Source organism: Lissotriton vulgaris, chromosome 4_1, assembly GCF_964263255.1.
Source record: "Lissotriton vulgaris chromosome 4_1, aLisVul1.2, whole genome shotgun sequence".
Taxonomy (NCBI): domain Eukaryota; kingdom Metazoa; phylum Chordata; class Amphibia; order Caudata; family Salamandridae; genus Lissotriton; species Lissotriton vulgaris.
This window is the reverse complement of record NC_141691.1, coordinates 16,344,429-16,488,607: the sequence shown is the minus strand read 5'-3', so window position 1 is coordinate 16,488,607 and position 144,179 is coordinate 16,344,429. Positions and strand designations below refer to the sequence as shown.

Below are 144,179 nucleotides of genomic sequence, written 5' to 3'. Positions count from 1 at the left end.
GCCCACTTTTCGAAATTGTATTCGGCTCATACAGGGCCTCTACAATCAGACCCGCTCCCATGGCCCAGCTCCATAGATCTCCCACCAAATGAAGTCCCATTCACCACCTTGGAAGTAGAGAAAGCAATCAGGTGTATTGTTTCCAACAAAGCGGCAGGCCCTGACGGGATCCCGGGCGACCTGATAAAAAATAATCCCCCATTCTGGAGCCGATTAATTGCTGCACTTCTTAATGAGGTTATGTTGGGGGGGTCTTTCCCAGACTCTTGGAGGGGCGCTGAAGTAGTCCCCATTTTCAAGAAAGGTAGCAGGGAAGACCCAGCCAATTACTGCCCCATCAGTTTGCTGGACTCAACGCAAAAGGTAGCGGGGAAAGTGGTGTTGGGCAGGATTCTGGAGTGGGTGGATGAAAATCAGATATTGTCTGATTTCCAAGCGGGTTTTAGAACAGGGACAGGCACCATCGAGCAGACATTCCGCCTTTTAATGCTCTATTGGAAGGTAGTGGTGCTAGGAGGGGGCAGTTTATACTTAGTCTTCATAGACTTAAAAACAGCCTTCGACCTGGTCCCACGAGCATTACTGTGAAAGGTCCTTGATGGTTTAGGTCTACCTCCCTACTTGCTGGCCTTGCTGACAAAATTTAATGACAACAACTTTGCCCAAATCAGATGGGGTGCCCAGGGAGAAAAAACACTGTGTATCCCAGTAGACAGGGGCGTCCGCCAGGGGTGTGTGCTTGCCCCCACTCTGTTCTCGCTTTACGTCAATGGAGTGGTGGAGCACCTTCTTCAACATCCTGCTGACGCACCATCCCTGGCTGGACGCTCCTGTTTGCGGACGACACCCTTCTGATTTCGAAATCACCTGCAGGCATACAGTCACTACTCTCCAGCTTTAAGGCCTTCTGTGACACTAAGGGATTAGCAATAAACATTGGCAAGACCAAATTTCTTGTCCTCAACCCCCCTAAGAAATCTGTTAAACCCCCCACCCTAGACTCTGTCACATTAGAACGGGTCAAAGAATTTGACTATTTAGGCATACGTCTTTGCGATAGTATGAGCTGGAAGGCCCACCACCAAAAAGTGTTTCTAACCCATAAGAGGGTTGTTGGTGCTTTACTTAAAGAACAGCGTGCTTCCTCCATAAAACCCATTGGGGCACTTCTTGATATTTATAGGGGTAGGGTTGTGAGTGCAGCACTGCATGGCGCAGAACTTTGGGGTACCCAGAGAGTGGACACTTTGGCCCACCTAGAAAATAAATTTCATAAAGATCTGATGAGGTTACCCCAGAGCACCCCCACAATCTCCCTCCTGCTTGACGCAGGTACTCGCCCAATCTGCGAGCAAGCTAAACTACGCCCCTTATTACTATGGTCTAGAATTTGGAACGTCCCCGAACTCCACAGCTATGCAGACGCCCTAAAAGATGTACTGTCCTTACCTGGCTGGCATAAGATCGCCTGGCTCAGAGAGGTTAAGAGGACATTGTACATGCTCGGTCTAGGAGCTGCGTGGGAAAATAAAACAGCACCTCCTAAACAAGAACTGAAGAAAGCTTATTGGTCTTGGGTGGATAACGAGAGAGTAGGTAAATCAAACCATCCAAAAACTGTTGCCAATTTCTTGATGGTTAAAGATATTCCCTCCAGAGAACCATATTTGGATCTGATTCACAGTTCACATGATAGGGCATTATATTTTAAATTTAGGGTTGGGGTCTTACCTTTATGTCAGTTTACCTCTACCTGGAAACCACCCCTGCAAACTGTACCCTACTGCCCATTCTGCGAGGCAAAAATTGAATCTGTCGCACACTTTTTATTTGAGTGCCGAGCCTATATGGCCCCTAGACGGAGGTGGTTGAAGCCTCTTTGTAGGAGCCTGGGAACTCGCTCACATCTGGAAGCTATAAGAATATTGCTCTCAGATGCAAGACCCTTTTTTGCCATTTGTTTGGCAAAATTCCTAGGCTGGGCTTGGCGTATAAGATCTGCTAAACAACTGACGATACAATAAAGTGTCCCCCTTCATTCTCATTAATTTTATGTTTTCCCGTGTAAATGATGAGATGCTTTTAATGGTAAAATGAATTGTAAGTTGCTTTGTTTTGATTATCGTTTTTATGCTGTGATGTTTTGCTTTTATGATATGTTTCTATATCGAAATAAAGCTTTACTACTACTACTAAATCGTTTTTGGCCACTATAGGTGTGGCAGGATATACTCAGACATGAGTCCCTTTCTCACTGCTCCATCAGGATTCAAGCAAGCCGGGCCGAAGAAGGCTGAAATGCCAGAAACCGGTCCCCGGTAGCTTGTCTCCTTTCTGGTGAAGAATTGGCTTGGTAGTTTAGTCTGCCCTGTTCCCATGATGCACTGGGCCAGGGACAGACTGATTTGCATATAGCCAGGTTCTGAGCTGGGATGGGGCAGTGAGATAAATAACGGTGATGGATCAAGCCCTGATCTTTGGACTGGGTAAGAGTGGTCTGTTTAACTCAGACACTCTGTTCATCACCACCCCCTTTTCTAAATCGTTTTTGGCCACTATAGGTGTGGCAGGGTATACTCAGACATGAGTCCCTTTCTCACTGCTCCATCAGGATTCAAGCAAGCCGGGCCGAAGAAGGCTGAAATGCCAGAAACCGGTCCCCGGTAGCTTGTCTCCTTTCTGGTGAAGAATTGGCTCGGTAGTTTAGTCTGCCCTGTTCCCATGATGCACTGGGCCAGGGACAGACTGATTTGCATATAGCCAGGTTCTGAGCTGGGATGGGGCAGTGAGATAAATAACGGTGATGGATCAAGCCCTGATCTTTGGACTGGGTAAGAGTGGTCTGTTTAACTCAGACACTCTGTTCATCACCACCCCCTTTTCTAAATCCTGTCAAGAATCTGGCCACTGGAGAAGAGAAGAGAAGAAGGATGTTGCCAGTGCACCACTCGCATCAAGCCCTCATTCTTTTCCAGTCAGAAAGAGGCTGAGATTGTTGCATCAATGGCACCACCACAACCTAAGACATGTCTCTCAGCACTGCAGTGACTGCAGTCATTAGGAGCAGTGAATCTGAATTGGAATTGTCTCAGGCACAAACCGCATCAACGCAGGAAAGTGTGACCCACTTGTGGGACACCCCCGCGCCGCACGGCCACCAGCTGCTGCGTGTGCCCCTTGCCTCGCTGCTGCCTCGTTTTTGCCTCGTTCGCCGGCTGCCGCCGCTGCGAGCGCTTTTTTCCCTTGTTTTGGTTGTTTTGTCAGGTATTTGTGCTTGTCTCACTGATCTGTTGTTTTCTCTGCTTTTTTCCCGTTTTTGTCGCTATTTTGTGCCTGTTCAGTATTGTAACGTGTGTACCCTCCTTCCTGGTTGTCCGCCTACCGCTCCGCCCCCCGCCCTCCCTTCCCGCCACAGCCGCTTGTCCCCGCCCCTTTTTCTTCTGTAACCCTCCCCGCTCCCGCCTCCCAGCTGCCCCGCCCACCCGCGCACTTCGCCTTAAATGGCGACCGTGCGAACGCGCAGCGGTCACGCGCAGCGGGCGCGCCGATTGTGCGCCGAAGGCGCGCCAAAGGTAAGCCCGTCTACGCCCGTCCGCGCCTGGACCGGCCCAGTGCCAGGACCCCTGGCCCCCGAAGAGCCCGACCGACCCGCCTGACGTACTCAGCCGCCACCCTCACCGCTCTCAACACCGGCCGACACCCAGAATGCCACCAAGCCACTCCAAGACGCACCCACGGACCATTCAGCTGCCACGCCTGCAAGTTCTCCTGCAGCCGGACCAGCCCCGCACCAGCACCCGCCAAGTCGAACTCCAGCAGCACCCACCTCAAGTGCATCCTCCTCAACACCCGCTCCGTCCACAGACACGCCATCGAACTCTGGAACCTCCTCGACACCACAGCCCCAGACGTTGCCTTCCTCACGGAGACCTGGATGAACGCCTCTTCAGCTCCCGACATCGCCATCGCTATCCCAGAGGGCTACAAGATCGTCCGGAGGGACCGAAACGCCAACCAGATGGGAGGAGGCATCGCCATCATCCACAGGAACACCATCCGCCTCACGACCAGCACCGACAACACCCTGACCAGCGCCGAACACCTGCATTTCCAGATCCACACCAACCCGAACACCACCCTCAGAGGCACCCTGATCTACCGACCCCCTGGACCACGCACGCAATTCAGCGACGACATCGCCGACTTCGTCAGCCCGCATGCCCTCACCTCCGCTGACTACATCCTCCTGGGAGACCTCAACTTCCATCTGGAGAACAACAACGACCACAACACCAGCACCCTGCTCGACAACCTCGCCAACCTGGGACTCAAGCAACTGGTGTCCACCCCCACCCACCTCGCCGGACACACACTCGACGCCGTCTTCTCATCCAGCACAGACATCGACTTCAGCCACGCCACAGAGCTTCAATGGACGGACCACAGCTGCGTCCACTTCACCTTCAAGAGAACAACGACCCACCAACACCAGCAACACACCGCCCGCAGAAGCTGGAACAAGATCACAGCAGACCAGCTCGCCACCTCCCTGAGCCAACACCCTCCTGCCAGCTCAGCGAACCCCAGCCAGGCCGCCGATAACATCACGAAGTGGATCAGCAACTGCGTGGACGAACTCGCCCCGCTGAGGACCCCGCCTAGCAGACCCGGCAGCAAGAAGGCCCCATGGTTCACCGACGAACTCAAGAGCTCCAAGAAGAACTGCCGAGCCCTCGAGAAAGTCTGGAAAAGGGATCCGACACCGGACAACAGGACCTCCTACAAACTTGCCACCCGGAAACACCACCAGCTGATCCGCGCCGCCAAGAGAACAGCATTCAAGGACCGGTTGGACAACAACGCACACAACAGCAAGGAACTCTTCAACATCGTGAAAGAGCTTTCCAACCCCAACGCGGGAAACAACGACATCACCCCATCGCAAGACCTCTGCAACTCCCTGGCTTCATACTTCCACAACAAGATCGCGGACATACACAGCAGTTTCAACAACCAACCAACGCACACCACGACCGACCAGCCAGCCCCCCCCACCACCACCCTCCACGCCTGGACCCCGATCAGCACAGAAGACACCATCCGCACGATGAACTCAATCCACTCCGGATCACCAACCGACCCCTGCCCCCACCACATCTTCAACAAGGCCGACGCTGTCATCGCACCCCACCTGCGAGACATCATCAACACATCCTTCGACACCGCCATCTTCCCCGAGAGCTGGAAACACGCCGAACTCAGCGCTCTACTCAAGAAACCAACAGCGGACCCCACCGACCTCAAGAATTACCGCCCCATCTCGCTTCTCCCGTTTCCAGCCAAAGTCATCGAGAAGACCGTCAACAAGCAGATGGCCGCCTTCCTCGAGACGAACGGATCCCTCGACCCCTCACAGTCCGGCTTCCGAGCCAAACACAGCACCGAGACCGCCCTCATCGCCGCCACCGATGACATCCGAGCCCTGATGGACAATGGAGAAACAGGGCCCTCATCCTCCTAGACCTCTCCGCGGCATTCGACACGGTCTGCCACCGCACCCTAATACGGCGCCTCAGCAACATCGGAATCCAGGACAAGGCGCTGGAATGGATCATCTCCTTCCTCGACGGAAGAACACAGCGAGTCCGCCTACCACCATACAAGTCAGAGGCCTCCGAAGTCATCTGCGGCGTCCCCCAAGGATCATCCCTGAGCCCCACCCTCTTCAACGTCTACATGAGCCCCCTCGCGGCCATCGTACGCAAACACCACCTCAGCATCATCTCCTACGCCGACGACACCCAGCTGATCCTCTCCCTGACCAACAACCCCGCCGCCGCCAGAGCCAACCTACACGAAGGGATGAAAGAGGTAGCCGAGTGGATGACGACCAGCCGCCTGAAACTGAACTCGGACAAGACGGAGGTCCTCATCCTGGGCTCCTCTCCCTCCGCCTGGGACGACTCCTGGTGGCCTCCCGCCCTGGGCACCGCACCCAAACCGACAGACCATGCACGTAACCTGGGCTTCATCCTGGACTCCTCCCTCTCCATGACCAGGCAAGTCAACAGCGTCTCCTCGGCGTGCTTCAACATCCTACGCATGCTACGGAAGATCTTCTGGTGGATCCCCACAGAGACCAGGAAGACCGTCACCCAGGCCCTCGTCACCAGCCGACTGGACTACGGCAACGCCCTCTATGCCGGGACCACCGCCAAGCTCCAGAAGAGACTCCAGCGGATCCAAAACGCCTCAGCCAGACTCATCCTCGACATCCCACGATCCAGCCACATCTCCGGACATCTGAGAGACCTTCACTGGCTCCCCATCAACAAGAGAATCACCTTCCGCCTCCTCACCCACGCACACAAAGCCCTACACGACCAAGGCCCGAGCTACCTCAACAGCCGAGTCAACTTCTACGCTCCCAAACGCCACCTCCGATCAGCCAACCACGCCCTCGCCGCCGTCCCCCGCATCCGAAGAGCAACTACAGGAGGAAGGTCCTTCTCCTACCTGGCCGCCAAGACCTGGAACTCCCTCCCGTCCGACCTGCGCCTGACCCAAGACCACCTCTCCTTCAGGAAGAAGCTGAAGACCTGGCTGTTCGAGCAGTAGCGGCACCCCCCCCCCCCCAGCGCCTTGAGACCCTACGGGTAGGTAGCGCGCTCTACAAGTGTCACTGATTGATTGATTGATTGAAAGTGAACATCAGAGCTGCAGTCAGCAATATATCTTCTGGACATAGGAGCTGAAAAGAAGGTTGAGATTCTTGCTGACCAGGATACTGTTCAGAAGACTGATATTCCACCATTAGCTTCACATACAGCAAGGAGAAGAAATAGTACTCCCCAACTTATTCAAGTGCCCCTTCTGATTATCTGGACTTGAACTGGACCCGGATGGGTCTGACAGACAAGGAGAAAGGATGCTTCCTCAAGCCTTGAAAGTAAAGTAGTTGGTGATGATGAAGAGGAGCCAGTGATCTTCAGTGTTAAGGGTGGCACAAAGGATGGACAGATCACCTATATTCAACCTGCTCAGATTCATGTGGTTCAAGCAACGCCACTGGTTTCCATAATTGCAAAACCCAGAAATGGACATCCACTACCATCACCACCCCTACCAAAAAAGTAGCACACCAAACAATGACAACACTACCACCCACCTTTCCCTACAGTTCTTCAGGCTTTGGCACAGAAAGAAAGCTTTCCTCCATGGTTTGGGAATTCTTTATGATCAAACCATATGAGTATAACATTGCAATATGCTCAAGAATGTTTTTTTGTGGTATTCCAGGTGGGCCTACTGGTACCAGATGCCAACTGTCTCATTTGAAAAAGCAAAGCAGAATTATGTGGGAAGAGATCCTTAAAAGCATTGCTGGTGGTGGTAAGTGAAAAAAAGAAGCTGAAGGGATAGAAGAAGGCAGGCATCAGGAGGAGGAAGAAAAGGATTGCAGCAGCATTACACAGAACAGCCATCTAAGCTCCTCATTAGCTATACAATCCTCACTCATAGCAACTTCTGGATGGGACAGGACATAGTGGGACACAAAAACATCCACTCCATAGTGCCCAGGTAACCTACCTGCTGCTGTTGATGCCTGAAGGTGACTTTTAGCAGTAGTACCATCAGGAAAACAGCCTGCTATTAAGGCAATGTTTACCAAGAAGGTGCTGTACCACAATTTGTGGAGACTCTCTGCCCTGAATTGGAAGTTCACAGCCAGAGGTATTTTGCAAGCGTGGATGTACCAGCACTGCATCATGGAGTGCTATATTTGGTCTGTAACATTAGGAAGCAAAGTGTTGCTCAGCCCATCCCCTCATGACAGACAGGTGGACTGGTTATCAAGTAACAGATTACATGTGCATCATTGCACATGAGGCAGCTTTTTTGTATGAGCCCTGGCACATATGTGGTGCAGGGCTTTGTATCCAATTTATGAAGCCACACAAAGTCATCCTGAATGCACATATAGATGTCTCTTCCTACACAAGACCAATCCTACAAACGTTAAATGAAGGCACCTTTGCACCATAGTGCAAGGGTGCCAAAGTTGACACTAGTCTGCCAAAATTACACAAACACAGAGAAAGGACAGGAATGCACCATATTGTATAAATAAGGTGCATTCCTGCCTTTTTTACTTTGGCATTGGAGAGCAGAGCAGGGTGCCTTACTGCGCTGCCCGAAGCCAAAGTCCCATCAATGAGTTACTGTGTCTCTGTCCAGTGTCTATTTCTAGGGAGTAAGGAGAAGGCTCGCTACTGATCTCACTGCAGAGTATGAGGCATGGGAGACTGTGACGCTGTCTGATGAGGCCCTGAAACTGTCATCTAAAGCCCAGAGGGAATATAATGCAGAGCCTCTCGTCGCATCACCATGGCCCCATTACAGCTCCCGCCGATCAAGGACCCTTTATGTTGCCACATCTGCATTCAGGGGTCCTCTGCCTGCAAACATGATTGCCCAACTTAGACAAGATGGGGGGTGCAGGGATTCCTCTCTGCCCCGGGCATTTCCTCACTCCACATCTGAAATCCAGCCAACACCTTGAGCCTGAAGGAAGCCACACTCACTGCATTAAAGGCTCCCTCTCCTGATGTGGCTTCACCTGTACATGCCAAAATGCCCAGCACCCCTATCAACCGCTGCTCTCTTATGACGTTCAACGGACTCTGGGATACCCTAGCTGCCCTTTGGCTTTCCCTTGGGGTAGAAGTCAGGCACCTGATGCCTACTTCCTTTGTTGGACCTTCTCTCAGAGGTGGGGGTGCCCTGACTTTTTAACCTGAGCTTGGGGCAGCCCTAACCTTCAATTCTGCCTCTAAACACAGCTAGCCAGTCCAACTGGGGTGGCAGTTGCCCGTCTCCTGCACACCCACCTCCCTCCTTGGACAATGAGTACTGTGAGCATTAGACTGTAAACTCTTTACCCATGAGAGCCGGGTCTTGGAATACAAGGACCCATCTTGCCCTCAGTCACCCTTCTAAAGCCTGGGTACAATGGGTCAGAGAGACCCACACACCTCCAGTCACTCCTGGGAAACTTTGCCTGGCTGTGTTGCGTCATTGGACTTATGCTTAACCTGGTTGAGGTATTGCTTGCTTCCAGTGACCCTCCCCCGCATTTCCCTTCCAAGGTACCACTTCTGATCTACCTTTGTTCAATCGGCAACCCCTTCATCAATTGATCCATCACTCTCAGTTGGGGTTCGCTAACAGGCCCTCCTTGATCAACAATCCAAACATTTTCCCATGCAGAGTGTTCTACTAGATACATTCCTGAAGTGATACTTGCCCTCTTCCTGGATGCTGATAAGGCATGTAATAGAATTGAGTTGGGTTACCTCTTTACGACTCTTTCGCGATTCGATCTTGCTGAGGATAGCTAAGTTCTAGTAGCCCTATGACTCTCCTCTGCCCAGGTCAACTGCAGGGCGTTCCTCTGTGACTCCTTCCTGGTTCACTGGTAGACACAACAAGGCTGCCCACTGTCACCCCTGCTCTTCCTAGATGGGAATGCCTTTCACCAGTCCCAACTGTTGAAGGGCATTCCCACCTGATGGTTTCCAGCACTCATGTCGACCATCTCTGACTTTGGGTGGATCTCTGTCTTCAGGATTCATTGGGAGAAGAAAAAGGCCCTGCCAATTTTTTGGGTGACTACTCATGCAGATGTGTAACCAACTACTCCTTTCAGTGGAAGTCCCTCCACCTCAAATACCTGGGGGTTCACATCAACCAGGGCCTAGATTGCATCGTGGCAGACAACCTTAACCCACTGCTGTATCACATATGATTGAACTATGAACATTTGTCCCACCTAAGTCTCACTGTGGGGCAAAGGCCATGGTTAAGATGGGGGACCCTGCAGCACTCTGCCTAAGTCTTGGGCATGTCCCTCTCATTCCTGCAATCAGTGAAAAGGGTTATCAGGTCTTTGTTTGGTGATTGTCCCGGCCCCGGTTGGGCAGTAGGTGGCTCGTAGCTCACCGTTCACATGATGGCCTAGGTTTTCCCTCATTTGAGCATTACACCCTGGTGCAGCTCACATATATGCTCCCACAGTCCCCGGACCCTCTGTTATGGGTCTTGATTTAGCCTCCTCGATTGTCCATGGGGGCTGCATCTCCTTTACTGTTATGAGGCCTCTATCCCTGGTTGTGGAAACCGAATACTTCAGTTCGTGGTCAAATTTTGGTGGGGTGCCCTGAGTCTGCTCTTGGTGGGCACACACCCCCATGAACAAGCGCCCCATGAGGTAATACCAGCCTCTGCATCGGTGGCAAGGTACTGAACTCGCGACTATGGCAAGCAAAGGGAATCCCTACCTTCCATCAGGTATGCGTCCAGGGTACCCTTGAGTCCTTTGATGCACTAAGGAAGGTGCTCAGCCTCCCACTCGGTTAATACTGGTTGTACCTATAGTTTCATCACTGCCTTACCCATTATCTGGCCCCTCAGTTTCTGAGGGTGATGTCCAGATTTTATGGCCTCTCGAATCAACACTTATAGCCCCTGATGACCAGCCTGAGTACCAATTGGCAGTCGCATCGCCAGGTGGAGTCCAAACCAGAGGACTGGGCAGAGTCAGAGGAAACCTTGGACAATTTAGCCAGGAAGCCCGACTGAAGTTCTGCTGTTATAAATTGCTCCACAGCTGGCACTGGGAACAAGCAGAGCTAGAATGGCATGAGTGCCACCCCACTCTGACTGCTGGTATTGTGATGATACCCGCTGTGGTCTGGTCCATGTCCACTGTGACTTCTCCACCATCTGCCGTTTCTGTGAGGCAGCTGACATCATTCTTGGTCAAGGTTCTGTCAATCTTTCTACTGCTGACAAGCCCAAGATTCTTTTCTATGACTTTGCAAACTCCTATATTTCGTCTTATTGTGAGCAACAGTTGCTTCAAACAGCACTGTCAATTGCTAAGCCTGCATCGTTTGGCACTGGGGATTCTCCAACACCCAAGCATTATGAATGGTTTGCGGCCAAGTACCAGATGGCCTGATATGAGCAAGTCATTTATAACTTGCAAGTCCCAAAACCTTTCCCTTTCCTTTTTAAAACCCTTGTTCTGGCACACTGAGCTTTTTATGGCGTTGGTCCTCTATACCCCTCAAATATATATTAAACTTTGATGACCCTATTGTATCTATACAATTGACTGATGCACAGCTGTTTTGTGTCCTCAACATCAAACCGAAAAAGTGGGGAGGCTTGTCTTTCTCCTATTAGTAGCAGATGCTTGGAATTGCCTCCCATTGCATATCTGTAAGAACAGAGCTGAAGGTCAGTTCAGTAAATCTATTGAAATGTAGTGGTTTAGGATTGATTTCTGAGCATGTTTGTGTGACAGGATATGGTACAGTGGACATTAAGTGCACAGTGCAGGGCTCTCTGGAGTAGCTGTGTGTCCCTTTGAAGTGGGTTCATTGATTGACTTATGTCTGTCTTAGGAGTTAAGTGTACTGGACCTTCTTCCAGATCGGTTGCTCCCCCACGCTCCAGCTGAACTGCAGCTGCCTCGCTCTGTCTCCTGGCGGTATCGTTATCTCAACAAGCATTTTCAGCTGTATTTGTGTATTTGACTGACCCTCGCAGCCTAGAAGCGCTTTGCTCGCGCAGCGCCGCACTATTCTATTTAATTATTAATTGCTAGCGCGACCTTGCTGAGGCTGGCTGAATTAATTTTGGTACACTGAGGCTTGTGTGTTTTCTTGCAATTGTCCTGCACACTCGGCGCTGTAGTGAATTTGCTGCCCCTGGCTCCATTAGCCTTTGACCCTCCATTTTGTTGTTTGTTTTCCCCTGGTCCGCCCCTCCTCCCGCCACTGCCTCCCAGCTGCTGCCCCTCCCACGCTCCGCCCCCTCCACCATCCATTTATGAGCAACGTCCCAACGTGCAGCGTCCACGCGCAGCGATCGCGCCCCATTCGTGCCGAAGGTGCGCCAAAGGTAAGCCCGTCTACGCCCGTCCGCGCCTGGACCGCGCCCAGCGCCAGACCCCCTGGTCCTCGTGAAGTCCACCCCTCCCGCATTACTTACGATGCCACCACCCTCCTAGCCCTTAACCCCGGCCGTCTCCCCAACTGCGTCCAAGCCGCCCCTGGACACACCCATGGACCCTTTTCATGCAACTCCTGCAAGTTCGACGCCACCAAGAACTACTCCTCATCTACGAACACACAACAGATATCCGACCCCAACCACCTACAATGCATCCTGCTCAACACCCGATCGGTCCACAGGCACGCCATTGACCTCTGGAATCTACTCGACACCATCTCTCCGGACGCGCCTTCCTAACAGAAACATGGATGAACGCCACTTCTGCCCCAGACATCACCATTGCCATCCCGAAAGGCTATAAGATCATTCGCAAGCACCGCACCGGCCACACAGGAGGAGGCATCGCTATCGTCCACAAGAAATCCATCCGCATCTCAACCAGCTCAGACATCAATCTCGCCAACTCTGAACACCTTCACTTCCAGATCCACATCAACCCCAAGACCACACTCAGAGGCACCCTCCTTTACAGGCCACCAGGACCCCGCGCACAATTTAGTGAAGACATCACGGACTTCATCACTCCACACGCACTCCCCTCCGAGGACTACATCCTTTTGGAAGACCTCAACTTTCACCTTGAAAAGAACAACGACCGCAACACCTCCACCCTTTTGGACAACCTCGCAAACCTCGGACTTAAACAACTTGTCACTACCTCCACCCACATCGCAGGTCACACACTCGACCCTATCTTCACCTCCAGCAAACATGTTTCCTTCAGCCACACCACAGCTCTCCTTTGGACTGACCACAGCTGCGTTCACTTCACCTACAACAAACCCACATCCAACAACCACCCCCAACCCACTCTGCAAAGAAACTGGAACAAAATCACCATCGACCAGATCTCCTCATCGCTTCTTCAAAAGCCCCCCGCCCATTCCTCAAACCCAGACCAAGCAGCCACCAACCTCACCCAATGGTTATCCAATAGCGCCGACATCCTAGCACCACTGAAAAAACGACAAATCAAACTAGGCAGCAAGAAGGCCTCCTGGTTCAACGATGACCTTAAGAAATCCAAGAAACTCTGTCGCTCCCTCGAAAAGGCCTGGAAAAAAGACCCAACCACCAGCACCAAGGACGCCTTCAAAAACGCCACCCGCATACACCACCAACTAATCTGAAATGCCAAGAAAGCAGCCTTCAAGGACCGTCTAGATAATAACGCCCACAACAGCAAGGAATTATTCAACATCGTCAAGGAATTTACCAACCCCTCAGCCAACTCCAACGACATCACCCCCTCCCAAGCCCTCTGCGACTCCCTAGCCTCGTTCTTCCACAACAAAATCCTTCTTCGACAACCAACCCGGAGACCAACCTTCCCAATCCCCTGCACGAACCCCACCCCCCCTGAACATCCTCAATGACTGGAAGCCAATCTCCACTGAGGACACCATCCGTCTGATGAACTCTATCCACTCAGGATCCCCCATTGACCCTTGCCCCCACCACATCTTTAACAAAGCAGACTCCATTATTGCACCGCACCTCCGAGACGTCATCAACTGCTCCCTCAACTCCGCAACCTTCCCGGAAAGCTGGAAACATGCCGAACTCAGCGCCCTCCTGAAGAAACCCACAGCTGACCCCACCGAACTCAAAAACTATCGCCCTATCTCACTCCTTCCATTCCCAGCCAAAGTCATCGAGAAAGATGTCAACAACCAGCTCGCCGCATTCCTCGAAACCAACAAATCCCTCGACTCCTCACAGTCCGGCTTCCGAGCCAAGCACAGCACCGAAACCGCCCTCATCGCAGCAACAGACGACATTCGAACTCTACTGGACAATGGAGACACAGTCGCCCTCATCCTCCTCGACCTCTCCGCAGCCTTCGACACAGTCTGCCATAGCACCCTTCTACAGCGCCTCAAAAACATCGGAATCCAAGGAAAAGCACTGGAATGGATCACCTCGTTCCTCTCCGGAAGAACGCAGAGACTCCGCCTTCCACCATTCAAGTCAGAGGCCACTGAAGTCATCTGCGGCGTACCTCAAGGGTCCTCACTCAGTCCCACCCTCTTCAACGTCTACATGAGCCCCCTCGCGGCCATCGCACGCCAACATAACCTCAACATCATCTCCTACGCCGACGACACTCAACTGATCCTATCACTCACCAGAGACCCTAACACGGCCAAAACCAACCTACACGAAGGAATGAAAGAAGTAGCCGAATGGATGAAGCACAGCGTCTGAAACTGAACTCAGACAAAAAAGAAGTCCTCATCTTAGGTTCCTCCCCCTCCGCCTGGGACGACTCTTGGTGGCCAGAGGCCCTTGGAAAAGCACCCATCCCGACAGACCACGCACGGAACCTGGGCGTCATCCTGGATTCCTCACTCTCGATGAACAGACAAGTCAACGCCGTTTCTTCATCTTGCTTCAACATTCTTCGCATGCTCAAAAAAACATTTCGCTGGATCCCTACCGAAACTAGAAAAACAGTCACCCACGCTCTGGTCACGAGCCGACTGGACTACGGAAACACCCTCTACGCCGGCACCACCGCAAAACTCCAGAAAAAACTACAACGCATCCAGAACGCCTCAGCCAGGCTCATATTAGACATCCCGCATAAAGAACACATCTCTGATCACCTGAAAAACCTCCACTGGCTCCCCGTCAATAAGAGGATCACTTTCCGGCTCCTAACCCACGCACACAAAGCACTCTACGAAATCGGACCCGAATGCCTCAACACACGACTATCCTTCTACACCCCCTCCCGCCAGCTACGATCCTCCAACCAAGCCCTTGCCATTGTACCCCGCATCAACAAAACCACCATGGGAGGTAGATCCTTCTCCTACCTAGCAGCTAAAACTTGGAACTCACTTCCCACTGACCTTCGCCTTACTCAGAACCACCTAGCATTCAGAAAACAACTCAAAACGTGGATATTCGACAAGTAACTCCCCACCCTTCTTCAAGCGCCTTGAGACCCTCTGGGTATGTAGCGCGCTATATAAATCTTTGACTTGACTTGACTTGACTAAGTGCATTTTTGAAAATGTTTATGTAAATAAATGTGATTGTATGTTGATGTAGTGGTTTCCCGCAGTGTCACATTTATCAAGCTTTCGTGTGTTGTGTAAGGGTGCCTCTTGTGCAGGCAGGATTGTTTTTGTGCCAGAAGGGACATTTTCCTGCACAAAAACAATCCTTATGGGGTATTTTCCTCTTTCTATGTCTACACATAGAAAGAAGAAAAAAAGGGGAGCAATAAAGTGATTTCTCCTTGATACTCCTTACCTGGGGAGGGGCATCATTTTGAAGCATACTCAGGCCAAACAGGAATGGCAAAACTGAGAAAGCACCAACATGCATGCCTTGATATATGGGAACACCCAAGGAACGCCTCCCTGGGGCACACGGCGGCCGTGCATGGCTTGATCAATCTGTCTTAGTCGTTGCATCACCCTTTTTTTCTCCTTACGTGATGCAAGGGAAACGCAACTCAATGATAAATATGACCTGAAATATATGAAGCTTGCAATATAGTGACCTGTGATCCTGTTTGAAGAATGTCATATTACTCAGAGGATGGGAAGGAAGGGGTGGTGTCCTGTGCCCTATCATTGGGTTTCACTGGGTGTACATGCAGCCGGTCCGTCGTTATGGATCTCCTTGGAGAGGTTTTTCCTGGTGATCTGAATGATAAGAAAGTGAAGTCCGTTGAGGCTGGTGTCACTTTGGCATCATCTTTAGTTAATGGGAAGAACCTTTCTTGGTTCCCCACAATCCAAAGGTCACTCTTCTCAGAACATATGTTAACTGGGGGATAGAGGAAAGTATACTTCAAGGTAGGCTCCAGGTTGTGAACATTTCTGGGATGGGCAACAGATATGGATCCCAGGAAAATGTAGTGTCCTTTCCTGAAGAGGAACTATCAATGCTCTAGGTAGAAAAGGCAAAAGACACCTACATTTTTTTAATTGTTTATACATTGTGGAAGTGTACTTTAATGTATGCAAAGTCTAAGTGCGTTGTTTTCAGGTAAGTAAAGTGTTTAAATGGAGATTGAGGGAATTATTATGTCAATGATGGCAAACTCTAAATAAAAATGTATATGGCGATGTGAGTGTTGAGATTACATTTCAAAGAGACCAGTATATGCTCATTAGGTCGAGGGATTGGTATTCAGGTACCAGATACACCTAGAGAGACCTTTGACTGCACGATTGTGGGTGACGAGGTGTCACAATCATAACAGAAAGAAAGCAACATACCAGGATAGTGGATGCAAAAAGACAGCATGAAAGAAAGCAACATACCAGGATAGAGGATGCGAAAAGACAGCATGAAAGAAAGCAACATACCAGGATAGTGCGTGCCAAAGACAGCATGAAAGAAAGCAACATACCAGGATAGAGGATGCGAAAAGACAGCATGAAAGAAAGCAACGTACCATGATAGTGGATGCAAAAAGACAGCATGAAAGAAAGCAATATACCAGGACAGAGGATGCGAAAAGACAGCATGAAAGAAAGCAACATACCAGGATAGAGGATGCGAAAAGACAGCATGAAAGAAAGCAACATACCAGGATAGTGGATGCAAAAAGACAGCATGAAAGAAAGCAACATACCAGGATAGTGGATGCGAAAAGACAGCATGAAAGAAAGCAACATACCAGGATAGTGGATGCGAAAACACAGCATGAAAGAAAGCAACATACCAGGATAGAGGATGCGAAAACACAGCATGAAAGAAAGCAACATACCAGGATAGAGGATGCGAAAAGACAGCATAAAAGAAAGCAACATACCAGGAAAGTGGATGCGAAAAGACAGCATGAAAGAAAGCAACATACCAGGATAGAGGATGCGAAAAGACAGCATAAAAGAAAGCAACATACCAGGAAAGTGGATGCGAAAAGACAGCATGAAAGAAAGCAACATACCAGGATAGAGGATGCGAAAACACAGCATGAAAGAAAGCAACATACCAGGATAGAGGATGCGAAAAGACAGCATGAAAGAAAGCAACATACCAGGATAGTGCATGCCAAAAGACAGCATGAAAGAAAGCAACATATCAGGACAGAGGATGCAAAAAGACAGCATGAAAGAAAGCAACATACCAGGATAGTGAATGCAAAAAGACAGCATGAAAGAAAGCAACATGCCAGGATAGAGGGTGCAAAAAGACAGCATGAAAGAAAGCAACATACCAGGATAGAGGATGCAAAAAGACAGCATGAAAGAAAGCAACATACCAGGATAGTGCGTGCCAAAGACAGCATGAAAGAAAGCAACATGCCAGGATAGAGGGTGCAAAAAGACAGCATGAAAGAAAGCAACATACCAGGATAGAGGGTGCAAAAAGACAGCATGAAAGAAAGCAACATACCAGGATAGTGGATGCAAAAAGTGGTGGCACATTATACACCAATGACCAGTATCTACAGCCCTCATTCATGGGATTTTGACATGGGGCACAGGAGCATGGCACCTTTCTGTGCTGCCCTAAATGAAATTTAAAGGGCAAGAATGCGCTGTATAGATGCAATAAGGTGCACTCGTGCCATTTCGACAGTCTGGCTCCAACATGGGCACCCTTCCACCATGGTGCTCGGGCGCCTCCATTGCATGTAGGACTATTGTGCCAGAAGGAATGCCTTGCTGCACAAAAACAATCATATTGAGGCATGTTACTCCTTCTATGTGTGCTGCAGAAATCATCACACATGTAAATATGGAAAAAGAGGAGAAATTAATATATTTCTATTTGTTGTGCCTCAACTCAGGAGGTGTGGTTGTGTACTTCCCTGGATTTACAGGATTTTGTAAATACAGGTTACTGTTTATAAAAATTATGAACACCCTATGACTGGTTAGAAGCACAGGCATGATGACCTGCCTTTCTATGACTGCATTTTCTTTTTAAACATGTCTGTTTGGAAAAACCAGAGGGTAGCAGGTAGTGGTATGGTTCACAAAACTCATTTCATAATCAGGGAAAACTTTTCTGACTACCAAAACTGTGTTTCAACATTAGAAATAACTGTTCTGCCATTGCTTTGTGAATTCTAGGGTACCTTATGGAAAAATGGTTCAGTACATCTTACCCGAATGTATTACATTTCAGGCTCAGTTCCATGGGAATACAATATTTAATTAATTGAAGGCTGACTGGGTGTGAGAGGGTCTTCCAACTTGGAAGTTGAAATCTGAAAAACTCCTCTAATCGGGTGAAGGAAAGGGGTCCTTCAAGGAGTATGCATCTCTGTATGCACAATGCCGCCACCACCATTTTCTTGCCTCAGGTTTAGGGCCCCTCCCACTGAGCTCACTCAGACAGGATGTCAGGTCCTGGTTGGCCTTGTTCAAACGCATAGATTTTCAATTAATTTTCTGATGTTTACCAGCTGAAGAGTCAACACCAAATGTGCTTCATCCAAAGCTCAGCACACTCATAAAGAATATCACCTGGAGAAAAAGTGTACTAAGCAAACAGGTGTCACTATTCAAAGCAGAGTTGTATTTAAACATGTCCCCTGCAGAGTATTCACCAGTATAATTAGATATATTTTATTATGGACATTGAGAGTTGTCTTAGGAGGAGAGAAGAAGGGAGCTGTGCTTACATTGCCCAGGGCACAATCCATGCTTCTCAGAGCCATCACTCTGGGAGATGTGGCACAGCGGCCAGAACGGCCGACTCCAAAGTGTGGGGCTCATGGTTTGGCAGCAGATCATCCTGCACCATCTAACTCTGGGCAATAGCTCACTTAATCTCCACATTGGCCCCAAGTGCCTTGAACACTTAAGGGGTGACGTGCATTACAAATATGGATTATTATTATCACAGCCTCTATAGTGATGATGTGTGACAAAGGAATGCCACAAAAGAAATGCTAGACAATAGCAATGGTTCAGTTGGGGATCACACTTAATATGAACGACGTAATAAATACACAAATAAAACAATATATCCGGTGCCGGATATATGAGGAAAACACACACTGACCACAATAGTGATAACAGTAAATCTTTTAATATTAACCTTGTAGTTAGTAAATTCACAATTCTTTAAGCAGCTGTCCAAGACAAACACAACATATGGACTAAATATACATTGGGTGAGTGAGTCGTGACTGGTGACACAGCGCTGTAAACAATTACGAAAAATGCCAAAATAAACGAACAAATAGACACAATATTAGATAATGAGTGTCCACTTCAAACTATGGAGCTGCGTCAGAATGCATGGGAGCTGCGTGGGAGCGCCCATGGAACGCCGTCCAAGGTCAGAGTGAAGCAGGGCTCAGAAATACAGAGCTGCGTCAGAATGCATGGGAGCTGCGTGGGAGCGCCCATGGAACGCCGTCCAAGGTCAGAGTGAAGCAGGGCTCAGAAATACAGAGCTGCGTCAGAATGCATGGGAGCTACGTGGGAGCGCCAATGGAATGCCGTCCGAGGTCAGAGTGAAGCAGGGCTCAGAAATACAGAGCTGCGTCAGAATGCATGGGAGCTGCATAGGAGCGCCAATGGAATGCCGTCCGAGGTCAGAGTGAAGCAGGGCTCAGAAATACAGAGCTGCGTCAGAATGCATGGGAGCTGCTTGGGAGCGCCCATGGAACGCCGTCCGAGGTCAAAGTGAAGCAGGGCTCAGAAATACGGAGCTGCGTCAGAATGCATGGGAGCTACGTGGGAGCGCCAATGGAACGCCGTCCGAGGTCAAAGTGAAGCAGGGCTCAGAAATACGGAGCTGCGTCACAATGAATGGGAGCTGCATAGGAGCGCCAATGGAACGCCGTCCGAGGTCAAAGTGAAGCAGGGCTCAGAAATACGGAGCTGCGTCAGAATGCATGGGAGCTACGTGGGAGCGCCAATGGAACGCCGTCCGAGGTCAAAGTGAAGCAGGGCTCAGAAATACGGAGCTGCGTCACAATGAATGGGAGCTGCATAGGAGCGCCAATGGAACGCCGTCCGAGGTCAAAGTGAAGCAGGGCTCAGAAATACGGAGCTGCGTCAGAATGCATGGGAGCTGCGTGGGAGCGCCAATGGAACGCCGTCTGAGGTCAGAGTGAAGCAGGGCTCAGAAATACGGAGCTGCGTCAGAATGCATGGGAGCTATGCGGGAGCGCCCATGGAACGCCGTCCGAGGTCAAAGTGAAGCAGGGCTCAGAAATACGGAGCTGCGTCAGAATGCATGGGAGCTGCGTGGTAGCACCCTTGGAACGCCGTCCGAGGTCAAAGTGAAGCAGGGCTCAGAAATACGGAGCTGCGTCAGAATGCATGGGAGCTGCGTGGGAGCGCCCATGGAACGCTGTCCGAGGTCAAAGTGAAGCAGGGCTCAGAAATACGGAGCTGCCTCAGAATGCATGGGAGCTGCGTGGTAGCACCCTTGGAACGCCGTCCGAGGTCAGAGTGAAACAGGGCTCAGAAATACGAAGCTGCATCAGAATGCATGGGAGCTGCGTGGGAGCACCCATGGAACACCGTCCGAGGTCAGAGTGAAGCAGGGCTCAGAAATACGGAGCTGCGTCAGAATGCATGGGAGCTGCGTGGGAGCGCCAATGGAACGCCGTCTGAGGTCAGAGTGAAGCAGGGCTCAGAAATACGGAGCTGCGTCAGAATGCATGGGAGCTATGCGGGAGCGCCCATGGAACGCCGTCCGAGATCAGAGTGAAGCAGGGCTCAGAAATACAGGGCTGCATCAGAATGCATGAGAGCTGTGTGGGAGCACCCTTGGAATGCCGTCCGAGGTCAGAGTGAAGCAGCGCTCAGAGCTGCGCTGCATTGATTTACTCCAGATTTATGAAACTGCTCATGTGAAGTGGCCTCGCGTGGCTTCATGAATCTCACACATTCTATTAATCCAATGTGCTCCATTTAACCTTTGGTGCGCACAAGTGCATGGTGTCAGGTTGACAGATAGAGTATGTTCTATGATTTAGGACTATCCGTTAAGAGAACATACATTTATGAGAAGGAGCTACTGCTAGCTGCTTCTTGGGACAGTGCCTGTACTTAGGGTCGTCTGTACTCTGTCCTTGGAGATATGGACCTCGTTCTTAAGCAGGTCTATCTGAGGTTAGAAGACGACAGCCCTTGTGCAAGAAGACTCATTAGCCGTGACTCGGTAGGGGCACAACAAGGCTTTTGTGGAACAAGACATTAGTATTTAAGGGTAGGACAAGCAGACTTTTCATGTGAAACATGTCCTTACAGTAAAACGGTCGGGCAAAAGGCTATTTCTACTGTTGCAGGGTTGCAGGGTTAACTGTCACCTAGCAAAACATTGGGATACAATACCACATTCAGTATTGACATCTGTGCTTAGTTAACAGCTACAGAGATCATTCTTGGATTTTTTTTACATACTTATTAGAAAACTAATTCATTGATGGTATTGTGAAAAATATTTTCGAACAGGTGTTCATAAAAGGTTGAATGTTACCTGCCTGAAGCCTCTAGAGGCCCATTGGCATGGCTTCCAGCAGCATCTAGAAGCAGAAGCTGAACCCTATTAGTGAGGGATGAACTTTCTCCTGGAGCTTGGACAAAAGCTTGGGGTATAGGGGATGTTCTGTTTCTCTGGCCGGCTGACCCTCTGGCCTATGCCCAGGAACCATTATTAACTTCAGAGGGACCTTCCCTATTACAAACAGATATAGAGAGCCCCTGGGTCTGAGTACCTGGGTCTGAGCACCTGGGTCTAAGCACCTGGGTCTGAGCACCAGGGTCTGAGCACCAGGGTCCGCCTCTTCATTTCCCCCTAGCTTGTCAGGCACATGCCCTGTGAGACGGGAGCTGCCCTAGAAGGGACCACCAATGAGGGCTTGCTCATTTCTTTAACCATAAGTCCTTCCATCTAGGAGTTAGGAAGATTGGGGCACTGCTGGATTGTTTGGAGTAAAACACACAGTACATTTGAAAACATGGGAAGGTTAAATCCTGGGAGCTTTAACCCAATTGATTAGGAAGTTGTTAAGAGTTTCCTCCAACCCAGGTTAGCATTGAGGGAAAACTGTGGAAACCACAATACCCCCCTCAGATCACTTCTCGACCTGTTAACAATCAGAACAAGACTGGACTTGCTATCTCTGGGCTGAGAAGAATCTTAAAGACTGGACCTGCTCTCCCTCCTGCATCCCTCCTGTATCCAGGAAACAGCAGCAAGTTACATGCAAATGGACCTCGAAAGGTTTTAGGCAGAGAAAAGGTAACATTTCAAAAGGATGTCTTCCTTGATATAAGTAGTTAACTTGATTTTACAATTGAATTGGAGTTCAAAAAAGGGGTATTTGAGTTATATGTCAAGCTGTCTCCTAACCGAAGTTAGCATTCTTAACTTGAATAACGTAATCCAGTGTTTTTCCATAGAACAGCCAACCTTGCTACAATGAAAATAGCCGTAGGCTTTTTCACAGTAAGGACATGTTTAATTATAAATGTGTATGCGTCCTCCTTTTAAATACCATGCACCATGCCCTGTGGTCAATTTCGTCTACTTAGGGGAGAATTATGTTTTTTTTAAAAAGCATGCCTAACCTGTCAAAAGCAATTATTGTGATGGTCGAATTTTCAGTTTAAAATAGTGACAGCCAGGACACAAATGGTATGCCTGCAGTCCTGTTTGAACCGTCACTGTAGTGGATGAAACACTGGGTGATGCAGTCCAGTGGTGACAGTTAACTTTCAGACACGTTTATACATTTTGTACCATACTTTGGAGAAGTGTGGCTCACTGGTTAGAAGCGGCAGACTCTGAAGCAGAGATCAGGCCCGGGACCAGGGTTCAATTCCCGACGCGGCAGGGTCTTGGGCTTAATGTCAGCAGACTCAATAAGTCTCTCGCCTTGGCGCCTACTCTAATCATGGGTCCCACGCTGCAACTCTGGGCAATAGCTTGCTTAATCTCCACAACGGCCCCTACAACGCTGGGATGCCTGTCTTCACCTTGGGGGTGCCCAGGAGGGGCATCTCACAGGGAGAGCCAGGAAGGGTTCCACAGCGTTATACAGCGACGGGACGCCCCGTTGCTGGGGCAGCTGTGGGCTTTACAAGTATACTACATTTACATTTACATATTGGGTTAGCATATGGCAAGTTCGTTATATCGAAAGTGGGAGCACAAGCACATCTCTTTTGCAGTTTAATATAGCACCATCTTGACCCATAGTAATCCAAGTGCTTTGCATGGGTACCAGTTGCATTACAGACACAATCATTTTCAAGCACAGGGAGTTTAAGTAATTTGCCCAAAATCACAGGATGTTTAAGCCTCCAGCCAGACTCAAACCTGGTTCCTCAGCTTCAAAATTCGCCACCACGGCTGTTAAGCCACACCCTCTCTACCCGTAGGTAAAGCAGGGATAAAGTGCAAAGAGTTCTATAGACAGAAAAAACAGTCAAGGCGAAAATCAGGAGTTATACCTTTGCAAAGATGGACCTTCCCTCTACCCCTTAATTGACATCAGATTACCATTTATGTTCTGGGGCATGCACGTGGTGAGCACATCCCATTTTTGAATCTATACTGGGGGGACAATGTGCATAGAAGGGGTCCCATGACTAATCTAAGCTGCATGTATGTCTTCCATGCCCTCTGCTGGCAGCACCTTCCTTCTGTGGAATGTGTATTATGCATGTGACGCCTTCTGCCAGAACTCCATACAGTTCCAGGTGCTCGTATGCTGCCAAGCTGAAGTAGTTCAGTGATACAGGCAAGGTTGTCTTTTACACATTTCACGTGACCGATACAGCAGGGGATTGCTGATTAGTCCATACTGAGCACCATCATTTGGTTGATCGTAGAGGAATCAGACTTTGTCAGCAGATTTCATGGTCAGAACAAGGAAAGTTTGTAAGCCTTTTGCTCTCACATTGAGTTGACTTTTCAGGAATACATATGATGACAGCTGGTTGTAGAGCTGCCACCTTTTTGAATTAAAGCTAAAATCCTCACTACCTGCTGTCTGAACCAATGGAACACGCACATAATTTTCTGTAATGAAGAGAGATTGAAACATGGTGAAAAGAAACCACACCAAACCTGATCTTAAATGTACAAAGTATATCCACAGCTCTTGTCTGACACTTTGTATAAAATCAAACCCTAAACCTTCTCACTTCATAATTGCTTCACTAACCAAGGACGAGGTACTTTGCATAGTACTCAAAAGCTCCTGTGATCCAGGGTGGTTATCCCGGAGATCCAGTCTTCTTGAAGAGTGGGATCTTGTAATAAATTTGCATGTCTTGTTGCATCGGTTCAGATGAAGCATTTTGCCAAGATATTGTGTCCTGAGACAACATACTTCATCCTAAAAGTCTCCTGGTCTTCCTGCTTGGCAAAATATATATATATATAAGTAAAGATCCACAAGATCAGCCACTCCAAAGATATCCACAGAGGAAGATAGAGAACCGGTGCCCACTATGCATTTGCCGTACTCAAGGACATCATTATAACATCCCACACCAGAAGGCCATGCTCACGCATCACAAGTGCTACAATACCTTTACACAGTGCTATTTAGATTGTTGATTGAAGCTGGGACTGGAAAGGGTCCAGACTAAGGTAGCAATAGTTAGATACTACAGGGAGTCTGGAACCTTATTTAGATTGGCATGTGAACCTCACCTGTCGGTTTTACCTTACCCTTTTTAGATTGTGTACAGTGCACCTTAAGGTTGCTTTCTCCCTGCAAGGATCCTGGCATCATGATTTACTTCCTGCCATTGTGATAATGTTTCTAAATAAAGCACAAGTCACTTTATTTTGCTCTGCCCACTGTCTTCGGTACCAAAGTCCTCAGTTTTGGTTCCAATACTGCATAGTACAAATCAGAGACATCATCAGAGAGGAAGGGTGTTCTTGCAGCAACTTTGCACAGAAGACATTTGTTATGCACTCTTCAACTTAATGCAATTGGTCCTTTCAATTAGGAAATGTTATGAAGAGCTAGATATGTGATCGCAGCATGTCTTCCTACTATGAAAATAATGTTTTATTTTTCTGAAGGCTGATATTAACGATGTCTTTAGTACTGTTATTGTTTTTATGCTTTTATTTTATGAATTATATATATATATATATAAGCTTTACTTTATGAGTTGTACCCAGTAAACGTTATTGACTTTTTGTGGTTGATCCTGCAAGGGATTGAGACTGTTGCATGACCAGGGCTCACACCCCATTCAAGCAACAACCCAATTTCTCACACAAACCAGTGATAGGGGGCAAATCCCTACTACCTTAACCAACCACTAAGTAGTAAGGGGCATATGTATGAGGATGTTTGCATTGTGCTTGCAGCACTCAACATGACGCCAGCGGTTGCAACCCCTAAATGTGATGTATGAAGCCTTGCATGGCCGCCTCGCGCGACCCTGAATGAACATGACGCCAGCGGTTGCAACCCCTAAATGTGATGTATGAAGCCTTGCATGGCCGCCTCGCGCGACCCTGAATGAACATGATGCCAGCGGTTGCAACCCCTAAATGTGATGTATGAAGCCTTGCATGGCTGCCTCGCGCGACCCTGAATGAACATGACGCCAGCGGTTGCAACCCCTAAATGTGATGTATGAAGCCTTGCATGGGCGCCTCACACGACCCTGAATGAACATGACGCCAGCTGTTGCAAACCCTAAATGTGATGTATGAAGCCTTGCATGGCCGGCTCGCGCGACCCTGAATGAACATGACGCCAGCGGTTGCATCCCCTAAATGTGATGTATGAAGCCTTGCATGGCCGCCTCGCGCGACCCTGAATGAACATGATGCCAGCGGTTGCAACCCCTAAATGTGATGTATGAAGCCTTGCATGGCCGCCTCGCGCGACCCTGAATGAACATGACGCCAGCGGTTGCAACCCCTAAATGTGATGTATGAAGCCTTGCATGGCCGCCTCGCGCGACCCTGAATGAACATGATGCCAGCGGTTGCAAACCCTAAATGTGATGTATGAAGCCTTGCATGGCCGCCTCGCGCGACCCTGAATGAACATGACGCCAGCGGTTGCAACCCCTAAATGTGATGTATGAAGCCGTGCATGGCCGCCTCGCGAGACCCGGAATGGATTCATAGATCTGGAGTAAAGCACCACAGTGCAAATCCCTGAGTTGAGTTACCCTGCCCGAGGAAGAAGTTCCATGTGTGCCGTGTGGGTGTTCTCATGCATCTATCAATCAATCAATCAATCAGTACATTTATAGAGCACGCTACTCACCCGTGAGGGTGTCAAGGCGCTGGAGGGAGGGGGGTGTCGTTACTGCTCAAAAAGCCAGGTCTTGAGATGTTTCCTGAAGGTAAGATGGTCCTCAGTCTGTCGTAGGTGTGCGGGGAGGGAGTTCCATGTCTTGGCCGCCAGGTAGGAGAATGATCTTCCTCTGGTTGTAGTTCTTCGGATCCGTGGGATGGTGGTGAGGGCGAGGCTGGCAGAGTGTAGCTGGCGGGTGGGGGTGTAGAACGAGAGGCGGTTGTTGAGGTATTCGGGGCCATTGTTGTAGAGTGCTTTATGTGTGTAGGTGAGAAGCCTGAACGTGATCCTCTTGTTGACGGGGAGCCAGTGCAGGTTTCTCAGGGGGGCGGATATGTGGCTGTGACGGGGGATGTCAAGGATGAGTCGTGCGGAGGCGTTCTGTGTTTGCTGGAGTCGTTTCTGAAATTTGGCTGTGGTTCCTGCATATAGGGCGTTTCTGTACTCCAGTCAGCTGGTGATGAGGGCCTGGGTGAGGGTTTTTCTGGTTTCGGTGGGGATTCACCGAAAGATCTTACGGAGCATGTGCAGGGTGTTGAAGCAAGATGATGAGACAGCGTTGACTTGCTTGGTCATTGTGAGGGAGGAGTCCAGGATGAATCCCAGGTTGCGTGCGTGGTCCGTGGGTTTTGGTGCTGAGCCCTGAGCTGTGGGCCACCATTAGTCGTCCCAGGCGGAAGGGGATGTCCGAGGATGAGGACCTCTGTCTTGTCTGAGTCAATTTCAGGTGACTGAGTTTCATCCATTCTGCAACGTCTATCATTCCTTCCTGCAGGTTGGTTTTGGCGGTCGTTGGGTCTTTGGTGAGGGAGAGTATCAGTTGGGTGTCGTCAGCGTAGGAGATGATGTTGATGTGTTTCCGTGCGATGGCGGTGAGGGGGCTCATGTAGATATTGAAGAGGGTCGGGCTGAGCGAGGAGCCTTGGGGTACGCCACAGATGATCTCGGTGGCCGCTGTGCAGAAAGGAGGTAGGCAGACTCTCTGGGTTCTGTCGGAGAGGGACAAGGTGATCCAGTCCAGGGCCTTTCCTTGGATCCCTGTGTTGAAGAGGCGCCCATAAAAACTGGCACATTCCCATATTTACCATTAATAGTAGACTAGGGAATAAGTCAAAATGCTTTGCTTCCCCAGGTGACACATAATGAGGAGAATTATCTTTACTTATCCTTGTCTTTTACTCTTTATATGTGTGCTGTATTCTGAAGCACACCCTGCAGCACACATAGAAAGAGAAACATGCCTCTGGGGATTGTTTTGTGCATGCAGGTACCCCTTCCGGCACAAAAACAATCCTGCATGCAGCACAGGCACCCTTGCATTATGGTGCAAATGTGCCTGCAGTGGCACACGGCAGCCAAAACTACACAACACACAAGGTGATGGACGGAATGTTGTACATTGGCAAAACATTCACCCCCCAGTCACAGATATGGGTTTAATCCTTTGTTAATTTGCTCACTATTCCAGCCCAGTTCAGACATGGCTATTTGCAAATCAATCTTGACCCTGTGCCGCATGGGAACAGTCCAGCCCGAACTGCACCAGCACAGGAACAACAGCAGGAAGGCACTGTATTCTTTGAAATACAGTCCCTTCCTGCCCATACCCTGTAACACGTTATTAACAAAGGGGTAACCCAATTGGAGTTAGAGGACCTGGGTATCAAGTATTATAAACAAGAATGGTCCTAGATATTGAATCAAAATATGCACTGTTATACGATTAAATCCTGTAATGGTTGATTCAAATCAAAACAGAAAACACATATTAGCCCAAAATATTTCTTGATACAACAAACCACACCTGAAGCAAAAAACTGTGTCTCACCAAGGTCCGAGAGACTCTCTTATTTAATATACACTTTAAAAAAAGACATAATATGCTTCCATACAGTAAAAAATACAGTTATTTACACAAGGGGTTCACTATCAAGTAACGTGCAAAGAAAAGAGTGAAAATAAGTGCTGGTGTGAGTGAAATGACCAAAGAGGTCTTGAGAGAATCTAAGGTTTTTTAGAACAGAAAATAAGGTTTCAATCCTTAGTGTAAACAAAAATGAGCCTGCCCTTGTTGATATATTTGTAAAAAATGTAACTCTTTCTTGCTGGCACGTAATTGAAAAAAGTCCTCCGTATTCAGATTAGCACAAGGGAAATGGGCGTTGGAAGAACAATAAAGGTACAGGCTCGGGGGAAAGTTGTTGACGTTTCGACCCAAAGTGAACAGGGTAGCTGATTTACTCAGGGACGGGTCTTCATCAGGACGGGAAAAGAGGGGGGAAAACTCAATGTGCACGAAAAAACGTAACCCCAAAGCGAGTGGGCACCTGTAACAACATATAGACGGGCTAAGTTTCTCCAAAAACGACACACATGTAGTGTCAAAATTGTACGAAGATGCATTAGCAAAGGCACTCACCCTTCAATGGTGTGCCACTCTGTGCAAACTCAGTCAGCACCCAAAAGCTATGGTATAAGTCAAGCTGTTCCAATGTGCTTGTCAGCACTAAATAATAAAAAAAATGGCCATCAGTGCTATCAGTGAAAATAGCCATTTGTACTGTCAATAGTTGCTAGGACGTACAACACAAACCACAACACATAACAATTACATATTAAATACGCAAGTGTTACTCACCCAAATCAGGTTTGCATGCGAAGAATCCAATGGGTTAATTTTAAGATGTAAATGTAAATGAATATTTACAACCTGATTAAATACAGACTCATAGCCCAAACTAATACTTGAAAGCTATCAGGAAGTGGGGAAGTGTGGCTCACTGGTTAGAGGAGGCATACCCGGAAGCTGAGGTCAGACCCGGGACCAGGGTTCAATTCCCGACGAGGCAGCGTCTGAGCTCAAGTGTCCACGGACTCGATAATTCTCACTTCGGTGCCTACTCGAATCACGGGTTCACACTCTGCAACTCTGGGCAATAGCTTGCTTAATCTCCACTACGGCCCCCCGTGGCGGGATGCCTGGCTTTCACCTTGGGGATGTCCAGTACGGGTTATCTCACAGGGAAAAGCCAGGACGGGTTCCCAATGCAAGCGCCGGGACACCCCGTTGGGGTAGCCGTGCGCTATATAAGATACACTAAAAAAAAAAAAGAAAATACACACCGACATACCTCAATTAGCATAAAAAAAAGCGAGCCGTCAGCCTGGCTCCGTCCACTCAACCTGCAACTAAAGCTGTTACTCCGGTATAGAACACGGAAGTGGCGTGCATGCTGTGCCTCAGCGCAAACGCCTCTAAAGTAACCCAGCAACATCAGCTAGTTCACCACGGACCTCCAGGCCTCCAAGCAAACCAGCCGTAAACTAGAGAAGAAATGGAACAGTGAACAGACACCGGACAACTACGCAGCCCACAAGAAGGCCATCCACCGACACCATCACCTCATCAGATATGCCGAAAGGGCCTCCTTCAAGGACCGCCTTGACAACAACAAACACAACAATAAAGAGCTCTTCAACATTGTGAAGGAACTCTGCAACCGCAGCTCCAACACCAATGACATCCCACCAACACATGACCTGTGTGATTCCCTTGCCACCTCCTTCCATTGCAAGATCACAGATATCCACAACAGCTTCAACAACCTATGCGCCCCGACACCCACCAACACCTCAGGCCCCAGGGACACCCCCCTCTCGAACTCCCTGCTCACCTGGACCGACTGACAACAACCTGCAACAACTACACCATCTAAATCATGAACACCAGCCACTCTGCCTCTCTGTCAAAACCATGCCCGCATCACATTTTCAACAAAGCCACCATTGTACCCCACCTCCGCAAGGCCATCAACATCTCCTTCAAGACCACGACTATCCCGGAGAGCTGGAAGCATGCCAAGATCAACGCCTTACTCAAGAAACCCAAGGCAGATTTGAGGGACCCCACAAACTTCTGGCCCATCTCCCTGCTCCTGTTCCCGGGGAAGGTCATCGAGAAAACCGTCACCAGACAGCTGACCCTCATCTTGGACCCATCCCAGTCCGGGGGCCTCAGCAACTACAGCACCAAAACTGCCCTCATCACCACCACCGATGACATCAGGGCCCTGCTGTTCAAAGGCGAAACACGGCCCTCATCCTCCTGGATCTATCAGCCGCATTCGACATTGTCTGCCACCACACCCTACGCACACCCCTCCACAACGCAGTGATCCAAGACAAGACTCTGGACTGGACCACCTCCTTCATGACAGGCAGATCCCAGAGTGTCCGCCTACCCCTTCTCTGTTCCAAGGCCTCCGAGATCATCTGCTGCATACCCCAAGGATCAATTCTCAGCCCGACATTGTTCAACATCTACATGGCTCCGCTCGCCCACGTCGCTCGTCAGCATGACGTGAAACCTCAGAACTTCCTCAGAACCACTTCGAAAGATATAGGTTTTAAATTGAAATCCATTTTTACTCCTCCACCACATACAGTGCCCCCAGAATTATAAGCCGTTGAACAGGCTGTTTTTCATTTGGTGGAAGCCTTAGAGGAACCAGTCTCCTTTAAGAATTTGACAACAACAGAGTTTCAAGCAATACAATCACTTCAGAGAAATAGCAAAGTAGTGATTAAGAGTGCTGATAAAGGTGGAGAAATAGTCATCCAAAATGAGGAGGACTATGATTGTGAGTGCAAACGACTACTGAGCAACAATAATAACTATATGCTGCTTAGAGAAGATCCATCAGCTGTTCTTAAAATTGACGTCTATGAACTAATAACACCGGCAGAAAGGGATATTCTAATTAAAAAACGTGAGGCTGATATTTTGATGACATCGGAAGGCAAAATTCCATATTTTTATAAGCTGCCCACGACACACAAAAATGTACTCCCTCCTCCGGGGCGACCCATCGTCTCGGGGATAGGTTCATTATTAGAACCCTTATCCAAGTATAGTGATTTTTTCTTGAGACCAATTATACAATCAACGAGTAAATACATTAAGGACACCAAGAGTCTACTAGCTATGCTAAGAACCATCAGGATGCCAGAGGAACCTTGCTTTCTGGTAACATTAGACATTGAAAGTCTATATGCCTGTATCCCCCAGGATGAGACTATCAAGGTGATATCTGAAACCTTGGACCAGTCCGAATGGGATTTTTCCTCCTCTTGTTCTTTTGTGGTTGATTGTGCCTCTTTGGCGCTCTAATAAAACAGTTTTGATTATGATGGAGATATCTACCTCCTAGCTACAGGGACATCGATGGGAAGTACTTTTTCCTCAAGTGTGGCGGGCTTTATGTTTATCATTTTGTACGCAAATTTATACTGGCACCAGACAATCCATTTTCATCAAATGTAATTTTGTGGCAAGGTTACATTGATGATGTTCTGATGGTCTGGAAGGGAGAGGAGAACATTTTGTTCTCCTTTTTTGTTTGGGTCAACACCTGTGACCCCCATTTGAGATTCACCCATGAGCACGCGACAAACAGTATTGTCTTTTTGGATGTGACCATCACCAAGGAAAGAGATCTGATATGGACAAAGACCTATTACAAACCCACCGCAAAAAATAATCTCCTCCATTTCTCAAGCTTTCACCCGCGATTTTTGAGGGAGAACCTCCCTTTTGGTCAATACCTCCGCATAAGAAGGAATTGTAGCAAGCTGACTGACTTTAAAGAACAGGCGTCTGATTTGACCAATAAATTACAACTAAGGCAAGATCTTAAAAACAAGCTGCAAGAGGGCCAAACACCAAGACCTCTTTGGTCGTTTCACTCACACCAGCACTTATTTTCACTCTTTTCTTTGCACGCTACTTGATGGTGAACCCCTTGTGTAAATAACTATATTTTTTACTGTCTGGAAGCATATTATGTCTTTTTTCTAAAGTGAATATTAAATAAGAGAGTCTCTTGGACCTTGGTGAGACACAGTTTTTTGCTTCAGGTGTGGTTTGTTGTATCAACGAATATTTTGGGCTAATATGTGTTTTCTGTTTTGATTTGAATCAACCATTACAGGATTTAATCGTATGGTGATCAGAAGTAAAATGAATGTTTGACATAACTTGACAGTGCATATTTTGAATCAATGTCTAGGACCATTTTTGTTTATAATACTTCATACCCTGTAACACAGCACTGCAAGGTGACTTGCTGCGCAAGGTTTGCAGCAGTTAACCAACCTAATCAGTGTATGGCCCAAGGCATTGTGCACTGGGGTTGTGCTCAAAAGACCCACCCTTAGAAAAGGATCATGATCAATATGTGCACAGACTTGGACAATTTATCCAATCATCATAGATCGTTTACATATTTCATCAAATGCACCCCAGGAGGACTTTTTCAGTTCAAGAATCTTTTCCTAATGTGTACAATGAGAGGCATGCTACATTCTGAACAAACAGAAGGCCACCTTTGAGCTGCTACTTCCCTGAGCATGTCCAGTGGTAGGTAAGAACAGTATCAGGACAATTGGAGACACCTGGGGTCTTCTGGGATTGTGGGTGCTCTGGCAGAAAAGTGTAGGGTCCCCAAAGATTAAAGAATGGTGATTGTTATCTCTTGTGCCTGATTTCTTTTGCAATCTGTTGTTTAGTCCTCATGACAACAGCTGAACCTTTTCAGTCTCCATACGCCTATATGGAACTATGGCGCAGACTGGGCATCATCAAGCAACAGATGGTAGCAGATGGTCTTCCTAAATGTCCCTTTGTGCCGGATACAAATACCTTTGTCCAGGGGTATAGCCAGGGCTGGCTTTAGCGTTGATGGTGCTAGATGTAATAACGTTTTTTTGCACCTCCCATGACCTCCTCCTCAGATTCCCTCACTACTGCATGGCAAACGTGCCCTTCATCAGTCCATAGCTACTCTCTCGCAAACATTTAATTTGCTATAAAGCACTGGTAAAGGTTGAATTTACTAATTGACTCAGCTATCAATTTACAATACAGATCTCTTCTTTGCAGAAGGCATATTACCCTCTGTGCTACTTTATTGAGAGTCTAAACTGCCAACAGGCAACATTTTGATCTCTCTGTCTCTCTAGCAGGGACATTAAACACAAGAGTTATCTTGAAATTTGATTTGCTGCCTAAAATATTGATCCGCTCCCTCTTCTTTCCCGCTTTCTCTTCATGCAGGCCAGAATAATTTGGGCCCTATTTGTATTTCTCGATACCACATTAACTATCAGATACAGATACCTACAATAGAGGCTACATCTCACCATTATCATAGGTGAGACATGCATGGAGTAACTGTGCAACTCCTTTTTTTGATTTTATGATTAGTTTTTCTCCATCCGACGCCAACATATTTTGTATGGCATAGGTTGTTTGTGTATGTCAACTGTGTTTAAGTCTACAATTTTATGTACCCCTATTGTTGGATGTCTGTTTTTCTTTTTCCTTTTAATTATTGTATATGTCTCCTAACAGTCCTGTGTTATTCTGTAGCCTGTGATTTTTTACATTATTTTCCAAGATATGATTCATAATAGACCGTAATTATAAACTTTATCTCGTCTGTGTCCTACAAGAATTTTTTTTTCCATACCAAGGCTCGATTGATTGCAATGCCTACAAAGAATGTTTGTGTGTACCTAATGGTCTAATTAAAGAAATAGAACCTCCCCAACAGAAACCAATTGTTGCTGCATACTACTAGATTTCCCAAGTTTTGAGGGACACTGGGTCACCCCATTACCCTTAATGGCCTGAAAGCTAGATGACCAAGATACCCTGCATCAGGTACTTTTAAATTGTAACTTAAGCCAAACACAGAGCCTCCCCTAGGGTCCGGGTCAGCACCCAGTGCGACCAAACCAGTGGCACTGCTCTAAATCCGGCCCTGCCTGTCCCTTGCTCCAATGATTACCCTCTCTCCCAGTCATGGCAGTAGTGGTTGGAGGATCATACTGGATAGTATTCAAAGAGGAGTTGGATGGGGTAGCTACATAGAGGTGAGGTGGAGCGTAGTTAGCTTACAATGTAATGCCAGGTTGGTGTAGCTGCTACAATATTATTATCATGCAATAAATAGCAAGTGATACAGTGACCTGCACCTGTCTGAAGAGTATCAGATCATTCAGAAAGGGTATGAAGGAAGGCGGCTTGTCCTCTTCCGTGTCATTATGTTTAAAGGGGTTGGCTGTGGAATGCCTTGGGGAGGCTTTTCCTGGCGACGTGAATTATATGAAAGAGACAATCAAAGAGGTCTTCCATCATGACGTTTAATTGAGTGACAACAAAGTTGGAGAAGTTGTGAATTAGAGTCTAAGGATAATTGAGTATGTCTTCTTTGGGGTCCACTTTCAATATGTCATTATAGGGTGCTGCCACTTTTGCAGCCATATGTGATCATAAGAGGGATTCATGATTCAATAGAAGAAGAATCTGGAGATCCTGACTATTTCAAGTTACTCGTCTCCAGGAAAAACGATATATTACTAGAGAGAGGCTAAAGTGTACTTTAAAGCGGGCTTCAGCGTGTCCGCAAATATAGAGAACTAAAGCCTGAGCAAAGACGGTGCCCACCCCTGAAGAGGAACTAGCAATGTTGCCAGGAGAGAGTCAAAGAACACTAGGATGGTTTTTAATATTTTAAACTTCTTGTGATTTTTTACTTCGCGTTGTCTTCCTCTTCTGCATGGGCCCTCCACATTTTTCACATTTTACTAAAATATATTTTTACTGCCTTTAGAGCTGGTCACACTTTATCCCTGCAAACAAGCAGTAGCGCGATCATGCTGCCACTTTATAAATGTTTACATCAAACTTCTTCCTGACTGGTACATCTAACATGCCAAAAAATCCATTTTGTAGGGCGTAGAAAGTGCACCTAGGGCCTGGAAACATAATACGGCTTGTAGACTGCCACATATAATGTGCCATCCGCTATAGTGGGAGTGAAAACACGGTAAGCTGACTGCTGCAATGTAAAATCTGCAGAATCACCTGTAACCCTTTTTGACATAAAAAGTCATTCCTTTTAAGCAAGACACCCCATGTAGGCCTTGTTGTGCATGAGTCATATACAAGAGCTCCCTTTGGAGGTGTCTTATTGAATCTCACACTCAAATCACATTCAGCTTGTGATTATATCAAATAGTTCCCATAGACATCAAGCTCTGTACATTTGTTTCTTTTTTGATAAAGGTCACAATATCTGTGAGTTAATAACACATGTATTTATACAAAAATAAACTCTGACAGTTAAAAAACTCTTACATGTAATATAAAAAACAGTTGATCTTCTCAATGTATTGGCAGCCGAACAATAGGAGAAATAAGAAAAATGCAGTAATTATTCACACTTCTATTTTGATGCACAATTACACAGAGACAGACTACTAGTTTAGGGAATTACACACTTATAAACAAATACCAGGAGAATACAATAGGCAGAACACTAACTCACTGATCAATAGTGTTATAGTCCAGAGCACAGGGTATCTAGAGTCCACTGTGTCACGCATTGCCTTTTAGATTTAGTACACAATATTGCCTCAATGTGTTTCTGTTGATTCCCAATGATTCAAGCCACCTTCTTCAGGATGAATTTGTTTTCCCCTGTTGGAATGAATTCTAGATACACATGTGTAAGAAGCCTTGTACATGATATTCAAGGAATCATGATAATGTTATGCAAAGCTAGATGTGATAACACAGTAGTTTCAGAAAAACGTATCCAATATTGTTGTACGTGCAAATATGTGCAAAATGTTGTGGATTGTGAAAAGGAGGACAATTTAATGAATGAGAAGCTTCGCTACATGGGCCTAACCAGGAAACAAGACACAGATGTATGTGGACCATATTATGCAAACCAATTTCCATCACAAAATCTATCATCAGAAGTAGTACTTTCAAGAACAAAATAACTGATGTTAATAAGTCATCAATTGTAATGTAAATGTAAGTAAGGTAAAAGTGATGGCATCATTATAAGGTCACCAAAGGAATTACTGATATTTGAGCAACAGTGCTGAGCTTCAGCCTGTTAAGAGTGATTTAACACATACCTTTCCAATTACAATTCGATGTATTCATATAGTCTTAATATTTGCATAATATTAAACATTAACTTGACAGGCAATAGAATAACTGAGAATCCAGCAGTAAGGATATTAACCTATAAACACCATGGATCACAGATTCATAGAAATAAAATTGAGAGTGAGAGACAACAGTCTAAAGTAACACATCTTTCCGTATAGGTTTATAGAGAAGCATGGCACATGTCAGGAGCTGCTATAAGTGAAACATTTAGCAAGGTGCATTTTGAACTTTAATTAATATGGTGCATTATGGGAGTTGCTATATTATGTTAAAAGTATTTATTGAGGGCAAGTACACAAGATCCAGGGAGTGCTGCCACTGAAAAATCTATTTCTACTCCTAACTACTAACAGAGTTAAATCAGTTGTGGAAAATAAGTTAGAGACAGTAATGATATTAAAGGAGCTGTGTTTGATAATACATTACATATTCATTTATCTCATGAACAAAATGCTCTAGTTTTGAAACAGAGCCATAAAAACAAACATACAACATCTGGGTTAATGATGAAGAAGCTTGGAAGATAAACACATGACTAAAGAAACATGGTTATAGAGATTACTCAGTGAGAAGGAAGATATGATATACAAAGTAATAAAAAAGATTGATAATAATATTACCGATCACTATTAAAATAAAAAGTGTGCCTTTACTTAGATAAAAAAAGCACCTTAAAAATAATATGGAAACTATTTATACTATAGACAGGATGATGTCGCAATTGCTCAATGACGCACAGTCATTTTACTTACCAATCTTGGATCAACCAGGGATTCCTGCAAAACATTCTATTCTATATCTGAAAATTTGAGGTCCCTCTTTCCAGACATGGTGCAGCAAAAAATATAATTTTACAAATATCAAGATAAGTAGAGTAAACAAAAAAGGAACAACAATAAAGAAGCAGCACAATGCAACAAATACAGCTTCTAAAAGAGAACAGAACAGGTCATGGTATGAAAGGAGGTGTGCTATATAGTGTGGTCTGCAGGTGTGATTACTTTGCACATTCATCTCAGGTGTGGGACCTAGAAACAGGATAGCAGCATGGTCACTCCAATGCTACACTCCTGCAAACCTGCCAATCTGAGGGACAGATAACTGTCACTGGAGTACTTTTCTTTTGGAGACAAATGTATGCTTGGAATGGAGGAGACCTGATGGTCAGATGGTAAAACTTCCATCGAGGCTGAAGGAGTTTCTTCCTCTGCATGTTTGAATCAGGCAGGAGACCTTTTGCCAACATGATGAGCCGATTGAAAACTCCATCACAGAGAACAGACAGACACAGTGCCCGTAGATCACCAACTGATTGGCCATAGATGGAAGGAAACATATTACTAAACAGATGTGGTTCAGAAGGTTACTACAAGGAATAAAAAGGTGTAGGGGTCCTGCGGTGGGGCAGTGGGTCTAAAGGGTAGGTGTTCAGAGGAAAGGAACGGTGAGCGGAAGGAACGCAGTGGGAGGGGCTGTAGTCGCTGCTGTGGTAGTTCCATCCTAGACGTTCATTTGAATATTGATAAAAAATGATTGAAACTTACAATCAGTCTGCAGAAATGGATGGTTCACATAGTTTACTATAAAATAATAAAATACAAGACTAGAATTACTAATATTTTCACTATTTCATTTCACAGCTGTATTTAAATATAGAATGCACATTTGGAATTCATAGATAGTGGAAAGAGGGCTAAACCCCATTCTCCAATAGGAATGATCTGCTGGTTGTCTGAACCATCTATTAATGGGCATTAATGGACACATACACTCAGAGCTAGAGAATTTCAAAACAACACACAAGATGTAAATTCTTTGAGAAAATAGCCCATCATTTTATTGTAAGACTGAATTAACATTTAAACTATAAAATGAACTCAAATACAGGAGCAAAGCATCACTCCTCAGAGCAGGTATTGACTGAGCCATAGCAGTAAAAGACAAGGAGATATTAATTACATCAGAACCCGGCAGAGCCAAGGCAAAGTGGTCCCAGCAAATGCAATGCCCAGATGTCAAGCAGTGAGGAGAGGCAGAGAGCAGAGCACCACTGGTGTGAGCAGCAATAGGGTAAACAAAGGAGGAAACAGAAGAAACTTGATTCAGGACAGGGGCAACCTCTTCCTCTTTGAAGGCATTATGTCTATCAATTAGGACTCACATGTACAGTAAACGGGAATTGCTTTTCGAGCAAGAACAAGGATTATACTTTCATAATCTGCCACCTCATATAATTGATTAACTGTCCTAGGAAAAACCTGCAGCTCCTCAATGATATAGTCAGCCTCGCTTAGCGCTTTCCTCATAAAACTCTCATCTATACATAGATGGGGAAACTTAAAGCCTCCAAGAATGTAAAAAGTGGTTTCAAGGCACACTATCATTATTAAATGCCCTCCATTTTTTAACAGTGATGAGACATTTCTTAAAGCACTGCAGAACCCTTCTTCATCTGTCATGTGGACCTGCAAACAATGAGGCAAAATCAGACAGTCAGCCTGGGGCAGGATGGTGGGAGACAAGGGGTTACTTTTGCTGGGGTCATATTTAAAAACATTCTTGATTTTTCTTCGTAACATATTTTCCTTCCCAGGCCATGCGTCCCTAAAATAAATAAATATAGAAACATTTTAATTTTGATTTTAATATTGTGTTAAACATGTTCTTTTCTCAAAAGTAAAATTAGTTTGTATGAATATTAACACGATATTTTCAAAATGGCAATATGTATGCACTAGCCATCCACTTGTACAAATTGCACAGATTATTGTGAAAATACCAAGAAATTACCACAGTCCTTAAAAATATTAAGACAAGGGACTGTACATCCTATTTATTAGAGTGGTACTTCGAAAATGTTTAGAAAAATATATTAAAAAACATCAATAAATTGCCCCTCCTTTTTGCACTTAAATACAGTTTTAATAGGTAGGGAAGCACAATAAAACCTACTACTTACTTATAATTGAGAGCTTAACCCAGAACACAGCTAAAGTGTAGTAAAAATAATATGGCTGCCTTTTGATTTTGTAAAAGGTAGTCATTAGCCAGTCATTTATAGGGGTGGGAGGAATTTGCAGAGTTTCACGCTGCAGAATTCTGTGAAACTACATAAAAACTGTGCAAGATTTTGCAGAGTTCTGCCAACGGTGGAAATATGCATGCCACACTGCTCGCACTGCATTTTAGTGCCAGTAGCGCGAGCAGCATTAAAAGATCACATGGTATGCAAGAGCACAAGGCCCACTCTAGCTGATTTTGCTACAGGTCAATTAAAAAATCTACTTGAGTGCCAGCACATCTCCTTGAGAAGCAGCCCTGTGACCGCAATCGATTATGACCACATGCATAAGAAACTGGCGCTAGGGGACATCAAATCTCACTCGCAATTCTGAAGCCACTGACTTTGACCAAAACTAGGCATTATAAAAGAAACACAGAGTTTTCAAATCCCACCAATTCTGTGGGCAGAATTCCTCATCATGTACTATCTTGTCATTGGCTTCTATCACAGTATACTGCAAAGTCAACATTCATGGCTGTATTGCCTTACCCCTGCATCAAGCATGGTGTTGCAAGGGGAACCAAATACGTAATTCAGATTTAACTTGAAGCACAAGGCCACCATGCTTTGCCAAAGGTTTTTTCTTATAAATCTAGGGAAACACAAGACAGCACAAGGCACAGCCTTGTGGTACTCTGCATACCATATTCAATATTCCTGAAAATTGTAATGTACATCAATTCAGCCATTTTCACGCTACTGACACTCCACTGTAGATCAGACTCCAAAATGCCACAACACTCCACTTCACTGTATCGCACAGTATTCCACTCTATGACAAGTCACTCCCCTGAATGACATGCCACTCCACTCTCTGCCACTCCTCTGTGTGTTATTACACTATACACCATTCCACTCAATGCCACTGCAATCTTGACACTCCAGTCAACACTACTCCACTCTACGCTAGTCCTCTCCATGCTCTTCACTCTACAACACTCAACTTTACGCCACTCTACACCACTGCACTGGACGCCACTCCACTGTATGCCATTCCACAGTATGCTACTTTACTCTATGTCAATCCACTCTGTGTCATTTTACTGTATGGCACTTTTCTGTATGCTACTACACCCTACGCCACTCCAGTGTATGCCACTCCAATGTATGCTCTTGTATTGTTGGCAACTCCACTCTACTCCACTTCAGTCTACAATATACCGCTTTATATCACTCCACTGTACCCCACTCCATTGTATGCCACTGTACCCTATTGCAGTGTAAGCTACTCCACTCAATGGCACTCCACTCTATGCTACTCTAGTATATGTTATACCTCTGTATGCCACTCTACTCTATATGACTTCACTCTACGCTATTCCACTCTATGTCAATCCACTCTACTCTACAATACACTACAATACACTACATGCCACTCCACTTCACTTAACACCTCTCCATTCAACTTTATTGCACACCACTCCATTATACACCACTCCAGTCTATGCCACTCCTGTATGCCTTATTTAACTGCAGAAAAGGGGGTGGTGATGAACAGAGTGTCTGAATTAAGGAGACCACTCTTACCCAGTCCAAAGATCAGGGCTTGATCCATCACCGTTATTTATCTCACTGCACCATCCCAGCTCAGAACCTGGCTATATGCAAATCAGTCTGTCCCTGGCCCAGTGCATCATGGGAACAGGGCAGACTAAACTTAACTGCATGTCACTTGTGTCCACACCATTCCACTCTACGCTGCTCCACTGTATGCCACCCCACTCACTGCACATCTACTCTATGCTAAGACAGTGCACGCCATCCTACTCTATGCCACAACACTCTATGCCACTCGACTGTATGCCACAACACTTTACACCATGACAATGTATAATACTTAGCCAATAGGGGGGAAGGTGGAGGCAATATGGCATCCAGCAGTGAGAACACCGCCAGGAGCTGAATAGCCCCTCAAGAGTTTCATCTCTCTGCTATATTGGAGTGAACACTAGAATTTTTCTCCGATTCTCCAATGACCAACCTCTCATATTTGTGCCACCGCGGGCTGCAATTACCCTGATACTGAGCGATATTGTTGTGACTTTGATTACCTCTTTACAATCTACTCCCGTGGATGAGTGTTCTGACTGAGCACTCTGCCTTTTGGATTGGCCTGCTCAAGTCTGCAGCTTTGTCTCAGGGCTAAACTTGCCTGGCTGTTGGTGAGACTTCTTGATTCGGAGGACACAGAGGTAGCGACTTCACCACGCTGCTCAAGTTAACCTATGCTCTTGGTGTAGTAGTCAGCTAGTGGGGTACACTTGTCTGCTAAAAATTGTATAGATTATACTTCCCATTGGGCAAAAGGATTTCACTGGGCTCTCAGTGGGAAGCTCTGGAGGATGTTGTATGAAGTCCAAGGTGAAACCAAAATGGAACGGAAGGTACTTAGCTTGATTTATTGGGGATATCTAACTTATATTTGACATATAAATCAGCCTTATCCCTTGAATAGGTGCTTATCCAGCTCATGTAAATCATTTTTCCTCAATAAGCTACTTGAGTTGTTCAACTTCATTCATACCACCTTCTTGGCTTGCGCTGCCTGACAGGTAAAATCTTTGCATGACTTTGCTATTTAATACTAGTGGTTGTAAAACTAGAGGACTGAATATGCAAAGCCATTGACACTAGAGGGGTTAATGGCTGCTGTCAAATCCAAAGCTAATAACGTAAGGAATCATGGGATACACAGGGCAGAAGTACATAAACCCCTTCAAGTGAACAATGGCAGTGGCAGGGGTCGGCATGAACAACTCAAGGGCAAACCAGGAGGGCTGTCAGGTATATCTGAGCCAGGGCTTGTAATGCTTTGCCAACAATCACAATTTCCAGAATATACACATGGAGGGCACTCATATCGACAATGGAAGTTCAAGCCTCAAACTGGGAGAAGAAGCTGAAGTGACTATCTCTTCTCTCTCAGATTACCATGACACGTCCAATTCAAGCCTATCCCTGCGGTGGCAATTCATACATTGAACGGAACCCTGGATGGGCTCACTGAGACTGTAGCAAGAACTCCCACAGTTGGTTTTAGCATCTCCTTAACAGTGCTCAACTGTAAACTCAGCCCCGTTGTGGCTCCTTCAAACCCCTGTAGATTGATCAATAGGTCAGCAAGATGCCTCAGCTATTGCTGCCACCTTAAAGATATGGTTGGACAGGATGAATATGGCTAGAGTAGCTGATATTAAAGTGATCACGCTGGAAGAAGATGTCTTGAAAAATAGTGCATTCAATACCAGAAGCGGATTTAGTCAGCCCATAATGACATCTGAGTCTTGGCCATCTCATTCTAAAAGTGCAAGTGGAAATAAATGATCTGGACCAGCTTACCACCTAGCAGAGAGCTTTATTTGAACATGAATTATTAAAGGCACACTGCCATTATTGTTAAGACATCCCAACTAAGTGCTGATGCTTCCAGTAAAGTCCTTAATGAAGTTGGGAGAGTAATTATGGACTCAAATTGAACGACTTCCTGATATTTTGTATACTTTTGATATATCTGAGGCAAACAAATCCAAGGAATATTCTACACACTCAATAACTTCAACATCGAGTAAGTCTCTGCTTAAGAGAATACTAAAGAAGTCAATGTACAGAAGCTTCAAGCAAAAGAAGTTTCACTTTATGGATACTATAAAACAATTGAAACTAACTAGCAGGCGCTTGAGGCGGTCTATGCTTAAGTGGAAAAGAAATAAGAGGCTATGGGAGATCAAATTCAAACTCTTAAACATAAATGCAAGGACATCAAGAGTCAATCCTACAGATCAAACATGTGCTTTGTGGGTGTACCAGAAGGGTCAGAGCCGGCATGCAGTAGTGATCACACAGAGGTGACTATGAGCAAATGTATTTCTAAACGTATCTCTACCTATGTTCTTGGTAATTATTTAAGCTCTGGACATGGCACCACCAACTCACTGACATTTGCACTACCAAAAGGGGTTCCACAGGGCCCATATGAACCCAGAAACAGACCTGCCACCATAATTGTCTATTTATGGGACTTTATAATTGAAGAGAGCATACTCTCAATCGCCAGGGAGCATGGGAGATTCACTGTACCAGAGAGGTATTATTTTTCCATATTCCAAAGCTTGGCCTTGGAAACGGCATCTAACGGCATGTAGGATACAGTAAATGAGGGCTTTCCAGGTTTAACCTCATTTTAAATAGTCCTCAATTGCTACTTTTATGTTTTTGAAATCTAATTCCTGCCTCACAGTTTCTGCACCTGTGACTTTTGCCTGTAATGAAGAAGTTGGATCTTAAAAACCTTGAAAACTGAAGTATGGCAACGCTGAAAAAGTTGTGCAGGTAGAGGGGGCTGAATTTTGATTAATGGCTCTCCAAAGTTTGAATACTAGATAGCCCTTTAAGCCTTGGAGGTCTTCCTCAAAGTTGATGATGAGGAGGAGGAGGAGGATGAACTGAATGTGGAATAGAACGAGAAAAATAACTTTGCAGCAGCTCCAGAGCTAGAGAAGAGAGGGAGGCACACAGGGCTGAAGTACCCCACAGGATGCACTGTAGGAAGCAGTATGCCATCTCACAGCCTGTCTCCTTGAGTTAGAGGAAACTCAAGCTTGGAATGATATGAAGCTGCAGCTAACTACGCTGAAACTGGCTGCAGAGGAGAGAATTCTTAAAGAGCCTTAGGATAGAAAACTATGTTGTTGGGTCATGAATTCACTGTAATGGAGCTGGATCTAGAGATGCAGCAAGTCTTAAGAGCAATCAGAAATGGTGGCAGTGACCTTAGAGTGTAAACAGAACAAAGGATCTAGTGCCTAACTTTGTTGTGGGGGATGCTATATACAAGTGGTTTAAGGTATATGAGGTAGCACGTTTTTGGAGGCATATCACTGATGAGGCATTCCCTGCTAGCTCTACAGAAGTGTGACCAGATGAACTAACCCCTTATGTATCCCTGGATGAATCACCCCTTGCTAAAAAATATAAACCACTAAAAGGTATAGGGTAAAATTCAGTGACAGCCAGAAACAGTCTCATCAGTCCTGGGTGCATTTTTCATAGCACCTTTGTAAGGTGAGCAGACAAAATAGCGAAACTTAAATATCAACCTAGAATAATGTTGATGTAAAAATATCAAAGTGACAGAATTTCGAAGGTAGGAAATATTGTTTTTTTATATTATGTTACTAATATCGAAGTTAGTAATATCGATGTTACTAATATTGATTTTTTATATGATTCTTATGTATATTATTATGTATTTAATATTTATGTGTTACTTTTTTACATGTTTTTTAAGTTGATTTTGTATTTTAGTACTGTAGCAGGTTGTGGGTTTATAGGGGGAATAGGGTGGGAAGTCATTTAAATGTAATTAAGTAATAATTTATTTTTATTATTTTTTACTGTTAAATATATTATTGTTAATTAATTATTAATTAGTAATTAATTTTTATTAATTGGAATCAATTTAATTAATTGATTAATTGATAATTTGTAAAGTGTACTATTTTGTTATTGGAGTTTGTTGTGCGTTTATAGGGGAATAGTGTGTAAAGTAATTGATATGCAATTAAGTAATGATTACATTTATAGTTGGGTATTGATAACTAATTTATTGGATATTAATTATTAACTGGCAATTATTTAAAAGTATAACTTTTTGTTTATGAAAATTAATTTATTGTTGTTTAATCATTAATCATTAATTGGTAATTGAAAATGACTATTCTGAATTAATATATTAATAAGTAATTATTAATTGGCAATTAATGTTTGATATTCATATTTTTGGTTTAACAAATTATGTACTTGTTCAATATTAGTTAATTGGTAATTAATTTTTAATAATTAATATGCTTTTGTTATAAAAAAATATGCCATTGTTCAATATTGCACTCTCTGTAGTAAAGTCCCCCTATATTATCCAACACTTTCCCTTCCATTGCACTCTGTGGAGTTGGAATAGTAATGTTTAAGCCTACGCAATACAACCTTTTCCTTACTGTTGTTTTTTTGGGTGTTGGAATAGTATTTTATTCCCTAACTTACTTAATATTTTTGTATTTTTTTTGTTAATGTAGTATATAATTAATTTAAAAAATATTAAAAGTAAATTTTTTTATTTGTTTTGCATAATTATTTAATTTGTATTTGTTATTATTTTTTGTGTATAGATAAATTTGTAATTGATATTTTTTTAATTATTTATAAGTTATTAAAATAATTATTAAAAAAGATCATCAAGGCAGTTTTTGAAGACTGCCAGCTCCAAATCCCCAAAAGAATCCTTGTGGCGCAGTTCTGCACTGTTTGAAGTTGCAGGGACCGAGCTCGGGCACCAAGATAGAGGGCATTCCCATAGTCCAGGTGGGAAAAAATAGGCGCCTGGAACATGAGTTTTCTCACCTGGAAGAGGAGCAAGGGGAGCACTTCAGGAGAATCCTTAAAATGCGAAAGCAGGCTGCACAAACTTCCTATCTTGGACTTTAAAACTGAGGTATAAATCAAGCCAGACGCCCAGGCTCTTTATCTCTGGCTTAGGGACAGGTGCGGGCCCATGCAGGCTGGCCACATAGTGCCTGCCGAGAAAAGAAGGGTCTTACCAAGGAGCATAAGCTTGGGCTTATTGTTGGGCTTATTGTCATTCAATTTTAGATGTGAGTGTTTCATCCATTTGGCTACTTCTTCAAGGCAGACACAAAGGCAGCCAGAGATCCTGTCTGAGTGGTTTAGTGCAACAACCAGTTGGGTATCATCAGCATATGTCACAATATGCACCCCAAAAGGAAAATAAAGATGTCCTTAAGAGGAGCCATGTAAGCATTAAAAAGATTGGAGCTCAGGAATGACCCCTGAGGACCCCCACAGAGGAGAGGCAAGGATTTCAAAATAGCCTCATCCTCAAATACCTGGAAGAATCTTTCTTCCAGGAAAGATTGCAGACACATAAGGACGACTCCTGACACCCCCAACCTTCTGAGTTGTTGGACCATAATATGGTGGTTGACCATGTCAAAGGAAGCCCTGAGGTCCAGAAGGATCATAGCCAATAGCCTTCTGCATCCAGAAACTTTCTGGAATCTTCAACAAAAGCCAGGAGTGCCGTTTTTGTTCCTTGGCATGGGCGAAAGCCCATTTGAGGGGAATAAAGGAGGTTGTGGGATTCCAGGTATGTGGAAAGCACCGAATTAACATGCTTTTATGCAATTTTGCTGATCCCTGGAAAAAATGAAATGGGTCGATAGTTGCCAAGTCAATCTGGGACCAAGGTAGGTTTTTTCAAAAGGGATTTCACCATTGCTTTTTCCATAAGTGAGGGACCACACCAGCAGACATCAAGGAGTTGATTATATCTAAGATGATTAGGCCGGCTAATTCACCACCTGTTTCATAATCTTGGGTGGGCGGAGTCTCTGGTTGACCCGCTCTTGATGAATGATGCAGAGGTAGTCTGAAGCATTTCACAGTCCATTAAAGGAAAAGTTTCTAAGGAAGGTTCCTTGCTTCTAGGGCTAGAATCCTCTAGTTTCATGATGGTATAACCATTGATTGAGGCAAAGGACCCATTGATCGTTTGGATTTGTTATAAAAGTAATCTGCAAGTTTGTTGCCGCGTTGAACTGTTGCTTTTGGTATATCGAGGGAGCAGGAGCTTTCAATAGTTTTTTTGCAATAAGAAATGTTTCTTGGGGGAATTGGCAGCCGGGGAGATTTGATCCTCAAAATAGGAGGCCTGAGCCATTCTGATTTCAATCTTATAATTTTTTATGGTGTCCCTGTATTCCATGTTCTTGCTAAGGGGGGAGTCCTTTCTCCAGATTCTTTCAGTTTTTTTACAGATCTGCTTTAACTTTCAGAGTTTAGGGGTGCAACAAGCCATTCTGTTGGACCTTTTATGTATCTGGATGATTTTCTTTGGAAGGAATTGGTCTGATGTCCCCTCAATCCTGTTGGTAAATCTTTAGTTAGCTACAATTGTGGCGGTTTCAGGAGGTGGCCTAGAACTTTCCAGTACTGATACCCACTTTTCTAAAGGAAGTTTCGGCCAGCAGCAGGACACAAAATCAATACCTTGTGCAGAAAGTTACCATGTGCCCACATTGGTATGCCATATGTTGCAAGAGATTGCTGCTGTGTGAAGAAGGAGAATAACAGGTGTTGTATCTTTCAGGAGGACTGATGGGGGAGGAGTGGGAGGGTGGGAAAGAGGGGGGAGCATTAATCCCACCAATGAAATGCAGCACAGGCCATCTATGCATCTTCTCCTCCCCTTTGAGCCATGATATGTCTCACCACTCAAGAGCAAGTGCCCATTAGTCTAATATCAATCACCAATAGATATGCCTTTCAGTCAGGGGGGTTAGGTTTGGCCGAACACAGCACCATGCAACATCTCCAGATCAGCTACAGTGTCCCTACTTAAGTCAGTAAGCCATAGTCGAATAGAAGCTACTATTGGTGACTTTCAGTTCATAGCTATCCTATGCTTTGCTACAAAAAGGGCCAGGCCTGGAAACGTATTAAGGGCCTTGCAAATGGCCACTCTGGAAATGATCCCCAGAAGAAAATGCAGGCCATCCATTGGTACAATTTCCCCAACAGCTTCTGACAATATCTCTGCCATCTTAGTCCAATAAATTCCATTTGTGTGTAAAACCATAACAAATGAAGGATGTAAGATTCAGGATTGTGGCAGCAGGAACAGAAGTCCATAGAGCCAAAACCGTGCATATCTGTTTGCTTAAGATAATTGAATTGGGTATATTTTAGCCTGGCATTCATAGAGATGCATTTTGTAAACCCTAGTCATTACTTCCACTGCTGGTCGGTGATTAATGTAGAAAGCTTGCCTTCCCACTAAGTGTACAACATTTCAATAGCATGACTACCTATCACATGTGTAAGCAAGGTTTGGAGAACTCTACATATTTTGAGTTCATCGTGTGTTTTAGCACAGACCTTATATAACTGCTGAGTAAGCGAAACGTACAAGAGGAAGGAGCCCGTCGGAATCCCATTGTCATCCACCAGGCTCTCACATGCACAAAGAATCTTGTCAGACAACAAGTGTCCCAAGGACGTGAGGCCTGCATTGATCCAGGCAGCTGCATCAGGCCTGGAACCTAGGTCTATACATCTGGGTGACATCTAAAGGGATAATTCCGGAGCATAAGGTGGATAGTACCACTGTTTATGCAGGTACGTATTCCAACAAGAATGGGCCATAGACGTCAGGATGTTTCCTAGCTTTTTCGGGATTGTACTCAACAAAACCAATAACCATTCCTTCCCATTAGATGGGTGCATCAGAGTCACCCAATATTGCATTTCTGTTACATTATGTGCTGCTAACTAGCACATTGGCCATTGCATTTGCATGGCTGCATAGTAGTATTCATAATTTGGGGCACCAGATCTCCCGCTGCCAGAGTGGTATACAATTTCATAAGGAACACTTGATTTCTACCTTTACCTCATATTAAGGCAACAGAAAATGTGTGAAAGTCTTTAAAATTTCTTGGAGATTGGATTGGGGAGAACAGCAAAAATGTGTATCAATCTCGGTAGCAACAGCATCTTTGAGATAGCTATGCGGCCCATAGGGCAAAAGTGGTAGCTCAGTCCAGCATGTTAAAGAAGGCCTGGCACTTGAGGGGGCGTGGCTAGCAGGTCATGATGGCGGACAGATTCTTCTAGAGATCCGGGGCCGCCGGGAAGTAAACATCCCGGATAAGCCTCTACGGGGCCGCTTGACACCGCAGAAGGGACCGACCTGTTGGGGCTGGACTCCCTGACCACCCTAGTTGGTTTTGACATACTTGACGGCCGAGGGGACTGCACGGCGGAGCCCGGCAGTATTGTGGCCTGTTCCTCTGATGGCAGCCAGGGCCTGGAGGGTGAGACGTGCCCAGACCATAAATACCCCAGGAAAGCCTCTACGGGGCTGGCTGACATCCTGAGGAGGGCGGATCTGTTCGCCCCGAGCACTCTGACGGCTCCGGACGACCTTGGTGGTTCCGGTGGCTGGGGGGACTACGAGGCAGAGCCTGGCACAACTGCGGCCTAATCTACTGAGAGGCGACCGGGGCCTGGAGTCGGAGGCATGCCCGGACTGCAGGGCAACTAGGGAGGGGGACGCTGAGGCTGCTCTGTGCTCTGGAGCGGACCGCTCGAGACCTAACTCCACTGATAACGGTGGTAAGGAGAGGTGACAGAGACGGGGCCGGCCCCAGGGACACAATACCTTGAAGGCTACGGGACGGGGGACCGCTGCCCTGCCCAGGACCAGACTGGAAGGCCCTGAGGGGTGCGGGGATGCCGGGAGCCCTGTGGACCTGAGTGGACTGACGCCGGGGGGCAGGGGGACGAGGCGGACAACACCCGGAGGCGACCCCTGCTGCTGGGCCCGGGCCTCCCCCTCCCTTCCTTCCCCCCCGTTTTGTCCCCCCTCCCCGCATATCTCAGCCTTACCGGGGACTGCTGAGACCCAGAAACGTAGCTGACATTAGCCGCCGCGGGCAGCACTGCAATGCTGCGTGGCTGGGCTCGGTGGAATAGACGTGCCTACGGACGCCCTGGGAAATATCTGAGCTGCCTGGCCTCCCGCGGTGGGATTCTGGGGGCAGAGACAGGAAAACGCCACCGAGATCGTTTCTCTTGCGAGGGGGACCGCCCCCCCAGCCAACCCCCTGAGTGACGGCCTGAATGCCTGGAGGAGGCCGTCGAGAGAGGGTCCGGGAGGCCCCCCATGTGCCATGGGGTGAGCCATCTTGGGAGAGCTTGAAAACCTGGCAAGAGAGCAACGGCTGGCAGGGCTGGGGAGAGTCACGGAGTGCCGCCCTAGGAGATACCCGCACCTAGACATTGGACATGCCTGGCTGGAACTACCATGGTCCGGAAGGGGACTAGAACCCAAGATGGGAAGGATGGCCTGATGGCTGCAGGACAAGCCCCGGGGGCCCTGACGGAAGGATCCATAACAAAACCAACGGACCAAGCTCCTGCTGGGGACCTACAAGTTGACAAACTGGACTTGATCCTACAAGAGATCAGGGACTCCAGGCTCACCATGGAGGCACAAATGGGAACCCTTACCACTAACCTCTCTCTACTAAAAGCGGACTACTGCAATTTGGCCGACAAGGTGAAAGATCCGGGTGTGGTGTTGGCTGAGATTACCCCGAAAGTGGCCGACCAGACTACCTCCATCAAACAACTACAAGAACAGGTGATGGCCCTAATGGAGCGAGTGGAGGATGCCGAAAGCCGCAATCAGCGCAATAGCATCTGCGTCATTGGGCTTCCGGAATGCAGCGAGGGGACCCGCGCAATGGAGTTCATGGAACAGTGGTTCCGAGATCATGTCACCGCGGAGGTCCTGTCGCTGCTCTTTTGTGTTGAAAGAGCACACTGAATCCCCACGGGAAGGCCTAGACCAGGACAACCACCACGACCGCTGATCGTCAAGATCCTTAACTATCGTGATAGAGACATGTTACTCCAAAAGGTCCGGGAGAAATCGCTTATAGAATATGAAAATCAGTGAATCTCGCTACACACGGACTACACTAATCAGGTGCAGAGGCAGAGATCCTCCTACTTTGCGGTTAAGAAGAGGCTCCAGAAGGTAAACCTCCGATACACCCTGCTGTTCCTGGCTCGCCTCAAGATAATATATGACAATAAGACCCATTTTTTCAAGAGTCCTACGGACGTGGAGGAATGGCTGGAGGTGATGGACGTTGAGGCGACCCAAGGAGCATCATTCAACAGTTCCAGGAAAGACTCGGAGCACATGAGCAGAACCTCCCCTACGCAGTCTGCGCAACCGAGATGACACAAGCAAAAGGAGGACCAGATGGTAGCTGTGGACATGGTGGGCTCCTTCAGAAATGAACATGAAACAATCAACACGGACACGGACGACAGCACACTGCACTCAGACTCCGAACATAGCATGGTCCTATTTCCGACTGTGACGCCGAGGGCGGCGGATGAACTACTGGACAATGGACAAGAGTTACTGTCCAATACGAAGTAACCTGTGGTCCAGTGTCCTATTGATATCCTTTGATGATGTTCTGAATCTGGCTGGGGTGCGAGGAGCGGGGATGCGGGTCCTTTCAGTGATTGGGAGATGCCCTCTGTTTTCTTTCCCTGGGACGCCTAGCGGGCGAGCTTAGGCTATGATGTTATGTACCTCCTTCAGAGTGGTTACACTCCGCTGCTCTACCAAAATAGACTCCTGTAGGTTATGACAGCCTTGTGATCCGCAGAACTGAAAGACTATGAAGATAAGGTACATGCTCAGCCAACCCCCCGAAGGCGTATGCACCAATGTTGGTTTTGTTATGGTTTACATATTGTGGTTCGGCACAGCAGTGTTTTCAAGCTGCGCCAAAAGAGTTAGAGTTTGGGATGGGCAGAAGTATGTCTCCTGGCTATTGATAGTATTACCTTTACTGCAGACGAGGTCACAGTTTCCCAAGGCACTTCCTACCCAGTATGGCTGACACTGTAGGGAAGTACAGACTGGCCACCTGGAACGTGCGGGGACTTGGCGCTATACAGAAGAGACACAGAATACACACATTCTTACTCCGACAACATGTACACATTGTATTCCTGCAAGAATCCCATCTAACACAGTCCCAGGCATACACACTGCGGAAGAAATGGAGAGGCACTGTGTTCACCATGACATACTCTGCTTTCTCCAGAGGGGCTACCATATGGGTGAGACACGGCACTCCCTTTGTTGAGCTAGAGAGAAAGGTTGATGATCAGGGAAGGTATATCCTAGTGAAAGGCACACTGGACGGCACGTTGGTGGTCCAGGGCAGCGTATATGCCCCGAATTTTGAGCAAGATACATTCCTCATGAGGGTGGGCCGAACACTGGCTGATTGGGTGGATATCCCTTGGATCTTGGGCGGAGACTGGAATTTGATATTAGATGTGGACCTGGATAGATCGCATCCCCCCCTCCTGATGACAGGCATACATAGACTGACGGACTCCTATAGGACCTGGCTCCAAGGATGGGGACTGACGGACGCGTGGCAAGCATTACACCCGACACACAGGGAATATTCCTACTACTCCCCGGTGCATGCCCTACATACTCGATTAGACAGGTTCCTATGCAATAAATCTCTGATACCCAAATGTGCGTCCTCAGACTACCTAGCTAAAACCTTCTACAACCACAGACCTCTGACACTCAACCTACAATGGGGAAGGCTGCCGACCCCAGTGCCCACCTGGAGACTCAACCCGTAATAGCTGGAAGACGGTCCCTTCCGCACATCCTTGTCGGATATGTTGGACAACTATTTCCGGGAGAACTGGGACTCGGTGACCTCTAACTTAACGGTATGGGATGCTATGAAGGTAGTGACAAGGGGGGCGGCCATAGAAACAGACCCTGGGTGCTAGGCAGGAAATCCACAGGAAACTGTGCGATATTGAGGCCTGCCTGAAGATCTTGGAGGCTGGAGGGAATGCCGAACGCAGGGGGGTATTGCAAGCAAGCAATATAGAACACATAGAACTCCTAGAGACGATACGAGTTATTGATCATAAAGACTATCTACGATGGCAACAGGCCGAATCAGACAGATCGGGTGCTTTAGTGGCTCGGGTGGTACTAGATAGTCCAGAAGATCCAGTGATCACGCAGGTTCGGGATAGAACGGGGAGAATAGTGTCTACACAGTCAGACATTAATGCAGCCTTCAGGGATCACCTGAGTACACTATATGCCTCCCCCCCTCTGGTGGACTGGGAAGAAATGATGACATTTCTAGGAGACCTGCCTTTACGGGTCCTGTCCCGAGATGAGCAGGCGGGAATGGACGGACCCATCACACAGCAGGAAATCAGGGTGGCCATCCGCTCTCTCAACCGAGGCAAGACTCCCGGTCAAGATGGACTACCGGTAGAATTCTTCCAGACCTATTGTACGACCTTTGTACCTGTCCTGGAGAAAATCTATAAGGCATCATATGAGACCGGTCACTTACTCGTCTCGACAATGTAAGCGTCAGTCATATCAATCCCAAAGCCCGGTAGGGACACCCTCGACCTAACTAATTACAGACCCCTTTCAATGCTCTCTACGAAGTACAAAATACTCAGTAAAGTCATAGCCCTACGGATACAGGCTCACCTCTCGGCCCTAATACACCCGGACCAATGCAGCTTCTTACCGGGGAGGAGCACGTCCCAAAACATGAGGAGGCTCCACGCCCTAATGTCTGATGTGCCCATGGCCCTCTCTCGGGCTGGCTGTGTTGCACTAGACCTCTGGCAGGCATTTGATTCCTTGTCATGGGCATTTATGTTTGAGGTCCTGACATGTTTTGGACTCCCCGATTCCCTAATACGGTGGATCCGACTACTGTATACGTGCCCAACGGCCAGAGCACGCACTGGCCGGCACATCTCCGATAATTATGATATCCACCGTGGCACCCAGCAGGGATGCCGGCTGTCGCCCCTGCTGTTTGTCCTGACTCTTGAACCCCTGGCGATCACCCTCAGGACCAGGATAGATGGGCTAGGCATTCCAGTCAGGGGTACGCACCACCTGATATCAATATATGCTGGCAACATCCTCTTATATCTCCGGGACCTGGAGGAAAACCACTCAGCCCTAGCGGCCATTTTTGACCGGTTTGCAGCTGTGTCTGGACTGGCGGTCAACCCGGGGAAGTCGGTGGGGTATTACCTTCAGGAGGGGCAACGGCCTTCCCACATACAATTTGGTGACTCCCAAATCCTGGTAGCACAGGCCACGTTCAAGTATCTGGGCATAAACGTATATAGAAGACCGGAAGTCCAGATTGATAGTAACATCAGGTGGGCCATTACAGGCCTACGCAGTAGTGTACAATTCTGGACGTCCTTACCGCTGTCCGTTATGGGCAGGATAGCGGTGTCTAAAATGGTGATGCTTCCCCGCATGTTATATTATTTTGTAAATCTGCTGGTTCTTCTCCAGCAACACATATTTAATTCTTTAAATACAATCCTGATTAACCTCATCTGGGGAACTGGACGGCGGAGAATAAGTCTCAAAAAACTTCAAATAAGTACCAGACAGGGAGGTCTTGGAGTGCCGGACCTCCAATGCTACTACTATGCGAGTCAATTGCGAAGTTGTCACGCTGGGTAGTGAGTAGGAACCTGCACGAAATCGATATTACAAGCAACCAGATAGCGCACGGAGAGTTACACTCCCTCCTATTACCCAGGGCCAAGATAGCCCGGGATGGCCATCCTCTTTTACACACCGCTCTGATGTGCTGGCGAAGGGCTTTGGCGTATACGTCGACAGCCCAGCCCTACGCGGACAATATCCCCCTGTTGGAACTCCCAACGCCACTGGGACGGCTGACGCAATGCAGGTTGCAGCCATGGGCGGAGGCGGGAGTGGATAGAATTGGAGACTTGTTTGGGGATGACGTACTCCTAGACCATGCTTCATTTATACAGGTCACAGGGGCACCACCGTGACCTACATGCCACAGTGTTGCACTAAATACGACGTACATGGGCTCCGCAGTGCAATAAACCCATGCAACATGAACTAGTGCATCTCCTTCACTACATGGGGACAGGGGGACACTTAGTGCAATGGCTATACACCAGGATTAGAGAACATGCTGCTATGCCTCTTAACACACTCAGTGACACTTGGACGCTAGACACAGGGGAGGTTCTGACAGACGGGGCCTGGAAAATTGTTCTGGAACACCCCAGAAGGGTGTCCAGGAATGGGAAGTTCAAATTTATACAGGCCATGGTGCTGCATAGGGCATATCTTACCGCCCAGCGGCTTCACAGGATGTTCCCTGCCTCCTCCCATTGCTGTCCTCGATGCCAGGCAGATGAGGCCGGTCTTCTCCACATGATGTGGTCTTGTCCACGCCTGAGTGGATATTGGGGACAGGTCCGACACATACTTCACACTGTTACAGGCATGCAGATACCGGGGGGAGCGACATCTAGCCTGATCGGACACAGGAAAAGACCCAAGGGACATAAAGCCCCACTGAAATTCTTGGACCTGGCACTGTTGTTGGCGGTTAGAGCATTGACCATGAAGTGGAAGTCTGCAAGAACCCCAGCTGTAGTGACTTGGCGATCTGAAGTGTTAAAGTGGGGTAGGGCTGAAAGCGTAGTTCTGCGCAGAGAAGAGGAGCGAGGGCTACGGAAACACCCAATTGCACAAGACTGGTAGCGGATGTTGCTGGGACTAGAGGACATAGACTTGACACCCTCACAGGCAGGGACTGCATAACTGAGACTGTCGGACAGGAGTAGGTGAGACTGAGAATAGGGCCTTGCTCAGGGTGCGCACAGGTTTGCCAGACAATGACGAGCATGATTTTCCAGACACGCCAGTTATCAGTGACTTTCCTTCCTTGTAGGCCAATGGTGACAGTGCATTATGGGTGGAGATGCTAGGAGACGTACGGGGGAGGGGAGGGTGTTGGGTGGGACCGGGAATGGCTACGGCTTGACTATGTGGGTCCAATGTTATACTAAGACTGATGGAAACTGTGATATTACCAGAAGGAACCCATGCATGAGAATGTGTTATTTTACAATTGTTCAGGATACGAAACCATTAACGCTTTGTGTGAACACAGTTCTGTGAGACAATAAGTCAAATGCCTGAAGTTTAAGGGGAGAAAATGAGAAAAGACTGTATGATGTAAATGATGGATATATGTACAATGTGCTGTCTGAATACAGTCAAAAAAAGAAGGCCTGGCACTTGGAGAAAATCTTTTGTGGAGTGATAAATCTGGAATCCCAAATACTTAAAGAAATTGCAGATCCAAGGACACCTTTGACTGGGGTTACAATAAGGGTGGTGGATATCCTCTAAATATTAACAAACCGTGGTTGGATCCTCACCCTGTAGTGCATTGTACAAGGATGCATAATAAGAGTGAAAAGAGATGTTGATGTCATCCTGTATATTAATGATATGCCCCGTACAGACCCTTAGAGGAATGATCGGGTTACTAGATTAGGCCGAATGCAACAGCCGCGCCTGAAGTCTACTATCCTTGTCGCCCTCAGTGTGCTGCTTATCCAAGTGTTTCCTGTGATCAAGGATTCCCAGTTTTTCCAAGGTTGAATTCTACCCTAGTCTGCCCTGGGCCCGCAAAGCTGTAACCCACTGGTCTGTAAGGGATAACCGCTCATATCTGCATAAATCAGTGTCCAGGGTAGTAAGCTCTCTTAGAAGGGTTAACTTAGCCCCATAAACCAACGTAATAATATGGTCTGGGAGCACAAATTTAAACACATTCCACTCAACACCAACAGGCTGCCTGAGGCAGAAACCGTCATTGTCTTGAAATTAGAACTTAATAGTATTAGAAATGAAAGAATGAAGCGGGATGCCTCAAGCGCCTTCAGAGAGCTTGTGCTCTTACTTATTCCCCAAGTGAATTGTAGAAAAGTCAATGACCAGGGGGGGTGCATTCTAGATGTTCCACTTGGTACATCCTAGCAAGGGATTTCTGCAACCAGTAAACCAGGTTGATTCTGGCATAAGAGTAATACGCCCTGAGTAGTGTGAATATTTTGCAGTGTCAGAGCATAAACCCCACCAAGCATCCCATACCTGAGTGTCAGTGACCCATTTCTATAGATGCCTTGTATATATATGTATTTATGTATATAAACTGTGTGCCAGGCAGTGGAGGGGTTGGTGCAGTCTTTATTAAGGTCCTGGGTGCAGGTGAAGCCGCACCCAGTATTTAGGAGCTAGTACATTCTGCAGCAGGGTTGGGGTCATGGACTGCAGAAGAGAAGCCTGGTTAGTGTTAGGGGCATTGATCAATATTAGTGAAAGAGGGAAACCATTGAGCAATCTCTCTAGCACAGAATAATGGCCTTCTGAGTCAATTCTAGTACGCAAACCCTCTAGAGGTAACCTGGGAGCCACCCAGATCAACGTACCCCTAGCAAAGCTGGAGAATGTGGTTTCTAACAACACTCCTCTCCGACACCTGTGTATACATTCTAGTGTTTGCGATGTGAGATGCGTCTCCTTGAGGAGTGCAATTAGAATCTTACATCTGCAGAGATATTGATATGCATTGTACGACCAGGGCATGGACATTTCAGGTCAGCAGAAATACTGAGGATCTCTGCGCAATTGCATTAGAGCTATTGCATCATATGTAGGATCCTCTCCCATACCCACCTACCCAACGCCACCACCCAGCCCCAGCCCTACCACGCACACAGCACACTACATCCTCCATTAAAGGAAAAAAATTACATTGTAAATTACTTAGAAAAAGCAGGTTTAACACCCAACTCTCATTCCCAAGCCAGTTCACCAATGGGTGGGCAGCCATTGGCACTATAATGCAAAACTAACAACTCTAAATAGAAGTCTTTACCAATGGTGCTTTGTAAGCGGGTGGTAGCATACTGTTGAATATGAATCTAGGACCCTAGTATAATTTTCCTGATTCATGCCCATATATAGGTATAAATCACCCTGGGCCAGATGTAGGTAAGTAACATTTACCGATTCTTAATTACCGAAAATTACTGATTCGGTAATTAAGAATCGGTAAATGTGAGGAGTGGGTATGTAGGGAATCCAGATGTTCCCTTTTACCAAATCGGTAAAAGTCGGTATTTACCGATTCGGTAAATACCGAATCGGTAAAGCCTATTGATTCCTATGGGCTTCAAAGCCCATAGCAATCAATAGGCTTTACCGATTCGGTAATTACCGAATCAGTAAATACCAAATTTCACAAGGGTGCAGGGGGTGTCACTTTGACACCCCCTGGCACCCCCTAAACAGGATTGGGTGCCATGTGGCAGGCATACAAGCCCTAGGGGCAGGTCTGCCTGCCACATGGCATAGGTGTACATGCACACATGTGCATGCACACCGGAATTGGTATTTTACCATGAAGTTGGATTTCATGGTAAAATACCGATTCGTTTAGGCCTTTGGGACTCAGAAGAGTCCCACCTACATATGGAATTTACAGAATCGGTAAAATTACCGATTCGGTATTTTACCGAATCGGTAATTTTACCGATTCTGTAACTGTAGATTTACCTATATGTGGCCTTGGATTTAGGCCCCTACATACCGATTGGCCATTTACCGGTCGGTAACGGCCGAAATCGGCCGTTACCGGTCGGTATATGGCCTGAAACGGCCACCTACATCGGGCCCCCTATCCTTATATAGGCATAGAAATCATAACCATATTTAGACTTAGCCTATGCAGTCCAAATACGGCATAGCTACTTCCACTAGTTCCGAGAATCCACAACGATTTCTTGGAAAAACCCGCCTTCAGCAGTCAGGGACTTCCTCTTGCTTGAATATTGATTTATACAAGAACTCAAGGAGTCTTTGATGACATTATTATGTCCAACCTTACGTCAACCACGGCACCTTTGAGGTATAATTATGCCCACACTTGCCCAGGCAAGCACATGGTGGTTTGGAGCAGTTTGACTATCTACCTACACAACACTGCTCGCCGAAGCAAGTGCAGAAGGAAGCCGACCCTCCAGCAGACGCACTGAGAGAGACACTGTCTTTTCTCTTGCCAAAAAAAACAGCTCCAGTTTTTCCAAGCTACCCTTGCGGGTTGTTGGGAAATCGAGTCCTGAGAGAGAGATACCAGATCTCCTTCATTCTAAAACCAAGGTACGGAGTTGATTAGATCCCTTAGAGAAATCTTCGATAGATTTTTGGCAGAAGAATACTGAAACTAAGCTACACCTCACTTACTTCTTCCTTTGTACTAGACCTAGGTTAGGTACACCAGGGTAGGCGTATTTTAGAAGCACCAGTTGAGTACTTTTAGTCTTTATTTATTAATGTATGTATTCTATGTATTTTATGGCTTAGAAACCAAATCATGCTTTTACAGTATTATTTTATAATACTCTTCGTACTGTACGCATTGCAACCAGTATTACGATTGTAGCAGTTCATTTCTCCTGCATGAGACAGAAGACTGTTGAATAAATACTTTTATTGAAAACGCCTGTCTCTCTAAATTCTCCGCACATCAGGTGAAACAAAGCATGCACAATTGACTGAGTGAAATACCTATCTATTGTTTCTGCGACTCTAGAGATACATTTCTTATTCTTGGGAAACAAAGTTGTCATGCTTATGTGGTTGTCTGAAACTAATACCTTCTTGTTTATTCGAGAACGTTTGTAGTGACTTCTGAGCTAGCTGGAACTCACAATTAAGTCTGATATATTCAATAGAGACCTAGTAGACCTCAGTCCTACGTCAAATATATAGTATATATGATTCCAATGCGCAGAGCCTATAGGAATATAGGAACTTCATTATAATACAATGACAGCTGTAGGCCTGCACGATTGCAGCCTCAGCCGGTGACCCCGCTTTTGGCATCAATTATTTAGCCACATACTCTATAGCTACATAGTACCACCACACCGAGTCCCAAACAAACCGGGAAGGAGTTGATTCTAAATAGTCGTCAACTGTCTGCGGTATATCAGATGGAACACCTGCATAGTACCGCAACCTGAGAGTCAGTAATTGCCATTTATTCCATCTGCCTACTCTCCACCTCTGAGGCCAAAAGAGAAGGGGCCACCACATGTTTCTCCACTTCTTCTACCACACAAGCCCTTTTCGTAGCTGCCTACTGCTTCAAGGGACCCCGTCAATGGCACCTGTTTTAAGATATCTGTTGTTGCTAATCTTGTCATAAAGTGGAGGAGTCGGGATTGACGCCTGTTGAGGGCCTGAGACCGCTGTGTTGAAGCCAGGATCAGGCATCTTCTGGTGTCCCACAGAGGGAAATGGTGCCAGCATTTAGCAGCTGGAGGGTTGGAGGGAACTGAAAGGCATATTTGATGTCATTATCTTGGCAACATTTCATCACCTCCAGAAAGGGAGTTATGTGTCTTTGGAATTCTAAGGTGTACTGCAGGTAAATATAAACCAGGGTATTCTTAACATGAATATGACTCATTACAACTCGTACTAATACCACGCGTACCATTAAAATGTGGGTATTACTATGATTGTCAATTACAACTACCTCCCATGACATTGCATACTTTGACCACAAATATACCTTTTCTGTGCATGCTATCACAACACAAAGGCATGCATGGTAAAGGTATACTCATGGCAAATGTATAAAAGGTAAGTTACACTACCCTGCCATACCCTAAACCCATATTTGGTGCCCCTGCATAACCCACCCCCAACACCCAGTCCTCTCCCTACACTTAAATGCTACCCTGCATGACACCCTTGCCACTACCGTAAACCCCAAAACACTATCCCATCACAATGTTCCCTGACCCCCGTCCTCTCACTACACCTAAACACTACCCTGCAATACCCCCAACACTACCCTAAAGCCTAAAACACTACTCCCAGCACATCCCTCCCCTGACCCCCAGTCTTCTCCCTACCCTAAAACACTACCATGCATGACACCTGATACTTCCCTAAACCCTAAAACACTACCCCCAGAATAACCCTCCCCAACTCATGGTCTTCTACCTACACTTAAACACTATACTGCACGACCCCCTACACTACCCTAAACCCTGAAACACTATCCCCTGCATGACCCTTCCCTGACCCTCAGTCCTCTCCCTACACTTAAAGACTATTCTGTATGACCCACCTACACTATCCTAAACCCTTAAACACTACCCCCAGCATGACCCTCCACCGACCCACAGTACTCTCTCTACACTTAAACACTACCCTGCGAGACCCCCGACACTGCCCTAAACCCTAAAATACTACCCTCATCTTGATCCTCCCCCAACCCCCAGTTCTCTACCTACACATAAACACTACTCTCCATGACCACCCCTGACACTACCCTAGACCCTAAAACATTACCCTGCACTACATACACACCCTACCCAACCCCTTTTTTTCCTTAAAAAGTAACCCCCACCCCATGCCCAATACCCCTATCCTCTCTTTCCTCATGATTCCCCTATCCTCCTGCTTCCTGCTTTATGTCGGATCTGAGGGGCACTGCACGTCATTGTGAGGAAACAGAGGAGCCTCTGTTCCCTCACAAAGAGCTGGATTGGCAGTTTTTTTACATGGCATGCTTTGTAACAATACATTAGTCAGCAGTAACACCGGAGGGACCTTTGAGCAAACTGCTAATCACCAGACTTCTACTTCGGGAGGATGGCTACTGCCACTTTATTTTGCATGATAATCCTAAAGTTCCTGTTTTAAACTGCTTTTAAAAAAAAAATGCCTTTAAAAAAAACTCACGCTTGCACCATTTCATCTGCACTCATGCTGGCTCTCATTGCGTGTAGACGCTTGTGTGTGGTGTTGGTTGTTTTTTAAACTTAGTTTATGTTGGGGGAATCTGTGTGTAATCATTGAATTATAGCGCATTTGCTCTCACTTACCTGCAGTCCTCGCCTTGGTCCTCTGAGGCTGATGTGCTGTTTGAGCAGAGGGCGGGACTTCATTCCCCTGACAACACCTGATTTCGCCCTCACATCCGGTCCCAAAGTCGACGGCTAGTGCTCCAGTTCTCAGGCATTAATGGCTCTATATCAGCCGTATGATATAGCAGAAGTGCAGCGTGCTTGCCTTTGGCACGCCAAAGGCAAGCCTGTGTAACCGCTCACACACAATCCAGCCATAATGCAGTTTTTTTTGCACAACCGCACAATTGGCTCTCCAATACGGTATACCAGGGAGGCCCTTCTGCACCTTAAAACTAACCCTGGGCAAAGCACTACGCTACACTTGCGTAGTTTGCAAAGTTTCCGCTACTTCGCACTACGAAACATTGCACATAGCACAGTGCAAACACGAGTAGCGTAGCGTAGTGTAGGGCAGCGGTCATTTTTTGCTTGTTCACGGTCCTCAACGTCAAGTTGGTGACCGCGAGCAAGTAAAATGACATTCCAGCGAGACTTTTTCCTCCTTTGCGATCAGCAACATCAAGTTGCCGATCGCGAGCGTGGAAAATAAACCTCCTGGTGAGATTCTCAATGCGTGAAGGTCAGGTTTCTCATTGCGAGTGGCCGCAAATGTTCGCAAACGCTTGCGATGAGAAACTACCAGTCCACGTTGAGAAAGTTGCTGCTCGAGTAAAAATCTCCTTGAGTGGCAGAAAACTACAGCTCGCACTGTGCATAATGCCTTTTTCAATGATTCAATGATTCTACAGTGCCGGAGGCTTGTCTGCACTGTGCAATCATTACAAAATGCATCTTGCACAGTGCAAACAGGCTACTGCGCAGTTCACATAGTGCTACGCATAGCTCGTGTAGTGCGAAGTGCACTACCCGTAACACTACTTCGCGAACTATGCCCAGGGTTACTTAAAACCACCGGTAAAAACCGCCTGAGTACTCCCCATGAGCCATGAAAAATTAAAAAAAAACAGCATGCCCCTATTGCACCACTGTGCTGTTCTGCCTCCCTATATCTCAAGTAAGGTGCAGGCTTTGAACAATAATCAGAATACAACCTATGGCTTACTAATCAACACAAGATCTATCAAAAATGCCCTGACATTTCACGATTTCATGGAGGAATATGCCATTGACATAGCCTTTATAACACAGATCTGGGTCGAGCCCTCATCTGAACCTGACCTCTTGGGAGCCTTCCCTGAAGGCTTTAATATTTACAGGACAGACCGATCAGGAAAAGAGGAGGGGTATCTCATTTATAGCCAGAAATACTCTCAAAATAAGGTTTAACACCATCTCAGACTTCACCCAAGCAGAAGTAGCCAGTTTTGAAATTAAACTTAATTATGGCAACACTTTTAACAGCTGTCTTGTCTACGGCCCACAATAAGCCAAGGCCAACTTTTTAAACTCTTTTGGGCAGCTCTTGGAACCTAAAGCAAAGCTATCCAATTATACCCTCCTTGGTGATTTATGTCATTGTACAGGCCTCATTGCAGACTGCATCCCCTTTCAGCTCTCGTGCCACTAAGTATGTGCCCTGAAAGTCCACGGAGTGGGGGTTGTCTTCATCATCATATAGCAGATACTAACGTGGTGGTAAAGAGGAATCTGTTGCATTCAACTCCGCCAATTGCCTGTTTCTGCTTTCTTCTGCCCTCTGCATCATGCCCTGGAAGGATTCCCTCCACTGTCCCCCGCAACCCTCGGTGATATTCACCTTGGAGATCGACAAGGACCCGCTCACCTCTGGATACTTTGAATTTGCTTTCAAGAATGTAAACCTGCTGCCCTCAAAGCTAGGACTGCTGGCAAGGTAAGTAAAGAAAGGTATGTGTAATACATCATCAGGTGCAGAATACATACCTTTTGCCTTGAAGCTCACAAAGTGCCATTGGTACATGACTCAAGTCCAAAGCTCCAGATTCATTTCTCCACCACTTCTCTATCGCTGTAACACACTGATCAGTTGAGCCACCAAGAATGATGTCTGAAAAATTGTCGCAGGCTGGAAAAGCCCATTCAAGGAAAGGCGCATATGAAAGCTCAATCATCAGCTCGCCTTTCACTACACCTGGTAACAACAATTTACAGAAATTGATTATTGATTCCGTTCATTGAAGAAATTAAAAATAATTCCCTTTGAGCACTTCTCCATTAGGTTTCCTTTAAATTACTGTAAATTTAAATATGATTTGGTTCCATTTTGAGGACAATCACCACAAATTTTAGAAAACAAAATTTTAGCAATTGTATGAAATAATGCTGCACAATCTTTAAAATTGAAAATTATAGATCTCACACACAATGCATCAGAACCTGAGTTGGGAAGAAATATGGAAATACTAGTGAAGCATGCATAATATCAAGAAAGGTACACCTTTGAGATTTTGCAATATTTTAGGATCACAAGTCATATCTTTTAGCTGGAATGATCACAGAATCAATATAAGCTCATTAAAAGTTTGGAGGCAAACTAGGCTGATAAGAAAGAAATATTCACTAATTTCCAATAGTCACTTTTCTTAAGATCAACACTGAAAAGACAGAAGTACTGATCTTCTTCAAGAGCACCTTGCCATGGGACTTCTGCAGGTGACCCCTGAACTAAAACGTATACCCATACCCAACACTGACAACAGAATCATCATCAACAGCAAACTGGGCATGAGGCCACAAGTCAACACTGCCTCTGCATCTTGTTTCCATACCCTAACAATTATGATGAAGATCCCGAAATGGCTCCCAGGAAAGACTTTAAAAGTCACTCACACTTTTGCCCAAGACGGGATTGCCAAGAAACTCACTAGAAAACTACAAACCATCTTCAACTCGGCAGCCAGACTCATCCTCAACCTCCCGCAGAAAACTCAAATTTCACCACACCTCAGTGTGCCCCATTGGCTCCCGACATGCAAACATGCATATTTAAATTCCTCACATACACATACAAGGCCCTATGCAACTTAGGCACCATTATCCTGAACAGCTGCATCTTTTTCCTCTAACCCCCATACACCTGAGCTCCAGAGATCTCCTACTCACACACATCCCATCTGTATACAGAACCAGATCAAGACCACAGGCATTCGCTCAGAACACTCCTAAAGTGGAGAATAACCTCACATTCCACGTCATAGCCTCCTCCTCTCTTCGTGAATTCTGAAAGAACCTGTAGACCTGGCTTGTCAATTAACTAACTTACCCTAGGCAGGGCTAGCTACACATATCTGTGCAGCACCAGGGTACCCCATATGTGTGATAGTGCATACAACATTTTTACTCTGGATAATACAAGGCGGCTGCTTTTAGTACGATAATGAATAAGTGTGTTTGCTTTCTTTTTTGACCTCATAGGTTTCTCCCTCAGCCAATTTGGTTATAAGGAACTCAGTCATAATTCATGATCTATAGCGAAATAATGAGCAGAGGAGGAGTCAACAGTCATTATTTAGTGGTAGTTGGATACTGGAAGGCAGAATGTCTTGACTTGGAATCCAGGACATTGTACATGTTTGTCAAGCTACTGTCACCAATCCAGCAGTGTACAACAGATTTAAAATGTCTTCCAATCATCTACTCTGGTTTACCCTAAGGCCAGTACTGGGACCCCTCCTTTGTGCCTTTAACGGCTCCTTCCCTGGGGACAGAAGGTCTGATTTGAGCTTTGGCAGATGGGTTATGCATATTATATCCAATGGCACTTGCAATGTGGAGGATGGGATATCTGTTACATTTGGGATGGGGTAATCCTTCTGTCAATCTCTGTTTTTGTTCCATAGTCTCTTGTTTAACATCCAGTGCCATCTGCACACCAATTACATTCAGTCTTTCTTCCCTATCTCCTTAGCAACTCTCCTTCAAGCTGGAATGACCGAAGTACCATTTCTCATTGAACAGTATTCAGCGTCCCCGCGACTTCCTCCAAAGGAGAAGTCTTTCTCTCCTTTGCCTTCCGTGCTCCTTTCTCTCGTTTTACTCCTGCTCCTTTCCCAATGATACCATAAATCCCTACTTTCCTAGGCAGTACTCTACAGTCCCATCAGGTCCTCTGAATGCTTTGTACCCTCCCTCAGCACCACAATAGGATCCCAGTTGTTCCATATTAGGAACATTTGCTCATACCTCTGCTACCAAAATGCTATGTAATGAATCAGTACATTGATTAGGAATGCAATGCACCACCGCAACAGCGTTCATAGGTGTCTCCCCTAAAATGAGCAATGAGGGTGGATCGAAGGGAACCAACCTCAAAGGGTTTCCTATGTGCAGTAATGAATAATAAATGATATAAATATGCATGACAAGCATCTTGTGCTTGTTACTGAGGAACTGATCATACCGAACGTTTCTAAGATCAGTTTTAAACAGAGGTGCAAAATATATCAATGACAAATCAAAGAAAGTACAAAGAAAAAGATAAAATAAATATTTGAGGGATCTGTTGGTGAATACATCATATAATCTTCATACTCATGTATATGAAGAACTAGAGAAATTACACACCTGGGTTAATCAACATGAAATCCCAAATATAAATAAGACATTATCAAGAGTGAGTGGATCACATCACCTTGTGCTGGACATGAAATGGAATTTTAGAATTTACTAAGCCATGTAAGGCTGGATTTGTGTGGCTTTGCATGGTTTTGTAACCGAGTCTACTGTGCATTGAGTAGGCATTACATGGAGCATATAAAAAACACGTTTCCTAAAGACTTCTACTATGCACCACTTTATAAATTATTATATACAAATCCAAAAGCTTGTGTTTTTGTTAAAGGTATTTTTTCACCATATTTTTTTCATCAAAGAGGTACGGGTCAGGGCTGTCTCCTTTCCCTGTTACTTTTCTTGTTATGCTTAGAACCTTTTCTGGAACTCATTAGAAGTAATCCTCTTATTTCTGGTTTATAAATAAAATCCTATCAAATTAAATTATCTGCATGCGCAGATGATGTTCTTATTTATATGTCCAACCCTGTTTCTTCTTTACCCCCATTTCTACAAGAGAACTCTTCATTCTCTAATGTGTCAGGCTGCAAATTAAATTTCTTTAAGACTTACCCTTAAATCCTTCATGCTATAGACATATGTTTGATTCGACCAACTTTACATGGTGTCCTCAAAAAATTAAATATCTAGGCACATGGTTCTCTAACATTCGTGATATATTAGTTCATAATTTTACTGCCTTAAAACTTAAACTTAGCAATTTGTTGAACCTTTGGTCACCTTTATTTTTATCATGGTGAGGCAGACTTGATACAATTAAAATGCACAACTCTTGTGAGGCCACAACAGTAGAAGCGCACACCTGGGTATTCATGAAGCTATTCTTAACTTTATATAGCTATTTGGTGGAGTTTCTGCAATTAACCATAGTATACGTTCTTCACTGCCCTTATCATAGTATAACATACTCCAAGCCAGGAGTGATATTCAGCTTTATCCTTGGGAGATTTGGTAAGACACCATCTATGTTCAAGGCTATTGCAGGCAGATTTCTCTTTACTCAACGTCTCCGAGAATCATGGAACAGGACTCCTAGAAGAGGAAGATATTTTAAAAGGTGCAATACAATCAAAATGCTGGTCACAGAGTCTTGGTAGACAGACAAAACTGTGTCCTCATCCAAGTGAGATAGAGGCAAAGCCAGCCTTCTTGAAGGTAGTATGGATAACTGTTTTCCAGCTGCATCAAAATCTAGGCACAGTTTTCTTAGGATCTCCATGAGGAGTTCTTACGCAAGATGAAAACCCTGTTTAAATATGGATCTGAAAAATGTGAGTCACAAGAGACTTCATTAATATCAGTAAAGATAAGATCCAGTGTGTGTCCTAGCCAATGTGTGAGGCCGAACAATATATGTTTAAGCTCCAGTGATTCAAAATCTCCTGAAAGTTGAATCACAACTGGATTGTTGCTTTTTTTCAATGATAGTTAAAGTCACCGAGTAGAAAATACTTCTTTTTCGTACCTGGAGGACAGTATAATAACGCCCATTACTAAGTGACTGTGGCAGATAAGACCACCTTAAAAATGCATATCACGGAGCACCAATTGCAATGGGTATCAAGTAACTCAAACTTTAGGGGATAGCAAAAAGCAATAGGAATACCCCCCATATGATCCGTCGGGTCATATCTAATAAGAGAGTAGTGTTCACCGATGGCTAGAGGAATGCAAGGAACTGCAGACACAGAACCAAGTTTTAGTAAAAAAACAACTCAGGATTGGATGATGAAATAAGGTCCCATATTTTAATATCGTACTAGATCAAAGTAAATGATACCCTGCTGTCAGAACAGCAGATGTTTAAGAATACTACTTTGTGACTAATCTGTAACCTTCCTTCTTGCACGCCTTCCTTTTCGATCCTTAGAAAGATTAATTTGGTGCCTATTAAGAAATGCATCATCGTTGATGCACAATGATCCAGTCTCAGCCAGCTTTTCTGTCATCTCAGCTAAATCCCTACCTTCCAGCAAGATATCTGAGATTGTCGGTCAAGGTGCATTTGCTGATTCCTTGGTCAAGGTGCTTTTGGTGATTTCTCGCATCCACACCTCAACAAACAGCAAATAACTCTTTACCACCATCAAGGAGTTTTCGAATCCTGCAGCTGCCAACAATGACATCATCCCATCCAAGCATACAGCAGCAACCTCTTAAACTTCATTGAACCCAAGATTGCTAAGAACTGCTACACATTCGACCCACAGCACACAAACACAAGGTCCCACTGACCAGGCTGACACCTTCCTCCTTGCCAAACAGCCTGCATTCAGAATTGAAGAGGAGATCCAAAATGGAACTACCCGTACCTGCAGGGGTGCTTGAGCTGATAGGAGTGGTATGCCAGGGAGAAACTGACAGAGGTTCCCCAAGCCATGATTTGTCATCACTGGAGAAAGGTGCAGCAGGAACCATTTACGTGCGTTGGGCACAGATTGACAAAGATCAGTAATGAACTGCCCCCATTGATGGATGGGGCAGGAAAATGTATATCATGCTTTGAAAAGAACTCTGGGGGGACAAACCTAGCTTAAGGTGGCATCAAAAGTCTGCTCAGCAGCCTCATTGGGGAGCAGATCGACACAGTGTTCACCTGAGCCTGCATCCCTGAAGTCATGCTTATCAATACCGAGCATGACGGGGTGGCATTTAAATAATTTAGACACCAGATCTGTATGGCCCTAAGGAAAAATAAATTCCCTGACCACCCGAACGAAGGAGGACTGATGACAGGAAACATGAAACCTGCGGAGACTGTGAATGAATTCCTAGACAGGATGAGAGGAGACAGGACAGCCCTGGACCAACATGGGTGCTTAGGTTGCATGCTTCTACATCATCCTAAAAAGAGTACTATAATAATAATAATATTAATCCTGAGCTTATGCAGCACCTGGTTACACTAGCCAGTGTGTCCCCACGCTAGTCATTGGCCCCCAGCACCCAACTGTTACAGCCTCCCAAGCCCGCCCCAATGGAACTAGTCCCTAGGGAATAGATATGTTTTTAGTACTTTACGGAAAACCACCTCAGAGGTTTCCACACAAAGCCGAAGGGGTAGGGCATTCCAGCGACGGGCAGCCAAAATACGGAGGATCTACCTCCCATTCTAGCCCTTCTAATTTTGGGAACCTGCATCATGCCAGCCCCTTGCGATCGCAGCAGTTGCGTTGGAGTGTACGATGTTAACAGACTGCGAAGGAAGCAAGGACCTTTCCCCTGCGCAATCCTGTGACTGACACAGAGGGCTTTAAACAGGACACGCTCCCTAATGGGCAGCCAATGCATCGATTCCAAGGCTTTTTTTTGAGGCGGCTCTCTTAGGTAGCATCAGCACCAAGCGGGCGGCAGCATTGTGGATATATTGTAGTCTCCGGAGACATTTCACAGTAGCTCCAAGATAGAGGACATTCCCTTAATCCAGCCTGGAGACTACACAGAATGCCAAAGCAAGTTTCGGCCACACGTTTGGTGTGATATTCATAAGAGAATTTAGAATCAATCCAGATTCCAAGATTTTTAACTTGATCCTTAGGCCCAGGTAAGGACCCAGTGACTGGGGCCACCAGGCCGATGTCCAGACTGACGGAGACTTGCCCACAATCAGCATCTCAGTTTTATCACCGTTCAGTCTGAGACAAATATCAGCCATCCAGCCAGCAAGGTCTTGAAGACAAGACGCAAAATTGCTGGCTGCGCGCTCAGCAGGCTGTGTCAAAGCCACAACCAGCTGCGTATCATCTGCGCACGTCACCACTTCCACTCCATATTGCTCAGTTATTAGCGCCACAGGTGCCACGTAAATATGAAAAAGGGTAGGGCTCAGGCGGGAGCTTTGAGGAACCCCTTGATCCAGGTTAATAGTCTTAGACCTATGGGACCCTTGCTTGACACGAAAACTACGCTCGTGGAGAAAGGTTCCAGCCAGTCCCATGCCTTCCCTAACACTCCACCCTTCCTCAGGCACTGAAGCAAGGTGTGATGCTGTAGTGTAGTTCATATTTTCCCAATAGGCTCTGCGCATTGGAATAACATAAACAATAGTTTAGAAGTAGGACTAAGCTTGACTAGGTCTCTATTGAATATGTTAGGCTTAATTAGGTTTGCCAGCTAGCTCAGTGGTCACTAGAAACTTTCTCGAATGAACAGGGAGGAGTTAACTGCCCTGATTAGACAAGAAGGGATTAGCTTCTGACAACCACATAAACATGACAACTTTGCTCCCCCAGAATAAGGAGAATATCTCCAAAGTTGTGTGAAAACAATAGATAGCTATTTCGCTCAGTCAATCGTGCATACTTAGTTTCACCAGAGTGCAGAGAAATAGAGAGACGGGCTTTTTCAATAAAAGGTGTTATTTATTGAGCAGTCTTCTTTCTCATGTAAGAGAAGTGAATTGCTACAATTGCAATACTTGTCATGAAGTAAAGTGCGTACAGTAAAAGGAGTATTATGAAATAATACTGTAAAAGCATTGATATGGTTTCTGAGCCATATGATACTTAAAAGGTATAAAATATATACAATTACATACAATGATAAAAGTTGACTAAACATACTCAACTGATGTTTCTAAATACGCCTACCCCAGTGTACCTAACCTAGGCCTAGTATGTGGGAAGGAGTAAAGGAGTTTTTAAGTTAAGTTAGTTTTGCCAAGAATCTGACTCAAGAATTCTCTAAAGATCTAATCAGCTCGGTATCTTAGTTTTAGAATGAAGGAGGTCTTGTATCTAGTTCTCAGGACTCGATCTCCCAGTAACCCGCATGGGTGACTGGAAACACTGGATCTGGATTTTCTCGGCAGGAGAAAAAGACAGCGTCTTTCTCAGTGCGTCAAATGGGAGGGACGGCTTCCTTCCGCACTCGCATCAGCTGGGCTTCGGATAAGTAGATAGCTGCTCTGCTCCAAACCACTGTGTGTTGCTTATGGCAAATGCTGGTATATTTATACCTGGAAGGTGCCGTGTTTGACGTAAGGTTGGACATAAGATGTCAATAAAAGATGTAACTAAGGACTGGCCGTTCTTTCGGACTCGCAGGAGTTCTAGGACAAATCAAAACAAAAGCATGGGGAATTCCCAGGTTGCTGGAGGATTGGTTTGTTGAAAGAACTCGTTGTACTTTCTTGGAGTCTAAGGAAGTAGCCTTGCCGTATTTGGATTGCATTGGCTATTATTAAATATGGATATGATTTTTATGCCTTTATAAGGGTATGATTTGTTATAACCACATAAGGGCATAAATCGGGAATATTTAATTAGGGTCCTAGATACGTTCACAACACCCACTCCACGTATAATGTCCATCATTACTAAATACTAAGCAATATATAAACATATAGGTATGCATGTGTTTTCCAGCCCTCCCCAAAATACATCAAATGCATTTGAAATGGTATAGATACATGAAAATGAGTATTATACTGTACGCTTTCAAGCAGTGGTATCATTCAGATAATGCAAATATAAATATCAGCTGAATGAATTGCGAAAATTACATTTATGAAATGACTCTTAATACCGAAGAGAAGGTCGAGACCATTTCATCACATATTTATACAAGATTGTACATGTGCTACAGGCTGATACAAAACATTGTCTCTAGAGTCTCTAGGAATAGAAGCTCTGTTCTCTATGAATAGTTCTACATTAAGCAGAGTACCTTGTGCCCAAAAAAAAGGTAAATATTTTGGAAGTTGGGAAAAATAATTTTGCTTTCAAGGGAAAAAATAGTTCCATGTGTTTTCAGCAGTGTTGTTTATAAAAAACTGAAGGGCGAATTCAGAGTTTAGGAAATGCTGTGTGCTCGCTATTTCAAATATTATTCTCGTTGTTAGAAGATAACATTTCCTCAGCTAGACCAGCAAAAAATGTGTCTACAACAGTAGATGAAAGTTGTGCCAACGCTGTAAAATCAGAAATAGTGCATATATGCGATGCATTGCCATTATCGGTGTTCAGATCAGCAATGTTCACAGAAGGTTGTACCTGTGTGCTGCTGCTTTCATCTCGTACTTCACCGCCACCAAATCGTAATGGTGAAGGCTCAACGAATGCCGTCATCAGAATCGGTAGCCGCTGGGGACAACAAGTTGCATGAGTCGTTACCGGACAAAGCAAAGCATCGATATCCATTGGTACTGCTGATGGTAGTGTAAGACAGATGTCCAAAACACATTCTTCTCCGCATAGCAAACATCGAAGCACAGGTAAGATGCAATTTTGCCAGATTGGTCTGAATGAAAGAAACCAGGTCGTATTCAGATCTCTTAGCTGAGCCAATCCGATGACCTTAGTGATACGGTCTCGGTATCGTATTGCTAGGATTTTTTCTTCCATCGTAGCCTGAGTTTTGTCTTTGACTTGGCTTGCCATATCGGAGCAGAAGGAACAAAAATAAAATTCCTGCTACGAGTCCCAAAATAAGAGGCTGGGCACCGAAAAGAGAATGCACAAAATTCAGGAGGATGCCCAGAACTGTTTCAAAGGGTGCTAACAGTCCCTAAAAAATTGTCTTAAATACATGTGCGATGCCACTGGCATCTGACATGTTTAAAATTTGGCTTAAAATTTCTACGAAATGCATGGGGCAATTTGCTGATAATAGAGAATGTATCTCCGCCGCTGTCCTTGCAGCTTGCAGGTCATACGTCTCGTTGGAAGAGGTTAAAGGCACAGTTGTCTGTAAAACAATAGACTTCATTCTGCTTAAAGTATCAATTTGAATAGAAGAGATATTCACAGAAGGCCATAATGCTGCCTCCATGTCTGGATTGCTGTTTGGATACAAAACTTGCATACAACAAATGACCCTGGAAGTAACGCTCACGAGATAGGGTTTTCCTGGCATCATGCCACAACAGCTGTGGTCACTTAATATAACGTAGCTACCATTGGAAAGTTGTCTGAAAAAAAACTCTATCTGTGTAGCTGGGGTGCCGTACAGATGACATGAAAGGTTGTTTGATGAACCTTCACTGGCTCCATGCAAGTTTATACCTTGACATAGAAGTGTACCGCTCAGTGATGTTTTACACTTATTACCACTAAGAAATACCTCTGTATTGTCCCCACTCCAACCTCTATGTGTATAAGGTAAATTCCAGGTTGATTTGATGTATCCTTTACCCAACCTTTCATACAGGCCTGCTGGTATATACTTTTGGCAGTATTGAAACAGAAAAGTTGTTATCGGGATTCTCCTTTTTGTGCCAACAAGATTTGTCTATCAGTAAGGTTAAAGATAAAAAATAATGACATGTTGATTAGACGCCATGGCACGTGACCTGAACGCAGGTTTTGTAACGTCCATCCCAGCTGTACAATAGAACGCAATTGGGACTGACCATGTTGTAACATTATCATATCCTGTTCTAGTATATCAATAGCAGATGATACAATGCTGTCCAGTGAAAAGATTCTGGAGGACAGAGTCGTTAACCCATTGTCCACTACAGAAAGTGTTTTTTCTAAATTAATACGATCAATCTCTTGTATTTTTTCAGCAGTTTCAATTTGATTTAATTTCCAAGCTTCATTGTAAGCTGCGTATAAACCGGCGTATATGAAATGTTTTTAACTCTGTTTGCAAGGTCCCAGTATGAAATCTCGCAAGTCAGCACCTTCTTTAAGTAAAGTTAAGTGTTGCTTAATTTCGGGAAGTGTAGATCTCTGTAGCCAATCAAGGCATAACTTTCCTACATTGTATGTTGTAACTATCCCTGGATGTTGTCTTTGGGAAAATCTTGGGTCTGGCCTGTTCTGTTTGAACCCCTGTATTTTGTTCAGGAATCTATCTTGACAGTTTTTAGTGTCCGTGGGCCAGATAAACCATTTGTTCCAATCAGTAAGTGTTCTGTTTTGTTTTAAAATATATGCCACGTCTAACCCCTCATCTGTAGTGGTGTTTCTATCAGGCATAGGCTTTGGTATAGACGGGTTGTTTAAATCTTTTATCTTGGCTAAACCAAGACAGGTTGTTTGCTGAATTGTGTCATTCAGGAATATTATTTGTTCTGGGATCATGCAGGCTCTAAACAATGCTTCTAAACCTCGTGCCTGCCATTCTTTTGAACTCCAGATGGTTTTTGTCTCAATGTTGTTTTTTCAAAATTCAAAACCAAATGTAGACATTTTTTCATAAAATTTTTCAGAATAAATAAGTTTAGTATTTGTCAACATGTTTTTCACTCCTGTCTTATTTAACATTTTGAAATAAAACGTTTCTGGATTGGTGTAATTAAACCCTGAGAATTATGGAAATTTCTCATAAAATGTTTTTGAACTGCCTTTTGGCGGGGTTGGACAATGTTCCCATTGATTATAACTGAGAAGATTTCTAGTATTTGCAGATTTATGCAGATTATGATGCCCAAAGTGATTGTAACAATACATTTCCTCATAATTCGACGAACCTGTAAATATTTATGTTCTGTAAATTTTGCTGACATTTCTAAATCTGACATCATATTATTAATATTTTCAAAGTCCCAATCATCAGAGAAAGTACTAGGTAATACAAAGTCACTTAAAGAAATCTTGAATTGGTGTGGATATTTCAAGAGCTCAACATGGCCATAGATTTCATAATCAGTTTTGTCCCATGCTATACCACCAGGTATAGGCTTTGCTGTGATGTTGACTGATGACAGTTCTCTTTTTTCGATGTGTGAGGATCTGTGTGGTTTCAGGACCAAGTTGATGTTCTGACTTGCTGTGTCCATTGTACTATATTTCCCATCAATAAATCTACCCAAACTTAAAACCAAGGTGAGCCACAGAAGGAGGAAAAGTAAAATGTAAATGTAAATTGATACTTGTATAGCGCACTACTCAGTCGCACGGGTCTCAAGGCGCTTGTACGAATACCGCTGTAAAACCCATCCTGGCTTTCCCTGTGAGGCGTCCACTCCTGGGCACCCCTAAGGTGGAGGCCAGGCATCCTTAGCGTTGTGGGGGCCATTGTGAAGATTAAGCAAGCTATTGCCCAGAGTTGCAGAGTGGGACTCCATGATTGGAAAAGGCACCGAGGCGAGAATTATCAGGTCAGTGGAATTTTGAGCCCAAGACCCGCCGAGGCGGGGAATTGAACCCTGGTCCCGGGCTAGACCACTGCATCAGGGTCTGCCATTCTAATCATTAAGCCACACTTCTCCACTAAAAGTACACCTAACACAATCCATAATTTAATCCATGGTAAAGTTAGATATGTTTCTCTGAGTTGATGAAAGAGCTCTGTAATTTTATTTTTGAAAGTTTTTGTTGCTGGCTTGTCTCCATGTTCACTTGGATCATTGGAAAAATCATCAAAGTTGATAAAGTAGCCAGATGCAGTTCTGTCAATTGGTGGAATTGCTTCCGGATTTCCATTGATCTTTGCATTTTCTTTTGTTACATTTGTATAGTCCAAGGCTACATCGTTGTAGACTGGTGTTTCTGGATGAACTGTTGCAAATTGGGTTTCAAGAGGCACAAGTTCCATGGCTTTGTTGCATAGTCCTTTTTTAATCACTGCAGGTTTGTCATATGTGATTAGTCTCTCAGTTTGAACCTCTTGGATTGTAGCAAGATTTGGTCTTCTGCTATTTCTTGGGAGTCCACTGGGCCTACTACTTATTATTGGCCACATGATTGTGGTTTCACCAGGTCGATTGATACAACTCGGTTCTCCTTTTTACCAGCAAGGGGCGGTAGTACAACTGATCTTGTTCCGCTGACAGCTAAGACAGGTACTGCTTTTCTGTAAGAATGCCCAAATTCCTTCTTCACCGCGATATTTTCTCTGACCAGATCCCCAATCAGACAGGTCTTGCTGGGACAGGTGGTTTTTCTTCAGTGGCAGTTGGCTTTAGCTTTTCGTTACTCAGACTTTTTCTTGTTTCATTTAAGTCCTGTAAAACAGCCAAACGATCTTTGATATCAAAGGCTTTTTGTTGCACCACTGAAGTCTGACAATCCAAGTCCTGGATGATCATTCTAGTACCAAATACAAGTTTGTACAGACTGATACCTCCTAGAGAATTTCTTGGCATGTTATTAAGACTACGTTGGACACTTATTAGATGTTTGACCGACCCGTCACCCGAACCTAATACCCTTGCTGTTATAGATTGCTTTCTGTCCCGGTTTTTTCTCTCCATTACCGCATTTCCCTCAGGATGGAATGGACTAGAATACCGCAATGCAATGCCCATGCTGGCCATGTCCTCCTTGTAAGCCCGAGAGGTAAACGCAGGACCCTGGTCAGAATGTAGCATGCCAATTGTGTATGTGCCGATAAAGACTCGCAAATCTTTTATAACAGTTCTGGCATCAGCCGAGCGCTGGGGGTCTCATATAAATGAATCTCGTCTTAATATTTATGGGACCGCATTTGTCCGGTCTGACGTCCGCGTGTAGACAGTCTAATACTGTCTAACAGAGTTGTCTGGGCTGGTATCTGGTCCGGGTCACAACTGCGATCTCTATTGCAGTCCTGACAGTGCATTGCAAAGTTATAAACATGCACACTCATTCCCGGCCACCAGTATTGTGATTGTAATTCTATTTGAGATTTCAGGATCTCTTGGTGCCTCAGACCCAATCCCATGTGTGCTTCTTGTATCAAGAAGACTCTCCGGTTCGTGTTTGGAATTACTCTATCCCCCACTCCAGGGATTTGAGCAAATGGAACGGAGTTCGCATCAATTATGTATGTATTGCCGAGTGGACAGTTTAGAGGTAACGCAGAATAATTGTCTTCCATTGAGGCTTTTACTGCAAGCAGCGTTTCGCCATCTATTTGTTTTTTCATACGCTTTTTTTGTGGCTACGGAAGCCAAGTGATCAGCTGCCGCTGTGGCTTTGTCAGCCAATGAATTCCCTGCAATGTGAATGCCATCACGTTGAAGACTCTGCGTATGTACAGGAATTTATATAGCGCAAATCACCAAGCGGTTTCTAAGCGCTTGCTTAGGGAACCCGTCCTGGTATTCCCCTGTGAGATAACCCCGGCAGGGTATCCGCAAGGTGAAAGCCAGGCATCCTGCCGCGAGGGGCCGTTGTGGAGATTAAGCAAGCTATTGCCCAGAGTCGCAGAGTGTGAACCCGTGAATCGAGTAGGCACCGGAGCGAGAATTGTCGAGTCCATGGACATTTTAGGACTCAAGACCCCGCCGAGCCGGTAATTGAACCCTGGTCCCGGGCTGACCTCTGCTTCCAGGTCTGCCTCCTCTAACCAGTGAGCCACACTTCTCCAATGTGTATTTGTATGTGTAATGTGCGTATGTATCACATGAGTCTTTTGTAGTTCTTTCTGCAAAAGAACTACTTGTTCCCATAGTTTTTTATGCTTTATTGTGGCACCTGTCTCCTCTTTGTAACCGTTTTTCATCCAGGTCTGCATGGATTTATTGTAAGATCGGACGCAGTAATGCAAATCGCACACTATTAGTGTTGGGAATTCGCGATCGCTATTTTCAAGCGCTATCTTTAAAGATCTTATTTCAGCTCACTGAGCTGTACAGTTTCTGAGAGATTCAGTTTTAGTTACCATCGGTCTGAATTTACCTAAGCGCCAGCGACCTTTAACAATCACGCACGCTGCATTGTAAATCTGTTTTTCCACAACGTAGTGTCGTGCAAATCTGTCCGTGTAGATTACACAGGTGTACTGTTCGAGAGGCAGAATTTCGATCGGCAGAGGACATTTATTTTCATATTCCAGATATTCTAGTTTTTTCGTTTTCGGATCAAATGCGTGTGTCACGTCTTCTGTTGCAAGAGAAGTTTCCCATTTTATACATTTTGGATCTAGAGCTTTATCATTAAGATTGCCTGGTATTGTTACCGCCTCAAGGGCTGAAACTGCTGTTAAAACAGATATCCTTTTCCCTTGGGCTAGGGCTCTTTCTTTTGCTACAGTAGTTTGAACCGCAGTTAGAATTTTTTCAGTAGAACTGAATTTCATTTCAGCTTGTGAGTACAAATGTGATTTGTAAGCTATTGGTACCGTTTCTCACTCATTAGAGGTCAGGTATGTGAATCCGCATCTTCCTGGGATGACTCGGATTACAAGGTTCAATCAATCAATCAATCATAGGCATTTATATCGCGCACTACTTACCCGGAGGGTCTCAAGGTGCTTGGGGGGGGGTCCGCTACTGCTCGAACAGCCAGGTCTTGAGCTTCTTCCTGAAGGAGAGGTGGTCTTGGGTCAGGCGTAGGTCGGTCTGGAGGGAGTTCCAAGTCTTGGCGGCCAGGTGGGAGAAGGACCTTCCTCCTGTTGTCGCTCTGCGGATGCGGGGGACGGCGGCGAGGGCGTGACTGGTCGAGCGGAGGTGGCGTTTGGGAGCGTAGAAGTTGAGGCGGCTGTTGAGGTAGGTTGGGCCTTGGTTGTGTAGGCCTTTGTGTGCGTGGGTGAGGAGCCGGAAGGTGATTCTTTTGTTGATCGGGAGCCAGTGCAGGTCTCTCAGGTGTCTGGAGATGTGGCTTCGTCTGGGGACGTCGAGGATGAGTCTCCCCGCTGGAGTCTCTTCTGGAGCTTGGCGGTGGTTCCGGCGTAGAGGGCGTTGCCGTAGTCCAGTCGGCTGGTGACGACGGCCTGGGTGACTGTCTTCCTGGTCTCAGTGGGGATCTACCGGAAGATCTTACGTAGCATGCGCAGGATGTTGAAACAGGACGAGGAGACGGCATTGACTTGTCTGGTCATGGAGAGGGAGGAGTCCAGGATGAAGCCCAGGTTGCGTGCGTGGTCTGTCGGTTTGGGTGCGTTGCCCAGGGCGGCGGGCCACCAGGAGTCGTCCCAGGTGGAGGGTGAGGAGCCCAGGATGAGGACTTCCGTCTTGTCTGTGTTCAGTTTCAGGCGGCTGGTCGTCATCCACTCGGCCACGTCTTTCATCCCTTCGTGTAGGTTGGCTCTGGCAGAGGCGGGGTCGTTGGTCAGGGAAAGGATCAGCTGGGTGTCATCGGTGTAGGAGATGATGTTCAGGTTGTGTTGGCGTGCGATGGCTTCAAGGGGGCTCATGTAGACATTGAAGAGGGTGGGGCTGAGCGAGGATCCCTGAGGGACGCCGCAGATGACTTCCGTGGCTTCTGATTTGAATGGGGGCAGGCGGACTCTCTGTGTCCTTCCGGCGAGGAAGGAGATGATCCATTCCAGTCCTTTCTCCTCGATTCCAACGTTGCTGAGGCGCTGCACTAGGGTGCGGTGGCAGACAGTGTCGAATGCCGCGGAGAGGTCCAGGAGGATGAGGGCCGCTGTTTCTCCGTTGTCCAGCAGGGTTCGGATGTCGTCGGTGGCAGCGATGAGGGTGGTCTCTGTGCTGTGGTTGGCCCGGAAGCCTGACTGAGATGGGTCGAGGGATCCAGTCGTCTCGAGGAAGGCTGCCAGTTGCTTGTTGACCGTCTTCTCGATGACTTTGGCTGGAAACGGGAGGAGTGAGATGGGGCGGTAGTTCTTGAGTTAGGTGGGGTCCGCCGTTGGTTTCTTTAGTAGAGCGCTGAGTTCGGCGTGCTTCCCGCTCTCAGGGAAGGTGGCGGTGTCGAAGGAGGTGTTGATAATGTCCCGCAGGTTGGAGACAATGACAGCGTCGGCCTTGTTGAAGACGTTGTGAGGGCAGGGGTCGGTTGGAGATCCGGAGTGGATGGAGTTCATTGTGCGGATGGTGTCTTCGAGGTTGATCGGTGTTCAGGCGTTGAGGGTGGTGGTGGGGGGCGTAGGTGTGGTCGTGGGGAGCGTTGTTTGTGTGCTGTAGCTGTTGTGTATGTCAGCGATCTTGTTGTGGAAGTAGGAGGCGAGGGAGTTGCAGAGGTCTTGCGATGGGGTGATGTCGTTGGTTCCGACGTTGGGGTTGGAGAGCTCTCTCACGATGTTGAAGAGTTCCTTGCTGTTGTGTGCGTTGTTGTCCAGCCGGTCCTTGAATGCTGTTTTCTTGGAGGCGCGAATTAGTTGATGGTGCTTTCGGGTGGCGAGCTTGAGGGTGGTCATGTTGTCCGGTGTTGGGTCTCTTCTCCAGGCTTTCTCGAGGGCACAGCAGTACTTCTTGGAGCTCTTGAGTTCGTCGGTGAACCAGGGGGCCTTCTTGCTTCCGGGTCTGCTGGGCGGGGTCCTCAGAGGGGCGAGTTCGTCCGCGCAGGTGTAGATCCATTTTGTGAGGTTGTCGGCGGCTTGGCTGGGGTTCGCTGAGCTGGCGGGAGGGTGCTGGCTCAGGGATGCAGAGAGTTGGTCGGCTGTGATCTTGTTCCAGCTTCTTCGTGCGGCCTGTTGCTGGTGGTGGTGGACCGTGGTTCTTCTGAAGGTGAAGTGGATGCAGCTGTGGTCCGTCCAGTGGAGTCCAGTGGCGTGGCTGAAGGCGATGTCTTTCCTGGACGAGAAGACGGCGTCGAGTGTGTGTCCGGCGAGGTGGGTGGGGGTGGTCACCAGCTGCTTGAGTCCGAGGGTGGCGAGGTTGTCAAGCAGGGTGGTGGTGTTGCGGTCGTTGTTGTTCTCCAGGTGGAAGTTGATGTCCCCGAGGAGGATGTAGTCGGCGGAGGGGAGGGCGTGCGGGCTGATGAAGTCGGCGATGTCTTCGCTGAATTGAGTGCGTGGTCCCGGAAGTCGGTAGATCAGGGTGCCCCTGAGGGTGGTCTTGGGGTCGGTGTGGATCTGGAAGTGCAGGTGTTCGGCGGTTGTCAGGGTGTCGTCGGTGTTGGTCGAGATACGGATGCTGTTCCTGTGGATGATGGCGATACCTACTCCAGTCTGTTTGTCGCGGTCTTTCTGGATGATCTTGTAGCCCTCTGGGATGGCGATGGCGATGTCGGGCGCTGAGGATTCATTGATTAGCATGGGCGAATTTTGTGGATCTCGCGTTCGCGGATTTTGCGGATTTGCGAACTAGCAATCCGCAAAATCCACGAATTCTCGCGAATTTGCGGATTTTTTTTTTATGTTCGCACGGGTTTCTGCAAATTCGCAAGGGTTTTGTACAATTTCGCAAATTGCAAAATTGTACAAAACTCGTGCGAACTTGCAGCAACCCGTGCGAACACGAAGAGAAAGAAGCTCCTGGTCACAGGAACAGCACGGGGATTGCGCTCATGAAAGTCAAGGATGCAAAGGCCTCTACCCAGCATCACAGCTGATTTTCCACGGTAGATTTGGGAAGAGGCCCACCTGTCCAGCCTCGAAGACGCTCATGATTGTTTTTGGGCTAATGAATGAGTCACTGAATTTGAGCATTAACTAGTTCGAGCGACCATGATTTGCGGATTTTGTGGTGGGGGGGGGTGCTTCCATGCGAGTTGACATGCCTCTTGTATGTATAAAAGGTCAGAGAAAGATCGGTTCAGCAGATGAAGAAAAAGAAGCTCCTGGTCACAGGAACAGCACGGGTATTGCGCTCGTGAAAGTCAAGGATGCAAAGGCCTCTATCCAGCATCACAGCTGATTTTCCGCGGTACATTTGGGAAGAGGCACATGATTGTTTTTGGGCTAATTAATGAGTCACTGAATTTGAGCATTAACTAGTTCGAGCGACCATGTGTGTGTTACTATGCAATCGCCCTGAAGGGCGCAGGGGTCCCTTGAGTGACCTGTAAGGCTGTGCTGCCCTGTAACTATTTTACAATGGCGCCAGCAAGCTGCCAGCGCCGTTGTAAAATAGTTACAAAGTTAGCTTGCACATGAAGCACCTTTTATCTAGTGGTTCCTGTGCAAGCTAACTTTGTAACTATTTTACAACGGCGCTGGCAGCTTGCTGACGCCATTGTAAAATAGTTAAATGAGTGTGGGTTCAACTTTTGAACCCGTTACGTTCGCGGATTTTTTTTTGCGGATTTTGCGGGAAATCCGCAAAATTCGCGGATTGCGGATTTCCCGAAAATCCGCAAAATCCGCGAGCGTAACGGATTTCATGCTCATGCTTAATTCGTTCATCCAGGTTTCAGTGAGGAAGGCAACGTCAGGAGCTGTGGTGTCGAGGAGGTTCCAGAGTTGGACGGCGTGTCTGTGGACGGAGCGGGTGTTGAGCAGGATGCACTTGAGGTGGTTGCTGCTGGTGTTCGGCTTGGTGGGCGCTGGTGCAGTGCAGGTCCGGATGCAGGTGAACTTGCAGGACTGGCAGGTGAAGGGTCCGTGGGTGCGTCTCGGGGGGGCTCGGTAGCATCCAGGGGTTCGGCCGGTGTTGAGTGCGTTGAGGGTGCCGGCGGCGTACGTCCAGCGGGTGGGCAGGGGTCTGCGAGGGCCAGGGGTCCTGGTGCTGGGTGCGGTCCAGGCGCAGACAGGCGTAGACGGGCTTACCTTTGGCGCACCTTCGGCGCTCAATCGGTGCTCCCGCTGCACGCGTCCGCTGCGCGGTCGCTCTGGGGGCGTCATAAGAGGGGAGCCGGGAGGGAGGGTCTGCGGGGAGCGCGGGAACCAATCGGCGGGCGGGGTGTCGTGGGAAACCGGCGGGAAAAGCCTGGGGCCTCGGCGGGGGCTCTGCGGTGGCTGGGGCGGCGCTGGGGCGGCCCTGCCGTGGCTGGGGTGGCTCTGCGGCGGCCCTGCGGCGGCTGGGGCGTCGTGCAGTGCGAGGCTCAGGCAGCAGGTAAGGAGGAGCAGGCGGGGGATGTGGGGGCGACCAGGCCAAGGGCGCAGTGGTCGCTCTTGGCCTGTTGCGTTCGTTTGCGCGTGTTTACAGTTTTGTTTTAGTTAACATGTCTGTCTGTAGAGATCTTAAAATTTCTGTGTGTTTTTGAGTCCAATTAATTGGTTTAAAATTAGGTTTTATTAGTTCGTAGAGAGGTTTAACCCTCTCTGCATAATTTAGAATGTATGTTCTTCCGAAATTCAGGAAACCTAGAATTGATTGTAAGTTCTTCAGCGTTTTTGGGGCTTGGAGTGCTGCACACTTCTCTAAGAAGTTGTCTGCTAGGCTTTTGCCTTCACTTGATAAATTATATCCTAAAAAGAGGACAGTTAGATGGGCAATTCGCGATTTTTTAAAGTTAAATTTGTACCCTTCAGCTGCGAACCCAAGTATTATGGTGTTTACTCTTTTCAAGTGAGTCTCCGGGTCATCGTCTGAATGATAGATGTCATCGACATAGGATAATGCCTCAAGGGATGTGCATATGTCAATGAGAACATTTATCTAAAATCCACATACCTACTTCCTTTATCAAATGTAAGCAACACATGCAGGTAAAAAAGGACACCCCTGCCTAGATCTAAGCATCAGACTTTTGAAAACAGAGAAGCTCACAAGAAAAGAGTACCATCCCCACCATATCTAGGAGAGGAGTGCACTCAAAGTACAAAGAACGTTAAAACAGTTTCACACTCACTACACCCCTAAAGATTCCTGAACCTCTTAAAACAGTTTCCACCTCACTATCATCTTAAAACCTTAGCACTTCTTCTTCAGGACCACATGCCAAAACATTTACACACAGTTTTTTTCCAGACAACTGCCTAACTCTGTGGTTTTTCAAAAGTATCTTAGAAACAATATCTTATCCTATAGGTCTGTGATCACGCTGAAAATGCACCAGCACTGCCCTGGACCACCGTTCCTTTGACCAAATGCTTTCAAAAATACTTTTTCACAAGACCAATCGCTCAAGTAACACAGGATACATTGACTTTATAACAACCCCTTGAAAGACATTGCTTGCACCGCACACAGACTGGACAACTCTGGGTGTCCATACAACAGACACCTCGACTAAAGATGATCCTGCAGCCAACAAATGCTTTTTAGGTTATGTATTTTTATATTTCTGTACACTTTCCATTTCACCAGGGTGCTCTTGAGGCCCACCAGAGCTAGACATATGCCTAATGTTGTTCATTCTGCTTCTACATTCATACAACACATGTGCAGAGACCTCTTTCACCTCAAATACGGCCACACTGAGCCAGACTTTAGTATTCCTCATGCACTACATAGCACATTCATATATAACACCTGGTATCAAAACATTACCACTGTAGTCACACAAACTACTAAGAGGTCATGTTATGTAAGTTCATTGATACCCCACACTGTAGGTGCAGAAAGACTGTATCTATGCCCTAGAAAGAGAAAAATGCCTCATCCATCAGCGCCTACGTAGGATCAAGTTGAAGATGCAACCCTATAGAGTATAACCCCATAGGGCACTAATAAATATCACCTGATATGAGACTAAACCCACTGCACTGTATCTCTTCAGAAAGCATAGCATCATCCAATCATAGGGGAGTACACTGTTTGACCACACGACTTCGTAGAAACAGGTTGCTGGATGTAGCAAGACCACTACACCAGTGAACGATTATGTCCACTCCCAAATATGTCTGCAGTCCCAGGGTGGCCCTTAACTTTTTGGGGGCCACGTTCTTAAATGACATACAATTCCAGTGCAGTGCTGTACATCTCAATCACGCAGAAGAAATGATTCCAAGGTGAGGGGCCCAATACTAGCAAAGACACCCTTTGCCAGGAAATCTAGGACACTGAGAATAATAGGCACACATGGTTGATGGGGAAGGGGCAGTCCCTCATTGTACAGAATCTTAAACTGTACTCTTTAGGTCTCAGAGGAAAAGGAACCAGACCGTTAGGCAATAATGAGAACTGCTGCATGACACTGTCCGTACTGGAACTGTAATGGGGCACCTCCACATTGATGGATTTCTACTCGCAATGTGGTGACCATGTCTACACCCAGCTCATCCCTGGATGACAAAAATGGCAATACTACGCCTTTCAGATCAGGAATTACCACCTACAAAAATATGAGGGAATTCACAATGCTAGTCTATGAGGGGAGTAGACCTCATGGTAGTGAGAAACAAAATAGGCTGTTTGTTACTACCAATAAATGCCACACAATAGATGCACATGCCATAACTTTTATGTACACAGCATCCTGACCATAGGGCTACCGTGGGCATACCTTAGGGCTGACCTATAGGTAGTAAATGGAGAGTTTAAGGCTTTGTGAGTAGTGTTAAATGCCAGGTCAATGTAGCAGTAAGCTGTGCACATAGGTTCTAAAGTGGCAGGCTTGAAAGGCTATGTCAATAAGTGCACAACCAGTGCTGCAGGCCAACTAGTAGCATTTAATTTACCTGCCTCAAGTATATGGAATACCGCTTTGCAGGGACTTATAGATACATTAAATGGCCAAACAGTTATAGACCAATCATACCATGTTTTGTTTGTGTTTTTGTTAATTTATTTTCCATTTTCACTGTGAAATATAACAAAAACTGCACATTAATTGCTCATCGCAACATCACAAGGTACATTGTTTAGCGAACTCGACAAGTGCATAAAAAACACTGTTGTCCAACGCACCATACACATTTTGTCATTAAATCAACCATTAGTCAACCTGTAGATGTCCCTTTATTTCAAGGTTCATTGGCCACCTCCCATATTTTTGAGGTGCTTACTTGCATCAGAAACAGCAGCGGAAGTCTACCCACCACAGCATGCACTATTCCTGCTGGCTGCTGCGAAAGGGGGATGAAAACATCACTTATGTGGCCCCCAGATATCCAGTGGCCTGGACGCCACGGGTTGAGTCATGGCAAATAGATTACTATTTGTATTAGAGTATACCAGGCTATTGAGCCAGGCTTTTGTGGTAGGAATAATTTTGCTCCCCCAGTGGAGTGCTATCTCTCTTTTAGCCATCATTTTACATAAGAGTTTGAAGATGGCCCTCCAATAGCATCCTATCTTTGCAAAGTTTCAAGTCATGTGGACAAAATCAACGTGGTGCACACCACACGTGGGACAAGTGTGTGATCAATTGGGATTAATCCTGTGGATTTTAGCTGGGGATATGCATGTTCTCCATAGAAATTTAAAATGTACCAGCTTATGAGACCTCGTTGATATGGGTGCAACAATTATCCCAGTGTGAATCTTGTATCGGGTGCCACAAATCCAGTTCCCATTCTTTCTGGATCTTAGCATCTCTACTAGGGACCAGGGCCATACTGGCTCTATATAGATTGGATATTAGTTGATCGCCCACATTGTACTTGCAATCAGTAATGTTAGCGATGGGACATTTTCGTGAGTTATATGGAGCCTGCTAAACACAAACTCGTCCATGAAAGATGCCCCTTTACACCGCTCCTCCTCTGTGCTGGAAAACACATGTCCTCCCGGAAAGAGGTCCCTTATGGTTTTGAGAGAGTATGTGGTGAGCATTTGCTGAACCAACCAACCAACCAACCAACTAACCAACAAACCAATAGGCAGCCATGCATTATTGGCAATCAGAGTAGTAGAAGAGTAAAGGGTTTGTCCTTCGGTAGCTAATTTCTGCCAAGCCCAGCTAGTAGTCGAAACAGTCTTGATATCATGGTGGTCTCTAGGGAACCATTTTGGTAGTATTGTCTTCAGTGGGGCGGGAAGCACCTGGGTAGTCTCCAGATGTGCATAAGGAAATAGGGCATCAGGATGATACCAGTAGTGTGCAAAACTACACAGAGCATCTAAATAATAAATCTGGAAATTAGGGACCCCCAGTCCATCCCTCTTGTACAGTAAGGTTAACGTGTCCCAAATGACCCTGGCTCCATCTCCTACCCACACAAGTCTGATGAGATCTGAATGGAGCATGCGCAAAAATCTGTTAGGAAGTGGAACAGGAATGTTGTTTAACAAATACAGAAACTTGGGAAGTACCACCCTTTTGATGACAGAGGCGTGACCAGCCAGCGAGACAGGAAGTCTCACTCAGCGCTCTATCTGTGTCTCTAGAGTGTTCAGCGCAGGGCCATAATTTAGCAAGACAACTTGTTCATTTTCCCTATGGATGTGTATTCCAAAGTACCTAACTGACAAGTCACACCACATCAGGAGGAACAAAAAATCTGCCCTAACAGTGCACGTTGTTGAAGGAAAAATTTCAAGATTTATCCAATTGATACCCCAAAATTATTGTCCGCATAAAGCAATAATAAGAGCAGGCCCTTTTGAACTGAAGCCCCCTGTGTATATGCTGTTCTTACAACTGTCGAACCAACAGGTTGAGTGCTACAATGAAGAGCAAAGGAGAAAGAGGACAACCCTGTTGGGTGCCATGAGTCAGGTTGACGGCTGAGGAAAGAGTACTTTTTAATCTGAGTCTAGCAGTGAGTGATGCGTAAAGCAAGGAGAGAGATCTAGAAACCCCCCTAGGAATGCCCATCTTTCTCATAACAGCAAAAAAACGTTACCACTCCAATAGGGCGAAAGCTTTCTTGGTGTTGAATAAGGTATCCACTGCAGGTATCTCTGGAGAAATCCTGTGGATCACTGAGAACACTGTCGTAAATTTAGAAATGTCAATCTATGTGGACAAAGCCCGATTGGGCTGCGAATATAATTTGGACTAAAAGTAGAGATAGTCGCAACACAATAATTTTGGCCAGAATTTTATAGTTAAGATTTAATAGGGACAATGAACTGTACAACCTACATAATGTCAGATCTTTACCAGACTTAGGGAGGAGAATAATTACTGATCCGCACAATGTAGGGGGGAGCACCCTCCATTCCAGCACCTCCCAGTAGACCTCAAGGAGCTCTGTAGCCAAAAGGGTTTTATAAGCTTTATAAAAATGACATGTGTAGCCATCGAGGCCAAGGGCTGTTGAGCCATTCATAGCATCAATTGTGCTAATTATTTCTTCTGATGAAAAGGGTTCAGCCAAAAATTACTGTTTAGCGTTATCTAGCCATACTAGCACCATCTAATTTAAATATGTGGTTTGCTCCTCAGTGCTGTGAGCTGCGTGAGTCAAGTACAGGCCTGAGTAATAGTCCAGTAATTCATCACGTACGTCTGATGTGCCGGTTAACTAGTGACCATTATTAGAGAGGAGGCTGGTGATGTATTACTGCCATGCTGGGTGTCTCAGAAGTCATGCTAGGGTGCAGCCTGGTCTCTCATCTTCCCCATATCATCTGCCAAAGCGTCAGCTGGTTTCCAGGGCCAGGCCCGCTCTCCCCTGATTCAGCAAGTCCAATTGCTTTTCAATACCAAAAAGATTGCCCAGCACCCCAGCATGCTTGAAAACACATGTACCTCTCAAGTAGGCCTTAAAAGCCACCCAAAGCGTGGCCCAGGACTGCAGCAACCCTTAATTCAGTTCAAAGTATTCCACAATTGCGCTACGGAGTTCAGTGCGGAACACTTCATCCATCAATGCCTGTCCGGGAAACCTCCACTGCCTCTATCATCCCTCCGCTCTTGGGATCCTAACTGTTTGGGCAACCGAGGAGTGATTGGAAAGCGTTATGGGAAAGTGTTGTAATGTCTGGAACCATTTGACCAAATATGGGGACAATAAACAAAAGTCTATTTACGTCCAGGTGTTGTGTTGCACAGAATAATGGGTGTAGGCAGACTCCTCTGGACAGCAGTGCCAACACACATTCACCGAGCCAAGTATCCCACACATTTCCTTCAAAGCACGATGAACTCAGGTCTTAGAGTAACCCTGGGCGGACAACTATGCTACTCTCGCATAGCTTGCATAGCTTGTGCTACTTCGCTCTACACATATTGCACGTAGCATAGTGCAAAAAAGCTTAGCGTAGTTGGCATTTTTTGCTCGCTCGAGGTCTTCAATGTCAAGTTGGCAACCGTGAGTGGCAATCGCAACAGTGGAAAATAAACCTCCTGGCAAGATTCTCATTGTGGGGAACTTAGGTTTCTCATTGCGAGTGGTCGCGAATGCTCTAGACCGCTCACAATGAAAAACTAACAGTCCACATTGAGAAAGTTGCCGCTTGAGTAAAAATCTACTTGAGCAGCAGAAAACGACAGCTCGCACTGTGCAAGATGTTGTTTGCGAAGATTGCACAGTGCGGACAAGCATCTGGCACTGTGCATAATCGCGAACAGCGCACTCCGCAGTTTGCGTAGTGCTATGTGTAGTTCGCGTAGTGAAAAGTGTACTTTGCGTAGCTGCGCATAGCACTACTTGATGAACTACGCCCAGAGTTTGTTTAGATTCTGGGGTGTCAGCAGTACTATCACATGTGCAATATATCAGGTGATTAAAGTCCCCTCCCATAAAAATAAAATCAGCTTCTAAATATGCTACTTGTGCATGTAAGTCATGGAAAAATCCAGGATCGTCAACATTAGGTGCGTACTCACAGATGAATGCCATGCAATAACCAATCAGCTGGCCCAACTCCTTTGTGTAACGTCCCTCAGTATCATTACAAGCCCAAGATAATTGGAAGGGATGACGCCTGTGAATCAATATGGCAGTACCCCTAGCATACGTACTATAATTTGAAAAATATCAATGAGAACCCTACGCTGATGCAAAACCTGTTGTGGTCGCCTTGTGCAGGTGTGTCTCCTGTAAGAATGCAACATCAGCTTTGTGCCACTGTAAACATTGTAATATCTGTTTGCCTTTCCTCACATTATTAAAGCCCCTGTAGTTCCAAGTGATCATGGTTAAGTAAAAAAAAAGCAGATAATTTACCCTACACAAAGTAACATTGTGCATATATCAAACCTGTAATGAAAGAAGTCACCTTGAGTAAGCTGGACAATAAATACTGTTTCCCTGTTGGTACGAACATCCCTACCCCCACCAACCTACCCATGACGCGGACCCCAACACAGGGAACTTCCCTTCTAACTAAGAGATAGAATGCAGTTTGTAAATACCATAAAGAAGAAATCAGGAGCAATTCAACATGCATTCCAGTGAATATGCCAACCAAAGTGTTTCACACAGGGACTGCGGCTACGCCTCTTGAAATACCCAACTTAGCAAGAGAACAGAACAGTTGTTATTTACCCTAATGTAGCTCAAGTTACTCAACCCTAAAGGGAGTCATATTATGATGCAGTTTGCATTGCCCAGGCCTCAGAACATACTCACATTTATATATAAGTCTGTCCTGGCATGAGTCACTTGACAGAAAATAGGCCGGCACTGGCAGCCGAACCACTGTGAGGCAGGGAGTCCCTTGGCACATCCTTATCACGATTCCCACTGGTCACCTTGTTCTCATAACACAACTCCTGAACAGCCGTAGGGGAGTCAAATATGCTAACCCTAACATCAACATCCACACGCAGACAAACTAGATAGACCATGCCAGACTTGAGGCTCAGCTTACGGTGTGTGGTATTGACCCCAGTGTATTTTCTTCTGGCTTCTTGGATCATTGTAGTGAAGTCTGGAAATAGCAAGATCGAAGACCCCTGCCATGTCAGAGGACCCTTCTCTCTTGTGAGATGCAACACAGTGTCTCTGTCACAAAAATTAATGAGGCAGGCTATGACTGGTCTAGGAGGGCACCCCGGGTAGTGACATGGACCCAGGGAACTGTGGGCCCATTCTGCAAGGAAGGTGGAAGTAAAGAACTCCTTGCCAAAAGGATCTAACAGCAGGGTTTTCACAAAAAGGTCCATGCAGCCTGTATTTGTGTACTCAGGAACTCCAAGAATACAAATATTATTACGCCTACTCCTAACCTCCAAATGTTCGTTCTTCATGGCGACATTCTTAAGAATCTTCTCCATGCAGTCTGATACCCTGCCATCGACCGTGGCCAGGCACCTCTCGTGAGTATGAAGCCAAGCCCCCATTGCATCAATGCATGAATGTAATACATCAAAGCTTCTGTCCAGAGCATTGAACTCCGCACTTAGCTGCCTCACCCCCCAGCCATGACAACATCAAAGTTCACGACTGACTCACCCGGTTTGCTGAACTGTAAAACTATTTGTTTAGGGTCTTTCTGTACCATTGAATGGAGTGTGGCACAAGCAGCGTTCGCCTTCAATTCCTAGGATTTTGAAGACCAAATACCCATTCAATAAACATGAGTCGCAAGGGTACTCTAAAAAGGGGAGGGAGCCCTTTCCAGAGTGGGGGACGAACAAATCCAAGTGAGGGGTAGAGAGGAAGAATACGGGATGGGGTAAAGCAGCCATTCGGACCACAGCATTAGTGACAGCCAGCAGCAAATGGGCCCCACACACCCACTCTGGTACCCCACACCACAATCTACATGAGTGCGAAGTGATCCCCTCAGGTACAGTCAAATTGCAATTCAGAGGTATGTAGGCCTCTGACCGAGGTCCTGGCTGGTATATGCATAGATAAATGTTGCTCTGAATATCCCCAAAGTAGGCAGCAACAATCTCCTGGATGGGCAAAGTAAGGCGGTACAAAGGGGGAGGCATATATCAACCCCAATCAGCAACGGGACAGACACTGAATCGTCCAGGTCTGCAGTCTCTTTCCCTCCCCCCACAGAACCGACCTGACCATCTAGGCAGCTTGTTCCTAGGCTCACCCACAGCCCCTCTTGCTGTGGGGCCTCTGGAAACAATGCAGGCTTACCTACTTGAAAGGCGGAGAGTCAGCGTCTGTGTCCAAGGATTCTGCTTCACAGCAACACACCCTGACGGCCTCAGATCTCCTTGGGCCAGTTCCATGGTCACGCTGTCCAGCCAGCCCAGCCCAATGTGCCCTCCAGCGTGCATCGTCACTGCCACGGATCAGGCACAGCATAGTCTCCAGGCAACAGCATGTAATCTTGGCCTCACTCATACAGAAGAAGCGTAGCAAGTCCTGGAGCCAATTATGACTCCTCACAGCTCCCACCACAAGTGGGGACACACCACGAAGATCTTAGCTACAGTCTTTGGAGGGGATATGCAGGTATCCGAGCAGGATCGGGCAAGGATGTTGGGAGAAGTGGCAGAGCTTCAGCGCTACGCATCCATCATGGTCACTAGCTTGGCCACGCCCCAATCATAGCATCTTTTAGAGGAGAGAGAACATGCACTTTAGCACAAATTAGCAAGAAAAATATGAAGAAGAAGGTAAGAGGTTTGGGGATAATCCTGCGAAATTGTGCACTGGTGGAATCACTACATCAGAGGTGAGATGCCCCCCTCAATGTCTGATACCTTCTGCACATATAGTTTTTTGGGCAGGCTCACTAGACCCTTTCCTCTGTCACTTGGCCAGGGAGGCTTGTCCCATTGTTCTAGGCTCGAAATGTCCACAATTTCCCTACTGTGCAGTCTGTGACCAGGTCACAGAACATACACACTCAGGCAGATCCAGCAATCGTGCATGGACCAACCTCTCCACCACTGACCGGTAAGAATATTTGAAATAATTTTACAGTAGACTCTCTACTGGAAGCGCGGGAGACACAACTATCTTCTTCTTAGGACCTGTCACACCTCCCTATTCCAAGTACACGATAGCAATGGGATTGAGCTTAGCTACGCTCTCTGCGTAGTTACCTGGTGGAATACACCAGGTATGATCTGCTCTGGAGGAACCAGTTTTGCATGTCATCTTCTATATCTCTCAGAACCTCAACCTCAGTATCATTAATTATAGGACTGCATAATAGGAGGCAAGGTGCCCAGGGCAGCAATTTCTTCCCCATCATCAGAAACTAAGGTTACCAGCCCTGTCGTGTCTGCTAGCGGCATATGGTTTAGCAAGCCATGCAATGGCAGTAATTCACTATAGTAAGAGGTAATATGAGGTAAAGGAGAAAAACAGGGGCCTGCACCCGCCTTGGATTGAATATTAGGCAGTGCTCGTGGGCAGGATGCCTTCCTCTTCAATGGATGGAGACTCATAAGGGTATCTCTGTAGTAGTATATTATTTCTAGCTTACCTGGGTTATAAGGGCCTGGGGGACTGTCCCTGAGCCTGGTTCGAGCGCGTACGGGCGCAGACAGGCTTATCTTTGGTGCGCCTTTGGCCCACCCGCTGCGCATGTCCACTGCGCGGCCGGCAAGTCATCTATTTTTTTATGCCGATGCCCCCTGGAAGTGACCCAAGCAAAGGGGAGGAGCTGTGTCCCTCCACTCAAAGGCCCACAAAGACCGCTGTGGACCGGGGACCACTAAGCCCTAAATGCGGTAAGGGTGCGTGCATGTCAATAAACAAAGTGCCAGTTAAAAAATAAAATTCCTCATCAGAAAATATGACTCAGTTAAAATACACAGCTTCCTTACTCTGGTGCATGATGTAATCTTGTCGCGGCCGGCAAGTTGTCTACTTTTTGTGCCTATGCCCCCCGGAAGTGACGCAAACAAAGGGGAGGAGCTATATTCCTCCAATCAAATGGCCCACAAAGACTGCGGTTACCAAGCAGCACTAGGACATTATGTATAGCTTATGCAGTCTCATAAATATTTTCCCTTTGACACAGTTTTGTGGGTTAAAGGGGCATGCAGTGGGTGTTGCTGGTAAGCATGGGCGGATTTCGCGGATCCACGATCTGCATATTTGCGGATTTGCAGATTCGTGGATCTGCAACATCCGTGAATTTGCGGATTCGCGGATTCGCGGATTTTTTTAAATGGGGGCTCTTCTGTGCGGCCTCGACGACGCTCACAATTGTTTTTGGGCTGATGAATGAGCCACTGAATTTTAACTTCAGCTAGATCCAGCGACCATGTGTGTGTTACTATGCAATCGCTCCGAAGGGCGCAGGGGTCCCTTGAGTGAGCTGTCCATCATAGTGGGTAAATGGCGGGAAGACGAAGCACACCGCGAGTGTGTGAGCGGGGCCAAACGGGCGGGGCTTCCATGCGAGTTCACATGCCTCTTGTGTGTATAAAAGGTCAGAGACCGATCAGAGCAGTAGATCAAGAGAAAGAAGCTCCTGGTCACAGGAACAGCACCAGGATTGCGCTTGTGAAAGTCTAGAGTGCAAAGGCCTTTATCCAGCATCACAGCTGATTTTTGACAGTAGATTTGGGAAGAAGGCACACCTGCCCAGCCTTGATGACGCTCCCTTGAGTGAGCTGTCCCAGTGGCCATCCATCATCTTCCTGTAACTAGTTTAGGATGGCACCGGCAAGCTGCCAGCGCCATCCTAAAATAGTTACTAAATTAGCTTCACTAATAGATAAAATAGATAAAATAAAGCAGGTGCTCGAGCACCTGCTTTATTTTATCTATTAGTGCTTCCTGTTGAAGCTAACGTATAACTATTTTAGGATGGCGCTGGCAGCTTGCTGGTGCCATCCTAAAATAGTTACAACAACAACTTCAAGCTTGAAGACTTGAACTTTTGCCCCCCAAATCCGCCGCTCGCGGATTCGCGGATTATCGGTAAATTCGCGGGAGTTCGCAGATTGCGGATTTACCGAAAATCTGTGAAATCCGCGAGCGGAACCGATTTTTCGCTCACGCTTAGTTGCTGGGGATTTTCCAAGCAACACCCATGGCTTTTTGACACTGCCCCAGATTTATGGGAATTCGTAACTCTGTGACGGCGCTAAAAATGTATGCCTCCCCACGGGAGCCATAAGTGGGGCGCAACAGTAGAAATACCTTCATTTCACCTTGCTTTTCTATGTGTGCTGCATTCTGCAGGGCACATGGAAAGAGAAAAATATTCTCATGATTGTTTTTTTTGCAGCAGTTTCCCTTTCTCCACAAAGCAATCATCCCTGAAATGCAGGCAACCTTGCACCAGTGACGAAAGGTGACTGTGTTGGAGCATGACAGACCACTGTGCGCCATTACAGGTTAAAAGGACACAAATTCACCCTATCTGATAAATACACCCATTATTGACCTTTTCTTTTGCAATAGGGTATTGAAACAGGAAGGCCTAAGGTGCTGCCCTATGGCAAAATCTTGTAAATAAGGCCCTACATTCTTTAGGTTTTTTGCAGTTTTATATAGCTCAGACTAGACCAAAGGTATTGGAGTACTTTACATGAGCATATGTTACGTTAGACCATGACACATTCCTTTTGGTTTTAGGCATAGGTGGGGGATAAGTGATTTGCCCAAAATCACAGGGTGCCGGGCTACAGCCAAAACTCAAAACTAATTCCCCAGATGCAAACTCTGCAGCTCAGGCCTTAACACCACATCCTCTCCCTTAAGTGAACAGCTAAATTAAAAATAAGGATACCAAATTATTTAAAAGTGCTTTGTTGCTATTACAGAACTCAGAGACTATGGGCCAGATGTAGGTAATTCCTATTTACCGACCCTTAAATACCGAATTTTACTGATTCGGTATTTAAGAGTAGGTAAATAGGAAGGGGGGAGATGTAGGTAATTCCAATTTTAGAATTACCGAATTGGTAGGATTCGGTATTTACCGATTCAGTAAATACCGAATCAGTATTGCCCATTGATTCCTATGGGCCATGAAGCCCATAGGAATCAATGGGCAATACCGATTCAGTATTTACCGAATCAGTAAATACCGAATCCTGCAAGGGTGCAGGGGTTGTCACTTTGACACCCTCTGGCACCCCAATTCCGGGCTTGTGTGCCATGTGGCACACAATCATGCCCTAAGGGCATGTCTGTGTGTCACGTGGCAAAGGTGTACATGCACAGATGTGCATGTACACCTGAATTCGGTATTTTACCACCCAATTGGATTGGGTGGTAAAATACTGAATCCTGAAGGCCTGTAGCACTGTGTACAGTGCTACCTACATCTGGGTATTACCGAATCGGTAAAATTACCAATTCGGTTTTTTACAGAATCGGTAAATTTACCGGTTAGGTAAATTTTCCGATTCTGTAAAATGATGCTCCTTCATCTCAATCACCAAATACCAGCCGGTAACGGCGGAATTCGGCCATTATCGACCGGTATTTGGGCTCCTACATCTGGCCCCTAATCATCATTTTAGTTCTTTAGAGAATTAACCATCATTTATATGGGAATAAAGCCTCTTATGGAGGAGGTTGCAAAATCAATAGGTTGACCACGCTGGGCAGGTGTCAGAACCCGTCATGGAAACGCAACGGTGTGTGGTTTAACCTCGACCCAAAGTGAAGCCCGAAGATCCACAGAGCTATCATGGTCGGAGAGAGTCCGACTCTGGAGAGACAAAATGGCTGCCACTGTGCCGTGGTGCGGTGAGGTTGACGCTCTAGTCGTTTAAGCCTCGTTTTGGCGCGGAGAGTAGGAGCGGGACGCAAGTTCTAGAAACTACGCACTTCACCTGAACCGTTAGCGAAGAAGAACCTGTGTGCGAACTCTGACGAATTCCTTGAACCCTTAGATTAAAGTGTCCAGTTTTAAGGTACTCCATTTGCGGTTATCGCGAGTGTCGAGGAAACGTTATTACGGCGTGTTAATTCAAACGCGTAATAACAACCCCCTCTCCCCAGCCCAAGTTTCCAGCGTCTAGTGAACCTCCGAAGAATCGTCGAAGTGTGATCCTGAGTTAAGGTGAATTCCTGTGGAGTTGGAGATCTCCAGCGGACAACAGCGTCAGGCAACAGCAGAGAGCTAAGTGTCGAATAACTAGTGTTTGGCCAAACTGAAGATATTCAAAGTGCTAAAATAAACATTGTCAAGTGTATACTCTGAACTTCTAAAATCCTGAGTTACCGAAAGGAAGCAAATTCTCTTTCTTGAACATTAAGTGAATGGAGAAATGAGAAAGGTCTTCCCTTGAATCCTGAGCAAAAGAATCGAGAAATCCGATCTGAGGACAGAACGAAAAAAGGAGCGAAAAGTCTTTTTCCTAGAACTTGAATGGCAAAGGGGAAGAGAAACCATTTCCAGAACTTTGTGTAAAAGTCGGAAACAAGGATTGTCAGAACATTCCTCCTTGAGTCATTGCAGGTGTAAAGACTATCTATAAGTAAAGTCCTGTCCAAGTGTTTTCCCAACTTAGAACAACTTTACAGAACCCCCGAAGCAGCGTTCTCAGTAGTTAGTCAAGTGAGTATATTTAGAAGAAGGTAATATCAGGGGTGACCATAGAATAGCAGTAGTAGGAAATTAACCCATTTGCCCTTGTCATCCCTGCAGCAGCAACTACTAGACGAAAAAACAACTCATTCTATAGAAGAGAGGCAAGGTCCGGAAAAATATTAAGTGAGTTTTAGATTGAACCCGAGATCATTAGAGTTAGAGTAGTGTAGGAAAGAAGAAACTAATGGTGTGCTCCTCTTACAGGTTTCCAATACGCAGACGCCCCTGAAGGAAGTAGTCTGAGGAACCTTTCCGGACCAGTCTCTTCTCTGTTTGTTATTTTATCCACACCCCCTTCCCGGAGGATGATGAGGGAAGGTTCTTATTGACCTGCCACCATCGTCTCTTGGGATTCGGGTACTGGCATCTAGTTCCTGAGCCTAACCATCTCTGCTCCCGCGCAAGTCCAGTCAAGGTGACTACTAACAAGGTATGCTTGGAGCCCTGACAGAGTGAAGTGCCCAAGTAATTTTTGCACCTGAGCAGAGATGACCGAAGGAATAGATGTACAATCGTTAGGGACAATCCTAGACGCAATCCACAAGGAACTGGGAGCAGTAAGGGAAGAGAATCAGAATTTAAAACAAGAGGTAGTGAACGCTCGGAAAGAAACAGCCGAGCTAGCCCTGAGGTTGCACAGAACTAGTAGTTTAGAGCGGGAGGCCATGAATCCAGTGTTAGAAGCAACAAATAGGTCAACTACACAAGTCATTCACTCCCTGTCCCCAGTTATCCCCCTAGCCGCCCCTGAAAGGTTTAGTGGGGACCCACAGAAGGCACAGATATTTCTCTCGCAATGCTCCTTGCATTTCCTGTGCCGCCCATCTATTTTCCCTGACGCGCAGTCCAAAGTAGCCTTCATTCTCTCGTATTTGAGCGGGGACGCAGCGGCCTGGTCCATGCCTCTAGTCACCAGAGAAGACCCGCTGTTGAGAAACTTCGAAAATTTCAAACAAGAGTTTCTTCGAATATTTGATCGCAGGAGGATCTCCCAAGTCGTGGACAACGAATTATTGGATTTGCGACAGGGCAATCGAGACCTAATAGCATATCTGGCGCAGTTTAACAAGTTGGTGGTGGAGACGGATTGGCCGGAAAGCAAACGAGCAGCAGTGTTTTATCGTGGGTTGAGAGACGAGCTGAAGGACGTGTTGGCCCAAATTCCAAATCGCCCAACGGAGATATCGGCCCTCATCGATTTAGTTCTAGAAATAGATTTTCGTCAAGGAGAGCGGCGAGGGGAAAAGAAAAAAGATTTCCGGGCCGTCGTTCCCAGATTTGACAGGGCGCGTGCAGAGGGAACACGAACCTCAGAAGGAAGCTCCGGAGTGGAACCCATGCAGATCGGAACCATCCGAGGGCCCCTAACGAAAGAAGAAAAAGAAAGAAGGAGAACGAACAACCTGTGCATTTATTGTGGTTTGAGTGGGCATTTTGTCCGAAACTGTCCGAAGAAACCCAAAGGAACCTTCAAGCCGAAGGAAAACTAGCGGCACCACCTGTGGCTGGAGTTGAACGGGTGGGTGCGATCATTGAAGAAACTCCAAAAGAACACCATGTGGCCAATACCCTACAAGCGGCGGCTCCACATCTGATTCTGTCTATGAGGGTGATGTTCCGATCGACAGTCCTGACCGAAGTCTCCGTCATGGTAGACTCTGGAGCGACGGGAAATTTCTGTGACTTGCGTTTTGCGGACAAGGTGGGAATCAGAGCCATCCAAAAGGAGAAAAGTGAACCAGTCCGCGCCGTGGATGGAACTAACCTGTCGTCGGGCCCCATCGTAAGCCATACAGAGGTAATGGAGCTGACCACCGCAGAGGGTCATCGTGAATTGATCCAGTTCAACCTGATCGATGCTTCACAGTTTCAGTTAATTCTTGGGCTACCATGGCTCACGGAGCATAACCCCACAATTGACTGGAGTTCCAGAACCGTTCACATGGACTCGAACTACTGTTGTGAGAACTGTTTTGTCCCAAGGGATAGTGGAGAAGAAATAAACCCAGCTCATGCCTTGAGTCTTGTAGAGCACTCCGTGTGCGCCATAAACACCCGCCTGGTCCCGGAGATGTACAAGGAATTCGAAGGGGTGTTCAACGAAGCGGAAGCTGAGATGTTACCTCCACACAGAGCCTACGACTGCAAGATTGATTTAGAACCTGGAGCCAACTTGCCATGCAGTCGAGTGTACGCATTAACCGAGAAGGAACACCAACATCTGAAAGAATACCTGGACAAGTATCTGGCGAATGGTTTCATCAGGCCCTCACAGTCGCCTGTCTCATCGCCCCTATTTTTCGTGCCAAAGAAGGAAGGGGACTTGAGAACCTGCATCGACTACCGAGCAATCAATAGGATAACGAAGAAGAACAGATACCCTCTGCCCTTGATATCGGAGTTATTAGACCAAGTCAAAGGAGCCCAAGTCTACACAAAATTAGACCTGCGAGGGGCCTACCACCTGGTCAGGATGCGAGAAGGGGACGAGTGGAAGATGGCCTTTCGGACTAGATTCGGCCTATTCGAGTACCAAGTGATGCCCTACGGGCTATGTAATGCCCCAGCTGCCTTCCAGTATTTTATTAATGATGTCTTGAAGGAGTTCATCGACCAGTGTGCCATCGTATATATTGATGACATCTTGATTTATTCCTCCGATGTGGCGAGACACCACGAACAGGTAAAAGGAGTCTTGAGAAAACTACAAGAGAACAAACTGTTTGTAAAACTGGAGAAGTGTGCCTTCGACGTTTCCCAGGTCGAATTTTTGGGATTTGTCCTTTCCCCGTCTGGCATCTTAATGGATCCGCGGAAGATAGAGGCAGTAACCACCTGGAAATCTCCAACGAGTGTGAAAGAGGTCCAAAGTTTCATTGGTTTTGCCAATTTCTACAGACGATTCATCAGAGAATTTTCCGGAAAGATCCTACCCCTTACCAGGCTGTTAAAGAAAGGAATAAAGTTCGAGTGGTCGAGGGAGGCCGAGGAAGCCTTTCAGAACTTAAAAGAAGCCTTTACTTCTGCACCAGTCCTGCTTCATGCCGATCCATCGGAACCGTTTTATGTCGAGACCGATGCGTCGGACCAGGCGTTGGGAGGAGTCCTATCGCAGCGCCACAAGAGCACAGGTCAACTGCATCCAGTGGCTTACCGATCCAGAAAGTTGACTCCGGCGGAAATTAACTACACCATCACCGAAAAAGAATTACTGGCTATCAAGGATGCCTTCAAAGAGTGGCGGCATTATTTGATGGGGACACAGCATCAAGTCACGGTATTCACAGATCACCGGAACCTGAAGTTCTTGAAGTCCGCCAGAACGCTCACGCCAAGGCAACTCAGATGGTCCCTGTACTTTGCGGATTACGACTTCGTAATTACCTTCCGCCCAGGAGCGCAAAACGGGAAGGCCGACGCGCTTTCCAGACTGGATACCGACCCTCAGAGAACGGCCATAGAGATTCAACCAATCATCCCTGTGAACAAGTTTATTGGAGCCACAGTTTCGGTCAATGTCCAAGAGGCCATAGCAGAAAGCATGAGTCCGGAGGATAAGCAAAATTGGGTTAAAGAAAACCCTGACAGGAAAATCATTCATCAGTTGCCATATCAAGGGGAGGCCTTGTATGTGCCTACAACAGAATTGAGGCAACAGGTGATGCGTGAGTGTCATGATGATAAGCTGGCGGGGCACAAAGGAGAGAACAAGACTGAAGAACTGATAAAGAGACACTATTGGTGGCCTGGGATGTCAACAGAGATTGAGAGATATGTCAAGGCATGTGAAATCTGCGCGCAGGGAAAATCTGAAAGACAAGCACCTAAAGGGCTCCTGCAACCCCTGCCCACCCCTCCTTATCCCTGGCACACTGTAACTCTTGATCTCATTACCGATTTACCCCTGAGTAGAGGTTATGACACTATTCTAGTTGTTGTAGACGCTTTCTCAAAAATGGCCCACTTCATAGCATTAAAAGGGACCCCATCAGCTAAACAAGTAGCAGATCATTTTAACTCCCAAATAGTCAGGATCCATGGCATACCTAAGGTGGTCATTTCAGATAGGGGTACTCAGTTTATATCCCACTTTTGGAAGGCATTCATGAAGGGTCTAGGTACAGAAGTTAGGTTTTCCACGAGTTATCACCCAGAGACAGATGGGCAAACAGAGAGGGTGAACCAAGAACTGGAGCAGTATCTTCGACTTTTCCTTCTGAAGGAAGAAATTCAGTGGGCCGATTACCTGTGGTCGGCGGAATTCGCCCATAACAATGCAAGAAACAGCTCCACTGGTTTCTCCCCCTTCTTCTTGAATTATGGGCGACATCCAAACGCATCAATCCGACAAATGGAAACGGCAGTCCCAGCTGTCGAGGACCTGGTGTCGCAGATGGGTCACATCCAGCAACAGGCAACAGACAATCTGCAAAAGGCTAAGGAGAAGTACAAGAATTATGCGGATAGGAAACGGCGCGCTGGTCCTCCACTGTCCGTGGGAGATAAGGTGTGGTTGAACACAAAGCATCTGAGACTAAAAGGTAATAGAAAATTTCAACCTCGCTTTATTGGTCCTTACCCAGTGGAGAAACAAATCAACCCCGTTACCTATCGATTGACGCTTCCTCCTAGACTAAAGATTCATCCTGTCTTCCATGTCTCCTTGCTAAAGAGAACTTCCGCAGACCTGAGAATGCAAGCACCCCCTCAGCCAATTCACCTGGAGATGGTGTAATGGCTGCCTTTCTGCCAGCTCTCTGGAGAAGAAGAATGATGGAGAGTGACTCCAGCCTATCACCCCCATAACATAGGGATTAGGCCGATAGACAGGGACCCTGTCTTACAGATATAAGGGCATTTTCGTGCCATTTCCCTTAGAGTAAGGCTTATGAATTTAAGTGAGGGGTTAGATATATAAGTATTAGTCATGATTTACTCATTTGCTAACATGCCGATCTGTTTCTCATGGAGCTATGCATATTATGGGCTCCGTAGGCCTTAAGCGAGACAGACTCCATTTTGCTTTCTGCCTGGTAGCTCAAGAAGGCTTTCTAGGTGAAATGTAATATTTTAGTTTCAAGCTGTTGTTCGCTTGGAGAGAACCGGTTCAGGCTGACCCTTATCAAAGGAATGTATTTTTCTCCACTCCGAAGACACAACTTCAGGCCGGCCGGCTGGGAAAGTGTCCTTGGTACGGGGAGGTACAAGAATTTGGTGGGCGGCAGGTTACTGGCCGTGAATTTCCATGAAGGAACGGGCTTTGATATTAGCGAAGGTGTTAGTCTTTCAGTCAGTTAGTCCGTAGGCGGCATCTAGCCGTTAGTATCTCTGCCATTATTCACTTTCATGGTGGACAAGTCGCCATCTTTGAAGTCGGAGAAAGATTTAAGACCGAAACTCTCTGAAAATAGACTGAACGAGAAGTGGCGCGGAGCGCACTAATGCAGAGAGAGAGAGAGACGGTAGCTAATTAACAGCAAGGTTCCGAGGTCCTGAGGGAGAGCAGACGAGTTTGAGCCTATCGGTGCAGACGTGTACTTGTGACGGCTGAGGGTGACTGCAAGGCGAGCCAGGACCCAGAGACGAGACAGGAGCCTAGATGACTGCCGAGTCCCGATTTCCCATTAACCAGGTGAAGTCCAACCTATTCTTATAGTGCGTGCACCCTAATCTTTATCTTTTATTCCCTTTGCAAATGTAATGCTGCTTAGCAATGTGATTTATGTTTATTGTTAATAAATACCCTAATTCATATAGAATTATCGTGTACCTGGTGCTTATGTTCAATCTTGGTAAATGAGGCTCCTAGTTGAGCACTGTTTAGACGAACGGATGAGAAATCCCGATCAGACGAATGGTAGCCAAATAAAGAGGGAGTGAGTGGACCTTTGATGTTATGAGTACGGAGTACATTATACAATCTGAATCCATATCCAAAGTTATCATTTTAGTTTTATCCTAAGTAGACTGCTGAGATATCATCCTAATAATGTTTCATAGGAATGTGGTCGTCGTTGATATGCGGCGTTAATGAGAACGGCGGGAGGGATACTGCCGTGTAAAGCCACCGGATTGTGGTATAAGACTAAATGAGAGCGCCAGGGGGGATACTGACGTTTATGTTTCGCAGGATCGCGAACGCTTTGGAAAAGGGAGCATTGGGTTCTGCAGGCCCGTGTGTAGACACGCCGGATTGTGTGTCAGATCTGCCCTAGGGTAGAACGGTCTGGGTCGGGGCGACCGCGAGGCCAACTGGTGTGAATAAGATATTGTAGAAAATCCATATATGTATATTGTCATTCCCCATTCTTAGGTGCGACCTGTATATTCATCTTTATATCTACTCAGTGTACATACGATCTAAGAAGGGAAGGTGAGTACGTTTTGGCTGGGTCACAGGGGCCCCTGGGGGCTGATCCCATCTAAACAGAAAATCCAGCCATTACATCTGGCGTCACGAACTGTTTACGAAGCCTGTGTGCATTGTGTTGTTTTCATCTCGTTGGTTTGCGCTCGGCTTCTACGTATGAAATTTTGTTTATAATTTTGTATATACTTTTTTTGCGTGTCATTATGTTTGTTAAAAAATCACAGTCGGTTTTTAAATTACCGATCCAGATTCCCGGCTGGGAGTCTACGCCTTACGAGGCTTTGGCCCGTGAGTGGGCTGATTCTACTGGCTTAAGTGAAAATTGGTCTTCATTCTTGGAGCAGGCGGAGCCTGCTGATGTGATTTCGTGCCTACAGAAAGCGCCAGTGGTGAAGGGTGATGAGCTTCCTATTTTAGGACGCAGAGGGTGGATTGTTCTTAATGCATACAGAATATTGCATGAGAGGCTTGTGCAACTACAGAAACAGGTTAAAGACTCGGAAGGACAGTGTGTCGAGTTGCAAAATGCGCACACTTTGTTGCGTTGTCAAAATAAATTGCTTGCCGATAAACTTGAAACATATCAGACCATTGCCGAAAGGGCTGCGGTCCGTATTGCACGATATAAGTATAAACATCGGCGTGGACGTGTGTCTTCACGCAAAGTGCGTATGGTCGTAGCAAAAGCTGGAATGGATTGGAACCCCGACGAGTGGGACGGTAATATCTGGGATTCTCATACTTCTGACTCCTCGGCAGAGGAGGGTGACAAGCGCGAGTCTTCTCGCTCCGGACGTGATTGTAAATCTGCCTCGTGCATTGATTTGACTACCGATGGTGACCGTGCTCGTTCTTCCCGTGCGGATGACGTAGCTTGCCCTGATTGTTCTGTTAAATCTAAGATGCGGGCTTCCTCGGAAGCTCTTCCTGCAGTTTCTGCTCACCCGATCTTTCGACGGAAATTACAACAAGCCCCTGGTAATCCGGGTGGTATCCCTCTTGACTGTATTGAAGATTTTACTCAGCAGGAGATTAGTGACATCCTGCAACGATTTAAACAATGGCCTGGTGAGGCCTTGCTTACTTGGATGGTGCGCCTGTATGAGCTTGGCGCTTCCGGTATTATGCTCGATGCTGTTGATTGCTTACGATTTTGTTCTTTGAGTTCTGATTCTACTATTCAGGACCATTTTCGGAATTTTAATGGTAATGTTCAGACTTCTCTGCTCCAGCTTGCGTCTGAGGGCTGTAATCATAAATATCCAACAGAGTCTGATTGGCCCTCTGATGAAAAACCGTGGTACACTCTGCGCGATGCGTCGCAACGTTTAAAGGAAGAAGTCATGAAAACGTGTATCTTCCTTAGTACTGCTGACAGGTTATTGGATGGTTTGTTAACATCTTCCGTGCGTAATCGCATTATACGTACTTCTCCTGTTGCTTACAAGCAGGTCATGATGACATTATTGATTAACCAAACTGGCAATCCTTTGTCTGCTGTGCTTGAGTCTGTTCGTCAGCTTGGTGAGCTGGGTGAATGGTTTAAACCTGAAAGACAATCCCGACCTGAGGGTCGTACTGGTGGGGACTATAAGTTCTCTAGACGTGACATGTTTCTTGCTCTCATTGCTGATGGTGTCAAAAGGGAAGAGATCGATGGTGAACCTAATAATATCTTATGGGATATGTTTCGTAAGCGTGGTTTGGATCGGAAGGAAGGTGCCCGTCGTGTGCGAAAGAATGATTATGATCGTGGTTCGGATGACAGTGGTGATGAGAGACGACGTGTGACTTTTGATCGCCGTGATGATCGGCGCCAGGAACGTGGTGATTCCCCCCGTCGTAGTGATGGGAGGGGGAGAGAGGATGATCGTGAAAGGGGAAGAGATGATCGTGGTTCTAACAGACGTAGAGATGCAAGGAGTTTTTCCCCTGATGTACGAAGGAGGGAGGATCGTAACAGACTCTCCGACCGTAATTCACAACTTTTTGAGCCTGACACTAATCCGTTTCGTACTGGAGACGGATATGAACAAGAAATTCTGATACCGAAGAAAACTGAAAACATTTACCCTGATCTGTCTTGGTTGACGGAACGCGGGAAAAATGACTAGGAAATAGGTCAAGCTCCGGTACGCAGGTGGGCCCACAGAGATTACAGACCATATGTAGATATTGAGATTTTTTGGAAACATCGTAATATCCAAAGGGCCCGAGCGTTAGTTGATACTGGGGCGGAGGCCACTTTAATTCATGGCAAGTCGAGAAAATTTCATGGACAGTCCTTCACAATTACCGGGTTGGGTGGTAAAGAAACACCCGCAGTTCAAACTGCACTTGAAATTAAAATTGGTAGGATTCCTCGTAGAGAATACTCTGTGTTGGTTGTGCCACTTTTGGAATACATTATTGGAATTGACATCTTGAAAGGTATGACTTTGCATTTGGATGATGGTTACTATCAGTTTGGTACTAGACAGTACATTTCGACCAGACCCGTACGGGTTGGCCGTTTACGCATGCCACCTATTAAGATACCTTTAGCAACGAAAGTGATTTCTCAGAAACAATATCGCATCCCAGGTGGTCATGAAGAAATTACAGCTACGATTCAGGATTTGGTTGACGCGGGAGTCATTACTCCGGTCACATCTGCTTGGAATAATCCTGTTTGGCCCGTGCGCAAAAGTGACAACTCTTGGCGCATGACTGTTGATTATCGAGAATTGAACAAACATACACCTAAATTGACTGTTGCAGTGCCTGACATTGTTACACTGATTGAGAGAATTCAAAAGCATCCAGGTACATGGTATGCTTCTATCGATATTGCTAATGCATTCTTTTCGATTCCAATTGCCCCCGAATGCCAAGAACAATTCAGTTTTACATGGAATGGACGTCAAATGACGTTCCGGAGTCTTCCTCAAGGCTATGTACATAGTCCTACGATCTGTCACCGGCTGGTGGCGGAACATTTATCTGAAGTGCCCACGATTCCACAAGTTCAAGTTTGTCATTATATTGACGACATTTTGATTCAAGGTGAAACGCAAGACCAAGTACAGTCTCATTTAGATCAGATCATTGACTGTTTGCGAGCAAAAGGCTGGGAAATTAATCCTGACAAATTACAAACTCCATCCCAAGCTGTGAAATTCTTAGGAATTAATTGGCATGAGGGTCACAGAGAGGTGATTCCACAGGTTAAACGGAAAATACTTGATTTTGCCGTTCCCAGAAACAGGAAAGAAGCTCAATGCTTTATTGGTTTATTTGGCTTTTGGCGTCAGCATATTCCCCATCTAAGTCAGATCTTGGCTCCACTGTATCGAGTCACTCGTAAAAAGAATGCGTTTGAATGGGGTGAACCTCAACAGACTGCGTTTAATTTGGCTAAAGAAGCTATTCAGTATGCGTTGGATTTGTGGCCCGTGAGTGAAGGTGATGTGGATTTGAATGTGTCTGTGGAAGGTCTGTATGCTAATTGGAGTTTGTGGCAAAAGCAAGGCAGACAAAAAGTGCCGTTAGGTTTTTGGTCCAAAAAGTTACCAGAGGCTGGTGAGCGTTACTCGCCTTTTGAAAAACAGTTGCTTGCTTGTTATTGGGCTCTGGTGGATACCGAGCAATTGACTTTGGGCCATGCTGTGATTTTGAGGCCTGAGATTCCCATCATGCAGTGGGTTTTGAGTTCACCGAAGTCCCATCGAATTGGACATGCTCAGGAGGCTAGTGTGATTAAATGGAAATGGTACATTCAGGACAGGGCACGTGTGGGTCCGAAAGGTGTGGCGGTTTTACATGAGCGAGTGGCGCAGGCGCCCTCCAATGAGGCTGAAAGTGAGTGTTCGGTTCCCGTAGTGCAGGAGTCTCCCGTGAAGTGGGGTAAATCATTTGATGATCTGTCCGCGGAGGATAGAAAACATGTGTGGTTTACGGATGGTTCTGCGAAGTTCATTGGTGACAAGAGACATTGGAAAGCTGTCTCCTATAACCCGACTACACAGAAATTATTGAGCACAACTGGAGATGGTAAGAGTAGTCAATATGCTGAACTCTATGCAGTTTACCAAGTTTTGAAACAAGAGTTACCAGGTACATGTCATATTTTTACTGATTCTTGGTCCACTGCAAATGGACTAGCAGTGTGGCTGCCTACATGGCACTCGCATAATTGGGAATTGCATTCTAAAGAATTGTGGGGTAAAGAATTGTGGCAAGAAATTTGGGAATTGCTTCCGCAGAGTATTGTAACAATCTTTCACGTGGATGCTCATACTCCAATCGATTCCCTTGACAAATTTTTCCATAACATTGCAGATGAACAGTCTAAAATTTCTGAGGCAGTGGTTGACATGCAGGATTCTGATTTGGCGGGATTGGCGAAATGGGCCCATCAGAAAGCAGGACATTTTGGAGAGAAAGCCACTAACAGGTGGGCTGCTGATAGAGGAATTCATATTCCCTTTTCTTTAATTAAAGATGCCATTCTACATTGTCCCATTTGCCAGCATTCTAGAAAGAAAGAGGTGCCTCAAATTGTTCGAGGCCATTTACATCGAGGTAAATTGCCCGCCCAAATTTGGCAGATTGATTACATTGGCCCGCTCCCTATGAGCAGAAATTGTCAATATATTTGTACAGTGGTTGATACGTATAGTGGCCTTTTGGTCGCTTTCCCTTGCAAGAATGCTACCCAAGTGAACACAATTAAAACCCTGGAGCTAATAATTCTGTATTATGGTGTCCCATTCCAAATTCAATCAGACAATGCATCCCACTTTCGTGGAAGATTGGTGCAGGAATTCTGTATGGAGAACAATATCGATTGGGTGTTTCATATTCCATATTATCCACAAGCTTCAGGACTGATTGAGAGAATGAATGGCTTGTTGAAAGAACAGTTGCGCAAGTTGACTGATGACCGTTACAGCCAGTGGAGAGATGTCTTACTTCAAGCCTTGTTAATACTGAATAATCGTCCTTTGTTGCATGCTGAATCTCCTTTGATGCGTTTGTTTCCTCCACATGTTGATGCGAAACCTAATTCTGTTGGAAGTACTGTCACTTATTGGGAAATTACCCCCGGTGCTATGGCTCCATGTAGAGCAACCCCAGGTTCCGCAGGCCTCGACCTGCATGCATTAAATGATGCACACTTCCCAGGAAAAGATCGAATCATTGTTGAAACTGGCATTGGTGTCTCCATACCTGCCGGTAGTTTTGGATTAATTGCCCCTAGATCTGGCCTGGCCCTGAAAGGTGTTCAAGTACTCGGAGGAGTGATCGACAGTGATTATCAGGGAGAGATTAAGGTTCTCTTGCTTAATAGCAGTGAGACGGATTTGTTTATCAAAAAGTCTGACCGTGTTGCTCAGTTATTGATTATGCCTGTCTTCAGTGGTGAAATCAAAAAAGGCTCTGCCCCAACGTTGCTGACTGTGCGAGGACAAAAAGGCTTTGGATCCTCTGATCTTCCTGGAGCTAAAATATGGGTGCAATCGCCTAAAAATCCTCCTGAACAGGCTGATATTATTGCGACCGGTCATGACAACACCGTTTTGGTGATGAAGCCAGGGCAAGATGGCTGGGAAGCTGTCCCAGCTGATAAATGTTACTTACGAGAATGATTAAGGCCTGTGTTTGTATTCTTTCAGATCATTCTTTGGACTGCTGCTGCAGGATGTGTCGTCGTTGGACTCCTTTTGGCTTGTTATGCCGGGAGAGGAGAGGATCTACCGACGCCGAGTGATGGGATAACAAGAGCCGCGCGATCTGCGTGGCAGAAATCTTCAAATTTCTGGATCACACTCGCTAAGCGAGTGACTAACTCTCCGCATTTTTGCCTTACCCCCATGAAGTCTGTCACGGACATTTTATCGACCTGTCTGGTTGCTGTCCCTGCATCTACTGATACACTTCGTCATATATTTAATATATCCAGTGCCCGACCTAATGTCATTTTGGGCGACTTCTTGGCCCATGAATATTGTCCCTCATGTACTGTTCTTCCAGACCAGGATGCCCTTATTAATGCCAGAATCACTACTTTTAATATTACCCCTGGTGACCTTTGTTTCATGATGACCTGTAATCCTAAAGCCATCTCTGAATGTTTGCGGTTGAAACTCCAAGCCGCTACTACTTTTTCATTTCACCAGCGTTTGTTATGTATGAAAAGACTTCCTAATTCATGTTTTTCAGTGAAGAACAATATGACTTGCAAAAGTTTGATTGTTGCCACTAGCCATTATCGTTCAATGTTGTTACCAGCTGGATGGCTCTTTTCATGCGGGAATTCATCTTGGCCCTATATTCCTGCAAATATTTCTGGTGGCCCGTGTGCCATCACTAGATTAAGTTTGCTAATGTTTTCTTCACATCCTCCTTCACATTCCCGTATTGTTCGAGATTCCATGTCATTGCATGAAGATTGTGATTCCTCTGTTCATCTTTATTCCAGATCAGAATATCTTGGTTTAGCTTTTTCTATTATTGGTGTTCCTGCATTGGCCGTTTATAATGCCAAAACAATCGGCAAGATGGCCTGCTGGATGGTCAAATCGATCAACCAAACTTCTACTGTTCTGTCCGATTTATTATTAGATTCCCAAGGTGAACGTAGAGCTATTTTGCAGAATCGTGCCGCTATCGATTACTTGTTGCTGAAACACGGGCATGAATGCTCTGAATTTGAAGGTCTATGCTGTTTTAATTTGTCTGACCATTCTAAAGATATCCAATCCCATATTAATAAACTCCACGACTTGACTGCAGAAATTAAAGAACACATAGATCAGGGTTTCTTTGACTGGCTTTTTAATTGGCTCCCTGACATGCATTTTTTGCGACAAATTTTGGGAGGGGTTATTATTACTGTCTGCATCCTTATAGGGATTTGTTGCTTTATTCAGTGTATTCCTTCCCTGCTACAATATTTTAGACTTACTAAGGCTCATAGATCAGTTAGTTTTGTTTCATATTATTCGTCTACTGACGTTAGTTCCATTTAGTTTGTGGTTAATAGACTGGAGTCAAGGGGTGTAATGTAATGGCTGCCTTTCTGCCAGCTCTCTGGAGAAGAAGAATGATGGAGAGTGACTCCAGCCTATCACCCCCATAACATAGGGATTAGGCCGATAGACAGGGACCCTGTCTTACAGATATAAGGGCATTTTCGTGCCATTTCCCTTAGAGTAAGGCTTATGAATTTAAGTGAGGGGTTAGATATATAAGTATTAGTCATGATTTACTCATTTGCTAACATGCCGATCTGTTTCTCATGGAGCTATGCATATTATGGGCTCCGTAGGCCTTAAGCGAGACAGACTCCATTTTGCTTTCTGCCTGGTAGCTCAAGAAGGCTTTCTAGGTGAAATGTAATATTTTAGTTTCAAGCTGTTGTTCGCTTGGAGAGAACCGGTTCAGGCTGACCCTTATCAAAGGAATGTATTTTTCTCCACTCCGAAGACACAACTTCAGGCCGGCCGGCTGGGAAAGTGTCCTTGGTACGGGGAGGTACAAGAATTTGGTGGGCGGCAGGTTACTGGCCGTGAATTTCCATGAAGGAACGGGCTTTGATATTAGCGAAGGTGTTAGTCTTTCAGTCAGTTAGTCCGTAGGCGGCATCTAGCCGTTAGTATCTCTGCCATTATTCACTTTCATGGTGGACAAGTCGCCATCTTTGAAGTCGGAGAAAGATTTAAGACCGAAACTCTCTGAAAATAGACTGAACGAGAAGTGGCGCGGAGCGCACTAATGCAGAGAGAGAGAGAGACGGTAGCTAATTAACAGCAAGGTTCCGAGGTCCTGAGGGAGAGCAGACGAGTTTGAGCCTATCGGTGCAGACGTGTACTTGTGACGGCTGAGGGTGACTGCAAGGCGAGCCAGGACCCAGAGACGAGACAGGAGCCTAGATGACTGCCGAGTCCCGATTTCCCATTAACCAGGTGAAGTCCAACCTATTCTTATAGTGCGTGCACCCTAATCTTTATCTTTTATTCCCTTTGCAAATGTAATGCTGCTTAGCAATGTGATTTATGTTTATTGTTAATAAATACCCTAATTCATATAGAATTATCGTGTACCTGGTGCTTATGTTCAATCTTGGTAAATGAGGCTCCTAGTTGAGCACTGTTTAGACGAACGGATGAGAAATCCCGATCAGACGAATGGTAGCCAAATAAAGAGGGAGTGAGTGGACCTTTGATGTTATGAGTACGGAGTACATTATACAATCTGAATCCATATCCAAAGTTATCATTTTAGTTTTATCCTAAGTAGACTGCTGAGATATCATCCTAATAATGTTTCATAGGAATGTGGTCGTCGTTGATATGCGGCGTTAATGAGAACGGCGGGAGGGATACTGCCGTGTAAAGCCACCGGATTGTGGTATAAGACTAAATGAGAGCGCCAGGGGGGATACTGACGTTTATGTTTCGCAGGATCGCGAACGCTTTGGAAAAGGGAGCATTGGGTTCTGCAGGCCCGTGTGTAGACACGCCGGATTGTGTGTCAGATCTGCCCTAGGGTAGAACGGTCTGGGTCGGGGCGACCGCGAGGCCAACTGGTGTGAATAAGATATTGTAGAAAATCCATATATGTATATTGTCATTCCCCATTCTTAGGTGCGACCTGTATATTCATCTTTATATCTACTCAGTGTACATACGATCTAAGAAGGGAAGGTGAGTACGTTTTGGCTGGGTCACAGGGGCCCCTGGGGGCTGATCCCATCTAAACAGAAAATCCAGCCATTACAGACGGGAACGGAGTTTGAGGTAAAAGACATTCTGGACTCCAAGCTTTCCAAAGGGAAACTGTACTACCTCGTCAACTGGAAGGGTTATGGACCTGAGGAGCGATCGTGGGAACTGGAAGAAGATGTTCACGCTCCCAGATTGGTTCATTCCTTTCACCAGCGCTACCCCTCCAAACCCAGAGGGAAGGAGCCTGCCTTGTTGGGGGGTACTGTCAGAACCCGTCATGGAAACGCAACGGTGTGTGGTTTAACCTCGACCCAAAGTGAAGCCCGAAGATCCACAGAGCTATCATGGTCGGAGAGAGTCCGACTCTGGAGAGACAAAATGGCTGCCACTGTGCCGTGGTGCGGTGAGGTTGACGCTCTAGTCGTTTAAGCCTCGTTTTGGCGCGGAGAGTAGGAGCGGGACGCAAGTTCTAGAAACTACGCACTTCACCTGAACCGTTAGCGAAGAAGAACCTGTGTGCGAACTCTGACGAATTCCTTGAACCCTTAGATTAAAGTGTCCAGTTTTAAGGTACTCCATTTGCGGTTATCGCGAGTGTCGAGGAAACGTTATTACGGCGTGTTAATTCAAACGCGTAATAACAACCCCCTCTCCCCAGCCCAAGTTTCCAGCGTCTAGTGAACCTCCGAAGAATCGTCGAAGTGTGATCCTGAGTTAAGGTGAATTCCTGTGGAGTTGGAGATCTCCAGCGGACAACAGCGTCAGGCAACAGCAGAGAGCTAAGTGTCGAATAACTAGTGTTTGGCCAAACTGAAGATATTCAAAGTGCTAAAATAAACATTGTCAAGTGCATACTCTGAACTTCTAAAATCCTGAGTTACCGAAAGGAAGCAAATTCTCTTTCTTGAACATTAAGTGAATGGAGAAATGAGAAAGGTCTTCCCTTGAATCCTGAGCAAAAGAATCGAGAAATCCGATCTGAGGACAGAACGAAAAAAGGAGCGAAAAGTCTTTTTCCTAGAACTTGAATGGCAAAGGGGAAGAGAAACCATTTCCAGAACTTTGTGTAAAAGTCGGAAACAAGGATTGTCAGAACATTCCTCCTTGAGTCATTGCAGGTGTAAAGACTATCTATAAGTAAAGTCCTGTCCAAGTGTTTTCCCAACTTAGAACAACTTTACAGAACCCCCGAAGCAGCGTTCTCAGTAGTTAGTCAAGTGAGTATATTTAGAAGAAGGTAATATCAGGGGTGACCATAGAATAGCAGTAGTAGGAAATTAACCCATTTGCCCTTGTCATCCCTGCAGCAGCAACTACTAGACGAAAAAACAACTCATTCTATAGAAGAGAGGCAAGGTCCGGAAAAATATTAAGTGAGTTTTAGATTGAACCCGAGATCATTAGAGTTAGAGTAGTGTAGGAAAGAAGAAACTAATGGTGTGCTCCTCTTACAGGTTTCCAATACGCAGACGCCCCTGAAGGAAGTAGTCTGAGGAAACTTTCCGGACCAGTCTCTTCTCTGTTTGTTATTTTATCCACACCCCCTTCCCGGAGGATGATGAGGGAAGGTTCTTATTGACCTGCCACCATCGTCTCTTGGGATTCGGGTACTGGCATCTAGTTCCTGAGCCTAACCATCTCTGCTCCCGCGCAAGTCCAGTCAAGGTGACTACTAACAAGGTATGCTTGGAGCCCTGACAGCAGGCCAAGAGGCAGTGACAGCACAATGGACTATGGTAGGCAGGGACAACATTCCAAACATGCAGGACAGGCAAGAGAGTCTGTGATAATATGAGAGACCATCGAGAGCAGAAGGATGAGGCAGAGGCAGTACAACCATACATGCCAACTCGCCAAGATTCAGGCCGGCGAGACTTGGTGTTTTTTATCCAGAAAGGCTTTATTTTATCTGTCTCCTAAAATCTCCTCTTTTTCAATGTGAGACAATTGAGAAATACAAGTCCAAAGTTTTTTTTAATCTCCCTCTTACCAAGTTCAAAATGTTGGCAAATAAGGTACATAAGATCAGGGGGGCAACATGAATGGGGTAGAGTCATGGACTTGAATAACAGGGAGCTGAAAGGAGATGGGCAGGGACAACTAACTGACCATACAGGGCAGGTGTCAGGGTTTGTAGCAGGTGTCAGGGTTTGTAGCAGCACAATACACCAAACAGGGCAAGTATAGCACAACAGACTATAGAAAGCAACAGGGAGGGAACAGGGCTATGCATATGGATAACAGAGAGCAGAGGGGAAGAAGCAGGGGCAGCAAGCAGACCATGCCAGATAGACAGGAGAGACAGTTGCAGCATAAAGGACCATGAAAGGCAGGGGGCAGGAGCATGACAATGCACCAGAAAACACAGGAGGGGGAATAGGGGTCTGCACATGAAAACAAAAGGCGGGGGAAAGTGGTAGGGCAGTAGTATCAGGCTGACCATGGAAGTCGGGGGATGGGCACTGGAAGCACAAAATACCATTGAGGGCAACAGCGAGACTATAATGGCATACGCACAGACAGAAGACTGGAGATGGGATGGTGTCAGGGGCAGCAAGCTAGCCTCACAGGGCAGGAGGGAGGGTCAGCAAAATGGACCATGGAGGACAGGATCAAGGAGATAAGGGCATGGAATGTGGAAAGGCATGGATGAGGGGACAGGAGCAGGTGGCAACCACCTGACAATGATAGGCAGGAGGGGGAGGCAGTGGCAGCTCAACATAACACTCAAGAGTGAATAGGAGCGGCAGTGGCAGGTCCATCGAACATTGAGAGCAAAACGTTGGAAGCTAAGGTATGCACACAGACATAAGAGAGCAGGGGGAAGGAGAGTAGGGGCAGCAAGCTAATCACAGAGGCTAAGCAGGAGAGAAATGATAGGGCATAACACTGGACAATGGAGTGCAGGAGATGTGTGCAAGAACATAGAGTTAAATGAATGGCAGTGGTTGCACATCTAACCATGCAGGGCAGGAGGGAGTGGTCTGGTGCGTGGACTCAGACAACAGAGGGTAGGGAGAAGAATATGCTTTCGGGCAGGTAGGAGGGGCAGTGGCAGAATAACAGTTACATGCAGCTGTAATAAGGTAGTAGGGTCATAGACTTGGACAATAGATGGGAAAGCGGTGGGGAGAGCAGGAAGCTTGGGTGGGGGCAGAACAATGTCATACCAAGCCAGTGTTCATTCAACCTCACTATTCATTGTGACGGGGATCGTACCTTAAAAATTCCCTTGTCACCCAAAAACCAAAACACACCCTAAACCCTAAAAATTCCATTGCCACCCAAAAAGCAATACCTACCCAAAACCCTAAAATAATATTTGCCGCCCCACATTTATCCCTAAAAACTCCCTTGCCACCCAAAAATATACACGTATCCTGAAACCTAAAACTACAATTGACATCCAAAAATGCATACCCAACCTAAACCTAAACAGAAAAAATGCCCTTGCCACCCAAAAAACCATATTGACTATAAAAATGTCCTTGCCACACAAAAAGCCATATCCACCCTAAATGTTTTCTGTGTTACCCAAAAACCCATACCCACCTTAAGCCCTAAATATTTCCTTGCCACCCATAACCCATTACCTGTCCTAAAAAAAAAACTTGCAATCCAAAGCCCATACGCAACCTAAACCCTATAATTTTCCTTGCCACCCAAAAATACATGCATTTAAAAAATGGAAGAGGTTGGCATTGCCACATTTGGGTAACACAACACTCCGGTATTTTCTTGTAAATATCACCTTACATTTGCCAATTGGTTATAAGCTAAATTAACTTTGTTTTATGAGAGAGAGCACAATCACTTTAGCACTTGTAAGCAGTGACAAAGTACAGAATCCTAACAAACATAAGTACTGCAAAATAGAGGAAGAGAGGCAAAAGGTATGGGGGAAGACCACCCTAAGGCTGAAAGATCTATCACCACTTCAGTCTAAACCAACTTGAGGAATGTGTTGATCACTAAAGGGTATTTCCTATTCCCACTTCAACCTTAACTGATTTAAGGTCCCGGAAGAAGGGCAAATAGCCCGAAATGCATCGGAACTGGAGCCGTTTAAAATGTGTATGTTGTTGAACAATTTTGAATGCCAAAAAACAAATGAAAGAAACCAAATAGAATGAAATGAATTCCTAAAATCAAATAAATGTAATGAAATTAAATATGGTATGCCAGCATTGTCTTTGGAAAAGCTGAAGCTCACAATGCCCTAATTTAATAGACCAAGCTATACCCTTGCTAAAGCAGTGTCTTTTCCATTCCCACTCTAATCTTAGCAAATTTGAGGAAGGCGTTGGACGCTAAAGGTGTGGCATGTACTATTCCCACTTTTATCGAGAGCAAATTGAGGAAGGTTTTGGGCACCAAAGGGTGATATTTGCCATTGCCACTCCAATCTGAACTAATTATGAAAGGTGTTGGGCACTAAAAGGGAGAAATACAAAACACATAAACGGTGATGGGAGGAATACTTCCAACGTTTCTAACCACTGGCAATCATTGCTCAGTGTAGCATCCAGGTAATTGTTCTTTTGCTCACTATGCTAACTGAGTTTATATCCTGCCATATTCAAATCAATCTTGGCCCTGCTCCTCCTGGGAACATTCCAGACCGAACAGGGTTTTCAATTTGAGATGGACTGTTGCCATTGGAGCAGGGTCAAAACTTATTTTGCAAGGTGTTCAAAATTATGATGAATTGGGATGCCTTCTGTGTGATTACCAGTGGCTGACAATAATTCAAGTATTCCAACCATCACCTTTTGTATACTTAGTATGCCACCTTAAGTGGGGCGGGTATGCTCGGACGTGGGGCTTGTGTACAGCTTCACCTCCCATATAAAAGGCAAAGCCAGTCCTTCGTTGTTTGTGTTCCAGTTCAGAAGGAGCTGTTTTAGAAGTTTGGGCTGCACTGTTCCTGATTTGCATATAGCTGGGTCCAAATCGAAGTGGCATGGCATGAAAAATAACAAAGGACTGGGATGTAGCTCTGAGTGATTACCAGTGGCTGAGATTAATTCAAGCAGTCTACTCGTCATTTTTTTAATATAGTTTAGTATGTTGCCCTAAGTGGGATGGGTATGCCCAGACACTGGAACCAAACTGGAACCAAACTATACCTGGCTGAAGGGTCCATTACAAGGGCTAAAATAAAATATTCCTGTGTTGCTTGTGTTCCAGTTCATGAAGGACATTAGTTGGCAGTTGAGACTGGACTGTCTCGATTCAGAGTAGAGTAAAAACTGATTTGAATATATCTCGGCCCAAATTGAGATGGCATGGCAAGAAAAATAAGGATGAAATTGAATGTGGCCCAAGTAATGAACCGTATCTGAGAATAATTCAATCATTCCATTCATCATTTTTTTTTTTACTTTAGTATGTCACAATAAGTGGGAATTGTATGCCCGGACACCGGTCTCACGTGTGTCACTGGAACCAAGCACTCCCCAGCTGATGATTCATTAACAAGGGTAAAACCGGTCATGGGTTGCTTGTGTTCCGGTTCTGGGAGGTCCTCGTTTGGCTGTTCGCGGTGGACTGTTCCAATTGGAGTAAGGTCAAAACTGATTCCCTAATAGCTGGGGCTGAGTTGAGGTTGCATGATGTGCAAAATGATAGACTGGGAAAAGTCCTCATGTTATTACCAATGGCTGAGTTTAAATCAAGCATACCATCCATAATATTTTACTATGTCACCCTAAGTGGGTCATGTACACCCAGGCGTGGGTCTTGTGGGCAGTGTGCAATTTTGAACAAGCTATATCGAGCTGAAGACCCCATAAAAAAGGGTGAAAATGGTCCTGGGTTCTTTGTGTTCCAGTTAAGGAAGGACTTGCTTTGGCAGTTTAGGCTGGACTGTTCTCATTAGAGCAGAATAAACACTGACTTGCATATAAAGGGGGGAGCAGGTCACTGGGCCATTGCTCTCTGCTGCTGTAGATCAGGTCTTATCAATGCTGCACCACACATACAGTCTCCCCTCACCTGTGCTCATTGTTCCCCTTAATTCTTGCATCCATGCATATTTTCCCCTTTACCGTTTGCCTCTTTGATGGTTTTCCCTAGTAAACTTTTGCATGCTGCTCATTTTTCCCACTTATCTTGTGCTCCTGACTTTTCTTTATCCTTATCTTTTGTCTCCTTGCAATATTTTCCACTTAACTTTTGCCTCCTAGCTCATGTTTCCCCTTAACCTTTGCATAATTCCTTTCCCCCCTTAATTTTGGTCCCTTGCTTGTTTTTCCTTTAACTTTTATCTCATTGCTTGTTTTTCACCCTTAACTCGTTATTCCCCATAATGGTTGATTCCTTGCTCATTTTTCCCACTTAAATTCTGCTTCTTTGCTTATTTTTCCCCTTAAACTTTAGCCTCCTTGCTAATTTTCTCTCCTTTGTTTTGCCACCTGCTCTCATTTCACCTTGTGTTTGTCTTGTCTTCTTTTTTCCTACAACCACTATCCCCTACCTACCACCCCGTAAATCCACCCACTACCCTCTACCCTCCCAGGAACCTACTTAATGCAGACCGTAGCAAGACCACATTGAACAGGTCCCTGGGACAGCAACCCCCACTGCTGTGGATTTGGTCTGCCCGCCTCTGTACCATGCTTCCTGGCCACTCTTACATGTGCTAATTTTCCCCTTAACTCCTGCCCCCTTGCAAATTTTTCCCTGAACTTTTGCCTCCTTACTCATTTTCCATCTTTACTCATTTTTCCAACCTAAATGTTGCCTCCTTGCTCATTTTTTCTCCTTACCGCTTACCTCCTCCATGGTCGATTTTCCCCATGACTTTTGCCTCCTTGTTCATTTTTTCTCCTTAACTTTTTCCTTCTTGCTTGTTTTCCCCCTTAAATTTTGCCTATTTGTTCCCATTTCTCTGTGTGTTATTCTTGTTATTCTTGCCCCTGTGACCTCACTGACCTACAACTACATCAACACCAAGATCATAGCCCTGAACCTCGAACCCAGCAGCTCCCAATACATCCACTCCTCTCTGCGCTCCATGGTGTTACCCTTGTCCTGCCTACAATGCCAATTCACTTGCTAGACAACACCTCCCTCCCAAGTACCCCTTCCCCCTACTATGGACCCAGGAGAAATCCACTGCCTCCTGATCTAATTCCTCACTCTACAAACACACCTCCAAGATCTGTAACACCATCACCCTGACTGTCAACATTTTCTCCCGGACCCAAACCTGGCTCAAACCCGCCTTGACTTCTAATATCATCACACCCTCACCAAATGGATACAAGACCATACATCGGGATCACATCAAAAAAACTAGAGAGTCCATCCACTGCACTGCAACCACAGATACCTCCACCCCATCATGGAACACCTTAACTTCCAACTCAACACTGGCAAGAAGACTACCATCAGGGCCACCCTGGCATACAGACCACCAGGCCAACAGCCTGCATTCTGCAAAGCCATTGCCAAATTATTCTCTACCCTGGCCAGCAGATCCTGGAACTTCATCTTCCTCAGGGACCTCAACTTCCATATAGAGGATTCCAAAGACACCAACACAACCAATCAGCTTGAGAGCATAAACAACCTAGGCCTCACGCCAGTAGTCCTGAAGCCATGCACATCACCAGTCAAACATTGGACCCTATCTTTAGAGCAAGCAACAGAATCAAATACAGACACACCACCTAACTAACCTGGATGGACCAGTCAATTGTCTGCTTTTCACTCAAAACCACACAAACCAGACTAGATTCTCTCACTGGAGCTGGAATAAGGTAACCAAGGATTTCTGGACCAACACCCTAAGTCCTTCCATCCTGGACACTGCCCTCAATCTTGAAGTGGCATTCAACAACGTCAACACCTAGATCTCCAAGTACATCAACAAGGTCATCCCCCTCCAACTGGCCAAACTAGGCAGACCCACTAAGCGCACCAAAACGTTTACCCCAGAACTCAAAAGCTCCAAAAAAACATGCAAACGACTGGAAAGGATATGGTGCACCAACAACGCATCAAGAAAATAAGCCATCTTCAAACTGTCTGTAACCCCATACCACACAAATCTTAAAAAACAAGAAAGGACTCCCTGACAGCTCGCCTCAAAGCCAGGTCCAAACACAGAAAAGATCTTTTTAGCATCATTAAATAGTTCTTCAACCCTCAACTTACAGGCTACTTCTTCAACAGAATCTCATCCATCTATGAACACTTTAACTCTCAACGACCGGTCATCAGCATCCACAACCAACTAGACCCCACCTACTCCACCTCAACACCAAGGATCACAGAGTGGTACCTTCTAACCATGCAGAACACCACAGTCATGAGATCCATCCACTCAGGAGCACCCAGAGACCCCTGCCCTAACCACATGTTCAAACTGGGAACAGCATCATCAGCAAAGAACAAACAACAATCCTCAACACCTCCTTCCCAATGGACTGGAAACATGCAGAAATGAATCACCTCCTCAAAAAATCTTCTGCAGACTCAAAGGTATTTAAAGACTATTGGCCCATCACACTCATGCCCTTCCTGCCAAAAATCCTGGAAAAGAACATCAATCACCAACAGTCGGCCTCCAACTCTACACCAGGGACCCAGAGAACATCATTTTCAGCATCCCTCAGAGATACTCACTGCACCCCACCCTGTTCAATGCATACTTGGCTCCTCTGGCCACCCTAGTCAGAGCCCACGGCATGAACATCATCTCACACTCTGATGACACTCAGCTCATACTCTCCCTATTCGCTGACCCCACTAACACCAAAGCAAATTTCCACAGATATATGACCAGTGTCACCAGCTGGATGCAGAACAACTGCCTCCAGCTTTACAATGAGAAAAAGGAGGTAATCATCTTCAGGAACAACAATCCGTGGAACAACACCTGGTGGCCAGCAGAACTGGGTCTCACTTGCACATCTGAGAATCATGCCAGGAATGTTGGCATCACTGATGCTCAATGATTAGAGCGGCAGACCCTGATGCAGAGGTCTAGCCCGGGACCAGGGTTCAATTCCCCGCCTCGGCGGGTCTTCGGCTCAAAATTCAAAGGACCTGATAATTCTCGCCTCGGTGCCTATTCCAATCATGGGTTCACACTCTGCAACTCTGGGCAATAGCTTGCTTAATCTCCACAACGGCCCCCACAACGCTAAGGATGCCTGGCCTTCACCCTGGGGGTGCCCAGGAGTGGACGCCTCACAGGGAAAGCCAGGATGGGTTCCACAGTGGTATTCGTACAAGCGCCTTGAGACCCTTGCGGGTGAGTAGTGCGCTATACAAGTATCAATTTACTTGACACTCGCAGGCTCGCAATGAAAAAAACGAATTAACACAGTCTCATCAGTATGTTTCTTCACACTCTGCTTGCTATGGAAAATATTCAAGTCGATCCCCATCAGACACAACAACACCCAGACTTTTATCGCCAGCCGCCTGGACTACGGCAACACTCTCTACATGGGAGTCCGCGCTCAACTACTTAACAGACTGTAGACTGCAGTCAGGTTCATTTAGCATAGCATTTTGCATGGCATTTAGGAGTAGTAAAATTAGGATTCGTAACAACAACTCCTAAATCCCTTGTGTGAATAAAGAAAGTCTTAAAGTCAGGAATTTTCTCAGTTTAGGATTAGTAAAGTTAGGAATCCTAACTTTACTGCTCCTGAGTGCCTTTTTTGACTACTGATAGTCGTAATGTTAGTATTTTATCCCAGATTACTTGTGTGAATACTCAAAGAGTTAAAGTTAAGACTTTTCCCAGCTTAGGAGTAGTAAAGTTAGAAATCCTAACATTACTACTCCTAAATGCCTTTTGTGAATGCCAAAAGTTGTAAAGTTAGGATTTTGACTAAGATTACTTTTGTGAAGCAGGCCCTATGAGAGTTAAGTACATACTTGCAGACTCACTGAGAGACTGACACAGCCACTCACAGACTCAGTCAGACACGCACAGAACCACTAATAGACCAACCTAGACACTGATGCACGTTCTCTTATTGACTCAGAGACTCAGGCAACCACTTACAGTCCCACTCAGATAGCTGTACACTGACCCAGCACTAATTTAGACCCTGATGCACCCACTCAGAGATCCACTCAGTGCCTCATGCACCCACTTACTCTGACAGCTGTACACCTACTCAAAACTCATTTAGACACTCATGTCATTGGTGTGGCTTGGACGGCAATGAGAGGAGACGAGTAAGCCCAGAGCTCCTCTGTACCCCGGGACCAGAAAAAGAATATTCAGTTCAAATCTACTGAACTACCAACATCCAAGCAGAGAATCATCAATCGGAACCCCCCAGGCACACCACAGCAAGAAAAACGGAGACTTGCACGGGACCCATCACCCAAAAAAATAATAAAGTAGTGATTGTGTGAGCAGAGGAGAGCGGAATCGAAAAGATGGTGGGAGGAGCGCTACAACAGAGGACAAGCAAAGGCACCGCGGACCGTGCTGAATAACAGACCAAAGCCACAAGGTTAGCGCTGCGCAAATTCTACAATAAACAGCCCTAACAGCACCGCCACACAACTTTTTATTGAGGCTATGAACAGAACAGTGTACGAGTCGCTAGCATAAAAGGAAGCAAAACCAACACTGCCACAGGGGGCGGCCATCTTAGAGAACCCAAACTTAGATACCCCATCTCTGGGCCAGCACAGGAAAAGCACTACAGTTAACGAACAAGGTATGAGTGCACCAGGCAAAATTGAAGAAGCCACAAAACCACCTTGGGGAAAGAAACGCCAGCGAGAGCGCTACCGAGCTAATCGGCGAGCAGGGCTCACACGAACAGGCGGCCATTTTGGGTGTGGGAGCGAGCATCAAAAAGGCGGCCACCATTGTGGAGAAAGCGATCTTAGAGCCGAGTACAACCAGGCAAAGCACTTACAGAGAGGGACCGCCATAGTCACTGCCAGAACGTGCAGAGACAACCCGGCCACCGCCCAAAACAGTACGCAAAATCACATGAACAGGCGGCCATCTCGTGTGAGTTAGTGAGCACCAAATCGCGAACAATCAGCAAACACCAGCAAACGTCTTGGGAAAAGAAACACCCACTAGAACAGGTGGCCATTTTGGATGAGGTAACGAGCATCAAATAGGCGCCATATTGGGGAAGGAGACAAGCATCGAGCCGCGAACAACCAGGCAAAACATCTCTATAGGGGGACTGACATCGCCACAACCAATACAGTACACAAAATCATATAAGAAAGCGAACAGGGCGCACACGTAAAGGTGGCCATCTTGGGGGAGGAGGCGAACACGAGTCGCGAACAATCAGATACTCCAGCTCCAGTACCACCGCGCTAACTCTAACATAGGCACGCAGGGCTAACTCGAACAGGCAGCCGCGAACAAACAGGCAAAGCACTCGAGTGCTAACGAGCGAATTGACGAACAGCGCAAACTCGAACAGGCAGCCATCTTGAATGAGGAAGCGAGCATCGAGCCGCGAAATACCAGGCAAACACACCTAGAGGGGTACTGCCACCGCCACCGACAAAACTTGCAGTTACAACCCAGCCGCCACGCACAAAATCGTAGAAGTGAGCGCTCCACAGGTAGGAGGGAGAAGCAAGCAACGACATAGCGGCCATATTGAGAGAAGCAAGCATCCCAAACCGTAAAACAGCGGCCATCCTGAGAGAAGAAACAAGCATTTATCTGAGCAACACCAAGCTCAATCGCCCAAAAGCCAAAACAAATAAAGCGCACACAAAGAGCGCGCTGCCGCAGAGCGCGAGAACAAAAGGGAAAGTGGCACCAACACAACCAAAAACAATAGCAAAGCCCAAAAACAGAGGTGCGACAAGAGACACTCGCCCAAAAACAAATCCAGTCCCCGCTGGAAAACCAAGGAGGCAAAAGCACAAGACAAGGAACCAACAGCGGGAGACGAAAAGAGATTTGCGATCTTACAGTACAAAAGAGGGCTGAGCAACATGGCGGGTAGTGATTGGAAGCTCTCCCAACAACAAAAGAAACCAAAACCAGATGCCACAATAGAATCTTCACTCAAACAGAGATCAATGCCACACTGGATGTCATCCTCAGAAAATTGGCCGAAGCCCATGAACTAGCAAAATCAACGAAAAAAGACACGGACGCCATCAAACTTGAACTTGCAGCATGCAGAGCGGACACCTACACTGCCAATAATAGAATCAACTCTGTTGAGCGAAGAGTTGTCATCGAGGACAAATCACAATTGTCAACAAAACCATGGGTCACATCGCCAAAGTGACAACGGAGCTACAAAAACAGGCAGCCGATTTCGAAGACCGGCAGAGAAAAGGAAAACATAAGAATCCTGGGCATCCCAGAAGGAGAAGAAGACAAAGCAGGTTCGTGCCTAGCCCTGTTACAAGACCTCATCCCGAAACTGACAAATCTGAAGTTCGATAAACCCTTCGAACTAGATAAGGCATACAGGATCCTGGCGCAAAAACAGGGCAACAGACAAACCCCAAGGCCAATATTATGCAAACCCTTATGCTCACACCAAACAGAAGCGATGTTCGGAGTGGCAAGAAAAAATGCAAATCTTCAATGGGGAGGCAACAAGATCATACTCACGCAGGACTCCTCCAAACCAACAGTAGACATCCGAAAGGGATTCCTCGCACAGAGAGAAAATGTAAGGAGAAAAAACATAACATACTCCTTTGTCGGTCCCACAAAATTCAGAATAACCAACAATGGCGCAACACTAATTTTTGATGACCCAAATGAACTGGCACGGCACTAGGAGGAACGAAACCACAAGATATGGAACCAGCAACGACGTCAGTGAAAAGAAAAGCATCACAAGAGGACGCAGAATAGGCGCCCCGCGTGCATTCGCAACAACCGTATCTACCTAACACTCGATCAACCAACCATATCTACCTCTTTCAAACAATGTCTTAAACACCAGCACTGAACAAGCACTGAACAAGCCAAGCAACGTATCTACCTCAACAAAGTTAACGTGCACACCTCCAACGACTGGACAACACGAGAAGCCCAAGCAGAAAACCGAGAAGCCAAGAACAACCATAAGAGTAAAGCGATACATATCCTTTTTATTGTACAGACTGGATCAACTAAGTCAATAACACTAGAACCAAAAGAAATAGGAGGGCGCTCAAAAGATGATTCACAACAAGACGGCCAACCTTAATAGATTTCCGGGGAAGCAGGGGAGTGGAGGACATTGCTGTTGCATGCTTCCAGAATGATGAAGTAGGGAGGGGGGAGGGAAGGGAGGGAGAGGCAGGGGGGAGGGGGAGCACCTGTATTTGTCATTTATATTTTGCAGTATTATTCACGTTTGTCTTGTTAGTCATGTTAGTATTGTTAGTCAACAACATACCCAACACTCATCACCGGACAGGAGTCAGGCCCAATATCCCACGCACCAAGAGCACCTGAACACCTGACAAGAGAGACCGCAAAATACGTATTCCAGATACTCAGTGAGGAAGTAAGAGTGACCCTTGACCCTCAGGTAGGTCACTTCTCCACCGCTGTAGCTCCGCCTCCCTGCCCGCTTGCCGCCAAATCCTCCCCAGATCAGCGTTCCACTCGATGGCCGACTGGCCTGACTTGGTTCTCCTCGTGTGCCTGATCATGTGCCTGCTCCCCTTGCCTCTTTTTCTGTACCCCGCATTTTTAAGTGAATGCCTCGTGTGCCGCCCCCTCTCTTCTTTTGTGTACCCCGCGCATTTGTGTGAGCATCCCGTGCTTCTTGGTTCCTTTCCCCTCTGGCTTCCCCCATCTTCCCCGCCGCTGCCTCCCATGTGGCCCTGCCCCCCTACACCCATTGGCTCTTTCCTTCCGCCTCCCAGATGACCATTCCTCCCCTCTTCCCTCTTATGGTGACCGAATGTGCGCCAAAGGCAAACCCATCTGCACCTGTCTGCGCCTGGACCACGCCCAGCGCCAAGACCCCTGGCCCCCGATGATGCCAGCCCACATGATGGACTTAGTGGAGAAGTGTGGCTCACTGGTTAGAGGAGGCATACCCTGAAGCAGAGGTCAGACCCAGGACCAGGGTTCAATTCCTGACGCGGCAGGGTCTTGAGCCCAATTGTCCACTGACTCTATAATTCCCCGCTTCTGTGCCCACGCTAATCACGGGTTCACACTCTGCAACTCTTGACATTAAGCTTGCTTAACCTCCACAACGGCCCCCCGCGGCGGGATGCCTGGCTTTCACCTTGGGAATGCCCAGTATGGGTTATCTCACAGGGAAAAGCCAGGACGGGTTCCCAATGCAAACACCGAGATGCCCTAGGATAATTCGAGCAGTATATAAGAACACACATACATACATACATACATACATACTTACGATGCCACCACCCTCAACGCACTCAAACCCGGCCGTAACCCTGCCTGCTACCAAGCCACCCCGAAACGGACCCACGGACCCTGCACCTGTCAGGCCTGCAACTTCACCTGCCTCCGGACCTGCACCGCACTTGAAATGCCTGGCACCAGCAACAACCACCTCAAGTGCATCCTGCTCAACACCCGCTCCATCCACAGACACGCCATCAAACATTGGAACCTGCTGGACACAACATCACCAGACGTCGCCTTCCTCATGGAAACCTGGTTAACGCCTCCTCAGCCCCCGACATCGCCATAGCCATCCTGGACGGATACAAGATCACCCGGAGGGATCGCATCCACCAGACCGGAGGAGGCATCGCCATCGTCCACAGGAACACCATCCGCATCACAACCAACTCTGACGACACCCTCACTGCCGCCGAGCACCTTCACTTCCTGATACACACCGACCCAAAGACCACCCACAGAGGCACTCTCATCTACAGACCACCGGGACCACGCACACAATTCAGCAAACCCATCGCAGAATTCATCAGCCCGCACACCCTCACCTCCTCTGACTACATCCTCCTAGGGGACCTCAACTTCCACTTGGAGAACAACAATGACAGCAACACCACCACCCTACTGGACAATCTCGCCAACCTCGGACTCAAACAACTGGTGAACACCCCCACCTACGCCGGCCACACGCTTGACCCTGTCTTTTCTCCTCCAGCAAGCACATCTCCTTCAGTCACTCCACTGGACTCCATTGGACTGATCACAGCTGCGTCCACTTCAACTTCAGGAGAACCACGACCCACCACCACCGGCAACAGATTCCCAGCAGGAGCAGGAACAAGATCGCCGCGGACCAGCTCACCACCTCCCTCAGCCAGAACCCTCCCGCCAGCGCAACAGACCCCAACTAAGAAGCCCGCAACTTCACACAGTGGCTCACCAACTGCGCCGATGACCTCGCACCTCTGAAGTACCCACCCAGCAGACCCGGCAGCAAGAAAGCCTCGTGGTTCACCAACGAACTCAAAACATCCAAGAAAAACTGCTGCACCCTCGAAAAAGCCTGGCGTCACGACCAAACCACAGAAAACATGACAGCCCTCAAGAACGCCACCCGCACACACCACCAGCTGTTCTGCACCTCCAAAAGAACAACATTTAAAGAACGACTGGACAACAACACCCACAACAGCAAGGAACTCTTCAGCATTGTCAAAGAGCTTTCCAACACCAGCACTGGAAACAATGACATCACACCCTCGCAAGACCTCTGCGACTCACTCACCTCATTCTTCAACCGCAAGATCGCTGACATGCACAACAGCTTTGGCACACAGACCACGCATCCAACCACTGAACCAATGCCCCCCACCACCACCCTCTGCAACTGGACCCCGGTCAGCACTAAAGACACCACCCGCACAATGAACACCATCCACTCCGGATCCCCTACCGACCCCTGCCCCCACTACGTCTTCAACAAGGCCAACTCCATCATCGCACCCCAACTCCGGGACATCATCAACATCTCCTTTACCACCGCCACCTTCCCGGAGAGCAGGAAGCATGCCGAGCTCAGCGCTCTCCTGAAGAAGCCAACAGCGGACCCCACCAACCTCAAGAACTTCTGCCCCATCTCCCTCCTCCCTTTTCCTGCCAAGGTCATCGAGAAGACTGTCAACAAACAGCTCGCTACCTTCCATGAAACGAACGGATCCCTCGACCCCTCACAGTCCGGTTTCCGAGCCAACCACAGCACCAAGACCGCCACCATCGCAGCCACCAATGACATCAGATCTCTGCTCAACAACGGGGAAACAGCTGCCCTCAGCCTCCTGGACCCCTTTACAACGTTCAACCAGTTTGCCACCGCACACTAATACAACGCCTCAGCACTACCGGAATCCAAGAGAAGGCACTGGAGTGGATCATCTCATTCCTCGCCGGAAGAACTCACAGAGTCTGCCTCCCCCCTGTTCTGATCTGCAGCCACCGAAGTTGCCTGCGGCGTTCCGCAAGGATCCTCGCTCAGCCCCACCCTCTTTAACTTCTAAATGAGCCCCCTCACTCCATCACACGCCAACACAACCTAAACATCATTTGCTACGCCGACAATACCCAGCTGATCCTCTCCCTCACCAACGACCCCGCCACCGCCAGAGCAAGCCTACACGGAGGAATGAAAGACGTCGCCGAGTGGATGAAGAACAGCCGCCTGAAACTGAACTCAGACAAGATGGAAGTCCTCATCCTGGGATCATCCCCCTCTGCCTGGGACAACTCCTGGTGGCCCTCTGCCCTGGGCACCACCCCCAAGCCAACAGACCATGCACGAAACCTGGGCTTAATCCTGGACTCATCCCTCACAATGACCAAACAAGTCAATGCCGTCTCGTCATCCTGTTTCAACACCCTGCGCATGCTCCGAAAGATCTTTCGATGGATCCCCACCGAAACCACGAAGACGGTCACCCAGGCATTCGTCACCAGCCGACTGGACTACGTGAGCACCCTCTACACGGGAACCACAGCCAAACTACAGAAAATACTCCAGCGCATACAGAACGCCTCCGCACAACTCGTCCTGGACATCCCCTGCCACAACCACATCTCCGCCCACCTGAGAGACCTGCACTGACTCCCCGTCAGCGAAAGGATCATGTTCAGACTCCACACCCACGCTCACAAGGCTCTCATCGACCTGGGCCCCAAGTACCTCAGCAACCGCCTCACTTTCTACACGCCCACCTGCCAGCTGCGTTCAACCAGCCTCGCCCTCGCCACCGTACCAGGCATTCGCAGAGCAACTGCCAGAGGAAGATCCTTCTCCTACCTGGTGGCCAAGACATGGAACTCCCTCCCCATCCACCTACGGCTGACCCAGGACCATCTCTCCTTCAGGAAGCAACTCAAGACCTGGCTGTACGATTAGGAAGGGACCCCCCCCCCTGCACCTCAGGACCCTAGCGGGTGAGCAGGTCGCTTTATAAATTATCTGATTGATTGATTGAGAGCGACCAGAACCAAAACACAATGAGTAAGAGGGACACACTTCAATCAGATCTCAAGGTGGTGTCGTTAAACGTTAAGTGGTTGAACCACCCGGTCAAAAGAAAAAAGATACTAGACTATCTAGCAAAACCTAAGGGAGATATCATCCTACTGCAGGAAACGAAACTTTCGGCAGAAGATGCGAATAGGCTCAAAGCGCGATGGATAGGCCACCTAGCATGCGCCCCAGCAGTAGGGAAAAAGAGAGGAAGTGGTAACAATGGTGAGCTCCAAGTCCAAAATAACAATCGAAAATGTAGAACACGATGAGGAGGGTAGAATTCTGCACACACAACTCAAGAGAGGAGAGGAGACAATAACGGTAACCAACATATACGCACCCAACACTAAGAACCCACCTTTCTGGGATAAAGTAAACAAGGTACTAGGTAGAAACCACACGACCGACCTAAACATAGTAGCAGGCGACTTCAACCTAGTCCTAGGCCACACCCTAGATAGACAACCACAGGCCAAGACAACACCGGCAGCCTCCCAAAACATCTTAAAAAACATCTGCAATAGATTCCAGCTACAAGACCCGTGGAGATTACAGCACCCAGACTCTCGAGACTACACGTTCTACTCCAACCTGGACAATATCTACAGCAGAATTGACTACATCCTCATCTCTAAATCACACACGCACCTGATCGAACATAGCAACTAGGACAATCTCAGATCACTCTTGCATAAGTCTACACCTAACAGGCAACGACCACATCGCCTAGAAGTGGAGATTCAACAACATAACCATAGCTAGATAAGAAGACAAAGAAACATTAGAAACAGCGATCAAAAATTACATCAAAGAAAACGATATTGAGGGCACCAATCCAAAATGTCTATGGGAAGCCGTTAAAGTGACTATAAGAGGCAACCTGATAGAAATTGAAGCCAGGAAAGATAGAGAGGCAAAAGCGCAACTAAATAAGCTAGACAATGACATCAAGCCACTAGAAGCAAAACACATAGATGATCTGATGAACTCAGATCTGCTCCTCACCCTCACAGCTAAGAAATATGAATACAACAGAATCCTAAGTGAGAGGGCAGGTCTGTGGATCAGGAAATACAAACAGATCCACTTATGCGAAGCCAACAAAGCAGGGAAGATTCTGGCTTCATACCTCAAACGCAAACAAAGACAACACTCCATCCCAAACATTACGGACAAAAAAACACAACACACACAAGCCATGCCAGTATCTTACAGACCTTCAGAGAGTTCTACAAAGAGATTCACACCAAAGACAACAGTATAGACAAACACAGCACCACAGACTACCTAAACAAACTCAAACTGCCCAAACTACTAGATGAAGAAGCTAGAGCATTAGGCCAGGATTTCAAGCAATCCAAAATAGCAACAGCCATAGACTCACTGAAAGACAGCTACACAGCACCCTTCTACAAAAAGTTTAAAGAACTTCTCGCACCTGTCCTGACACAAACATTCAATCAATGCGCAAAAGAGGGCACAACAACAGAAACAATGTCACATGCTGACATCATAGTCATCCCCAAAGAAGGCAAGGATACACAGTGGCCCCAAAACTACCGCCCCATCTCTCTCATCAACTTAGATTGCAAGTTATACACAAAAATACTAGCCACCAGATTCAACAAATTCCTACCGCAACTAATCGGGAACACGCAAGCAGGGTACATGAAATAACATATGTCTCATGACAACACCAGACTGCTATGCCACATGATCGAACATGCCTCAAACTCGACACAACCAGCCATAGCTATCACACTAGACGCGGAAAAATGCGTTTGACAGAGTCTCCTGGCACTTCCTCGAGAAATGCCTACATCAATACAATGTAGGAACTGAGTACACTAAGAAAGTGATGGCACTTTACACTAAACCCATAGCAAAGATTGCCATACACGGAGGATCCTCCGCACCTTTTGTATTTGAGTGAGGAACGAGACAGGGTTGCCCTCTATCCCCACTAGTATTCCTACTAGCGCTGGAACCCCTGATCACGGATATCCTAGCAAATAGACTAATCGCAGAAATATCAATAAACAACTCAACAGCCAAAATAGCCGCCTACGCAGATGACCTTTTATTCTTGACTAACGACCCCGCCAATTCCATACCAGCACTCATGCACACAATAGAAACATATGCCAAACACTCAGGCTATAAACTCAACAAGGACAAATCCGATTGCATGCTGCTCAACGTCCATACTGCCTGAGAAGTAATAGACAATAAAGGACTGGCGTGGCAACCAAAAGCCATCAAATACCTGGGCATCCAATTCAAAATAAACCTAAGAAGCACTCTAGAACTAAATGAGACAGTGACGCTGACCAAAGTTAAAACCCTGCTGGATTCCTGGTCACCCAAGTATATCACCTGGTGGGGCCGCATAGAAACAATCAAAATGATGGTCATAATTAACTATCTCGCAGACATGCTCCCACTGTCCCTTACAGAAGACTTCCACAAAAAATTAGACTTAATGATCAATACATTTATTTGGCAGGGCAAGAAAGCGAGAATAGGCCTACGCAAGCTCAGACTAACAAAAAAACTAGGAGGGCTAAACATAGCGGACCCAAAAACATTCCAACTAGCATTCATAGCTAGACAAGGAATGCACTGGTTGCTTCCCACCCAAAAATACACACCCACGTGGCTAACCATAGAGAGAGCGCTACTAAACAACTATGCCCCACTCACTATTCTAACAGAAAACAAACACACACTCAACAACAACCCCATCCTAAGACTCACTAAAAAAAGCACAACTGACAATAGACCGGAAACTAGAGCTCAGCATCAGACACTCAAAATGGGAAACACTCTGGAGAACCACAAGATTAAATACAGAGGTAAAATCGTAGACATGAAGGTTTGGAAAAGCGCAGGTATCCACTTCCCAATACAATTAGAACCCGATGGAGTACCTTACACCTTCAACCACCTGAAAGAAGAACACAACTTGCACGACGTAGAACTCTACAACTTCCTAGCCATCAAAACAGCCCTAACGAAGGCAAAGATTCATAGACAGACCCCCTCTATCTTCCAGCTAATGGAGAACATAAATAACACAGGCCACCAAGTCTCTCTCCTATACAAACTGCTCCGACCAAGCATGTCCAAACTAAATGACAAAAAAATGGCCTACTGGGAAACACAGGCTAGGACAAAACTGTCACAACAAGAGCTTCACACCCTGTGGGCTTCTCCCTCCAAGAGTATGATATCCCGGTACTGGCGCAGACAATATTCTGGCTGTTACACCAGGCCTACTGGACACCAACAAGACTAGCATCATTAGGACTACTAGACAATGACAGGTGCTGAAAGTGTGACATAGAAAAGGGAGACCGAGAGCACATCATCCTCAACTGCACTAAAGTCAAAAACTTCTGGGCACAGGTTTTAGCCTTCACCAACGACACACTAGGCAGCAACATGAAACTCACATTTGCCTCACTAGCCACAGCACAGATCTCACAAGAAGTCAATACGCAGGAAGACAAGAACCTCCTTGATTTTCTTCTCACCACAGCAACAAAAACCATACTCACAAACTGGAAAGATACAGCCAAAGCCACCTTCAAAGGATGGCTCAACTGGGTGATCTTCCTAAGGGGCGCAGGCACCACCACCCTCAGAAACACACCAGGCAGACACCATGACCGACCAATGTGGACCAAACTAGACAAATAAATGGACATCTTCAAACCACTATAGGTACACCTCTCCCACAAACGCAAGACCACCAACCCCCGACAGACAACGGCCGCATTCCTGCCCTACAAACCGCCTCCACTCCTGGTTTATGTTTTATGTTTTATGTGTGTATGTCTCTTTTCTTCATTTTCATGAAAAAGTCAGCAAATAACAATCAAAAATGTCTGATATATATGTTACATGTTACCTGTAAATACCAATAAAAACATTTTTTTTAAAAAGACACTCATGCACTCACTCACAGACCTATTCAGACATTAATACACCCAGTCACGGACCCAGTCAGACACTGAAAAACAAACATCACATAATAAGCAAATACAATTTTGAAATATTAACAAAATTCACTTTGTGAAAATTAACCCTAACAGAGACTTTAAACTAACAAAACAGCTTTTTACAAACCTTTGAAATTCAGTTAAAAAAAAGGTAACAGGGATGTTATAGATAGGAAAAAGAATTTGGAAAACCTTAGAAATTTACTGACAAATTCAGAGGTTTCTGGGGCATTATAGTTAGGCTCAGAATCATCTCGTTCAAATCCAGTGAAATTATATGTCCCAATAGACAAGCAAAAGTCTTAAACACCATTCTGTTTCATCATATTCATTTTCCAAAATTCAAAAGGGTGGATCATGTGGGATCCTTTCCTACCAAATGAATGAACGTGATGTACAAGAGCAAAAAAACAAAGAAAATGTAATGGTGCATTCCACGGGGTGTGAGGTCATTATTTCTTTTTTCCATCCCTACCACCACATTTTACCTGGCAGTGGGAGAAAAAGAAATGAAAGGCCTAAGAGAGTATGCTCCAAGTAGGGTGGGATGTATGAGGTGCTACAGCAGACACCCTTAGTCCATCAGGCCATCAATAGAGACCTCCATTGACAGGAAGGTGGTGGTTCTCCCAACAATCAATGAGGATAGGCAGACCATCAGTTTATTGGACTCGTCGTTAAATATATTAAATTAAATCAGCATTTTGTCTGAAGTTTAAATGAAAACATATCCCACATAAGTACAAATATTATACTTTTTATTATGTATTATTAATTATTTCAAGTGTTGAATAGAATCAAATAAAGAACCTTCAATTATAATGTAATACATGGATTGTTACCTTAATATAAAAATTATAAATTGTCTTTAAAATATGTTTTTATAAAATACTGACTTTTAGACATTCAATAGCATTATTTGTTTTTTAACTATTTTATATATTTTAGTCTAATTATTTTATTATGCATTTTTTAAGGCCCTATCTCCATTATTTTCATCTCAGTGGGTGTTCAGTATCAGTGGTTGGCCAAGCGTGGTGCTTGACTTACTACTGTTCCTTTTTGGTAGTAGTAACTTTCCACTCATAAAAGTGGTTCTTCCCCTCAAGGGGTGTAAACAAGTGATTCAGCATGTTGAGTTACTTTGGTATTTTGTAAATACCTAATTTAGTAAAATACCCCAAAGTTTTTATGAGTAGTTCATTTACCTTTGTGAATAGAGCCCACAGTACCATCAGTATCACACAACATGTAAATATGTGACAATAGAAAAGCACCGATACCTACAGAAATGTGGAAGGCAGACTGACCTTTGAATGTAGTCCTTGAACGTGCTCTGGGCAAGATGAATAGTATGGGCTTTAAGTTCTATGTCTGATGTGATGTTGATTCTAGTTTACGTAGTCTATGGTAGAATATCTGCGAAGGTGCATGTATACTCAGCTATCATTTTGTTATCATGAAATAGTGAGATGCAAAAGGTTCACTAAAAGAACTAAGGAAATATGGGGCATATAATCAAGGCGGGCGATATGAGATTATCGTCGCTTTAGCAGCCGCTTTTGGCCGAAAAGCGGTGATAATTTTATCGCCCTATTAGCAAGCTGTCACTAACAGAAGTTAACGACAGCTTGTAGGCGATAGCAAGCGACTTGGGGCCCTCTTTGCATGTCAGCAATATTTATTGCTAATGACATGCAAAGTAGGCGTACCCAACCTGTTAGCGACTGAAAGCAGTCGCTAACATCGCTATCGCCTATTATCAACGCAGGCATGACGATTAAAAAATTTGTGCTAAGCGCGAATATCGCCAAAACCTAACGCCTGCTCAGACCACTTCTTGGCCTGTATATGCAATGGGAGGTGGATATTCAGGTTAAGACCCTATTAGAGATGATGCCTGAATATCGCTGGATTTCCAGCGATATTCACGAATTTCGGCGCTATCGCTGGATATTTTATCGCATTGGAGATAAACGTTGCTAATAGCACGTTATCTCTGCGATAAAATACGGTGATGCACAGCGATGAAAAAAATGTCGCTAAGCTTATTTAGCGATAAACATCACTAGTTGTTGATAGTATGCCCTAAAATGTGTTTATTTCATTCATGAAACATCAGAATTTTAATGTCACTAATATTTATTGGGACCAGATCTGTAATACAACTCGTCCCATCTCATTCTCTGGTGCACTCTTTATATTGAGTTTCAGAAACAGCCTCCTGGGTTTCATTTTGATTCTCTAATCTCGAAATGTACCTTATTTAAGCAACGTCAGCGTAAATGGATGAAATGATTGGCCTTCATCTTGCTTTTCAATACAAAATGTACAAGATGCTATGGATGAATGGCAAATATGTATTTGCATTTCAGTGTACTTTTCATCAACATCTTTTTGTCAAAAGCAGAAGATTTCACATTTGATCATTTGGTCAATTGTCTATTACAGCTTGTGATTTCACAACTACATTGCAATATATATATTGATTATTCTTGTCTTTAAATAATCTGTTCTGATGAAATACCTAATGCACCAACAGCATTCCAACATTCAACATGTCAAATTCAATATATTCGTATTAGGGTAATATTCAGCTTGGATAATGGGAGTTATAGAAAACAGAACATGCATGCTCATATGCATGATTACTACACACCTGAGGTGAAGAATTTGTTGAAAGAAGGTAACATCCGTGTAATCCCATCAACAAGGAAGGCAGAATCCTTTGAAGTAAATGTATTCGCCGCTGCTGTCGCATCCAAATATCGATCGTGAAGCTCTTTCAGCTCAGCAAATGATGCCATTTTCAAATATGTGAAGTTTCAAACTCTACTTATTCTGTGTGTTCACTTATTCTTATATTAAATAATCTAAATTGCAAATTATTGATAAACAGAAGTCTGTTTTAATAGCGTTGGCTCCAAACCTCATTCAAAATTCTATGCTTGTTTGACATTAGCTTAGTGAAGCTTGTAAATATCTTCTATTCTATTTGCAAAACATAATGCTGTAAAGTGTGCCCGTGTCAAATCCCCATAATTAACGAAGCATTCAGCAATGCTATTTCTGCCCCTACAGTCAATAGGATTTTTGTAAAAGTCCTTAAAAAACATGCACTTTCTATTCATTCTTTCGGATTTTTGGCTTTTGGAGCATATTTATGAATGGCTTGCATCGCGTTTTTTCTGACAAAGTGGTACATGTGTGACGCAAGCCTCTAAGTCAGATTTATTAGGTCCGCAAAGCCACTTTGTGTGTCTTTGAATGGCTTCAAAACTCTGGAATAAGCAAAGAAGAGCAAACCGCTGATTTGCCTGACTCTGCACAAGGCAGGCTTTCCATGGGCGTGGCAGTCGGAGTTCCCCTGGCAACTCCCCTGGCATTCAATACACTTCGGATTTACACAGACGTAAACCTGGGAATGTGCCAGAATCTTGCGCCCCTGCAAGTGAGGAGTAACAAGGATAAATATCTTTATTTTTCCTAATTTTTTCAGCTTTCTCTGTGTGCAGCATTCTGCAGCACACAGAAATAGAGTAACAACATACCTGCACCAACTTTGGTGAAATACTAGTATTGAAGTACTTGAAAAATTTGAAATGCATTCACCATAATGCAAAAGGTGAACTGTGGTGGGATGTGAGGTATTGTGCTCCCTGCCCCTTTCTATCCAAAAAGCCATCCTTGAGCCAGTGGGCTGGTGACCTTTCAGAGATGCACATGTGTGAGAAGACTCTGGCAGTATTCTCAGCAGCACACAGAAAAGAGAAGTAGGAGTATTAGAACTAAATCTATTATGCTTGGTTGCATTTGCTTAGTATTTAAAAAACTGTCCTCACCCACAATCTGTGGCATGCTTCATCATAGGGCTTGCTAAACACCACCCCGGTGCAAACCAGTGCCTGGCATGGAGCAAAAGGGACGGGGGAGACAATATAAACCTAAACTCATAGAGATCCGAAATAAAAATATTTGTGGAGAACATGGACCTAAAACTGTCTCAGGAATAGTTGCTGCTATGCTTTATTCCTGGATTTCCTGGCCAGGATTAAAATAGATAAAGGCTGGTTGTGTCAGGAAGTTTTTTCTTATTTTTCTTTTTTTAGTTTAATAAAACTTTATTAAAGTGAAATACAAATGTACAGAATTATCTCTTGGTGAATACGAAAATCATGTTATGAGATAAAATAATAACAGAAAAGAAAGAATACATATACAGAAGAGAAAATTGTACAATAATATCATAATTATAATAATTATATAATATTTATGCACTTATGAGAATTGTTTTTTTGTATTTTGTAATTTTAGAAAAGAGGAAGAAGAAGAAGCCAGGAGGGGAAATGGGAAAGAACATGGAAAACAATAAGACAACATGTATTACTTATCTGTATATATAATATCCCTTAACTCATATAATTGGCTTATTCCATATAGTAACTTAATGACATACAACAACTTATGCCATAAAATGACAATGGAAAAAAACATGTATTTTATTAAACAGGAAAGACATAAACAGTCATGGGCGTTGGAAAACAATTGTAAAACCCTTGGAGGAATTAGGCTTTTTATTTAAGTAACCAATGAGCCGAAGCCAAAAGAGGTCTTTATTTATCATCTGTAGTGTAGGCATAGCAGTTGCTGTATCAAGTTTATGAACAGAGAAGATATCACAAAACAGTAATGTTCATATTCTTGGAATTCTTCCAGTTGTAGGTAATAACTTGAATAGCATGACAGGTCCACAATTCACCTGATTTCTAGCATACTGGCCAAGACCTTGAGGAGCATCCCAGGAAAATTCATTGAATATCAAAAGGGAAGTTGATGAAAAAATAGTGGAACACAGTGGTCTGTGGACAGTGGAACTACATGTGTAAATATGTACCAGGGAGGGTTTTACAAGACCAACATATATTTGAAAATATTTGACAATATTTTTGCAATGAGAGTGGGGTAATATATAACCTATTATAAAAGTAATGGTGACATTAGGCGAGCTGTGGTGTAACTTGTTCCAAATTAAACCACAAACTCTTAAAAAGAAGGGGTGCTGAAGATTAGATTCCCACGCTAATTCAGTTTTAGACTTGGGCTGTGACGGGGTAGTACATTGCAAATACTTATATATATATGATGCTTCCAGCGATGATGAAAGTGCAATCAGTTCAGGAGGTGGAGAACATATATGAAACCGTGATGTATTGAGTATGAAAATAACCTGTAAAATAGCACCTTTGAGAGACTCATATTTGATGGCATCTGCAGAGGAAAGATTACATTTAGTTAGAATTTCTAAAAAAGAAAGAGAAGTCATATCACACAGTAATTATTTGATTAGATTGATGCCTTTGAGATGTAAAGAGATGCATGTTTTTTTAAAAGAAAAATAATAGGCAACATCATCTTTATGGTGGCCAACCTTCCCCACCAAGACAAATGTAGAGGAGAACTTTTTTTCATCATTTGAATAATTGTATGATGGACATCATCTAAATTTATCTGAATTCCCAAACATTTGATAAAGTGTGGTGACCATTAAGGTCCGGGCCATCAAACATATCTTTTCCTATCTTAAGGGGGAGTACCTCAGATTTTGAAAAGTTTAATTTATATTTAGACGGTTTAGAATAAGAAGATAAAAGATTAATAAAAGCCGGTCTTGATGACCCCTGTTCAGAGACATGCTGAGAATTTCTTTATGTTGAAAGCATTGAAATGAACAAAAAGGGTTTAAGGAAATAATAAAAAGCAAAGGAGATAAATGACATCCCTGTCTAGTGCCCGTAAAAGATGAAACTATGAAGACTGAGTGTCATTTAAAAAACATATATCATCAGAGAGAAATACAATTTAGCTGTATATTTGTGAAAAGTAGGACTAAAGTCACACCATTTTAGAGCCTGCATCATTAATTTCAAATTAACATGGTCAAAAGCATTTTCGGCATTCAAAGTTACATCAGCCATAGGTGTATTGTTAATAGAATCCATATGTAACATATCCAGAATCACCCTAGATTTAACGATCATATGTCTTACTTTAACAAATCCAGTTTGCTCAAATCCGAACATATCTAGAATTAGAGGAGAGATTCTAATATTGGAGAAAAGTTTGCAATCTAAATTGCAAATGATAATTGGCAGATGAGGAGAGATCCTTATCCTTTTTAGGGATCAAACATATCATAGCGTCCAAAAAAGTCCCCTTAGCTTTGTCTTGTGAGAAAAAAACACTGATATAAGGTAAGTAGATGCAGGAGTAAGAGATGTGAAAAACAGGAATAACATTCAACAGAAAAACTGTCCGACCCGGTGATTAGTCTTTGGGTAATGCATTAAGGGCAGACTTTAGTTCAGAAATGTATATAAGCTCTTCTAAAAAAGAGAAATCCTGTGACTGTTGCCCACTTGGTGGGAAAATGAAAATAGGAATATAATGCCTCAACTGTTGGAAAGTGATGTGGTGTATAAACATTCATGTAATGGTAAGAAAAACACTTCAAAATGTCATTTTTTGGCATGAGGCGTTCCAATTTTGTCTATAATCTTTACTATTTTAGACTTTTAAGATTCAACTTTCAGGTAGTTGGCAAGTCATTTAATGGCTTTAATTCGTCCATCATAAAACTGGAACTTATTTTTACAAGTGTTCCAGCAGCTCCCCCTGTTGACTTTATATTGAACTCGAATTTAGCATTCATTAAACATTGGAACACATTATCAGTCTTGGTTGAGAAAATTTGTTGCTCTAACTGCTTAACAGATTGAAGCAGTATGGAGGAGTCCTTATTTTTTCTTCTATTTGGCCATGACATAATTAATTATAAAGCAATTCCTATGCAGATCAAACGAGTAAACAAACACAGTTTAGCATTTAATATTGGTAATGAAAGAAAACATGATGTCCTGCTGTCCTGTTCGGATTATTAGTTTTATTTGTCGAGTTCCATAGCAAGCAAACCATCACTTCTTTCGTTAATATGGGTCGTAACCCTTGACTTCTTCAGGGCTGATAAAGTAAGCTGTTGTCTAGATCTTAAAACCAGTGCTATTCCCGATCGAGTAGGTCCTAAGTGTTTAATGGACTGGTCTCAATAAGACACCATCTCTTCCTGTCAAGTGAGTTTACATCCAAGGTATCCATCACTCAAATTGATGCAAAAAAGAATCTGAGTGCGGGTCTTGGAGTTACGTTTCCAGGAGGTTAAAGCCACTGTATGGAATTTCTTAAATGAGGAATTACAGCATTAGTGGCTGACGGCAAATCCGTAGAATGTGTGCCCGTAGTTCCCCATCCCAAACAATATGAAATGAAATATCAGGTGTGATATTATGCAAAAAGACTCCTATAAAAAACATTCAAAGTTTTGCACATATTCTTTGTTTTTCTTTAAGCTATTATTGAAGCACCATCTGTTTAGAGGTCTCAGAATGAATACATTCAGGTCTATTATAACTGGTGCATGATCTGAAATTATTATTGACCCAATTTCAGCATGCATGAGTGCAGTCACTAGAGGGGGTAAAATAAATAATCAATTCTGGTTTGAGATTTATGAGTTGGTGAAAAAAAGGGATTGGTGTCACTACAACGCATGCTTTTACATCGCATGCCTTTACAACGCAGTTTTTACCACGCAGTCCATTACAACGCATAATGCTTTTAGGCGCTGGATAGTGAATTATTTAATTTACTATTCCAACTCCAGTCCCCGTGGATAGCAGGGAAGGTGTTGGATAGTAAATTAAATATATTCCCTATCCTAGAGCGCCCCCCAGCGCAATGTGTTGTAATGGTATGCGTTGTAATGGTTGCGATGTAATGGTAGTGCGTTGTAAAAAATGCGTTGTAAGTGATGTTCCCCCAAAAAAGGTGTATTCCAATGTGTCAGGGAATATAATCAACCAATCCTCTGGAATGAGTACATCGTATAAATGCTTCTGCATTTCATTAGAAACATATTTAACTTGAGATTTTCTATTTAATAAAAGGTCTACACTCTGATTAAAATCACCACCTACTATTAGGTTTCTATTTGAACATGAGCATAAAACGACTGACATTTTTACCAAAATTTTACATCAATGCCAGTAGGACCATAAATGTTAAGAATGGAAACAGGCGTGCGATAAATTGTGGCATGTATTGAAACCCATGGACCCTCCACATCTCTTTCCTCCTTTTATATTACCAAGGAAAGAGACTTGCGAACAAATATAATGACCCAAACTTAATGGTCAAGGGCTGGCGGAGCAAAAAATCTGACCAACCCAATTTTTACACAATGTGTTTAAATGTTTGTCAAGTAAATGCCCTTCTTGTACTAGAGCGATATTACATTTAAGTCTTGCTAAGTAGGTGAGAACTTGTTGTTTTTTTAATCAGATTATGCACACCCATGACATTCCAAGGAATAATCCTAAGGGAATTCACCATTTAATAAAATAACATACATATTAACCGTTATGTCTATGAGAGGAAACCAGAATAACAAACTATCTGAATGCATATAACTTAAGAAATGAACTAACATTCATAGATGAGCAAAATCTACAATGCATAATGAAACCAGAGAAGGGGAAGAAAGAAAAGAAACAAGAAAAGAAAGTAAAGGAGTGTAAAGAAAGGGACATTGACCTTAATACAGGCAATAGAGATTACACAATGTCAATAAGCTTCAATCATGAAGAAAGTAAGACACATCAAGTGTGGGAAAAACATGATGGAAGGGAGGAAAAGTGCAAAACTGAAGATGGACAACAAGCTAAAGTTGAATTAAGTTGAATAACCATAGCTGCAGAGACAATAATTATAAGACAAGAGAAACAGAGAATATAAAGGAATGAAAAAACGCATAACAGCTATTCATGTGACTTACGACCACTGAAACAAACTTACAAAAAGACAACAAGAGTACATTGCACATTAATGAAAAATAAATAATGCTTACCAAGACATAATGATAATATGCAAACAGGAGTTCTAGGAAGGGAGGCGTTTAGGGGACAACACATCAAAGAAGGGAATCCGGATTAGACAATAGACAGCTGTAAAGAGAAATAATTAAAAAGCAAGGTTAAACAATAGGACAGATTAGCTCAAAAACAAGAACAATTTCACAAACACCAATAACCATAAACATTCTATCATAAATGACAATAAATTCAACTCCTTGAAGCATAAGTAAGTTCAATTTAAAGACAAGTTCAAAATGCATAGGCATAGACAGGCTGGGCAACACTAAATGAAGAGATCAGGCTTTCCCAAGATCTATAACTTCACCCTTGTGTTGGAGACTACATTTCCTCAGGTCATCTAGACAATCAAAAGAGAAAGTTTGTTCCTTGTACATGACTTTAAAGAAGTATGGGTGCACAAGTCCATATCTTGCAATTACAGATCGTAGAGTAGGATTGAAGAATGAGAACTACTTCCGACGAGCAACAGTTGCATGTGCTACATCCTGGGATATAAAACTCTCTGACTGGACCATAACATTTGTTTCTTTTGCTTAGCCACTTATAACCTTATAAGCTGCTCAGTATACTCTAAAAAGAGAACAATTGTTCCCCAAGGGCAGGCAGAGCTTGAGGCATTAGTAGTTTTATGGCAGAAAAAGTGAGCACTTTTTAATGAGAGGTGCCCACTAGCTTTCACATGTGAACCACAAGAAAGGTAAGCATGCCAGACCCCTCCACTACTTCCGGAAAGCCATAAATTCAGAGACTATTGAGCCTGTTCTGATTTTCTTATTTCTTCTGATTGTTGTTTCAGGTGCGCAATCTCTTTAGTCATACCATCAATTTTGGCAGCCGCATCTTGTACTTTACTAATACGCTGTTCAATATCTGACACCCTGGAATCCAATATGAACTACTTTTCTTAAATACGTTGCAATGTGACTTTAGTCTCCATGACAAAATGTTTCAAATGCTTAGTTTCCTCCATGAGGTCCTCCAAGGTGAAAGGTAAAGGAAACTTAGTAGGGGATCCAGGACTTTTTTTGGCTCTTAGCGGGAGTATTTGAGTCTTTGTGGCTGAGGTGACAGCCTTCAGATTAGTGGAGGAGAGGATTCCATAAGCATTAGAAGAATATTGCAGCAAAGGGCGGAAAAAAATAATTAATTGCACCTCCAGAAAAAATACCTAAAGGGTATGTGCTATTTAAAAATATCAATATGAAACCAAAGGCTGCTCGTGGTAATTATTGTGTAGGAGTGAGTGACAAGAACAGCCCAATATATCAGTTCAGTACCCAAAAATAAATATAAAAAGAATTGTCTGTCAGACTACTGGTAAACTACATTTCCACACATAGTTATGCCTGACAGAATTTGGAAGACTATACCATTAGAGCTTGAATTACCTAGCGTGTCAGCCTTTTCATTAAATAGTTCTCTTAAATGATTCTAAAAAGCATTATTAGGGTTTTCTATGCCTAACGCACACTTTAGAGGACAAGATGATGGCTGCAACCTCTGATGCTGAGTTTCATGATGCACAAGTGCAACAACATCAGTGGTTTAAAAAAGCCAGCAAAAGGAAAATACCTGTTCTCCCCACGTTCAGATCCTT

General features: G+C 45.5%; 1 protein-coding gene across 1 annotated transcript; it reads right to left on the bottom strand.

Annotated features, from left to right (window-relative positions):
* Positions 1-38,164: 38,164 nt before the first annotated feature.
* Positions 38,165-136,428, bottom strand: LOC147718230 (nicotinamide N-methyltransferase-like). Its single transcript, XM_086966650.1, has 3 exons — positions 136,255-136,428; positions 63,751-63,958; positions 38,165-38,951 (listed from the first exon to the last, which is right to left on the bottom strand). Exons 1-3 carry the CDS (start codon positions 136,400-136,402, stop codon positions 38,498-38,500), a joined length of 810 nt encoding a protein of 269 aa, XP_086822776.1. The 5' UTR covers positions 136,403-136,428; the 3' UTR covers positions 38,165-38,497.
* Between the last annotated feature and the right edge of the window lie 7,751 nt (positions 136,429-144,179).

Bases quoted from the DNA above. Each gene is read 5' to 3' on its own strand.
- LOC147718230 (XM_086966650.1), bottom strand. From the start codon at position 136,402: ATGGCATCATTTGCTGAGCTGAAAGAGCTTCACGATCGATATTTGGAT. The intron at 63,959-136,254 runs GTGTGTAGTAAT...TGTTGTTACCAG, and splicing joins CAACAAATTCTTCACCTCAG to GTGTAGTGAAAGGCGAGCTG. The intron at 38,952-63,750 runs GTATGTATTCTG...TATTTATTTTAG, and splicing joins TGTGAGCTTCAAGGCAAAAG to GGACGCATGGCCTGGGAAGG.